Source organism: Neofelis nebulosa, chromosome 3 (genome assembly GCF_028018385.1).
Source record: "Neofelis nebulosa isolate mNeoNeb1 chromosome 3, mNeoNeb1.pri, whole genome shotgun sequence".
In the NCBI taxonomy this organism is placed as follows: Eukaryota; Metazoa; Chordata; class Mammalia; order Carnivora; family Felidae; genus Neofelis; species Neofelis nebulosa.
Genome location: NC_080784.1, coordinates 165,128,533 through 165,272,711, shown reverse-complemented (window position 1 = coordinate 165,272,711; position 144,179 = coordinate 165,128,533). Strand labels below are relative to the sequence as shown.

General features: G+C 44.7%; 1 protein-coding gene across 2 annotated transcripts; it reads right to left on the bottom strand.

Annotated features, from left to right (window-relative positions):
- Positions 1-78,712: 78,712 nt before the first annotated feature.
- USP46 (ubiquitin specific peptidase 46) lies at positions 78,713-140,312 on the bottom strand. 2 transcript variants are annotated; one of them, XM_058722606.1, is made up of 9 exons: positions 140,122-140,312; positions 115,288-115,368; positions 112,042-112,255; positions 110,373-110,602; positions 97,227-97,303; positions 89,007-89,090; positions 86,745-86,942; positions 83,520-83,598; positions 78,713-82,472 (listed from the first exon to the last, which is right to left on the bottom strand). In XM_058722606.1, the coding sequence occupies exons 1-9, from the start codon at positions 140,155-140,157 to the stop codon at positions 82,371-82,373; spliced, it is 1,101 nt and encodes a 366-aa protein (XP_058578589.1). In that variant the 5' UTR covers positions 140,158-140,312; the 3' UTR covers positions 78,713-82,370. The 2 variants fall into 2 exon arrangements, with proteins under 2 accessions (XP_058578589.1, XP_058578590.1); XM_058722607.1 differs by lacking the exon at positions 140,122-140,312 and adding an exon at positions 137,578-137,854.
- Between the last annotated feature and the right edge of the window lie 3,867 nt (positions 140,313-144,179).

Sequence of the window (144,179 nt, the reverse complement as noted above, 5' to 3'; positions counted from 1 at the left end):
AGAGCCAAAGCATAAGAGACTGTTAAAAACTGAGAACAATCTGAGGGTTGATGGGGGGTGGGAGGGAGGGCAGGGTGGGTGATGGGTATTGAGGAGGGCACCTTTTGGGATGAGCACTGGGTGTTGTATGGAAACCAATTTGACAGTAAATTTCATATATTAAAAAATAAATAAATAATAAAAAAAAAATTAAAAAAAAAAAAATTGGTTTCCATACAACACCCAGTGCTCATCCCAAAAGGTGCCCTCCTCAATACCCATCAGCCACCCTCCCCTCCCTCCCACCCCCCCATCAACCCTCAGTTTGTTCTCAGTTTTTAAGTCTCTTATGCTTTGGCTCTCGCCCACTCTAACCTCTTTTTTTTTTTTTCCCTTCCCCTCCCCCATGGGTTTCTGTTAAGTTTCTCAGGATCCACATAAGAGTGAAACCATATGGTATCTGTCTTTCTCTGTATGGCTTATTTCACTTAGCATCACACTTTCCAGTTCCATCCACGTTGCTACAAAGGGCCATATTTCGTTCTTTCTCATTGCCATGTAGTACTCCATTGTGTAAATACCCATAGTTTCTATGTCACTTATTCTCTTAAAAAAATGGTTTCCCCTAAGGCTAGTGGCGGGTTCAGCTTGCAACTCCACCATTTCACAAGGGCTCTTTTGGAGATGGCCATCTTCCTTTGGTAGACAGCAAAAGTGCTTCGTGCATACCTCTCATCCCATCACACCACATATTAAAATGTTCTTTTCCAAGGATTTGAGACTGAGTAGAGGAAGTTTTCACATCGAGAACATTCTTTTTTTTTTTTATTTTTTTAAATGTTCACTTATTTTTGAGAGAGAGAGACAGAGTGCGAGTAGGAGAGGGGCAGAGAGAGAGGGAGACACAGAATCTGAAGCAGGCTTCAGGCTCTGAGCCATCAGCACAGAGCCCCATGCAGGGCTCGAACTCGCGAACCGCAAGATCGTGACCTGGGCCAAAGTTGGACGCTTAACTGACTGAGCCACCCGGGTGCCCCCTCACATCAAGAACATTCTTAAGTGACACTGTCCTTCTATTTTGGTGAGGGCATGACAGGGAATTGGACGTTGAGTGCTCTGCTAATAGTTTGGTGCCACTGCTCTAATGTGTACTATGCCATTGCAGGTTTACTCCCCAGTGTTTCTGAACTTTCTGTCCAAATGTTAACACAGTGAAAAGGGGTCTCTGGGACCCCTATGGGAGCACAGACCACATTTTAAGAACTGCTTCCCTAGACTGAAATTACAATGCTTGTGCTTGACTCTCATCATCCTGCCTAGAAATCAGTGTGCCCTTAAAACCAGTCAAGCTTCCAGAGTCCTACTCGCTCATCTCGTACGTATTTACTGAGTGATTACTTTGGGCCAGCTCCAATTCTAGGTGCTGAGAAGAGCGTGAAGGAAACATAAGCTTTGCCCCCTTAGATCTTATATTCTGGGGGGGGGGGGGGGGGAGACAGACCAGAAACAAACAAAAAATAAATAATTAGGATGCCCGATGATGATAAGTGTCATGCAGAAAAACACAGTTGGGAGATGGAGATACGAGGAGGGAACCTCCATTAACAGAGCATCAGGAAAGCCCCCCTGGTAAGATGCTTGAGGTAAAGCTTAAAGAAAGTGAAAAGGCTGACTGGGCAATATCTGTGGGAGGAGCATTTCATCGGAGAGGAGCAAGTGCAAATGCACTAGATGCTTGGCTCATTGGAAGGACCTCAAGCAGGATGTGTGACTGGAGGATGGTAGGTGAGGAGAGGAAAATGTAGTATCAGAAGTGAGGAGGGAGCATACCATGTAGAGTTTTGTGGGCCAGTGGGTTTTAAGCTGCCTAGGATGGGAAGTCATCAAATGACTTTGACCCAGTGAATGAACAACATGATCCACTGAATGTTTTCTAAGGACCCTTCTAGTTGATGTTTTAAGAATGGACATTAGAAGGTACAGACAGAAGCATGGAACCCCAAGCACCAGGCCAGAGCAGGAGCTGCAGAAGAGGTGAGAAGCAGTCAGATTAGAGATATACTTTAAAGGAAGAGCTAGTCAGATAGTATAAGAGAAAGGGGTGGCATTTAACCCCAAGACTTGGGCCTGGATAGCTAGAAAAATGGGATAGCCATTTATGGAGATGGGGAAGCCTGCTGAAGGTCGGAATTTGGAGGCCAGAGGAGACAAAGAGCTCCATTTTGGACATCTTAAGCATGAGATACCTTCGGCCACCCAAGCTCCCTTACTCTTTCCTCCCTGTAGTCACCTTGCAACATAGAGTTGCTTTATGTCACATGACACCAGGGCCGGTTTTACAGGCACACAATCTGTGTAGTGGGACAGGACCCACCCTCAAAAAGATCCCATTCTTTTTTTTTTTTTTTTTTCAACGTTTTTTATTTATTTTTGGGACAGAGAGAGGCAGAGCATGAACGGGGGAGGGCCAGAGAGAGAGGGAGACACAGAATCGGAAACAGGCTCCAGGCTCCGAGCCGTCAGCCCAGAGCCCGACGCGGGGCTCGAACTCACGGACCGCGAGATCGTGACCTGGCTGAAGTCGGACGCTTAACCGACTGCGCCACCCAGGCGCCCCTCCCATTCTTAATTTAATGCTCTGTCGTCACTGCCTTGAGACTTCTAAGAATTTTATCCTTGAACTTGTGCTTTGTAGGTGAAGTCCGATGGGGAAATGGGGCGTGCCTGTGAGCAGCAGAGATGCACCAGACGGCCACACTCACTCCCAGGCACAGGGGGAAGCTGGGGTCTGAGCAATTGGCCTTGCAGCCTGGAGCACATGTGCGTACCTCAGGGAGGTGGGACCTGGCCACAGGTTGACTGCGGTAACTGAGGCAGCAGCAGCAACAGTGCATGTGGCCGAGGGAGGAAGAAGGGCAACAATGAGACCCTTAGGGGGAGGCCGGCTGGTCCATCCAACCTCCGGAGCCCACCCCTGCAACATCAGCACAGACAACTTCTGGACCTGAGCACCAGGACCGGAACTGCTAGCTCTTGGGCAGTGACCTCTGCCGATAACTTATTACAAAACAGAGACATACACGTGGATATTGCAATAAAGATAAGCAAGGAGTTATTCTAATTCTTGAAAGAAACTCCAGTTTTAAAACCCAATGCAACATCAGGGCGCCTGGGTGGCTCCGTCAGTGAAGCGTCCGACTTGCGCCCGGGTCATGATCTCACCCGTGAGTTGGAGCCCCACTCGGGCTCTGTGCTGACAGCTCGGAGCCGGGAGCCCGCTTCGGATTCTGTGTCTCCCTCTCTCTCTCTGCCCCTCCCCCACTCATGCTCTGTCTCTCTCTGTCTCTCAAAAATAAATAAATGTGAAAAAAAAAAAAACCTAATGCAACATCACAAAGCAAATACGCACAAGCCTAGAAATTAAGATGTAAAGATCATCACAGCTGATAGAAAAGAGAGAAATTTTCAGATAAAGTTTCAGAAGAACCAATCTTTGAGGAAGATGATTTTAGAATGAACTTTTGCTGCACTGAAGCAAAACAGGCTTTTGGAATGATGTCTGTATCACGACAACAGTTTCTGTTTCTTGCCCTGCCTCCACGTGCTACAGGAACCACCAGGAGAAAGACTAAAATGCTATTGTACAAATTAACAGTGAAAATTAAATCATTTCAGACTTACTCAACGCAGATTTGGATGAAGGGTCAAATCCCTTTAGAAAAATAGGTCAGCGAGAACCATCAGCTCTAGATGTGCTAAAAATTCTATTTTGAAAGAATTCTCAACACATAGGTCACATTGTTCAAACTATAAAGGAATCTTAGTAACTACGATCACGGTTGTCCGCAGAAAGAACCTTCTCAAAATGGAAAATGATAAAAAAAAAAAAAATGATTTACAATCTCGCATTGGTCGAAAGCAACTGAGGTCTTTCAATTATATCAATTGAAAATAAAGCTGCTAAAAGTATAAATTGTGATGAGCTAATACATTTACAGAAAACTGAGCCAGGAAAGAAAAATCTTATGATCAAGTTCTCACATTAATAAAGCGTTATTATGTAGAATATTGTACAAAAATATAACACTAAAAATATTCTTTGCAGCTTGCAAGCTTATGTTGTTACTCACTTATCACTCTTCCTCCTATTGTATTTTGTAAGTAATTAGTGGTTTTGATGGAAAAAGCTTTATATTTTAGTAAGTATAATAGCATTTTCCCCCTGTTCTTTTTACACAAAGGCCTCCTGTCTGACAAAGAAGTCTGACCAAGCTTTCAGTGGGTTTCAGTGCATTCCGACCAGACTCTCCACATTGGCCACAAACCAACAGGGCAGTGACTGGATGGAGCCCGTGTCTTCAGGTACCTGCCGAAATTAGCGTTGACTGAGTGATGCATGGATTCAAGGATATTCTGGCTTCCTTCACTGGCAATGCCAGGATACTTAGAAACTACTTTGTAAGGGGATTGTTTTGAGTATGGAAACGAAAAGACACAACAAATGATCACACATGGTTTATTTAACTATGACCACGTTCATCTCAGGTTCTGGATATCCTTTCTACGCAAAAGTAGTTTTACTCGAGACCAATATAAATGTCATTGGCTGAGGTCAAAGTGTCACGAAGAAGCTTATTCATAAGATCGTAGGTCCCAGATGGAGTCTAAATGACAGCCGGATATGTCTGGGCACATTTGGTAAAGTGGCCGTGTGGGTCTGCCAAATACTGACTGCCAGAAGAAGATAGCTGGATAAAACTAGCAGGGCTTAATAAACACACCTGTGAGTAGAGGGGAAGGAGGCTGTTTACGGCACGGTGGTTGTAACTTGGTTCCCTCTCTGATCCAAACCCATAGCTGGGTGCCAGGGTTATAGAGAGCAAAGTAAAAGCCATAATAGCTACTTGGCTGATGTGTAGTTGGACCCCAAGCAGCACTAGTATAGGGCACCTTTAACAGAGTGTAACATAGGGGTGCCTGGGTGGCTCAGTCCGTAAAGCGTCTGACTCTTGATTTCAGCTCAGGTCACGATCTCATGGTTCGTGGGTTCAAGCCCTGCGTCAGGTTCTTCACTGAGCGCACGGAGCCTGCTTAAGATCCTTTCATTCCCTCTCTCTCTGCCCCTCCCCTTCTTGTGCTCTCTTTCTCTCTCAAAATAAATGCACAACAAAAATTAAAAACAAAACAAAGAGTGTAGCACAATGCAAGTACAGACAACGACCCTGGGGGTGGGGGGGGGGGGGGGCGGTGACGGGGGTGGCAAGGAGCATGGACCTTCCCACACTTTCATCTACCTTCAGTCCCTATTCCAACCAACAGCCAGAGAAACCTCGAGAAAACAAACAAGTTTTGCCTAGAACCTTTCAGATTAATCTAAGGACATGGTTTTTCTAAGATAAGATCTTGGGATGAAGAGTCCAAGCTTAAGTCACAAACATGTCCACTAAACTGATATGCAGAAGACAATGAAGGAAATAATTCTTACTCCTAGAAAAGATGGAGAAACGGGTGTCCCATCCCAAATCATCAGTAGAGTGCCTAACACCCACAGATGTTTAGTGTGAGGGCACAACCAATGCAGCATTGGGGGCAGCTGGTATCCAGGATTCAGAGGAGGCCAGAAGAGCCAGAGTTCCCCTGATACTTGATGGAAATCCCTGGAAAACCGTTGGACTTGCACATAGCATGGGATGGTGGTGTTCAAATAAAGCTCATGTAGATCTCAAAGAATAATAGGGAGTTCCTGGTTGGCATCTGAGATAAGGTTGAATGAATGGAATGAATGAGGAAATGAAAGAATGAATGGAGTTAGAGGTGTCACTTTGAAGTGAGAATGGAGAATTTTAGCATTTTATATACTTCAGTAATCCCAGAGGAGTCTACGATGATGTCTGAGTATCAGACACTCCAAAGTCTATCCATTTGATTAGAATACCTCCGATAATACTTCTAGGCACTTTAGCACCAGATTTCAAGTTTTCATCAGTCTAAAACCTTGAGGTCAGTCTTGTATCCTCTTTTCCTCTCATACCCAACATCCCAGCTGTCAGTAAATCCCAGTGAGTCTACCTTCAAAACATATCCAGAATCCGGGGCCCCTGGGTGGCTCAGTTGGTTAAGCGTCCAACTTCGCTCAGGTCATGATCTCACAGTTCATGAGTTCGAGCCCCGCGTCGGGCTCTGTGCTGACAGCTTGGAGCCTGGAGCCTGCTTCAGATTCTGTGTCTCCCTCTCTCTCTGCCCCTCCCCCACTCACACTCTGTCTCTCTCTGTCTCTCAAACATAAAAAAAAATTATAAAAAAAAAAACGTATCCAGAATCCAACCACTTCTCCCCAGTCCACGGCTACCACCCCAGTCCCAGCCAACACCATCTGTTTCCTGGATACTTGCGGTAGCTTCTTTATTGATCTCCCTGCCTCCATGCTTTCCTCCCTTGGAATTATTCTCAACTGTTCTTAAAGTCTTCAGGTCATGCTACTCCTGCCCAAAACCTTCAGTTGTTTCCATATCTTGGCTACTTTGAATAATGCCGCTACAAACATGTGAGTACAGATGTCTCTTCCACATAATTATTTCATTTCCTTTGTATAAACATCCAGAAGTGGGATTGCTGGATCATATGGTAGTCCTATTTTTAATTCCTTGAGAAACCTCCATACCGTTTTCCATAGTGGCTGCACCAGTTGACCTTCATGGATGTGTTAACTCAAAGGGAGAACCCTTCCGCGATGTATACATGTATCAAACGTAGGGTATGCTTTAAATATCTCATAATTTTATTTGTCAATTACACCTCAATAAAGCTAAGGGGGAAAAGTCTTCAACAGCTTCCATTTCACTCAAAGGGAAAGTTATAGTCCTTACAATGGCCCACAAAGCTCTATGGGATTGGCCTGCCCTAGCCCCGCCTTACCGCCTCATCTCCTACTGTTGTCCTCCCCCCTTCTCTTCACTTAGCCACACTGGGTTCCTTACTTTTCCTGCATGTGTCTCATGTCATGGAGCTGGGCATCTCCTCTGCCTACTACATTCTTCCCCCAGATAGCTGTACAGCTTCCTTCCTTGATTTCATCAAGATTTTGCACAAATGTCACTTTCTCTGTGAAACCTTCTCTGGACACCCTTTACCACTGTGAAACTCTCAACCACCTGGGACCCTTCCCTTTTCCTGCTTCATTTTTCTCTAACCGTACATTATCATCTGACATAGGATATATTTCATTTAATGGTTTTATTTTGTTATCTGTTTCTTCCCAATAGAGTGAAAGCCCCACCAGAGCAGGGATTGTTATCTATTTTATCAGAAGCATATCTCTAGCTCCGCTAACAACACCTGACCCTACCAGATGCTCAATAAATAAACAAATAAATGCATTGGTCATTCTAACTCTTATTTGAGGCCATTTATCCTGCCAAACCTCAGTTTATTTACAACCCTCTTCACAGCGACCCTATCCTGGCAGCTGACAGTGGCATGTGAAGGAAATCGTGCTTGGAAAAACACAGTCCATCATCGGAACCCCTAGGGGCATTGCTAGGGCAACAGAGATTATGGTTCAGCTAGTTTGGATTCAACTGCTTCCTCTCATCATTCATAAATCTGGAGCTGAGATTGGCAGAGAACAAGTGGACTCTGGCTGCCCAGCAGTTAGAGGAGGGACCTTTGATAGGCCCCCCCTGAGAAGTCTAACAACCTCGTCCGAGAACCAGCTGGACTCTGGCAAAATCCTCAGAATTCTGGGAAGCTGTGTCTCAGCACAGGAAGTACTAATTCTCCCTTTCTTGGCCTGCTGACTGGTCATTCCCCACAGAAAAGTCCTTCTTCCTAAACAACAACTATTTCACTAAAATCAGACCAATACCCCTGCACTGCTTAGGATATGTATATTCTTCACCTACCCACTGGTTTTGAGATTAAAACCATGACATCTTATGTTGGCTGTGCATCTGTCCATGAAACGCAATAATTACAAGTTGACTTTTGATGATGCTTTCTGTAAGAACAGACTCTGGCGTGGGGTGGGGGCGGGGGGTGGACATTCTAGGACAGGTAAGGTAACCTTGCCTGCCTGGTGTGAGTGCTAACGTTGGGGGAGTCTACCAATCCCCAGAAATTCTTCCTTACTCTAACTCACCAAAACAATAGAAAGGTTAGTCAAGAAGGCTTGCTGCCTTGACAGGATAGATTTTACCACATTGTATGGGCTGGACTGTATCTTCCCAAAGTCATATGTTGGAAATCCCAAGCCTGGTACCTCAGAATATAACTGTATGTAGGGATAATGTCTTAAAGAGGTGATTAAGTTAAAATGAGGCCATTAGGTGAGGCCCTAATCCAGTATGACTGGTGACCATAAGAAAAGGACAGGGTGAGTGCACACGGGGGTGATCATGGGAGGATACAGTGAGAAGGTGGCCATCTCCAAACCAAGGAAAAGAGCCTCACAGGAAACTCACCCTTCTGGCACCTTGATCTTGGACTTCCAGCCTCCAGAACTGTGAGAAAGTAAATCTTTGGTGTTTAAGCCCGCCAGTCTGTGATATTTTATTATGGCAGGCCCTAGCAAACTAAGACATGACCTTATTTCTCATGCTCTATTTCTGTTCCTATCTGATCCATCAAAATCACAAAATGCTGAAAATTCTGAAGATATGAGGGCTTTCTGATGCAAATGCATTTCTTTTTTTTTTTCCTTAATGTTTATTTATTTATTTATTTATTTATTTATTTTTGAGAGAGAGAGAGCACAAGTGAGAGACAGAGAGTGAGAATCCCAAGCGGGCTCTACTCTGTCAGCCCAGAGCCTGATGTGGGGCTCGATCTCACGAACTGTGAGATCATGACCTGAGCCAAAATCGAAAGTTGGACACCTAACCCACTGAGCCACCTAGGCACCCCTGCAAAGGCATTTCTTACGTACCCACTGCAAAGTTCTTGTAAATGCCTTTAGAAATTATAGCCCACAAGAGGATTCCTATGGCCCTTAACTCTCATGGCGATATAGAGTAACTTAGGGACAACCACATAGGTGATTTGCAGGAAAAAGCTGACTGGAATCGTGCTCTTAATTTTGTTAGTGTACCAGAGTTGGGTGAGAACAAGAATGCTGACTTTTACCGCTGAAACTCACTGAAATATATGAACCAAACTACAGACGTATTACTTGACAGTGGGAGTTATCTCTCGCTAGTGGCTACAATACTGCTACTCCTATCTGAGGCATGGTGTTCCCACTCACAGAACATATTGGCGAGACATATTGGCAACTGGTGATCAGAAGTGAGCCATGTGTGTGGCATCAGATCAAAGGAAGGTAGTGGATAGTCACCCAGGTGTTTTTCCAGGTCATGGTCCCTGTGCCAGGAGACAGCCCTTCTCCAGGCACCAGAAAGCTGGTGCTGCCCCAGAGCATCTCCCTCATCCGGACAGTGCCAGGTACACACGGACAACTTTGCACCCTCCAAGCTGGTCCCGCCCTTTCCTGTTCACCTACCCTTTCTCCTCACAGGACACTATGTGATTGATTCGACTTCCTTTTTCTCATGACAAATCACATTGGAGTTGGAGTTTTAGCTGTTCCCAAATTCTCTGAGCCCTCACTTACAGTTTCTTGCTTTACCCTCAGAGACAACAGTCATGTTCATTGCACGTGGATTTTATTAGAGAAACACTGAGGGCAGCCATTTCTCCAGGTTTTAGGGAGCACGTTAGCACGACAATTTCATGAATGGGTAATAATACCTGGTTTTCAGTAGGAAAAAAAATATGTTCTGGGTGTTATTGTTTATTTTATTCCCCTTTTTCAATTCCTGGGGGGGTGGGGGGTGACAACGCAAACCGAAGCCTCCTTTCGCTGCTCTTCCCCTGCTTCCTGCCCTGTCATGTGTGTGTTTGGCTTCTCTGGCAAGTTCCACTTAAGGTGGCCAACATCCCTCTTGAGTACCTAGGACAATAGAAGTAACAAACACTTCAAGGGATCTAGCCAGAATTTGTTTGGTTGCAAGAAATACCCAAGCTAGTTTGAATAAAAATAAGACTTCCTAACAAAGATACACAACCTATGGGAAACTGAAGCTTTTAAGTCCAAACCTCACCCAGGCAAAGCACATCCAGTCTGACTCCAGTGCAGGGGTGGGAGGAAGGGAGAGCTGTAAGAGCAGGGTTTTCCCAGGCCTGCAGCGATGGATCCAAAATCCGTGAGATCTTGTGTAAAACACCCTTCAAAGTTACTTGGGGGGTCTAAGAAGAAAAGGAAATCATTAAAATATATCTGTACATGATTTTTGTTCAATTATAGAAAGCATTCTGCTGTGCCTCAGGATGAGAGGGTGTTTTGATGGCAAAGACCCCCTCTGTGCATCTTTCCTGTTCTTTCTCCAGGAACTGTTGGAAGATTGATTAAGAGGGTCTCTCACAGAGCTTTCAAGTAATCTTTCTCTGAATGTCGCCCTCTCGTCTGGTGTCTCCACCATTTCTCTTTGTACCTTGCTTCCCTTCTTTCTCTCACTCTCTCTCTCGCTCAGCTGGCTTTCTCATTGGGCCATTTCTGCACCTTCTCCCTTAACTGAAACTTGCCCTGTGGCCTTGGCATCTCTTCACTGGGCCACAAAACTTATTCTGTAGCACCTGTCAGTGCAAATTACTAGTCTCTGTTACTCCCAGGCCAAATTACCAAGAGGGAGAGAATCTGAAGGCCATCAGGTAGCTGGATAGGTCTGCATCAGGCGTCCCCCATGGTGTAATCAGCACTGACGAAGGTAGACGTGCTCACCTCTCACATAGGATGGGGCGCAAGAAGCCAAGAGGGAGGGTTGGGTGGCAGCAAATGGATCAATCTGTTCTCTACTTCCAAGTCCCCTGGCTCCCCCTGGAGACACCAGCCCTGGAGGCCGAGGTTCCTGGTGCCCATTCAGTGCTGCACCCACTACAACATATGCAGTGAATACACTAACAGTAGAATTCCTCCATCCAGAAATAGACCCACAGATACGCTGTCGCTTGCTTTCCGACACAAATGCCACCATACCGTGGTGAAATGGGATGGCCTTTGCATTAAGTAGTGCTGGAACAATTCGATATTCATACGGCAGGGAAGGAAAAGGAATAAACCCTGACCCCTACCTCAGGTCACACTCAAAAGTTAATTTGAGTTGTACTATGGATACAACTGGAACTCTTACGCACCGTTGATGGGATCTCAGCCATTTTAGAAAACCATTTGGCCATGAGCACTAAAGTTAAACAAGCATATACCCTCTGAGCCAGAAATTCCGCTCCCGGGTATGTACCAAAGAGAAATGAGTTCTTGTGCCAACTAAAAGACATATGCCAGTGTGTCCTTAGCAACCTTATTTATAATGACCCAAGATGGAAAACAACCCATATGTCCATCAACCGGAGAATGGTTGAATTCTGATATAGTCAGCTAATGAAATGCATTACGTAGTTTAAGAAAGAAAAATCTACTGATGCAAACACCAGCACGAATGAGCCTCACAGACATGTGGAGCGACAGATGCTAGACACAAAAGACACACCCTGTGTGTTCCCGTCGATATGAAGTCCACCAGAAGGCAAAACTAACGGACGGTGATAAAAATCAGGAGTAGTCACGTCTAGTAGGGGGCTGCACACGGGCAGGGGAGAGCATAAGGAACCGATCTGACGTGCTGCAGATTTTTCTATTTTGATCTGAGCGATAGCTACGTGAGTGCACACATATGTCAAAATGTATGGAGCTCCCTACTTACAATTGTACGTCTTGCTTTGTCTACTTCAGCAGGCGCTCATTTTTGTGCCACAATAGAAAAGTAAATGCAGCGATTCCAAGTAAAAGCCTAAGTGGTGGAAGCAATGGTTCTTCTCATTTTTTGTCTTTTCTAGACTAGGCTCACAGCCACCATGAAATAGGGGAGTGGAAATTTTTTTTTTAATTTTTTTTTTAACATTTATTTTATTTTTGAGACAGAGAGAGACAGAGCATGAATGGGGGAGGGTCAGAGAGAGGGAGACACAGAATCTGAAACAGGCTCCAGGCTCCGGGCTGTCAGCACAGAGCCCGACGCAGGGCTTGAACTCACGGACCTCGAGATCATGACCTGAGCAGAAGTCGGCCGCTTAACCGACTGAGCCACCCAGGCGCCCCTAGGGGAGTGGAAATTAATAGCACTGCCACAGTAATGAATCATGAATAGTCTTTAAAAGAATCATCACGTCACCATATTAGGGGTCTTAAAATCATTTGTCCAGAAATCTATATTTTCTCTCATATGGAAAAAAAAATACATTTTACAGGTTCCAGGCAGTCTTAACTTTTCTCATCAGCTACCCTTACACCACTCCGGAAATCTGGTGGGTTAGGAAAAATGAAGCAGGGAAAACAGTTTTTATCTTCTCCATCTGAAAAAAAAAACACAAAACCCTAAGGGGGTTTCTATAAAGAAAGAATAGAATGGGTTGTTCATGCTATTAACCATGTGTGCAACGGCCTCTCTGGCGGGCAATGCAATCACTGTACAAGTACTTCCCACACTCGGTCTCCTGTTTGTTAGGAAAATAAGAAACAAGATGTGAACACTGGGAAGATAAATCTTGAGCAGAACTCTGCTCCAAACAAAAGTAATAGAAGCAGCCGCCGGTTCAGGACTGAAGGGGCGAAGGGAGGGTGGTGTGCACACGGAGATAAAGTCTGGGAAGCAAGAGGCTTTATCTGGAAGCAGTGTGCAGAAAAGCGTCAATAAGCTTGAGCAGACAGAACACGTGGGTCTGAGTGACAGCTTACCTTCGTCCTTAGTGCGTCTGTGCTGACCTTCCAAACACTAGATTTGCACCTGACGGGAAAGTCTGCGTAAGTTTCCTTAGCCATTATCTATTTTATTTATTTTATTTTTATTTTTAATTATTTTTAATTTTTTTTAACGTTTATTTATTTTTGAGACAGAGAGAGATAGAGCATGAACGGGGGAGGGGCAGAGAGAGAGGGAGACACAGAACCGGAAGCAGGCTCCAGGCTCTGAGCCATCAGCCCAGAGCCCGACGCGGGGCTCGAACTCACGGACCACGAGATCGTGACCTGAGCTGAAGTCGGATGCTTAACCGACTGAGCCACCCAGGCACCCCCCATTATTTGTTTTTTAAAAATATTAGATAAGAGAGTAATAACACTTTAAAGGGGGAGGGAAGAGTGGACTTGTGGAACTGAAAGACTTTTCCAAGTTTTTCTCAAAGCCTGGTTCTACTGTGAATGGGTTATGTGGCCTGGTGTGAGTCCCCCAGCATTTCTGGGGGTTGAGCTCTGCACTTGCAAAACAGAGGGCCTGAGTTAGAGTCTGAGTTTCTATCAGCCCTCCCTGCCCTGACATTAAATTGTGCTCCATATTCCCCATTTAAAGCACTTTTGGAAAACATGTGATAAAGTTTCAGAAAGATGTTCATCAAATATGCTTCACAGTTTTATTTGTTTATTTTGAGGGAAAGAGAGAAAGAGAAAGAGCATGAGCAGGGGAGGGGCAGAGAGAGAGAGAGAGAGAGGATCTCAGGGCTTAGAGGATGTTGGTGCAGGGCTCGAACTCACAAACCGTTGAGATCATAACCTGAGCCAAAATCAAGAGTCGGACACTTAACCAGCTGAGCCATCCAGGCGCCCCTCAGACATGCTTTAAAAATGAAGGTTGGTGCTTGAAGGGCTAAGCTTCTGGTAATGTGACGTTTTGCTCCTTTGAACATCTTTTGTGAGCTGGTTTCATTTGGGTACTTTTCCTCTCTACATAGAGGCTCTTCCAAATGACAGCTTCTCGATTATCATCAGCCTCAACTCAGAACATCAACCACCCTTGTTTACCTCTTTTCCTGCACAATCTCGGGGGCCCCAAATAGGGGACCACTAGAAGAGCAATTTTCGTCTATTCACATGACTTTCATCTACCCTCATAGAGAGGAGAACATAATCATGGCCGCAGTTCCCTCCCTTTGAGACCCAGAACACGGAAACCTACCAGCCACAAGGGAAGTGGGCTGGACGCTCCACAGTCCTGCCAGGATTTCTCCACTGGGCCTCCAAGGCAGACCCTGGGAAATCTGAGAACAGATGAGTGTCATGCTACACACAAAAGACAAGGCGGATGTTTATTCTGCATTTACATCATGCTGGATCTCAAGTTTTTGCTGCCCTCAAGTTTAGACCAAACCTGCAAAACGTCTGTGACACAGAAACAATTCACAGCGCATGAATTCAATACAACAGGTGTTTAACTTTGGATCAGTCCGACAAGTTTCTGACTCAAGATTCTTTTTCAAATGAAATTGCCTTTTTTTCCAGGACTGCCTGGCTGAACATGGTATCTCTACCTGTACTTTATCATTCAAGTTAACCGGGAAGACATTTGACACAAGTCTGCTAGGCTGAGAGCGTGAAATAGCCTCTCTTCATCATAAAACGTTCTTTCTTTCAGTGGGGAACCAGCAGGAAGACAGAAGGCAACATGCTTTGACCACAGTTGATCTTGAAAATGGTGATTTGGTCTCAGCGGACACTGATCACAATCTTCAATAGAGCTCAGAGATCTGAAGGAAGTGGCGACATTTAACACCACCCTCTCTTCTTTTCTTAACTTTTCTGCATCAGATGCCACGCTCTCGTCTTTTTAACATTTTCTGCTTCTGAAATGTGTACTTAAAATCCCCCACCGCGGTCACAAAATAGCGTTTGTAAAGATATAATTCCCAAAACACGACCCACGAACAACCGTCATCCAAAATCCACTGGGGGTGGGGGCGTGGTCCTCGCAAAAACGCAGATTCCTGGGCCCAACGTCAGAGCTACCAAGTCAGAATCTGTGAGAACGGGACTTGGCCTTGTGGGCTTTTAGCGGGTGTCCTGAGTGATTCTAAAGCACAATGAATTTGAGAACCATTTGTCCGGCTTCCTTGGCCTACACAAAACTGAGGTCTGACCGTTCAATTTTAACAACAGCTTAAAGGAAGACAACAGAAAGAAGTCCTCAGATTTCTGATATATTTGAGGACAAGGCAGAGGAGCTTTTCTGGTTGACCAACGTGGGCTCTGAGGAGGAGGGGCGTGGCTTGTCTCCACGACTGCCACCACTCCAGTGGAGTCGCACTATGGAGATGGGAGGCCTCTGGGGGGATCGTCCTTGGGTGATGGCATGCAGTGTGGGCCACACGAAGTCTGAGGTGCACACTAGACATGTAAATGTCGGCATCAATTAGACAATTGAATAGGATTTTCCAGTTTGGGAGACTTTACTTGTCCACACCCACAGAATGTCCAACACCAAGAGTGAACCCTGATGTAGACTATGAACTGTGGGTTACGATGAGTCAATGTGGGCTCATCGGTTGTAGCAGAGGTACCATCTGATGGGAATCTTGCTAATAGGGGACTGTGCATGTGGGGGGGCAAGGAGCATATGTGAAATCTCTGCACCTTCTCCTCGATTTTGCTGTGAACCTAAAACTGCTCTGAAAAATAGTCTAAAACAAAACAAAACAACCACCACAAAAACAACCTACAACCTGGAATGCCACCCCCCTGATACTGGCCACCAAGCCAGTTATCTCTTCTTTAGAAGAGAAGTTTAAATGACCACAGATCGTCCTATGATATGGGGTATCAATGTGTGTGCGTGTGTGTATGTGTGTGTGCTTTTCATGCGTGCAAGGCTTACCTGGGGATGTTGTTAAAATCAGATTCTGGTTCAATGGGTCTAGGGTGGGTCGTGACCTTCTGTGGTTCCAACAAGCTCCTGGGTGATACTGGCTGCTGATGCGTGGTCCACACTTTGAGCAAGAAGGGCCTAGAGCTTTAGGTCCATTCTGGAGTTCTCTATGTGTCTCACAACTGAAGGACCTGGTCTCTGGCTTCTGTGAACCCATGTATCCTCTCACTGACATGCCTGCATCTGGAACATTATGGTAACTGATTTGGCCACAGCCCTTTCAGAAGCTAGCAGCATTCTGAAAATAGTGATGAGGGTTTCGAAGTTACAAGTTTGGCTTCATGTCCCATTTTCACTGCCTGTTTCCCGCGAACAACCTTGGGCAGGATACTTAAGAAGCTATGCCTCAGTTTCTTCGTCTATAATGTGGGTATACTAATGCCCAACCCTCCACGTTGTTGGCAGAATCAGGTGAGGAGATGGAAAGTAACAACAGCATCACTTCATGGGTGATTGAGGGCAGCATCACTTCATGGGTGATTGAGAAGGTGGGCTCCAAGGTTTGACAGAGTCATTGTTTTCCAGTTGTGGCACTTTAGATGAGTCCCATAATCTCTCCGGGCTTCAGTTTCCTTGTCTGTACAGTAGACCTGTCTCACGGAGTTAAGAAAATTAAATCAGATCATGTGCCATGCAAGGTCCATAATTGATATATTTCAAATGTTAGTAAAAACATTTTTTTTTAAAAAGGGGTCCCTGGGTGGCTCAGTGGGTTGGGCATCCGACTTCAGCTCAGGTCATGATCTCACAGTTCATGAGTCCGAGCCCTGCGTTGGGCTCTGTGCTGACAGCTCAGAGCCTGGAGCCTGCTTTGGATTCTATCTCCCTCTCTCTCTGCCCCTCCCCTGTTCATTCTCTCTCTCTCTCTCTCTCTCTCTCTCTCTCTTGCTCTCTCAAAAATAAATAAACATTAAAAAAATTTTTAATATTACGATTTTTTAAAGATATTTTTTATTTCACTATTATAAGCGTTTCAGTACATTCCAATTTTTTTAAAGAAAACATGTACTATATTCACAAATCAGATTAATAAGTCACAGTTCCTCATGTGACAACCTTTCCTGGGTTTATCTAATGTCTAAACCCAGTTAAACATGAATCTCCTGAAAAAGACCATTAGGAAGGATCAGTGGTAGGAATCTGGGCAGAATGGATGCTGTGGGATGAATTGTATACCCCCAAAATTCAAATGTTGAAGTCCCACAAGAATATAACAAGTACTTGAGAATATAACAAGTTTAGAAATAAGTTCTTTAAAGAAGGTGATGAAGGGGCACCTGGGTGGCTCAGTCGGTTAAGCGTCTCTTGATTGTGACTCAGGTCACGATCTCACGGTTGGTGAGATCGAGTCCCGCCTCGGGCTCTTTGCTGGCATCACAGAGCCTGCTTGGGATTCTCTTTCTCCCTCTCTGTCCCCCTCTGCCTGCTGCTTCCCCACTTGCTCTCTCTCTGTCTCAAAATAAATAAATAAACACTTAAAAAAATTTAAGACAGTGATAAAGTTAAAATGATGCCTTTGGGGTAGGACTCTAATGCGATATGACTGGTATCCTTATAAAAGGATGACTCCAGAGGCGTGTGGATAAGGGGGCGACCAGGTGAAAACACAAGGAGACGACAGCCCTCTGCAAACCAAAGAGAGACGTCTTAAGAGAAACCAACCCTGTTGACACGTTGATCTCAGACATCCAGCCTCCAGAAGTGTAGGAAAATAAATGGTGCCAAGCCCCCCCAATCTGTGGTATTTTGTTCTGGCAGCCTGGCACACTGCGGTAAAAGGAACTTGTGTCGTGAGCAAACCATACTCTACAAATACGCTGCTGTTTTCCAGGAGTGCCCCCCAGTTCCACCTCATTATTATTACATTCAATAAAACTATTCAATGCACAGCTGACATGTGTCATTCTCATACTTTCACATGCGGAAGTTCACATTTTTCATGTGACCCACTTTGTGAATCTATTTGTCATAGCGCCGTATGAATTTTGACTCATACTCCAGTCTCCCCTCTGGGAGCTAACAGGTGCGCCTGTACGTGAGGCTCACGCAAAGCCACCACACGTGGGGACCACTCTGTCATCTGGCATGCCTGGGGAACTGTGCAGCTTGAGGAGGAGCGTGCTGTGCAGAATAACAGCCCCTCAAAGAGGTCCACGCCTATGGGGCACCTGGGTGGTTAAGCGGCCAACTTCGGCTCAGGTCATGATCTCACGGTCCGTGAGTTCGAGCCCCGCGTCGGGCTCTGTGCTGACAGCTCAGAGCCTGGAGCCTGTTTCAGATTCTGTGTCTCCCTCTCTCTGACCCTCCCCTGTTCATGCTCTGTCTCTCCCTGTTTCACAAATAAATAAAACATTTTTAAAAAATTAAAAAAAAAAAAAAGATGTCCACGCCCTAATTCCCGGAACCTGTGAAAATGGTAAAAGGGACCTTGCAAGTGTGGTTAGGGTAAGCGTCTTGGGATAGAGGGTGATCCTGGATCATCCAGGTGGATCCAATGGATTGACAGGGGTCCTTATAAGAAGGAAGCAGGAGGGTCAGAGTGGGGAATAAGGGATGTAATGGTGGAAGCAAGAGGTCAACATGATGTGAAAAGGGAGCCATGAGCCAAGGAATGCAGAAAAGGGCAAGGCAACATTCTTTCCGGAAGCTTCCAGAGCACCATAGCTCTGCTGACACGTTGATTTTAGACTTTGACCTCCAGCACTGCGAGGGAAGAAATCTGTGTTATTCTCAACCTAAATCTGTGATAATTCATTGTGGGGAGCTCTGGTTTGCAGAGGTGACTGGTTCCCAAGGAGCAGGCTGTCTCCCCAGTGGGTGACAGTGTCGTCCAGGGCGTGCCAACTGCAGGAGTGTTTGTGGCCACCTCTGCTTGCTCCCAGCTGTCCACTGCAGGGCATTGCCAGCCCCCCGTCTCTGTCTGGGCACCTTACCAACCTGTAGCCAGTCTGACACCCCAGCCTTCCCTGCCCTACTTACGGGCAAATGAGCGGTCAGAACTGTCCGTGCCAGGACCTGGAGTGAGGTCTCAGAGGCCCAGACTGTATGGGTTCTACCCTTTTGGTTACTGGATCCTGGGAGTCCGGAGGCAGGGGCCTGGGCAGCTGAGGGCAGCAGGGAACAGTGGAAGGACACCAAGGGACCTGGGATAGTAGCTATGGAAATATTTCAGTATTTTAGCCTCTTTGGCAGCCTCACTTATCTGACCTGCTTGTGATCCAACCCCGCCACACTCCTTGTAGGGTTTTGTCCTTGATCTCTGCCAGAGATAGAGGCCCCACAGGTAGGTGACAGGGCCAAGATGGATTGGGTGTCCCACCCACGGATACTCAAACCGGCAGCACAGCCACGCCGGGCAGCAAATCACAGCCCAGCCACGGGGCCCGCGTCGGACTCCAGTCCGCAAGACAGGAGAAGATGGCAAGACACCAGTTATTGGAGCCAGAACTTGGATAGGGGAGCGAGAGAGGCCCCCGTTACGGAAGGAACTTCACTGTCACCAACCAGTTGGGAGCAGATCTGAAACACAGCTTTTCACGTGGCGGGATCCTGCTCTCCTGATCCTGCGTTGCTCTTTGAAACAACAGTGATGGAAAACACCAGCAGGAGAGCCAGGGTCCCTGGAACCCGGAGCAAGGAAGAAGGACCGACAGCATCTGCCCACACACACCGGCTGTTTGCAGCCGTCAGTCTGCAGCTGCACTTCCCACTAGAACCGAGATGACCTTCTGCCTTCAGATGCCGGAGGAACGTGCTGGAAAGCGGCCAGGGAAGGCAGTGGGAGCAGGAGTGCTTTTAGCTTATGCAGCACTTAGAAACCCAGATCTCCATCTGTGTTTCCCCCAAAGATGTTTTCGGTGTCTTTGAAAAGAACTCATTCATCTTATAAATGTCATTAGGGAAATTGCATGTAACAGGAGGTAAAAGCAGGACCAGAGCATCCAGAGGCTTTGAGGACTCCCTACCCCGCTCTCCCCATCGCTTTCTATTGTGCTCTGTGCTCTCTCTCTCTCTCTGTCTCTCACTGTTTGAATCATGCAAATCTAGAAAGCTCTACTATTTGTAAAAGATTCAAAACAATAATACTTTTCAATAGCAACAGACATTCAATATGTTCAGCATTCATTCACTTCTTCTTCCCTTCATGTACATTACACACACACACACACACACACACACATCAGCTTGATCCCAGTATGATCTACAGGACCACACTGCCAACTGTGACTTCGGGACTGGAGATCTTCAGCTGACTGCCAAATCAGGAAGGCAGCAGCCTGCCAGGATGTATCCCTTTCTGAAAGCTAGATGTACTGATAGCTGGGGAAGCCTTAATCCCCAGATCAGCTGCCTGTCCTTGGGCAACACTGTTTCATTCATACCATGAAATGAACTAACCAGATTCTTTGGGTATCTTTGATTATTTCCAGATGGCACTTGGGTCTTAGAACCTACCTGAACAGCTCAACTCTGGTCCTGCACACAAGGGAGTTTGCCCTGCATCTTAAACTTAAGAGGCTCCCCAAACATTTTGCATTGTCATAAGTAATGTGTATGGAGCATTCAGCATTGATGTCTTGGGAGTCTATAAATGATACCCTCTTTCTTCCCACTCCAGAGCTTGGAATCTGAGCAGTGAAACATGGAAGGACAGATGGAGACCAGAACACAGCCCTACTACTGATGAAGTGGCCACAGGACAAGGCTTTAGCTCATACACAAGTAAGCAAATGTATATATTTGATCCCTGAATTGGACTGGATCGCCAATTACAGACAACACTCCACAACCACAGACCCCTCCCCCTGAGGGCAGAGCTAGTCCCCCTTAACCTACCTCATGCGGAGACAGACCAGAACACATCCCTCTGTGGCCTGGCTTGTTTGAAATGACAGTGACTGAGCCATTAGGCTCATTTCTTCTCCCCGGCTCTGTATTGGAGAAGTCACTCTGCTGTCCTTCTGGATAGGGGTTGGGCGGTGGAGGGGGAGGGGAAGAAGTAGTGACTGAGGAAAGATTCCTGAAGTCCCTTCACCTGGTAATACAAAAAGTGACATTTCCCCAACATTTCTTGTCTTGGTGCACTGTGCTAATCGTCTCCTTAACAAGCATTAATTCACGTAATTCCCCGAATAACCTTGTGAATTAGGCTCTCTCATTTAACCAGATGGGCAAATCTGGAAACTGGCTCAGAGAGATGCCCAAGAACCTATGGCCAGTGAGTGGCGGCACCAGAATTTGAACCAAGCCAGTCTGATGCTAGAGCAGGCAAGCCTAAATCACTTCATTGTAACTGCCCCCATCCATCAGTGTTCCTAACATCCCCGTAGAAGAGAAATCACAAAGGTTACAGGCGGAAGGGCAGTTACATCCAGCCATTCCACCCCTAAAGAAACTCACGTACCTACGCACAGGAACTTTGTCCCAGAATGTAGAAAGTACCATTGTCAGTGAGGGCAAGACCCAGAAACAGCCCGTGATGGAAGAATGGATAAATAAATGATGGGGCCTTCCAACAGCCGTGCAGTGCAGGTCAGTGAAAGACAGTGAGTCACAGCACACGCAATGATGAAGAAATCTCGAGAACGTGATGGTGGGAGAGAAGCAAGAATGAGAGTATGGTTCCATTTAACCTAAGTTTACAACATTCAAAACTAAAATATACACTGTTTAGAGACAATCAGAGGTGGTAAGGCTATAAGGAAAAGCAAAGACTTAATCAACAGAGAATTCAGACAATGGTCACCTCCAGAGGAAGGGAGGGAAATTCAATCAGGGAAACTGCACAGGAAGCTTCTGGGCTTTAGAACATATAGTATTTCCTGGCCCAGGTAGGAGACGCTTTTATGTTGTGTTACTATTCTTCACATTGTAGAAGTATTTTGTTAAGTTTATTTATTTATTTTCAGAGAGAGAGAGAGAGAGCAAAAGCAGGGGAGAGGCACAGAGACAGGGAAAATCCCAAGCAAGCTCCCCACAGTCAGCGCAGGGCCCAACATGGGGCTCGACCTCACGAACCACAAGATCATGACCTGACTCGAAATCAAGAGTCAGATGCTTCACCGACTGAGCCACGCAGGCGCCCCTGTACAGGTATGTTTTATACACTCTTGTATGTAAGGTATGTTTTACAATAATGTTTTTAAAATAAAAACAGCAGGAACATTAAGACGCAAAGAAGTCTGCAAAGTGACCCAAGTACAACGTTCATGAAAGAGCTGAAAACAAAACTCAACTTTTTCTGATGCATGTAGATTACAACTGTTATGGCAAATTCTCCTCTACATACAGTGAATCAACATTAACTCATTCAGTGAGAAGCAAGAGAAGATTCCTTGGCTTTGCAAAACACCCAGCTGCCAGTCAGTATCCTTTGTCCTGGGGATGCAGGGGTGAAGAGGGCAGACCCCAGAGACTGACTTCGTTGGTAAAATGAGCCTAAAAGTCACGCTTATCTGTCAGGATTGATGTGTCTTAAAAATGATCGTGCACATAAAACCCTTTAATCAGTCCCTAGAAAAGACAAAGTAAAGACTCAATGACCATTAAGAGTTATTACTGGCCTAGAGATGAAGAATCATTTCAGCAAATTTAACTTTCAGGGCACTAACAGAATAGATGTTTCACACCTTTTAGTATTTTTGTGTTGAGGGTAGGATAGGGACCGTGGTTTTTCTGAATTAGGAAATCAATGAAAAGAGAAATCTGAATTGGTAGCCATGGGAAGAAAGACTTGGCTGCAATCGTGACATGTTTCAAGAGTGGAATCTGGAACTTGGTCAGAGGCTCTAGTTTCTTTCACCTACTGCCTGCCTCCAGCCTCTTTGGTGCCTGAATTTTCAAGGATCGAATTGCCCTCAAGTTCCTTTCCAAACTGAGGGTCTCATGGGATCTCATGACACCTTCACATTAGGGGTCTTTATTCTTTTACTCAACTATCCAAAGACAGGAGTCTGCATACTGTTGTTGATATTAGTCCGGACAAGACAGAATTGGACAAGCAAATATGTTCTCCCGCCAATGTCTCCAACACCCACCCCCCGTATTTCTTGAACTCCCTCCTTGCTCAATTTCCCAAATGCTAGCACTGCAAGCCATATGAGGTAAGAACCAAGACTCTGAAGTATAACAAATCTGGGTCCAAATCTTAGGTCTGCCACAGGCTAACGGTGTGACCTTTGGTGAGTTATTTACTCTCTCTAGACCTCGATCGCCTCATCTATAAAATGGGCATAATTCCAACTTTATAACCATTTTGTTGTTGTGAGAATCAAATCACATACCGCATGAAAAAGTATTTAGCATAGTGCCAAGCATATAGTAAGCACTCAAAACAATGGTAGCTATTCTTACACTCTCCCAGATGTTATCAGACTTGATAAGCACCCTGTTGGTTTCATTGCCTGGCTGGCCCTTTCTGCCTGCACCGTTGACATCGGGTTTCATTTATCCCCCTGTTTTGCATACTTACCCAGGGAACCTCACCCAGTCCCATGACTTTCACTGCCTACCACAGACAACGCACACACTGATGATGCCCAGAGCTCTCTGTCCGATCTTATTTCTAGATTTGCATCTCCACCTATCTGCCCCAGCCCCCTACTGCCTCTGCTTTGGTTCTGGTCCTCCTTACTTCAGGCTGCTTGAAGGAAATGGCCTCTATTTGTCGCCTCATGCCCCACACACTAACTCCCTCACATACCCAATTGTTCTCTAAATGCCATTCAATTTGTCTCCTTCAAAAACAAGCCATGGGCGGACCACATCAATACTCTCTGAATGCGGGAGAGAGGAAACATCTTAACAAATATTTAACAGTGAAATATTGGGGGCATACCCACTAAGATCAAGAAGCAAAAATGATGCCTAATAATGGTATTATCGAACATGGTCTGGTTTTTATCATTTACCCTGGGTATATCCTTCTCCCAGATGGAAGCAGTTGCTCTGCCTTCTAGCCCTCCACTACGCTTGCTTGGCACTTAACATGTATAGCAACTCATCGTTCCCTCCCTGCCTAGCCCACATCATTGTCCTCTTTATATTTCCAGAATCTGCTGTCATGCCTAACACATAGTCAGAACTTGTTAACAAACAGAAAACAATCTTATAGTTGACTTTTTGTGCTTCCCTTTAAAAGCAAAGACAATTGAAATTTTTCTTGAAGTCACAGAACGACAGTATCATTTTTTGTGGGATCTAAGTATTTTCCCTTCTTAATAATTCAGAAGGGGTTGCGTTTTTGTTTTGCTTTTTAATTCGTTGGCTAGGACCAAGGAGTGGGAAGGCAGCTTTGACCTATAACAAATGATTCATTTCTTAGCTTTGAGTTTCAATCTAGACTTTTATTAAGGAAGTAGGGAGAAAGTCTTGAAGGAACCAAAGCTTGGACAATGGAACAGACCAGAGAAGAGGTCCTTGAAGGAAGCTCTTGCCCCCTGGGAGGAGGAAGCCTTTCCACCGGCAGGAGACAGTCATTTTTCCCACTTTGCACATCCGGAAACTTAATGTTATCTGTGTATACAGGACAACTAAGTTTGGAAGGTCAAGCTTCACCCTAACTAAATTCATAAGAGATCAGTGCATAAAACACAATGGCAGGGGTTGGTTTGGTTTATAACTGATTCACCCATTTAACAAGGACATACAGCAAAAGATTAACACCAGTTCCCAAGTCAAACTATCCGGGCATGAGCCATTCACTAGCTGTGCGACTGGGGCCACAGACTCAGTCAGCCTGTTTATTTAGTCCTTTAGCACAAAGCGAAGATTGTGTTCCCCCTCCTGTAGAGTCTCAATCTTCTATTCTGTCTATGTTTGTAACATCCTTAGATTAGCATCTAGGAAGAAGTTTCCAAATATTAGCTATTGTTATCAGAACTAAAGCTGTGGATACCTGATCCCTGTCCTTATGGTGCTCTCTGAATGCCGGACTAGAGTTCTGGTGTTCTTCATCAATGCGTTCTTTCCCCACGGGAAATCTGTGGAAGCCAAATGATCAATGGCTATGTCCCTGGCAAACAGCAGCCAAAGCCAGGGATGTTAGTTGGTCCATTGGTTCTAGTTGTCACACTCTGAAGCATCTTTCCTTCTTTGAAATCACAGGTGCATGCTTCTTGAAAAAAAGGAACTCATTTATTGTAGCAGAAACTGCTGTGTTTGCATCAAAGACTCTTCTTACCAGGCACATACCTAACCTCCTGTCTCATCTCCCAGCTTTCCTTGCAGTTAGGGGAGGTCATGTGACTGGGCACTAGCCAATGCAATGTGAATGGAAGTCGTGTGTGCCCGTCCTGGCCTGGCACATAGAAACTCCCCCCAAGCAATCCTCCACACTCATTGAGACTTTGAAAGCCACATATTGAAAATGTCACAGCCACAAGAAGAAGAAATCCGGGTCCTCAAATTTCTACTTGAATGAGGCATCTACTCATCAGCAATGCCCACCGTGAACTTCATATGAGGAAGAAATGAACTTCCATCATATCTGAGCCATTACATACTCTTGAGTATATTTGGTATATTTGCTACACATTGAATAATTACATCAACAAATACATTTGTCTTTATCATCGTGAACTTACAGTTCCTACAGCAGTGCCGGGTACATAGTAGGAACTCATGCCCACAGAACCCCAGATTTCACTAGAAAACAGAGCCTGGTGTTTAAACAGCAGAGTAAGGGTCATCATTAACATGCAGGAGGGGCGCCTGGGTGGCTCAGTCGGTTAAGCGTCCGACTTCAACTCAGGTCACGATCTCGCGGTCCACGAGTTCGAGCCCCGCGTCAGGCTCTGGGCTGATGATGGCTCAGAGCCTGGAGCCTGCTTCCAATTCTGTGTCTCCCTCTCTCTCTGCCCCTCCCCCATTCATGCTCTGTCTCAAAAATAAATAAACGTTAAAAAAATTTAAAAAAAATAAAAATAAAAAAAACATGCAGGAGACAAACTCCGGAACTTTACAGACGAATGTAGTGATTGAAATTTCCAAAGCATAAGAATGCTACATCCAGGAAGAAAATATAAAGCATTTTTCTCCAATTTCAGTTCTCCTTAGATTTCACAAATCAGATCATCCAGATCCAGAATGACCGGAAGTGATTTCACTTAGAAACAGTAGAAACCAGGCCATGTACGTGTGAGGAGAGCAGCCACGCTCTGAGAAGATTCTTCTTTGCACAATCACTGACAGCTATTTAAAGAGATGGAAAATTGATATGGAATAGATGGGAGAAACTCTAGGTTTGCACTAAATAAAAAGACTGACTGAACCATGTGACCCCCAGACTGGCACTGTCCCGGGATACCAGCAGTGTCTGGATAGATGCCTGAGGGAAAAGAACAGTGTTTGGATAGACGCCTAAGGTTTCTTTTCAAATACCTCCCACCCCGCTCCACTTCTCCACATTCCCCAGAAAGTTCTTCCTCTGGGAAGAGTCCCAGCATACTGCATTTGCCACCGATGGTGCACAAGACGTGTGTGTTGTTTCACACCACCATGAAACACTTCCTTCTTCTCAAAGTTTTTTTTTTTTTTTTTTTATTTTATTAAAGAAGCAAAATCATACCAGCTCTCCACCACCCCATCTGTTACTCCCAGTTAAAGAGAAAAGTAACACTTGGGCTCTGTCCAAGTAATGCAGGTGGCAACCTATAAAATGTGATCTTGGGGGACACCTGCCTTGCTCAGTGGGTTGAGCATCCGACTTTTGGTTTCGGCTCAAGTCATGATCCCAGGGTTGTGGGATCGAGCCCCGTGTCGGACTCTACGCTTAGTGTGGAGCTTGGGATTCTCTCTTTTTCCCTCTGCCCCTCCCTCCCACTCACACTCTCTCTCCTTGTCTAAAATATAAAAATAAATAAATAATTTTTAAAAATTTGATCTTAGACCAAGAAGATGAGCATTAGACAGGAAAATGTCATTGTAGGTGGGAGTTAGAGGCAGTCTACGGGTGTATATGGGACAGGAGAAGTCTTGGAACGCACCACTCCCACTGACCCCTCATAAAGGGTTATACACAAGGTTCCTCACTTCACTGAGATGCTGGTCCGTAAGCATAAATGGCCATGTCTGTGCCCTGCCTCCAGACTCACAGCTTATCGAACCAGAAATGGACATCCAACCCAACGTAGTCAACTTAGGGTTGACCAGCAGTCTATGGGAAAGCCTGGTGAGAAATGGCTTCCCTCAGAGATGATGGTGATAAAGGCATCAAATTATCTTTCTCAGCAATATGAAATGAAGCCAAGAAGAGAGTCTGTCTTTGGTCGCAAGAGAGAAGGATAACAAACAACACAGGGAAAGGACAAACAGGATTGGAAACAAATATTAGAAGGTCAAGGGAAAGCAGAAATTGTGAAACTCGAGGAAGCAGAAGCTATGGGGACACAGAAGTCAAGATATATGCACGTAGAGAAGTAAGTAGCTATTCACAGTGGGTTGGAGATACAAACGGGAGGGGTGCCCCAGAATAGTTGACCACTTGAAGATCAACACATTCCAGCTTCTCAGAAGGAGAAGACAGGAGCTGAGGCTGGAAACAGGGTAACTGGTCTCAAGGACGATGTGAGTACTGAATGACCTTCCTGGTGCCATAATCCATTCTGGGCTCTGTGATGCTGTGCTTCCCGGTGGCTCTTACTCCTCTAGACAGGTTGCATGGCTTTACTTCGATTCCCAAATGGCCCGGCAACAAGCTTGAGATTCCGGTCTTTCTTATTCCCATGAAGACACGAGCAATACCCACCTTAACTTGAAGTGACACAGGTAAGTATATTCCTTTGTATTCCTTGCTATTGAAGAGTGGAGTGTGTGTGTGTGTGTGTGTGTGCGTGTGTGTGTGTGCGTGTGTGTGTACAATGTGCATCAGCATGCGGTGGGTTGGCAAGATGAGATGAGACGTAAAAGGATGTTGCGGGCAGCAGAGCAGTGATAAATTTGGGACAGCAGGGTTCTAGGGGAGGAGACCCTGGTAATGGGGGTAAAACAGAAATGGACAAACTCATTGGCGCCTTTTCACACTTTGGCACCAGTCTGGCTTCCTGTGTCCGTCAGATTCCCTTTCTCCTAAATATATTGCATGCAAAGAGAAAAGGGCCCATATCCCTTCCATTCACATCCTTTATCTATTATATTTACTCAGAAAGTCAGCTCATCTTCTTCTAAGGAAGCACTTCCTGCGCTGATTGCTCAGGACTCTCGGTGGAAAAGGGCAGGAGCTCAGTTCGGGCTAACCTCTGGGGCTGGTCTCCGATGGCTCGTCGGGTATCTTCTCACAGGCCTGCTGTCTGCCGGAGGCAGGAACCGTGAGGGGGTGGCTCCCGCCCTCACTCACATCCCTGCGGCTTCACCAGCCTGGACCCCAGACATCCCTAGAGCGAGCGATGGAACCAGAAGGGAGCCATCAGCTCCTATTTGCGTCAAATGTTAGACCCGTGGCAAGGTGTGGGGGGGCAGACTGGACAAGCTGCCGGGGGTTGTTGGGACCCCCCCCTACACACACTGTGTCTGTTGCGGGGCCTGGGGGTCTCACTCCGGGCTGTGACCAGCACAGCAGCAGCTGTGTGTGGATGCACACACACCTGCGGCTCCCCTCCAGCCCAGAAGGGGGCAGCATTGTCTCCCTCTGCCTGCTAGGCCCTGGCCTCCCCACTGGCTGGGATTCCAGGCTTCTGTCTCAGCAGGACTAGAAATGGAAAAAAGATTTTATTTTAGGAAAACCATCATGCCGCCAATGTCAAGACTCTCTGAGGTCAATCTAGATTTTCTTCCTCCTTTTAAGGTCTCACCTTTTAGGGGCACCTGGGTGGCTCAGTAGGTTAAGTGACTAACTCTTGACTCAGGACATGATCTCAGGTTCATGAGTTCGAGCCCCACATCAGGCTCTGCGCTGACAGCACTGAGCCTGCTTGGGATTCTCTGTCTTCCTCTCTCTCTCTCTCTCTGCCCCTCCCCTGCTCATGCTCTCTCTCTCTCTCTCAAAAATAAGTAAATAAACATTAAAAAAATAATAAGGCCTCACATTTTAAAACAGTCATAATACCCCAACGCCAGAAGGAGACTTTCGGATTATATCCTATCTAGCACTCCATTTTAAAAATGAATAAATAGGCCCTATAAAGGAAAACAGACTCAAATACATATTTCAACATTTGGTAGCAAATTGCCAAGTCACCTGAATCAAACTTAAAAAGCAACGAAGGAGAAATAAAATATCTGAATGAAATATTGAGTATCAGTTTCTAGAAGGCAGGACTGAACTTTCAACAGGAAGACAACTTGTCAAAAAAATACCCAAATAGCCTTTAAGAGGAAACATGTGCACAAACGTTTTGGACATGCACTGGGCAACAGAAATATGATGTAAGCCAGATGTTAAGTCATAGATGTAATTTTTTATAATTTTTTGATATGAAATTTATTGTCAAATTGGTGTCCAATTTTAAAGTGGTTGCTGGAAACTTTTTTAAAGGTAAAAATCAACAGGTGAAATTAATTTTAATGGTACTTTAATTTTTAACCCATATATCGGAAATATTATTTTGCCATGTAGTCAATAAAAAAATTATGAATGGTATCTTTCACGTGCTTTTTTCATACCAAGTCTTTGATCGCTGGTATGTATCTTATACTTAGAGCACATCTCAGTTCTGACTAGCCACATCTCAAGTGCTTGGTAGCCACACGCAGGGACGCAGGGAATGGCCACCGTATTGGACAGAACAGAACTGAACAACACATTCCTTCTAGACCTTGCAAAGACACTGCACAGACATTTACACTCACTCCAGAGCCCCCTGGAGAAATGTTTTATACAAATAGACTATAATGGACTGATAACTTTTGATCAGAAGGAGCTTCCTGTTTCAAAAGAACCTGCTTTTAACTTCCCCCCTCCTCCTCAGAGAAACCCCAGAAGGACGCATGATAATTGCAACATTATTATTCCTAAACAATGAACTGAAGTTGACATTGTCCGGTCAATGCCAATGGGAATTTGGTGGAAGAGGCCTTCTGTTTTACTCCCAGAGGGACCACCCACTCCATGAGCCAGAGGGTTTCATAAGATCTCATCAAGCCAGCTGAGAACAAATGAGATATTTTTTTTTCCCCAGTACTGCAAACACCAGCGACAATTTTTGTACAGCTGCCCTCCCTTTTTCATAGGAGGTGATGGGAGAGGCAGGCCGTAATCACAGTGTGTTATTTGAGGACAAATAGAGCACATCAGGCAGATTGCTCTTTCGAAAAAGCGAAACAGCTTTCAGGGTTTCAAGTCACTTTCAAGTGCTCAGGAAAGAATGGCAGTTTAAACTTGCCATCAAAATGGCGGACAAAGCCAACCGGGGCACAGCAAGGAGTGGATTCAGAATTCCCCAAGCCCCTCCTTCCCAGTAAAGATGGAGGTGCACGCCAGTGTCCCTTTTGGGGAGTGGATGTTTCACACTCTGTTCTCCTCAGCAGCAGCCTTTGAGATTTGTTCGTTATTGTTGTCTGGCATGGAGACAGGAACAACGTTTGTGCACACCTCCAACCACCTCTCCCTGGGGCTGCTGCTTCCCTGTCTTCCTCAAAGCCCTTGGCAGTGACCTCTGAGGTGAGGGTTTCTCACTCAACAGTGAGCCGCACTGCAGGCACACCTTGACCCAGCCACATCCTAACTGCATTGAAGTACAAGCATCCCCCCTAAAAGGAGGCAGTGTCATCCCTTTATTGATGGAGTCTTCCTTCCATGGAAGAATCTGTGATGAGGCTATTTGTCATTCCCAGCCTCTGAGTCTTCTGTTCTAACAATAATGATTGACCTTCCCTGACCACTTAACTACAGTCGCCTGGGGTTCGCGTAGTAACTCACTTAATGCCCTTTTTCTGTCCAAGTGCTTTACTTACTGTATCAGTTTTATGAGGCTAACAAAGGATCACAGACGGGGTGGCTTACACCACAGAGTTTTATGAAAGTCCAAGGTCAAGGTATTGGCAGGGTTGGTTTCTTCTAAATGTTTCCAGAGAGAATCAGCTCCTTGTGTCTCCCCTAGCTTCTGGTGGTTTGCTGGCAATCCTTGGTGTTCCCTAGCTTGTAGGTACATCAGCCCAATCTCTACTTTCATTTTCACATGCGTTCTCCCCGTGAATATCTATGTCCGCGCTTCCCCCCGTATCTATAAGGACACCCATCACACTGGATTAAGGCCCACCTTAATCACCTCATCTCAATTAATTGCATCTACAGTGACCCTATTTTCTAATAAGGTCACATTCTGAGATATTAGGGGTTAGGACTTCAACATCTCTTGTTTGGGGGACCAAATCCAACCCGTTTCATATACATTAACTCATTTCATCTTCGCCAAAGCCCTCTGAGATACGTTCTTAGAAGATTTATCCCCATTTGCATAAGACACCTGAGACACAGACAGAGGAAATGACTTGCCAAGGTCATATGGCTGGCCAGTAACAAAGCCACCCCAGACTGTCCAACTGCAGCATCCAAGAGGCAAGTGTGTGCTATGCAGCCCTGTGAGATAAGCATTGCTATTTCCACGTCGAACTTACCCCTGAGGAAACTAAAGCACACAGAAGTCATGAAACCCACCCAGGTCTACACAGGTAGTGATTGGCAGAATTGAAATTTGAACCCACTGCTATTTGGCTCCAGTGTCCTAGTTGTTAACTACTAAGCTATACAACGTCTTTAAATTAAAGCAAGTTCCCGGAATTCAGGAAAGGCCACACTTTCCAAGGCTGCACAATTTTTTGGTATTGTTGATTCTATGTCATATTAACCCTTGGAAGGGAGCGATACTGGTCATTTGTACCCAGTGGAACCAGGCTAATACCAGGAGTGGGGAAAAAGGACTTAGAAACTTTGCCAAGTGCTTGAGGCCGCTTCCCCAGCACCGCCCTGGACCACCTCAGGCTCTACCATGGCCACGGGAAGAGGGTGGACAGGTACGGAAGCCATTCTGGGCTGCTTTGGCTAAATGAAGAGGGGGTTGGGGGTGAAAGGGTTCAGGTCTTTAAAAGAAGAGTCTGACAGACCCCACCTGATCCATTCTTCATACCTAGAAGTAAGTGAGGCTCATCCCACTCTCTCAGGAGAAATGGGGGAGTCTAGCTCCTGAGCAAGCGGACCAGTCTTGCTCTGCGTCGCAGTGCAATGATTTTTCTCTCTGAAAAATTTAAATGAAGGGGCACAGAAACTGGGAGCTGAGACCTGAGTTTCACTAATGTCATCGCTGGTGAACCACACAGACCTCGGGATCGGCTGTTCAGCTTCTCCTTGAAATCTGAGAGAAATCCATTGCGTTCCCCTCTCCCAACCCTGCTACTTGCTGTCGGTTAAGAGAGCTTGAGCTGTCTTTTCGATACATTTAGTAAGAGTCCCATATAGTCAAAACAGTAGTGGCTCTAGCTTTCATTTCATCATTCCAAAAACCCTTCTTCCCTGGTTCACCCAACTGGAAGAAGGTTCCTTTACTTGGTTCTTACAAACTAGGTACCATACTTCAACTAGCTGCTTCTAAAATAAACCAATTCTGTTTACACTCCTAGGGTAAAAGTGCCCCGAGGATAGCAGTGTCGTCTGTTGTATTTACTTCTGCATCCTGAACACCTAGTGAAATGCCTATTACATGGTAGGATTCGGTAATATTAATGATGGATGTATAGCTATGCATAAATAGTTTCCCCCATTTTATGCATTTACTTTCAATATATGCCGTTCTGCATGTTGCTTTTTTTTTTTTTAAACTTATTCGTATGCATTGGAGACTGTCAACTGTTAGAGAGGCAGGAGGCGGGGGTGGGACTCTCCTTTCTGTAAAGCAGAAAATAGGGAAAAAAAGCAATTCTCCGACCCCTCATGCACTAATCCCAGGATACAGCCATCACCCAGCATGAATTAAACCTGCCGTGTAGGGCATGCCTTGTATGTGCCAGAGCCTTCTCTTTGTTGTTTTGAAGCAAGATGACCCACACGACAGCCACTAGTTCTTAGTGCCCAGCATTCAGGATCTGGCTACATTTTTTAATGTCTATTTTGCCTGTGGACTCCTGTTATCTTCCTATCAAGCTAAATATGAGTGACGTCCACATCACGGGTACTCAAACACACGTATGGGATGGATTAAAAGTTAAGGTGCACTACGACATAAGTTATATTAATTTTCCTAATTAGGGTCATTAAAATAACAATAAGATACCGGTACTGTGTCTGGCCAAAATCCAGAACATTAACAACACCAAATGTTGGAGAAGACAGAGAACCAGAACTCTCACCCGTTGCCGGTGGGAATGCAAAATAGTGCAGCCACTTTGGAAGACAATTTGGCCGTTTCTAACAAAGCCTACAAAGCTAAACCATACAACCCAGCAGTTGTGCTCCTTGCCATTTACCCAAAGGAATTGAAAACGTATGTCCATTTGTGAGGTGGATGGAGCTAGAAGGTATTATGCTAAGCGAAATGAGTCAGTCAGAGAAAGACACATACCGCATGATTTCATTCATATGGGGAATTTAAGAAACAAAACCGGTGAACATATGGGGGGGGAGTAAAAGAGAGAGAGAGAGGGAAACAAACCGTAAGAGACTTTTAAAGATAGAGAACAAACAGGGTTGACGGAGGGAGGGGGATGGGAGATGGGCTAGATGGGTGATGGGAATTAAGGAGGGCACTTGTGACGAGCCCTGGGTGTTGTCTGTAAGGGATGATCTGAATTCTACTCCTGCAACCAATATTGCACTGTATGTTAGCTAGCTAGAATTTAAATAAAAATTTGAAAAGAAAGAAAGAAAGAAAACGTATGTTCATTCAAAAACCTGCACACAGATGTCTGCAGCAGCTTTACTCATAGTTGCTGAAACTTGGAAGCAACCAAGATGTCCTTGAGTAGATGAATAAATGAATAAGCTGTGGTATGTCTAGGCAATAAATATTATCCAGGGCTGAAAAGAAGAGAGCTGTAAAGTCATGAAAAGGTAGGCAGAGGCCTTAAATGCAAATTACTAAGTGAAAGAAGCCAGTCTGAAAAGGCTGGATGTGGGATGATTTTAACCATATGACATTCTAGAAAAGGCAGCACTGTGGAGACAGTAAAAAGATGGGTGGTTGTCAGGGCTGGGGTGGGGGGGAGGGTAGGAGGATGATTTTTTAATGGTTTTCAATAAGGTAGCCTTTGGAATACCCTTGGGACTTAACACAACAGGCTACTTGTAAAGTCTTTTAAGTAGCTTGTCCCTGCTGCCTGCCCACCCATTGTCTTCATGTCCTAGAGCCAAATTCTTCTGTCTGCACTTGGGTGTGGACTGCTTCCATAAGAACCAGCTAATTCAAGAGTTCTATTCCCAGACAGAGTCAACTTTCTCATTTATGGCCAGGGACATCTTGGTTGCTTCCAGATTTTGGCAACTGGTGCACCATAGGATAAAAAGTGGGATGTGGGCAGATGTCTTGGAATCTAGAAGTTGCAACAGCGGGAGACAAAGGGGTCATCAGAGATCAAAGGGGACCATTTATCAGGGTTACTCTTGTCATAGACTGTTTCTTCAGGGCATTTACATCACCCCCTGAAGTCACTGTGACCAAGAGCTTCTTTTTGTCTCTGTCTGCTCCCGATGGGATGTACGCTTCATGAGATGGGAGCCTCTGCCTGTCTCGTTCACAGTTCTATCTCCAGTGCCTAAAATCACTCCTGGCATGTGTTTGGTGCTGAACAGTTATCTGTGGAACACATGATCAAAGCAAAGAGAAGGATGGGGATAGTTTTCGGCTTTGTACCAGTCCGGGTGCTTAGGAGTCCTTCATTTTGGGAACCCGTCTGGAAATTATCTAAGAAAGCTTTTCCCTGACAAACGAGAGGATCATTGAGAAAGGAGCAGCCATCTGGGGTTCGGTGGAATAAATGCTCCGAAAATGTAGTTACGGCCTGATGTCAGTGGAGCCTGACTTCAAGTGTCTCCGGTCATTCTTCAGGCTTTCGCTAACATTCCTCTCCACGTCATTCGGCCCACCACCCCACTCAAAAATCACACTCCTATTTTCAGGATTTTGTTATGACGTCATCCCTCTTCCAAGTACCGATGTCTACATTGGTTACCAATTGCTGAGTAAAAACATCACCTCAGAGTTTAGTGGCTTAAAACAATCATGGTATAATGGGAAATATGTATCTGGTCTTTGTCCCCAGTCCCTGACAGATAGCTCTTAAAACTCTTGGAATGGGGGCGCCTGGGTGGCGCAGTCGGTTAAGCGTCCGACTTCAGCCAGGTCACGATCTCGCGGTCCGTGAGTTCGAGCCCCGCGTCGGGCTCTGGGCTGATGGCTCAGAGCCCGGAGCCTGTTTCCGATTCTGTGTCTCCCTCTCTCTCTGCCCCTCCCCCGTTCATGCTCTGTCTCTCTCTGTCCCAAAAATAAATTAAAAAAATCGTTGAAAAAAAAATTTTTTAAACTCTTGGAATGTACTGAGTGATAAGGGTCTTTATATGCTAATGAGATAAGGGGTGGCCCGGGGAACCCCTAGATAGCTTCAGGATGGTGGCTGGCCCCAAAAACACCAAGGCATAATTAGCAAGTTGGCTCAGCCCCTCCTATACCCCAGTGCCAACCAGTGGGGGGGAGGAGGGGGAAGGGCTGAAGGTTGAGTTTAATCACCAATGGCCAATGATCTAATCAATCGTGTCTATATAACGAAACCTCCATAAAACCCCCTGAACAATGGGGTTCAGAGCTTCTAGGTTGTTACACACAACAAGGTTGCCGGGCGGGTGACGTCCCCAGGCAGAGGATGAAGGCTCTTCCTACCATCCCCTCCCCTATACATTGACCTGTGGATCTCTTCCACTTGGCTGTTCCTGAGTTGTATCCTTTATAATAAACCAAAAATAACAAGTAAAAGGTGTTCCTGAGTTCTGTGAGCAGTTCGAGCATGTTATGAAGCCTGAGGAGGGGGTTGTGGGAACCCCGATTTATAAGCTGATGGGTCAGAAGTACGAGAGGCCCAGACTTGGGGCTGGCGTCTGAAGTGCGAGCGGTCTTCTGGGACTGAGCTCTTACCCTGGGTGGGTCTGTGCTAACCCCGGGTAGTCAGTGTCAGAATTGAATCCAATCGTTCAACACCCGCCTGGTGTGCAGAGACCGGGAGAACCGGTGTTGGTATGGAAAACCCACACACATTTGGCCTCAGAAGTGTTGTGAGTGAAAACAAGTCAACAATCGACGTTTACTACCGCGTAGTTTCTGTGAGGAAGGACTTAGGGAGCCGCTTACCTGGATGGTTCTGGATGGGAGTCTTTCTGTGAGGTCACAGTCAAGACATCAGCCAGGCAGTGGCCACCAGAAGGCGTGACTGGGCCCGGAAGTCCACCTCCAAAGTTCCACTTCACCGTTGCCAAGTTGGTGCTGGTTGTTGGCAAGAGGCCTTTCTTCCTTGCCACTTGAACCTCTCCAGGGGGCTGCCTGGGACATGATGGCTCCCCTCCCAGCAAGTATCCCCGGAAAGCAAGATGAAAGCTATAATGTGTTTTGTGTCTGGGCCTCATAAGTCACACCGTGTCATTTCCACAATGTCCTGTGGGTTTCCCAGGTCCGCCCTGGTGTTTGTAGCTGGGAACTACACAGAACATGAATAGCAGGAGGCAAGAATCTTTGGCAGCCATCTCGGAGGCTCAAACACAGGGCTCAAATATACTTTTCAAATCAATGAATGAATTACTTAATCAACTCCGCGTTTCTCTAAACCCAGTCCATTTGGATCTGGTATTTAGCACAAGAGCTTAGTTAGGCTTCTGGCAACACAAAACTTTTTATGGGCTTTAGTGTTTTCACCCTGGAGAACCTCAGACAAATGATCTACTTTCATTGTGTCTCGAGTCTGAAAATGGGAGTTGTAAAATCACCATGAAATTAAATAACTTCAGAGCCATGAAGAATGTTCATTATTAAAACTCTCCCACAGGCCTGGCCCCAGGCAAAACTATGAAGCCAGGGAAGCTTGGCTTTTCTAACTTGACTCTGCAAATCTCCATGGCCCTCCCCCCACCACCGTCACCTCACTGTGCAGTATCCAGTTTAGTGGACACAGACGTGCATTTTGCAGGACTCGCTTTCACACACTTTGAGAAAGTTCCAGTTGGAGATGGTAATACTGTGTAAGTGCGTGGTTAAGTAAATTCAGCAAGGTCAGCTTTTTTCCTCTGGCTTTGAAACACATCACCAAATCTTGGGGTGCCTGGGTGGCTCAGTCAGTTGGGCATCCAACCTTTGCTCAGGTCATGATCTCACGGCTCATGAGTTCAAGCCCCCGCATCAGGCTCCGTGCTGACAGCTCAGAGCCTGGAGTCTGCCTCAGATTGTGTGTCTCCCTCTCTCTCCGCCCCTCCCCCACTCACCCTAGGTCTCTCTCTCTCTCCTTGAAAAATAAATAAGCATTAAAAAATTTTTTTTAAATAAAATTGCGATTTAAAGCACAGCCTCCCCACCTATCTTACTCTGCTGTAGGCTTTGTTTCCCAGCACTAGCAAGTATTGAAAGTATTGTAACAAATTATGTTAGTGTTACCCGCTAACATACTACAATGTACTTCCTTACTGTCTTTTATTTGTGTCTTTCTCCCACACCCGCATGCCGGGCCAGAATTTCAGCTCCACAAGGGCAGGAATCTTCATCTGTTTTTGTTTGTTTGTTTGTTTCACTGACGCAGTGCCTGGCCCGTAATCCATACTAAATATCTGGTGAATGAATGAATGAGTGCTGGGGTGCTGGGGTACAAGAGTGAATAGAACAAAGTTCTGTCTTCTGCGTGTTTATCTTTCTCTCTCCCTCTCTCCCCATCCAAGCATACCGTCGCCATTCTCTGGGTTCAGTCCAACAATGATGCAGGTATCCTGTCCTGATCTTCCAGTTTTTTCCTGCAGGGGCCTCCAGCAAGCTATGGCATCTCCTTTCCAGAGCAGCCAAAGTGCCTTTGCTGCAAAACCTAAATCCCCAGGTCACTCCAGATTCCAATTTCACACTTGTTCTTAGGAAAATAAAGTTTGCCTTCCAAATGTAAACATTCCAGAGCCCCAGTCATGCTTCCTAGACTCTCTTCGTGGCAGTACCTCTGGGCTTCGGGCAGAACACCTGCCTGTTTTCACTCTCAAAATGTTCAGAAATGGGTTATAAGGCTACACGCTTTTGTCAGTAAAGATTACCACCCACCCCCTTTCTTTACTATGAAAGAGACAATGCTGGCTACTCCCCAAAAGCCACATTAAGAGGAAGAACATTCCAGTAACAGTTTATTAAAAACACAGGACATGCCAAAGGGAAGCGCACAGAGAATGCCAACTGGAATCAGACAAGGTGGCTGGAGAAGCCAGATGACAGGAACACAATTAACAACAACCAATCGCGAACGTTTAAAGGGTTTCATTAAAGTGCAGGAATGCAGTAACCAGCTTATGTAACATCAACCACCTTTCTCCACAGATAATCACATTAGTGTATGTGCTACTGATGCAGATTAGACCCGAGGAAGTATTTTTCCAAGTACCAAAAAGAAAATGGGGACAAAAGGCATTGTATGTCATGACCAACTGGTTGAAAGACTGGAGAAATAGATATTTAAAAAAAAATAGTTATTCATTTTTGAGAGAGAGAGACAGACATACAGAATCTGAACAAAGCAGGCTCCAGGCTCCGAGCTGCCAGCGCAGAGCCCCACACGGGGCTCGAACCCACGAACTGCGAGATCATGACCTAAGGTCATGTCGGACGCTTAACCAACTGAATCACCCAGGCACCCCCAAAGGCTAAAGAAATAAAGACAGAATGTGAGTGGGGGAAAGTTGCTGAAACCAGCTACTAAGAGCTACCTTGGGGGTAGTGTTTTGGGGGCAAGGAGTGGGGAGAGACGGACTCACAAAAAGGCTTTGTGACTTTTGGCACTTTGCTGAAGAAAGAAAGGCCAGTGGTACCGGTCTGCAGTCAAGACCGAATGACCAAACCTGACCCTCTACAACTAAGCTGTCCCATAAGGCAGCCTCTAGCCACATGCGTTATCTAGAATTAGCTAAAATGAGTTGAAATTAAATAGACTTTAAAACTCAGTTCCTCAGTCACACTATACACACATCAAGGGCTCAATAGCCACATGTGACGTAGAGGCCTGTGCAGATATTTCGTGTTTCCATCATCCCAGAAAGCTCTGTAGGGCAGCACGGCTATAGAGCCTGACAGGTGGAAAAGCAAATACCCATCAATATCTACACCAGCTAGACCTGTTCTTCTCGTACGCTCCTAAAGAGAGGCACTCTCACAATGTCCTAGTTGGCAAAGACCTTGGCAAGCTACATCAACGTTCTTACTCTTCCTGATGCTTTTTTTAAAATCAGATGAGGCCAAGAGAGGTTAGCTTAAGCCATTCGTTGAACATGTATTTTAAAAGGTGCCACAGACATTAAAGTGAATGAAACGCAGTCAAAACCTCAAGGTGTTCACATTTTTTTAATTTAATTTATTTTTTTAATTCACATCCAAGTTAGTTAGCATATAGTGCAACAGTGATTTCAGGAGTAGATTCCTTAATGCCCCTTACCCATTTAGCCCATCTCCCCTCCCACAACCCCTCCAGTAACCCTCTGTTTGTTCTCCGCATTTAAGAGTCTCTTAAGTTTTGTCCCCCTCCCTGTTTTTATATTATTTTTGTTTCTTCAAGGTGTTCACATTTTAGTTAAAATGATAACATGAAAGAAACTAATTATATTAAAAGGTAAATTTTATAATAGAGGTATGCATAGGGCATGGTAGCAGATTGGATTTTCCAAAAATGGTCTGGCAATATTTTTAGTTCCACATGCTTTTCCAGAACCACCCAGGACCTTCCACTCTTCATCAATAGGGGACATCTAGTTCCTCTCTTCTTTAACTTAGATGGGCTCGTGACTGTTCTGACCAATATAATAAAGCAGAAGTGATGTTCAGGGACTTCTAAGACCAGATCATTTAAAGAATACAAGCTTTCTCAATTCCTCTCCTCTCTCTCTCTCTCTCTCTCTCTCTCTCAGTGTGCACCTTTGGAACCCTGAGTCACTTTGTAGAAAGTCCAGCTTCCTTAAAATTGCAATGCTGAATGTAGGGAAGCAACAGAGATATATAGAAAGAGCCTCGGGGCTCCTGCTGTTTTAGCGTTGAGGTGTTCAGCCCTTCCCCTGCAACAACTACCAGCCAAGTGAATAAACAAGTCCTCAGATGATCCCAGCCCAGTCTTCAAGTGTCCAGGTAAGGAGAGAGAAGCTGTTCCTGCTATGCTGTGTTCAAATTCCAGACCCATAGAATCCAGGAGCATAATAAATGGTTGTTCTCACCACTAGGTTTTAAGGTAGATTGTTAAAATTGGAATAGCCACTCTGGGATCATAGAGGGAATTCTCAGCCTTCCTAGGGGAGTCATATAAGATTGTGAAGAGCTGCTAATATTTGAACTCAATCCTGAAGGATGATACATAGGAACAAGGAGGAGATAGATAGTCTACCAGAAACAGAATAGAGTGTGGAAAATACCGAGGCCAGAGAGCAAGGGCTAATCTGGGAACTGTCAGCAGTCAGGTACAATTGGAGTGCAAGTGGGTATGGTAAAGGTAGGAGTTTCATTCATTGGTTTTTACTCATCCAGTCTTATCCTGCTCCGCCTGTGTATCAGTTAGAATTGCTTTTGGCTGCAAATCCCACCTCCAGAAAAATTCGGCTTAAACAATAGGGACTCGTTGTTTCCTTAGTGAGAAAATCAGAGGTGGGCAGTCTCAGAAATGGTTTGCCATCTCCAGCCAGTCTCTTGCCATCCTTCTAATACACTGACTCCAAATGTTGGTTTTTCATCTCGATGCCTCATGGTTGCAAAATGGCTGCAATGGCTCCAAGCATCACAAGCACCACATTCTCTCCTACCACACCCAAAGGCGGGAAGTTACCATAAGTGAGTCACATGGCCACCCCAGCTGGGATGGGAGCAGGAAAGGAGGATGCTGGGAAAGTGAGGATCTGAGACACAGGCAAGGGAAAGGGGGCTTGGGAAAAGTTGGGGGAAGACCACCAGCAGTGCCTACCACAGCTCGGCACAGCAGAGCACTTTAGACATCATGTCCTTTCAGGATGCCAGATGAGGTTGCCAATGGAGGCTGCACCAGGTTATGCAACTCGGAGCCGTAGAAAGTCGTGGAAACACTGCAGCTAACACACTGATTTGGTCAGTAACACGGAAAGCAAAGGACAGAGAAAGGAGGTGAATGAGAGCGTAGTAATTCCTATGCCACATCTTCACAACTGTCACTAATCACACGCACACACACGCATGCGCACACACACACACACATACACATACACATGCAGCCACCTAATTACTGTTTAATTCAATAAAAATACTAGGGCCTATTAGAAAACGCTGATGCTTGTGGGAAATGGGTTGGATAGGACTAGGTCAGAGGCAGGGAAACTAGACTTTCCCCCCAAATCCGCCTTGGTTTCAAAACAGAAATTGGAAGGTAAGTTTGAAAATCCTACTTGGTTACTGTATGATCTGCAGAAACATAAAGACTACCTTCTCCAGAACTCCCTTAAATTTCAGTGTTTTAAATATCCAGAGAAATAGGGTGAAGGGAGAGGGTGAAGGCAGAAGTAAATTTCTTCTGATTCAAAAAAGTTTCCAGTGCATTAAAATGGAACAAAGTAACCTTATAACACAAAGAAGTATCTGCGCCAGAGACAATGCCCAGCCCCTCCCTAGCACAGCGCTCCTCTCTCCCGGGCAGAAGGGGAAAATGCTACCAATTTTTCACTGAACTGTCAAACCCCATTTTCTCTTCTCCAATTCAGTCCTGGGCTTGATAGATAGAAAGTGTTCAAATAAGAAATGGCTCTAAGATATTCCAAAATAATAAAGCCGCATACACAATTGCTCTAAGCGGAAAGGGTCTCTAAGCATTTTTCAATGGATAAAAAATATACATGATTACCCAAAGGCTCTGGGTGTTAATATTCAAAAGGCATATGGAGAGCAAGACTGAACAGGAAGGATAAACTGAACATAAAGGTGAACTGGATTATTCTACCAGGAGAGGTTAACCTTTTTTGAGGAAAAGCGAATCCAACAATTAGGTGCTGCGTTTCTCCCAAATGAGTGTTCAGCCAGGAGATTTGAAGGATCTGTAGGAATGACAGAGGACAATAGGTAAGTGTATGTCTATGGATTTTGCGAGGGGATTGAATATAGCTCGTCGGTGGAGGGTGGAAAGGGGGGTGGAGGAGTCCATCTAAGACACTTAAGGCCCCCTTTGGAATTCTCTTCATCACCGAGTTGCCCCAGCCAGGTGTGACCTTAGATGAAATGAGAAAGCCCCCCGGGTGCAGTGAGGGGGAGGTCTGACACATTTCTCCGTTGCCCAAGTTTCTTGGCGGCTGCCGAAGCCTGATGGAGCCACACTTTGCACCTCCCCTCCCCCGCCACCGACTCTCCAGCCATTGCTTGGAGTCAGTCCATGCCCAGTTGTTGCCCAATCCCGGCAGGAGCATGGTACAGGTGAGACAGTGACGTGTATGGTTGGGAAATAAGAGAAAAGGGGAGAGAGGAGTTACAGAGAAACTATACCCCCTCTTGCTCTTCCACAGTTTGTCTCCCTCTGCCCCTCCCCCCACCACACACACACACACACACACACACACACACACACATTGTGATGACTAATTTTATGTGTCAACTTAGCTAGGCCACACTCTCCAGATGTCTGGCCAAACACTGTTCCAAATAGTTCTGTGAAGGCATTTTTTAGAAGAGATTAACATTTTATTTTATTTATTTATTTTTTTTAACATTTATTCATTTTTGAAAGGCAGAGAGAGACAGAGTGTGAATGGGGGAGGGGCAGAGAGAGAGGGAGACACAGAAACAGAAGCAGGCTCCAGGCTATCAGCACAGAGCCCGATGCAGGGCTCGAACTCACGGACCGTGAGATCATGACCTGAGCCGAAGGCAGCCGCCTAACCAACTGAGCCACCCAGGCACCCCGAGATTAACATTTTAAACCAGAGACTTTGAGTAAAGCAGATTGCCCTCCATAATGCGGGTGGGCCTCGTCCAATCAGTTGAAGGCCTTAATAGAACAAAGAAGAAGAGGGAATTCTGCCAGTAGCCCACCTTTGGACTCAAGCAGCAACCCTTTCCTGGGTCTCCAGCCACCATACAGATTTTGGACTTGCCAACCTCCACTATTGTGTGAATCCATTCCTTAAAAAGCCCTCACTCTGTTGCTGTCATCTGTCATGCTAGGGGAAGCAAGCAGCCATGTTGGAAGTAGCCCTATGGAGATACCCATCGGGGCAAGAAACTGAGACCTCTAGCCAGCCTCCAGAGAAGTTCTGAGACCTGACAATAGGCATGTGAGTTGGCTTAGAAATGGACATTCTGTAGCCTGCCAGCAATGACCCCAAGTGGGCTTAGAAGACCATCTTGCAGTCAGTGCTTCAACAGCCCAGGCCAACAGCTTGACTGCAATCGCATGAGAGATCCTGACCAAGAGGACCTCACATGAGTAACACCGTGACCTGCAGAAACTGTGAAATCATGGATATTTGTTGTGCTAAGCTGTTAATTTTGGAGTAATTTGTTACACAGCCATAGATGACTAATACATTTCTAATGGTAACACAACCACTTGGAAAGCAATTCAGCAATATCTACTAGGCAGAAGCTATGCCTGCCTTCGAACACAAAGTTCTAATTTAGGGTATCATAGTGAACAGTTATTATGCTTTTTAGCCACCAAACACTCTTTGAAAACTGTCCTCCACTGGAGGAATTTCTTACCCTTAGCTCCATGTCCCTTGGGCAAAAGCCTGCCTTCTCTTTCCCAGCCTCCCTTGCTGCTAAAGCTGAGGGATATGACCCAGTCTTCCCCATTCAGATGCACCCAGATGAACCTGTGATTGAGAAAAGAATAGGGTGACACTGATTCTGGCATGGGGGATGATGTGACATGGGCCCTTTGGAGGCAGTAGACGTAGAATTCCTAGTGATGACATCCCAGCCTGGCATCACGGGCAAACAACAGCACCCCTAAAGACAGTGGATATGTTTCCTCACTACAGGCTTCCAAATCTGCTGCTTTGCCCCATCTCAAGCTTCTGTTTGATTCAAAATCCTCTAATAGATCCCTTTTATGCATGCGGAAACCAGCTAGAGCGGAGTCTATATTTTTGCAACCAAGAACACCAAGAAAGTCCAAGGAAGTGTTGGGTTGACCGCCTCAGTTCTTCATTCTCTGATGATCAGAGGCTTCTCTGGTGTCTTGGTCCATCTGGGTTGCTATAACAAAGTGTCACAGACTGGAGGCTGAACTACAAACATTTATTCCTCACAATTCTGGAAGTTGGGAAGTCCAAGATCAAGGTGCCAACAGATTCAATGTCTGGTGAAAGCCCTCTTCCTTCATCAAAAGGCTGCCTTCTTGTTATGTTTTCACGAGAGACAGAGAGAGAGAGAGAGAGAAGGGTGGTCTCTTCCATGTCTTAGAAGGGCACTAATCCCATCATGGGGGCTCTACCCTCATAACCTCACCTCCAAAAGTTCCCACCTCCAAATAACATCACACTGGGGACTAGGGCTTCAACATATGAATTTTGGGGGGACACAAACATTTGGTTCACAACACTAAAGAGTTCTGCACTTTTGCAAACAAAAAGACATGCTAAAATGGTTGCTGCAACCAGAGAATGGAAAAATAAACTGTGGTGTATTTACAAAATGGAATTCTGTACATAGATTAAAATGAATGAAACATGTATGTGTCAACATAGATCTGAAACTGTAACAGTGAGTAAAAAAAAAATAGCAAGTCTCTTGTATCATTTTAAAAAAACACACAACGCAAAACTACTTTTGTTTATGGATACATACGTAACAACCCTAGTCTTAACATATACACATTAAAGATAAATACCAAGTCCAGGGAAATGGCTACTTCTGGGGTGGGGGGAGAGCAGGGGATTAGGAAAGTGTCTCGGGAACTTCAATCTGTTTTTTAGACAGACCTCGTGTTATGTTACTTCACTTTATTGGGCTTTGCAGATACTGTGTGTGCGTGTGTATGTGTGTGTGTGTGTGTGCGCGCGTGTGCGTGTGTGTGTGTGTGTTGTATAAATTGCAGGTTTGTGGCAGCCCTGTGTGGAGCCAGTCTATTGGCCCCATTTTCCCAAGCAGAATTTGCTCACTTAGCGTCACATTTTGACACTCACAATATTTCAAACTTTCTCATTATTATCATATTTGTTATGGTGATCCGTGGTCAGTGATCTCAACTTGCTGAAAGCCCAGGTGATGGTTAGCAGTTTTAGTATAAAAATAAAGGATTTTTTAACGACACAATGGACACAAAGGATTTTTTAGACACAGTGTTATTACACACGTAATAGACTGCAGCATAGCGTAAACGGAAGTTTTGTATGCGCCGGGAAACCCAAAAATTTATTTGACTCACTCATCTTCTTTATTGCGGTGGTGCTTTATTTCTTTTTTCCCCAAATTTATAGATATAGTTGAGATAACATTGTGTAAGGTAAGACGTACAACATGATGCTGATACACGTAGATTGCAAAATGATTGCTACAGTTGGTTGGCTAACACCTCCATCACCTCATGGAATTACCATTTCTGTAGTGAGAATATTTAAGATATACCTTCTTGGGGCACCTGAGTGGCTCGATCGGTTAAGCGGCCAACTCGACTCAGGTCATGATCTCGCAGTCCGTGGGTTCGAGCCCCGCGTCCGGCTCTGTGCTGACAGCCGAGAGCTGGAGCCTGCTTCGGGTTCTGTGTCTCCCTCTCTCTCTGCCCCTCCCCACTCACGCTCTGTCTCTCTCTGTGTCTCAAAAATGAATAAACATTAAAAAAATTTTTTTAAATAAGATATACCTCTTAGCAATTTTCAAGTATATAATACAGTATTGTTAGCTCTAGTCACCATGCTGCACATTAGATCCCCAGAGCTTATTCATCTCATAACTGGAAGTTTTTACCCTGTGACAACAGGTCTCCATTCACTCCACACTTCCCCGCCCCAGCAACCACTGTTCTACTCTTGTTTCTATGATTTTTAGATTTCTACGATTTTTTTAGATTTCATATATGAGGGATATCAGAAAGTATTTCTCTTTTTCTGTCTGACTTCATTCACTTGGCATAACGCCCTCAAGATCCATCCATACTGTTTCAAGCGACTGAATAATATTCATATATATGACATATGTAATATTTTATTACCTATATATATCACATCTTCTTTATCCAATCGTCCACAGACAGACACTTAGGTTGTTTCCATATCTTGGCTATTGTGAATAAGGCTGCAGTTAACACAGGAGTACAGATGTCTCAAGACCCTGATTTCATTTCCTTTGAATCTACACCCAGAAGTGGGATTGATGGATCATAAGTTAGTTCTAATTTTAATTTGGGGGGAACCTCCATACTGTTTTCCATGGTGGCTGTACCAGTTTGCATTCCCACCAACAGCCCACAGGGTTCCCTTTTCCCCACATTCTCACCAACACTTGTTATTTCCTTTGTCTTTTTTTTTTTCTGAGAGAGAGAGAGAGAGAGAGAGAGAGATAGCATGCCCTGGGGAGGGGGAGAGAGAGAGGGAGACACAGAATCTGAAGCAGGCTCCAGGCTCTGGGCTGTCCGCACAGAGCCCAACATGGAGCTTGAACTCATGACCTGTGTTATCATGACCTGAGGCAAAGTTGGACGCTTAACTGACTGAGCCACCCAGGTGCCCCTGTATTCCTTCCTTCCTTCCTTCCTTCCTTCCTTCCTTCCTTCCTTCTTTTCCTCCTTCCTTCCTTCCTTCCTTCCTTCCTTCCTTCCTTCCTTTCCTCCTTCCTTCCTTCCTTCCTTCTTTCTTTCCTTCCCTCCTTCCTTCCTTCCTTCCTTTCCTCCTTCCTTCCTTCCTTCCTTCCTTCTTTTCCTCCTTCCTTCCTTCCTTCCTTCCTTCCTTCCTTTCCTCCTTCCTTCCTTCCTTCCTTCCTTCTTTCTTTCCTTCCCTCCTTCCTTCCTTCCTTCCTTTCCTCCTTCCTTCCTTCCTTCCTTCCTTCCTTCCTTTCTTAATTAGAACCATTATAACAGGTGTGAGGTGGTGATATCTCATAGCTTTAATCTGCATTTCCCTGATGATAAGTGATGTTGAGCATCTATTCATGCACCAGGTGGCCTTGTATGTCTTCTTTGGGAAAATGTCTAGTCAATCCCTCTGCCTGTTTTTAAATTAGATTGTTCGGTCTTCCTGAAACTGAGTTGTAAGAGTTCCTTATACATTTTGCATATTAACCCCTTAGCAGATAGGTGGTTTGTAATCATTTTTTCCCATTTGGTAGGTTGCCTTTTCATTTTGTTGGTTCTTTTGCTGTGCAGAAACTGTCTAGTTTGATACAGTCACATTTCTTTATTTTTGTCTTTGGCTCTTGTGTTTTTGGTGTCATATGCAAAAAAGGGGGAAAAAAAGAAAAAGAAAAAGAAAATCATTGCCAAGACCAATGTCAGGGACCGTTCCCTCTAGGTTTTCTTCTGGGAATTTTACCATTTCAGATCTTGTCTTTAAGTCTGTAATCCATTTTGAGTTAATTTTTGTGAGTCGTATAAAATCAGGGTCCAATTTCATTCTTCTGCAAGTGAGTATCAGTTTTCCCAACACCATTTATTGAGCAACTACACTTTCCCCATTAAGCAGTCTTGGCTCCCTTGTCAAATATTAGCTCACATATATGCAGAGGTTTATTTCTAGAGTCTTGATTCTGTTCCACTGGTCTAGGTGTCCATTTTCATTCTAATACTATACTGTTTGGATTACGATGTGATACAGTTTGACATCAGAAGTGTGATGCCTCCAGCTTTCCATAATCCCCTCCAGTACGTTAAATGTACTGCTATGCACCATACTCTATGTACTGCCTGTATACCTGTCGGTTTCCTTGAGGGCAAGGTTTATGATTTACTCATTATTAAATGCCTAGATACCAGCAGCATGCTGTGCACATGGCAGATAATTGTTAAACAAATGAATTTGGCTCAATCTTTTTTTTTTAAGTTTATTTATTTATTTTGAGAGAGAGAGAGAGAGAGAGAGCATGAGTGGAGGTGGGGCAGAGAGAGAGGGAGAGAGAGAGTCCCAAGCAGGCTCTGCACTGCCAGTGTGGAGCCCGACACAGGGTTCAGTCTCATGAACCGCAAGATCATGACCTGAGCCAAAATCAAGAGTTGGACGCTTAACCGACTGAGCCACCCAGGCGCCCCTGGCTCAGTCTTTTATAGCACCTGAATATTATTTTATATTTGCTTTACAAGGCACTCACCACTCCACCAGACATCTTCTTCCAGATTTAGAGAGTCCTAAATGTCAGAAAAATAAATCTTTCTTAGAATGGACTCACAGCTGCCTTCAGGTAGTTTCCCCCAAGCTGCACTTAATAAGCCCAATGCCTGTTCCATCAATGACTCCTTGAGCATGAGGAGTCACACTCTCCCTTTCCAGACGGGGCCGATCATCTCCCCTTTAGTCTTTAGATAAAGCATCTGGATACTTTCAACACATGTGACGTACGTATTTTCCTAGTGAATGCTGTTTATAGGAAACCAAATAGATTTCAGACCCAAAAGAAGTAAGACATTTCTCAGGGCCAAAAACTCCATGTTATTTTGTCTATATCCACTTCCAGCACTCAATGGATGTTCAAATTAAACTCTTTTGGCTATTCTTTTCCCGTCCTTGTATAAAAATGAAAAGATAAGCATGAGGTTCACAACGTCTTCCCTAATATCACCCTTCCTCATTCTCACCCCCCATCCCTGTGGGAAAGAATTCACTGACCCTTCACGTACTTTCCACAGCACTTTGTACAAGCCTATCTCAAAGTACTGATCAAGATGTATATGATGGTGAAGTTTCTGTCTGTCTATTTCCCCAGGAGACCATGAACCCCTTGAGGAAAGTCTCATTTGTTATTGTATCCCAGCATCCCAGTATCCCCTCATTTGTATTGTATCCCACTGTGCCTGGCACATAGCGGATATTCAACATCTGTTGCGGGTAAGTGCAATAAAATATCTAAAATAAAACTACCTTATTTGAACACAGGATTCCTTTCCCATCTATTTTTAATAAAGGGATAAAGCTGTTTTCCTGGGTCGCGCTGGGGCAAGAAAAGATGACTGTACTTACACATTATACATATTTGGGGGATACTGGAAGGGAGTCCTTGCAGGCTTTTGAGAAAGAAGATACAGGTTTTAGGCTTCCATGTAAGAAATTTGCAGAGCACAGGGTATACCTTGAATTGAGTGTAATAGCATGATTGCTTCCATAAGGGCACTCTGAAGTTCCAAACCAAAGGCCCAGAGAATGCAAATAACCCATGCCCCTTTAGGACAATTTCCATGGAGAGGCAGGTATCTGAGCCAATACGCCTCCCCACCTCCTGCCCGTGGGGTACGAAAGCTTTAGAAGTCAACCCTTAAAATGAAATTTTCTTTCTTTTTTAAAAATTAATCCCCATCATCCCTTTAATCTTCTTTGGGGACCTACTGGATGGGTGGGTTAGAAGTCAATAGCCGTGACAGCATTTTCCCAGGAGGTACGTTCATCAGCTGTTATGAAATCGGAAGTGTGTGTGTTGGGCGTGGGAGTGACAGACACGGCCAGGGTGACTTCCGTTCAAACAGAACCCGAGCTACTGGCATTTTGTTGAGATACCCCCAAGGACAGCCACTCAATCTACAAAAGTGGAGTCCAGAAGAGAGTCCATGGCAACCATCCCTAGGAGATAGGGGGATAGTAAAAGAGAAGGGAGCTAGGAGCAACAGATTGGCTTTTAGCTTGTGGCTATTTCAGGGTTGGCTTTTGAGAGAGCCAAATTTGTGACCCACCCATGGCAAGGGTGCCTTTACGATTTGTGCACAGCCTCTTTGCTGACCCCTTTTACATCTCTACCTTATTCTTTTCAAGTCCTCAAAACTTCATTCGGGAACAAAGTGAGAAAAAAACGGAAACTCTGAACACAACGTTTGTTGACGGGTGGGCTTCTCTCGTAGGATATCAGGCTAGAGATCATCAATTCTTTTCTCTTGAGCTGCTTGGTTTTACCAGACAGGAATCCTCCAATTTTCTGCCGTAGGATAGAGAAGGGTACAAAGCCTCTTTCCCTGTCAGAACCCAGTGGGGAAAGGGAACTTGTTTGCGATTGAAGGTATTCACTGTTCACTTGGTGTCTTCCTGCAATTTCACCTTTCGTTGTCCCTTCACAAGATATTGGTGACAGGGTGGGGTGGTAGAATGAGGTAAGTGTATGTGTTCAACACTCTGTGACTAATGGCAAGTCTTTGCAGTGATGTCTGGGAGAAGTTAGCCTCCTGTAAGTGATTCTATGAGCAGGAATGTCAAATAGCCATATGACCTAGAGAATACACGATGAACTTTCTGTACTAGAACCAAAGCTATTATTCTTCAGCTTACCTGTAGTTCCTTGGACTGTATTAACCTAGTATTTTCCCAAGGGATTAAAAGGATCCATCATTGAGAGTTGCAGAAAAGGTCCATTTAGATTCTAAGCCACTCCCAATCACTAGAGACGTCACAGTCTTTGGAACCACTGTTGGGAGAGGTATGGGAGCATGCCAGGATGGTCTGGTCCCCCTCCTCAAAAGGGCTACTCCAGATTAGAGTAAAGGCTAGGGTCCTGCTAAGGGTGCCTCATGTCCTTCTCTGTGGTCATCATCTCTGGAAAGTCCCTCCAGTGTCCTCAGAGAGTGACAGCCTTCCAAGCTGACCCCTAAGCAGACTCAAACCCGGAAAGATTTTGTTAGCAGGTGGACTGGGGAGACCTCAGGCCCTGAGGCCTCGACCCAGCCTGTCCAGAAGATGTCCTCAAAGGCCTTTTTTGGTCACGAGAAAGAATTCAAGGACAGACCCAACACAGTGGATTAGCAGTACAAGCAGGAAAGTTTATTAAATCGAAAGTACACTCTGGAAATGTGAGAACGGGTGAGCTCAAAAGAGAGCTGAACCTGGGGTTTGGGTCTCTACCTTCTGATGAAAGTTGTTAACAAGGGGGAGGAATATTCATCACTTAAGGTGGGGATGAGCAGGGAGCAGGGTTTCCACATCTTACATTCTAGTGGGAATGACGCAGAGCTTATCTTGGAAGGCAGCAGGACCAATTTTAGGAAAGATCTACCCATGCATTCTAATTTGATAAGAAGAGATTCATTTGGGCTTGTAAGTCGTAAGAAACTCAAAAAGAGTAAAGGCAATGGCCCCGTGGAAGCAGAAGGCCAGGGGAGCGGCACAGCAAGATCCAGCAATGTTCCCTGACCCCCAGGGAGGTCTGGACTAGATGTCCCTCCCCATCCATTGCAGAGCTGGAGATCTAAGGTCCTAATTTCTAACGTCTGCATTTTCTCTGTTACAGAAACACGTATAAAGGGCTGAACACAGTGCTCAAAGTCTAAGGGCTGATATTACAGCGGTTGTAATTATCTGTCCTCTTTTCTGCCTTTCGTCGTTCGAGGCTGTCAGTCAGTACGCGTACACATTCCCAGAAACACCCTGCTTGTCCGGAACTTTATTCTCCCAAAGCACTCGGATTTTACACTCTAGATAAAACTTCTCAGACAACCCTGAGCCAAAAACATCGGGAAACTTGAAGTCTCCTTTTACCATTTGGGGAATTACAGACCTCTTTGGTGATCTTGATGTAGAGGACAGGTTTAGACAGGAACGGCAATAGGCATTTGCGGATCTGGGGTCATCTGGTGTCCGTTCAAGCTACTTCCATTAACAGGCTCTGTTCTCATTCTTACGCCCTGGGGCTCAGATGCACACCGCCTCTCATTTACACCTAACCCCATCACCCCCCAAAGCACCAATGATGAAACACATGACTTCACTGAAGGAGCTCATTCAGCTCCCCCCACCCGCTCCCCACAGTGACTGGTCTAAGGTATCAACAGGTGTTCTAATCAGTGCTGGGTGGGGGGGACACAAGGAGACCTTTTGCGGAAATGCTGCAAGGAAGCACGCGCTCTTTCCTCCTGAAGCTGAACTTCACATTGGAAGCTGGAGGGCCACAGCCATCTTTGAAACAGGTGGGCACTGAAAACAGAGCTAACTCCCAGAGAAAAAAGCTGGACGAGTAAGAGAGATGAAAGATATAAAAGGAAAGAGGGATCACCAGATGGGATCTTGGTGGTATTATTTTGAACCCTAGGCCAAACGTGCTAGAAGCCGAAGATAGAGCCCTGACGTTTCCATCATGTGAGGCAACGATCTCCCGTTTCTACTTGAGCCAGTTGGCACTGTATTTATGGTCACTTGCAAAGAAAGAAGCCTAGTTGTTGAGCTGAGTGGCAGCTACCTACCACACAGAGTAGGGGGAACGGATGCCTCGCTGATGTGACTTGAAGGAGAACAGGTCCAGGACAGCCGGGTGGGATGGGAGAGACGATGTGCAAGCGGCAGACTCCCCAGGTCGTGCTCCGCGAGTTGGGACTGAGAGCTTGGAAAGAAGATACCTCTGTGGGTGTCGTGCAACACCGCGCCTACTCGTTTGTAAGCGTGGGAGGACATGGGATTTGAGAAATTGCAATTAGAATAACAGTGGCACCTGGGTGGCTCCGTGGGTGAAGCGTCCGACTTCGGCTCAGGTCACAAATGGCGGCTCGTGAGTTCGAGCCCCGCGTCGGGCTCTGTGCTGACAGCTTGGAGCCTGGAGCCTGCTTTGGATTCTGTGCCTCCTTCTCTCTCTTTTCCTCCTGCTCGCACTCTGTCTCTCCGTCTCTCAAAAATAAATAAAGATTTAAAAAAAACGTTTAGAAGAATAACCACTGCCTAATAGGGTAGATTTCCTGGGTCTCTCAGATTCCAGAAAGGAAATGACTCTCGTAGGGTTCAATTCTATGGATTCATCAAAAGATCATTGAGTCAAGAGAAAGAACCCAGCTCCTGCACTGTAAATCCCAAACAACCCTCTTTTTAATTTTTTTAATGTTTATTTATTTTTGAGAGAGAAAAAGAGAGCACCCGAGCTGGGGAGCGGCAGAGGGAGAGCAGGACAGAGGATCCGAAGCAGGCTCTGCACGGACAGCCCAATGCGGGGCTCGAACTCATGAACCTTGAGGTCATGGACCTGAGTCACAGTCAGATGTTTAACCAACAGAGCCACCCAGGCACCCTCCAAACAACCCTCTTTTTAAACTAAGGTACAAAGTAAACCCCTGTCTTAACTCAGGCTGTTATATTAAAACACCACAGGCTGGGACTTAAACGGACATTTATTGCTCTACTTTCTGGAAGGTGAGAAGTCCCAGATCAGGAAGCCAGCATGGTCAGGGTCGGGGAGGGCCCTCTTCCTGGCTTGCAGATGGGGCCTTCTCACCGGGTCCCCACTCGATGGAGAAGGTGGAAGCTCTGGTGTCTCTCCCCGCTCCTTGTACTGCCCCCCCCACTCCCACCATGGGGGCATCACCTGCATGATCACATGTAAACCTAATTACCTCCCACAGGCCCCACCTCCTAACACCATCCCTTTGCGGTTTGGGGCTTCAATATACGGGGAGGGGGGCGGAGGGGGCAACATTCAGTCCCTAACAATCACCACCATGCTGCTGATATTCAGAGGGTTCCTGCCATGTTGTGGCTACTTAACTTTCATGCTATGACCAACCGTTTCTGGTTTTCCAGAGGCTGCTGTGGCGATTTTTATAGCTGAGATTCCAGAACCTCCGTTTTGGTCTAGCATCCAGAACCAACGTGCCCCAGTTCTGCTGGAGTGGTCAGGTTTCCTCTTGTGTTTTCCTGCGATTCCAGGTTTGGGCCCGGTTTCTAAAATGGGCATGATGCCCTTGGCCGCTGACCGTGGTGACCTTCCAAAGGAGCTTAGCCGACAGAGTAATCCTTGCTCATATGAGAGACCCCCGCCGCGAAAGCTTAACTTAAACCACATTCCACAAATCACAACCCCCCAGGAGAAGCCTCTGTTCTAAGGAGATGATTGCACTTTTGTCTTTTAAGTAGAGCTCAAGCTCCTGTAAATTTTGTCAGGGATTCTCCATGGATAACGAGATTTGGGAATAGGATTAATACCAGAATATGTGTTCCCCAAGTTTCTAAGAAGTACTATTATTTAAATCCCATTTTTCATTTCGTTAGAAAATGACGTTAAAGGGAGTGCAAATTACTTGTTGGCTTGTTTGTTAATTAGAACAATATGAAGTGAGAATTCCATCTTGGGTCAGTTTGAACAAAGCATTCTGTAGCCAACGGATGTACCCCTTGAGTTCCAGAGTGTGATTTCTACTGGTCTGAGCAAAAAGGTTAAAAAAAAAAAAAAGAATAAAAGAGAAGGAAACAAGGCAAATATTCTCATCCTCTCTGTTATGAAGGGCACACGCACAATTGCAGGAAATAACCCCCATCTTAGTGACTTAACTTGAGACCATTTTATTTCTTACTCATGCAAAGCTCAACTGACTATTGGGCAGGCAGTCTCGTGGGTGCCATGGTCTTCTGGCTGAGCCTTAGAGTTGTCACCAGACCCCTCTGGCCCTGGCCAGCAGACATGGAAGGCAGGAGACTAAGGACACATGTGCAGGACGATTTAGAGGCAGAAGTCTCTCTACCCACACATGAGACTGAGAAATGCACCCTGCTCTGTCCCCAGAAGAGGAGGTTTGGGTTTGGGGAGCTCTAGCTGATTCTGCTACCTCTGTTTTGCTCGGCACTCCATGTCAGTACAATGGCTTGCCTTCTCCCTCCGTCTTCCGCGTATTCCTCGTCAACATCACAGTATTTGCATAATACCCCGCACTGTATAAAGCCCTTGCCTGCGCATTCTTTCAGTTAATCCTCCCCAGCAGCCCAGGAGCACCAAACAGTAATCTCCACTGGGTGTCGAACCCAGGTCTTCTGGCTCCAACTGCACTGTCCCCCAGGGAGGTAGCGCGGTGACCAGGCTGAGGGACCTGGCTGTGGTGCCAGAGTGCCTGGCCGAAATGGGGGCCCCGGCGTTAGCTGACCAGCGATCGGGGCGTGCTGGGGACCTCTCTGGCACCAGCCTTGCAGCACAGGGCCATGGAGAAGTGCCTCCCTCATAGGGCTCTGGTGGGGGCACAGGTGGTGATGGCCACGGGCCCAGCAAAGCACCCGGCTTCTAAGAAACATCCACAGTGACTTGCTGACGGCCGCTGTGGGAAGGAGACTAAAAACATCCAGACTCTTGTAGGGTCCCTGCTTACACCTCCAGGGTTTCCTACTGCAGAACATTTTCTCAAATTTCATTTTAACATGGAGAGAAAGCATTTCTGGCTGCATTTTCATTTTCATGACCACAAAGGGGTGCCCTCTGTCACTTGGTGAGGGACCCAGGGGCTAGGGCCCTCTCCCCAAACCATCAGTCATGTCAGTCCTTCCGCAATGGTCACAATATGCTCTGCCCCCCACCGCCCCAGACAGGGAGGCTACAAAACTGGAAACTACTTCTGAGGGGCCATTGAACAAGGAACCCTTTCCGGGGACCCAAGGGGGCCTTTGAACTTCGGGCGTACAAACACTTCAACTGTTTCAACACCACAGGTAACTTTTAACTATACCAAGGCTACACCAAGTTTCTGTGAACTCTGTCACTTACAAAGGCATTTCTCATTTGACTGTCCCACAAGTCCCCCAAGAGGGAGACATGGAAGATGTTATTACTCCCCATTTCTAAGGCTAAGGAAACCGAACCTTGAAAAATATCACTTTTTCCAAAACTATACGGCTACTGAAGAGCCTGGTCAGTACTGGAATATGCCAGAATATGAAGTGTTACTGCCTTTCTCAGTATGGAATCCTCAGAAGCAGATTCTGAGACAAGGGTTTGAAAGCAAGTGGTTAGAGGTGATCCCAGGAAGTGGAGAAATGAGAGAGGAAAGGGAAGGAAGCCAGTAAAGTGTCCCCTGTGGGCAACTGAGGCTCATCCTGCTGGGAAGCTCTGGGAGACACTGAGGGATGTTTATCCTCTAACCTCTGTTATTGGCTGAGGGATCTTCCAAGGGCATGAGCTCCCTGGCCCGCTCAACCTACCTCATGCCCAGACTGAGAGCAGACCTTTGTGTGGAGAATCCCCGGGGCTGGCAGTAGGATGCTTCTGCCACAAGTCTGGATGGTGAGCGTGGAGGGGATTTGGGTGGGGTGCCAACAGCATCTGCCAGGCTCCCGTGTGGGACCAGAGGCTCCTGCAGGCGCCCCTCCCTCACCCCAATATCACCCCAACCTATTGTCACTGACTCCTCATGGTGCAGCCCTGGTGAGGACTATGACTTTCCCAAGGGCACCACATGTTGCCTGAGAGGGAAGGGGTTAGAAATAGCTTACGATAGGGATGTAGGTCCAAGACTGAATCCGGTTCTGCCATTTTCTAAGGTAAAGAGCCCTAACCTATTAGTGCCTATTTCCCCACCAGGAAAACAATATATATTGCAGTGGATGGTTGGGAGAATTAAATTTATAAAAGCTAAAGGGTAAGCCCAATGGCAGCAGGAACTGTGCATGTCTTAATCATCAGTGCATTCCCAGGACTTAACACAGTGCTGGGTAATGGGAGGGAGGAAGGAAGGAAGGAAGGAAGGAAGGAAGGAAGGAAGGAAGGAAGGGGAAGGGAGAAAGAAAGAAAGAAAGAAAGAAAGAAAGAAAGAAAGAAAGAAAAAGAAAGAAAGAAAGAAAGAGAAAGAAAGAAAGAAAGAAAGAAAGAAAGAAAGAGGAGGAAGAGAGGGAGAAAGAAAGAAAGAAAGGAAAGAAGGAAAGAAGAGGAAGGGAGAAAGAAAGAAAGAAAGAAAGAGAAAGAAAGAAAGAAAGAAAGAGGAGGAAGGGAGGGAGAAAGAAAGAAAGAAAGAGGAAGGAAGGAAAGAAGACGAAGGGAAGGAGGGAGGGAGGAAGGAAGAAAGAAAGAAAGGGAAGAAAGAAAGAAAGAAAAAGAAAGAGGAAGGAAGGAAAGAAGATGAAGGGAAGGAGGGAGGGAGGAAGAAAGAAAGGGAAGAAAGAAAGTTGAAAAGAAAAGAAAGAAAGAAAGAAAAAAGGAAGGAAAGAAGACGAAGGGAAGGAGGGAGGGAGGAAGGAAGAAAGAAAGAAAGAAAGGGAAGAAAGAAAGAAAGAAAGAAAGAAAGAAAGAGATGAAAAGAAAAGAAAAGAAAAGGAAAGAAAGAGGAAGGAAGGAAAGAAGATGAAGGGAAGGAAGGAGGGAGGAAGAAAGAAAGAAAGGAAAGAAAGAAAGGGAAGAAAGAAAGAAAGAAAGAAAGAAAGAGAAAGATGAAAAGAAAAGAAAAGAAAAGGAAAGAAAGAGGAAGGAAGGAAAGAAGACGAAGGGAAGGAAGGAGGGAGGAAGAAAGAAAGGAAAGAAAGAAAGAAAGAAAGAAAGAAAGAAAGAAAGAAAGAAAAAAGAAGGAAGGAAGGAAAGAAAGAAACAAAGAAAGAAAGAAAAAAGAAGGAAAGAAAGAAAGAGGAAGGAAGGAAGAGAAAGAAGCTGACAAATGTCAGTAGCGCAGAACCTGATCCTCTAAAGTTTCTCAAAAAGTGTTGTTTCCCAACCTGCCTTGCAGTTTCTTGGCCCGGTGATATACTACAACATCATAACAGCTGAATCACGGAGAAAATGAAAGTTTTAAGCACTATTAAACGTAGTTTCATTTTTCAGGGGAACCATGAAGTATCGACTTGGAAAAGTGTTTCCCAAGAGGCTCAATGTCTCTCTAGCTTGTCTCTCTGTGAAACATTGTATGGATTTGCCCTCTCTCCTCCCTCTGACCCTGTCCTGTTGTTCCTTCTACCGGGACCAGTAGTTTATCTGCCCAGGACTGCAGGTGCAAAAGGCAGGGGTTTGACAAAAGCCCTGATTTTCTTGCTGCTTTCTGTACCTTTCCTCTTCCATCCTGCTTGCTTGCCACACACCACCCCTGCCTCCCCGCCTCCCCCTCCACCACCGCTTGTCATACACCATCAGCGAGCCCACGGGGGACCTCATATCACATAGAATCTTCTACCCATGTTGGGTTCCAGTGAACATTACTGTGAATGCTCATGTATCATGAACCCCAAAGCCAGAAGCATGCTGTGCACATTGCAAGTCATCATGACAAGGCTGAGACACCACGAAGCAACCCGCTCATTCCACAAACCTTTATGGAGCAACTTTTATATGCCAGGCACCGTGCCTGCTTCTGGGGATACAGTGGTAAATTTGGTGGAGCCTATCTCTCCTCTTATGGAACTTGAAGCCTCGTGGGTAGGCAGAGAGCAAACAAGTAATCAGCAAATAAATATGTGTGGTTGACCTTTGAATAACGCGGGGGTCAGGGGTGCCAACCTACTGTGCAGTCAAAAACCCACACAGAACTCTTGACTTCCCCCCAAATGTAACTACTCATAGCCTACTGTCGACTGGAAGCCTTACCAATGACCTAAGTGGTCAATTAACACAGATTCTGTATGTCATATGCATTATAAACTGTATTCTTATAAGAAAGTAAGCTAGAGAAAAGAAAATGTTACTAGGAGCATCATAAGGGAGAGAAAATACATCTACAGCACCGTACTGTGTTTATGAGGAAAACGTCTGCATATTGGTGGACCCACACAGTTCAAAACCGCGCTGTTCAAGGGTTAGCCGTAAATACAGTCATACGCAAGGTGGAGGAAATGTATAAAGTCCTATGAGATTCTGTAATAAGGAGAGGTCACCTCATCTGGGAAGTGTCATTTGGTATGTAGATGCTAAGTAAGAGAGGAGGTATGAGAAAGAGGGGGGAACTGCCTGGTAAAAACTCTTTAGGACAGAAGAAAGCCAACATATGCAAAGACCCAAGAGGCTCAGTGTGGCTAAAGCATAGTGAGCCAGGCACAGCAGGGCCCTGGAGGGAGCCTGAGAATTTCTTCCTAAAGTGATTCTTCCCAAAGTCACGCAGCCAGCACATGTGGGGCCTGGCTAGATTCTGAGCTAGATTATGCAAAGCATCGTTTAAGTCATTCATTCCATGGACATTTATTGAGTACCTATTGTGGCCACGCACTGTTTTAGGCTTTGAAATAGAGAAGAAAAGGAAACAAAGTCTCGGGACGCCTGGATGGCTCAGTGGGTTAAGCGTCAGACTCTTGATTTCGGCTCAGGTCATGATCTCACGGTTTGTGAAATTGATTGAGCCCCCGCATCAGGCTCTCCCCTGACAGCTCAGAGCCCGTTTGGGATTCTCTCTCCCTCTCTCTCTGCTCATGTGTCCGCTCTAAATAAATAAATAAATACATAAATACATAAACTTTTTTAAAAAAATTAAAAAGGAAGAAAAGAAAACAAAGTCTCTTCTGTCAAGGAGTTTGATCTCTTGTCCAAAGAGCCCCAGATGCCTAGGGGGGACTTTCAGGCAGGAGATAGCGAGTGTGACAGAGGACTGGAAAGAAGTGGGTGCATTCGAGAGGTATTTTGAAGGTAACGTCCAAGGCCCGTGTGATTAACTGGACATCAGGGTGAATGTGATGGGGAGGCCACAGGTAACTTCTGGGTGAATGTGATGGGGACATCACAGGTAACTTCTGGGCCTCCAAAAATATGCAGTGCCTTCTGAATCATCCAAGAGCGAATCGTTTATGTGCAGCGTAGTTTAAATATTTGGATTCCTTAAATGTACAGATACTGGTATGGGACACCGTCTGAACCAGAACCTGCTCTTTTTCTAGCTATGTTTTATTTAGGATAAATAAAAGGTGAGTGTGTGAGGAAGGGGTGTCATTTGTCCTAGCAGAAGTAGAATATCTAGGTCTACACTGTAGTTTTCTTCAGTTTCTGATTTAAAAATTTCCAGAAGAGTGCTCACTTCGGCAGCACATACACTAAAATGAATTTTTTTCAGAATGCTTTTTATTATCATGAGGGTTAGTTTCCCAGTGCTGCCATAACAAATTACCACAAATGTGGCAGCTTGAAAGAAGAGACATTTATTCTCTCAGAGTTACAGAAGCCAGAAGTCGGAAATCAGAACGCTGGCAGAGTTGTTTCTTTCTGGAAGTTCTGAGAGAATCCACCCCCAGAGCCCCGCTGCTAGGTTCTGGAAATCCCTGATGTTCCCTAACTTGCTGACATGTCACTCCAAGCTTTACTTCAGTCTCCACTGTCTTTCCCCTTGTGTCTGTGTCTCTTTTTCTGTCCCTTATAAGGACCAGTCATTGGATTTAGAGCCCACCCTACATCCTGGATGATCTCACCTTTAGCTCCCTAGCTTAATTATATCTGCTGAGACCCTATTTCCAAATAAGTTCACATTCACAGGTACCAGAGCGTTAGGACTCAGACACATCTTTTGGGGAGATACATTCAATCCACTACAAGAGAATAGATACTCATATTAGAAAATGTGATTGCAGGGAAAGACTTTCTGGGTTTTAAGGATGTACACAGAAATGCATCAGTTTTCTCTTTGTTGCTAAACATTAATTATGATAGTCTTTTTCTCCTTCCCAAAATACCATAGAGAAGAGCAGAGATTTCAGTAAGTTACAACCCACAGTTTATGTATAAACAGAGGAAACAAAAGATTTATTTCATTGTGCATAGCCTTGGAGATATATACAAATTTTTTCAAGCTAGGACTAATTGTTTAGTTTAAAGGTTGATAATTTACTTGCCAAGGAGTCAGAAAATAACCAGAGATTAAAGAACAGCTGTGGATGAATTAATTTTATCCCCAGTCACATGAGCAAGATCTGGAAATGTACCAGGAGGAAAAGCAAATGAGTTGAAAATCCTGGCCATGTACATCATACTTAAGCTGATCATTTTCAATCTATTTCCCACTGCAAAGAATAATAAGAGCTCAAAGCATACCACAACCCTGACAGTTATCACCCCATATTGCAGAGGAGAATATTGAGGCCACAGGGAATTAAGTAACTTGCCCAAGGTCACAAAGCTGCCAGACAGTAGAGGCCGGGATTGGAACTCAAGCACATATCAGAGCACCTACTTTTAATCAGTATGCAACTTTTTTTTTAAACGGTGATTTTATTTTTATTTATTTGTTTATTTTAATGTTTTTACTTATTTTTGAGAGAGAGAGATAGAGTATGAGCTGAGGGAGGAGCAGAGAGAGAGGGAGACACAGAATCAGAAGCAGGCTGCAGGCTCTGAGCTGTCAGCACAGAGCCAGATGTGGGACCCGAACTCGTGAACTGCGAGATCATGACCTGGGCCGAAGTCGGATGCTCAACAGACTGAGCCACCCAGGCACCCGGTATGCCATTTTTAAGGTCTTCGTTATTTCAAAACTATACGTGTAATAGTGGTTATTTTTCTGCTAAAGGCAAAATGTTGGGTAAACCCCCGCTGGCCTCTACTGAGCACCCACACTTCTATTTCACCCTCATTTTCCTACCTTCCAAAATGATCACTGGACTATATTTTATGTCTTTCTCCAAAAAATGATAGGTGTAAAAATGTCTCTTAGGGCAGGTTGTCTCTATTTGCATAGCTAGCTGGTATACAAGGGAGTCCAGGCACTGGGGCAATGTCATGTCAAAGACACCCTCCAAGATTAAAACCAAGAAAATCCTGACTGTGGATTTTGGTGGGGAGGAAAAAAAGGATACGAAGAAACTTTAGATTAAAAGAAACTCAAAAGATGTAACGATTTTTTTAAATGATGAAAAATAAACGAACCATAGTGCCCAAGGATGCACACCAGGTGATGAAACTATTTTAAAAACACAAGAAAGTGATAGCAAGAGAAGTCAGCAGAGTGGTCACTTCTTGAAAAAGAGGGACAATGATAAGGCTGGGGCACAAGGAGGGATGTGTCTCAAAGTTCTGTTTCGTGTCTTAGTAGTTACAAGGTGTTTGGTTCACTATATCCCATTAAACCATTCATTGACTTTGTGTGGTGCTCTGTGTCTGTATTCTATTTTGCCTTAAATGCATCTTTTAAATTTTAATGATAATGCAAGCGTATTATTTACAAATCCAGAGGTAAACACCAAGAGAAATGGCTAGAACAGGTGAGTGTGGATTACTTCTGGGGGTTGCATGGCTTATGGGTGATGAATTCCTGAATTTCATCATAAATCTTTGATGCTGAGCTTTTCTGATTAAAAAAATAAATTAATTTTTAAAATAAAATCAACCAGGGATAGTGAAACCTTACTTTTGGCAGGACTGCGAAAAGATTTCATTAGGGATATAGGGCACCCAAACCCAATGTCTAGGTTGTCCCAGGCCCCCCATAAGTAGTTGTGATTCTATTTATTCCCCCATGCCAAATTGCAGGGTGAAGAAATGTGTCCATGACTCCCCAGCACCGCCTGGCACATAGGATGCACTCAATAAATATCTACTTATTAAATAAGTATGTGAATATAGAGGTATCTTTACAAAATTAAAACTGTTTCAATATAAACTTCCCGGCCAAACCTTGTTAGTTCTGGCTATGAACCAGCTTGGAAATGCCAAATCATATTAAAGCATTTGGAATTAGCATCAGGGAGGTATTGGAGCAGGGTCTGATCACAACACTTCAAAAGAATATAGCCCCTCTGACCCCAGAAGCAGTTGAAAAAAAAATTTAATTCTAAATGGCGAAACTAGCACGTACGCTCACAATTTTGAAGCTGCCTTTGTCCCCACCCCTACCCCCAAATGTGAGCTGGATTTGGTGACTTGTTTCCAAAGAATGGAGTGTGGAATGGGAAAAATAATGTTATAGTGGTGAAGGGTGCAGATAGGACCTTAGCCAAGGGACCGAGATTAATACGACAGTGGTTAAGTCCAGTTGGTAGGACACACCCATTGACTGGAGACAATAAGAAGACCCCTCACCTCTGAGGTTTTCTTTCCAAAAATTCATATCGTTGATCCCATGATGAGAAAAGCATCAGACAGGGGCACCTGTGTGGCTCAGTCGGTTAAGCAACTGACTTCGGCTCAGGTCACAATCTCACGGTTCCTGGGTTCGAGCCCCGCATCAGGCTCTGTCCTGACAGCTCAGAACCTGGAGCCTGCTTCCGATTCTGTGTCTCCCTCTCTCTCTGCCCCTCCCCTGCTCGTTTTCTGTCTCTCTCTGTCTCTCAAAAATAAATAAATGTTAAAAAAAATTTTTTTAATAAAAAGAAAAACATCAGAAAACTGAAATCGAAAGACATCGTATAAAATATCTGATCAGTACTCCTCAAAACTGTCGAGATCATGAAAAACATGGTAATTAACTTGACCGTGGTAATTATTTCACAATGCATACATATATTGAGTCCCCATGTTGTACTCTGTAAAAAGTATCAGTAAAAGTTTGTTGAATGATTTTTTTAAAAAAAAAATCATGAAAAACAAGGAATAAACGCAAAACTACTCCAGATCAGAGTACGCTGTGGAGACATGTCAACTGAATGTGTTGTCCTGTCCTAGATGAGATCCTAGGACAGGAAGAGAACATTTGTGGCACAAGTGGGGAAATCTGAATGAAGTCAGGAGGTTAGTTACTAATAATAGGCCAGGGGCGCCTGGGTGGCTCAGTCGGTTGAGTGTCAGACTGTTGCTCAGGTCGTGATCTCGAAGGTTGTAGATTCGAGCCCCGCATCAGGCTCTCTGCTGTCCTTGCAGAGCCCGCTTCAGATCCTCTGTCTCCCTCTCTCTCTCTCTCTCTCTGCCCCTCCCCCACTCACGTTCTCCCACTCTCTCAAGAATAAATGAACATTAAAAACACAAAAAATAACACGGCCATCTTGATTCCTTAGTTTTGACAAAGTACCAAGGGAAGGTGAGATGTTAACAGAGGGAAGGAGTGAGGGGATTTACAGGAACTCTCGATAATCTTTGCAACCTTGCTGTAAGTCCAACTAAAAGTTGATTTTTAAAATGCTGCCTTTTAGATTCTCTTGTTGTTAAAAAAAAAAAAAAAACACTCCACCAAAACCTAAGCCTGTCACACGGAGTTGGGGTTGTACATCAGCGTGTGCCAAGTCCCAGTTATAGCTCAGCCTGCCTTTTGGGCAATCTGGCATTAAAAACTGAAGCGAAGAGAACAAAAGACAAGTAGCCTTAGGGAGGTAAAATGTTTTTGACAAAAATCGTCTTGCTGTGACTTCCATTTCAAAATAATGGTGATTCCTTACTCTCTCTCTCTCTCTCTCTCTCTCTCTGCTATAGTTGAACTCCTGGAATGTACAGACTGACCAAATGCAAGTATAATGGGGTGGGAAGAGCTTCCCAGCGACAGGGGTGACCGGCTCAAGGAACTCGAAGAAGCCCAGTGCGGCGGGAGAGCAGGGAGAGGAAGGGAGTGGATGGGACGAGGGAAGGTAAAGAGAAGTGGCCATGAGGCCGTGCGGGGCTCTGTGGCCAGGGCGTGGAAAGGTTACCTGAGGGAGAGGCCACCGGAGGGTGACAAACCCACAGAAGCACCAGCTGTCCAACGGTCTGTTGGATCCCTGCTGTGATGCTCTGGGAAGGAGCCTACCCAAATGAATCACCTGCATTTACTCGTGAGGAAATCTCAGACAAATCCAAAGGGAGGGGTGCTCTATAAATGATTGGCCTGCACTCTTCAAAAATCCTAATTTATGAAAGACAAAGTCTGAGGTTAAGAAAGCCTAAAGACATGGCCACTAAATGTACGTTGGGGATTGGATCCTACAAGAAAAAAATTATAAAGGCTATTCTGGGGACAATCGGTGAAATTTAAATGTGGACCATTTATTAATAATGGTATTGAATCGATGTCAAATTTCCCGAATTTGATCATTGGGCTGTATGTAGTTGGTATGAAGAGGATGCCCTTGTCCTTGGAGGATACAGACTGAAATATTTAGAGGTGAAGGGCCATGATGTCTCCTGCATACTCAAAGTAGAGCAGCAAGAAATAAATAAATAGGGGCGCCTGGGTGGCGCAGTCGGTTGAGCGGCCGACTTCAGCCAGGTCACGATCTCGCGGTCCGTGAGTTCGAGCCCCGCGTCGGGCTCTGTGCTGACAGCTCGGAGCCTGGAGCCTGTTTCGGATTCTGTGTCTCCCTCTCTCTCTGCCCCTCCCCCGTTCATGCTTTGTCTCTCTCTGTCCCAAAAATAAATAAAAAAAATTAAAAAAAAAAAAAAAAAAAAAAAAAACGTTGAAAAAAAAAAAAGAAATAAATAAATAATAAATAAATAAATAAATAAATAAATAATTGTAATAGTGATAGCAATAAGATACACATATAAAGCGGCATCTGGGTGGCCCAGTTGGTTAAGCATCCGACTCTTAATTTCGGCTCGGGTCATGATCTCCCTGCTTGGTGAGTTCAGGCCCCACATCTGACTCTGTACTGATAACGCAGAGCCTGCTTGGGATTCTCTCTCTCTCTCCCCTGTTCTCTGCTCCTCCCCTGCTCATTCTCTCTCTGTCTCTTTCTCTCTCTCTCAAAATAAATAAATAAACTTAAAAAAAGATACACATATATAAAGAGATAAAGCAAATACGGTAAAGTATTACAATCAATAAATCTAGGTAAAGGTATATATGTGCTTATTATTCTATTCTTGCAAGTTTTCTGCAGGTTTGCCATTTTTCAAAGTAAAAAGGTAAAGGCAATCCCTCAGGCTGCTGTGCCATGAATAGACTGGAGGGAGCAATCCAGAAGGTTGGTCCAGGCAAACAGAAACGTGGCTTGGTCTAGGCATTTGACAATGGACGTGAAGGGACGCCCATGTGGTTGACATTTTTCTTGAAGGTGAAGGAATAGGCCTGCGGCATGAGGAGACAGAGGTATCAGATTTACACTTGTCATCGTCACACAAGTCTACATGTCAGTTTCTTTCGAGTTGACCCATCAGCATAATATTATCTTTCAATATATTATGATAATCCTTAAGGTCACCATAAACATAAATGTAGTGTTATCATTCATGTAATTATTGCAGACTACATACTCATAACTTGTTCCCACTGATGTAACACATGTTCATGGAGGAGGCCATAACGACTCCTGGAGTCTGTGATTAGTTAGACGTGGGGTACGGGAGGGTGAGACCCGGGACACGGTGCTGCTGAAAGCTTCCCACTGGCCCTGAGACGCAGTCCGTTGGAGAGCCACTGCTCCAGGCATAGTCTTGGCTTTGGACTTCAGTCTCTGACTCCTGTTGTATTCACCTCCCTCAGTGTTTGGGAGTAACCCTCCACCCGGGCTGGACGGGGTTTATTAATCGTTGTCCCAGTGATGGTCTGACAGACAAACAAGATTATTCAAGAGAGTCTGAAGTCAAAGCAACGTGTGATGGCATGACTTTCATGAAGACTTTGAAACCGTAGCTTCTGAAGTCCTACCTGCTCCTTTCCAAGGCCTACTCTTCAAATTTCAGATCCCCCACATTTTATCTCAAGAAATAGCAGGATGAGAATACACTCTGCGGCATTTGTAATTTAAATCGTGTGACTTTGGCAACTGTTAAAACCCACTCCCAAATCAAGGAAAAACATTTCAGCAAAAAGATAAGTCTCACAATTGAACCAGTTGGAAATTCTAGACCCTGGTGAAAGGGTAACAATGGAAAAACACACATAATCAACTTTCAAGCCTCTTTTGGCTCTAGGACACTTGAAAGAATCCAAAACACCAGATGAGAATAGACATCAAGCCCATTTTATACTGTGTTCCAGTAATCTTAAAATTATGTCTGCGGTTACTACCCTTAGATGATAGCTCCAGGGTCTGTGTATGTCAAACAAACATGAAACTAAAATATCTCTTTGGGCATTCGTAAGCCCAAATAGTTCTGAAGTTCAGTGTTAGCTCTTGTCCAAAAGGTTTCACAGGGGGCATCTGGCTGGCTCAGGCCGTAGACCATGCAACACTTGATCTCAGGGGTCATGAGTTCAAGTCCCATGTGGGGCAGAGATCTCTAAAAAAGAAAAAGTTTAATGAGTCCCTTGCAAAGATACTTACTACAAGGTTGCTTATAATAGCAAGTAAAGAACATAACTGTTCTTTAAATAAGTTATGATATATCCATGTTGTAGAATTATAGGAAATGACTTTTTAAAAAAAATTTTTAACATTTATTTATTATTGAGAGACAGAAAGAGACACAGCATGAGCATGGGAGGGGCAGAGAGAGGAGGAGACAGAATTTGAAGCAGGCTCCAGTCTCCGAGCTGTCAGCACAGAGCCCAATGAGGGCCTTGCACTCACGAACCACAAGATCATGACCTGAGACAAAGTTGGACACTGAACTGACTGAGCCACCCAGGTGCCCCAAGGTAAAGTATCTCTTTAAAAAAACAATAAACACATCTGACCGGAGCTAGGGAAAGCAAGGGTGTTTCTGAATTTAAAAAAAAAAAAAAAGCCCAGTAGGAGATCCCTAAATGGCTCAGAAAAGGGGCTGCAAAATTGCTATAGATTTGGAGCAGCTGGGCCAGTCTTCAGTGGATGGACAGGAAGTGAGAAGCCCTTCCACGTGGGCCCCCGTGACTGTCCCTTTAGGCCAGGGAGAGATCCCAGTATCTGTGAGTCAGGGCCTCTGCAAGCCCCGCTGAGGCTCAGCTGCATGCACAAGGGCAGCCAGCAACCGGCAGGCCCCTTGTCCTTTCCCAAGTGCAGAAACGGCACTTATGGAGAAAATGCTGACTTATTTAGACACCAGCAGCACGAACAGCTCTCAGGGGCGCAAAATTTGTCCCAAAGCTGCTCACGGGCCAAGTTCACTTCAAGTACAGGAATGATGAGTTGATGACCTCAGCTCCTTCTGCCCTTTCTTTCCACAGATTGGCCAGAGCAGCAAGCACCTATGCCCAGACCCTGATCTGCTGACTTTGTTGCCCTAAAGGAAAAGAAGACATAAAACACTAACCTTATGTTCTCTGACGTTAAGTCTCTGCTCTTTAGGCTTAAACTGCACCGGGTGGGGGGAAGGGGCATGCGTTCCTTCTAGTAATAGTAGCTTCACTGTTAACCTGTTTGGGCCCAGAAGTGTTCCTCATCTGTCAATGTGATTTAAAATCTGAGCTATGAGGGGCTCAGTCAGTTAAGTGTCCAACTTTGGCTCACGTCATGATCTCGTGGTTTGTGAGTTTGAGTTCCGCGTCGGGCTCTGTGTTGACAGCTCAGAACCTGGAGCCTGCTTCGGATTCTGTGTCTCCCTTGCTCTCTGCCCCTTCCCTGCTCATGCTCTGTCTCTCCCTCTCAAAAATAAATAAATGTTAAAAAAAAAAAAAAAAACTATAAGGACAAAAAGGAACTAGGCCACAGAAGACACCAAACATGAGCTAGCATCTCTCAGAGGCCATCATACCTTAAAAGAATAAAACCAGTCATCTAAATGGTATTAGCATAGTCTCACTTCTTCTCTGAAATTAATCCAGGCAACTTCGTTTGTTCCTATTTTAAATATGTGCATAAGTGGAAGATTTGACTGGTACCATCGTGTTCAGCCAGTCCAGACCTATTAATGAATTAATAATGACAAAATAATAACTAATACTTTCTGAACACTTATAGCATCGAATGTATTGAATGCACTGAACTCAGAGGCAAGAGTTGTGTTACCTGTCTGACATATTTCATCTCATTTAATCCGCATAATGTTTACACATAAGTACTATTATTATCCTCATCCCCATTTTACAGATAAGGAAACTGAGATTGACAAAGAACACACCGCAGGTAGGTGGCAGAGCCTATATTCAAATTCATGGTAATTTGATTTCAACGCCTGTGCTCTTAACTGCTCTGTTACTGAAAGAAAATCTGTTCTGCAGATGAACAAAAGCTTGGTTCTAAACCACCTCATTATTTGTACCTGGAATTCGAACCAGGTAGCTTTGGTGGCAGAACAGCAAGCTTCAGAAGTGCCAGCCTCAGTTTTCCCATCCCTAGATGGGAATAATACTAGACCCCATCTCACAGGGTTGTTGTGGGAACCCAAGGCGGTAACTCATGTAATGTGCTTGGCTTAGTATCTTGCACATAGCAGTTGCTCAATAAATATGTAATACAAATAACTAGTACTTACAAAAGGGTACAAAAGGGTAGACACAGCAGCCAAATGGATTTACCAGGATAGCCAACAAACTCCATGCAGAAATAGGGTCTGAGTCAGGGAATACTGAACAGAGAGAAGTCTTGATGGAAGGACTGAAGAAGCCATGGGAATCAAGTTCACCTACTTGATTTATTTGGCCCTGGAACCCACCCAGGCAGAACAAGCTGATTACTTTATCCTCCTTTCCATCCTCTGACCAACAGCGCTATCTTAGGGAAACAGTCAAAATGAGCTCAATCAACCTTATCTGAAAGTTGCTAAGAGAGTAGATCTTAAGTTCTCACAACAACAAACAAACACTAACTATTTGAGGTGATGGATGTTAACTAAGGTAACGGTGGTCATCATTTTGCCACATATATGTGTATTATATCATTACCTGGTACACTTTTTTCTTTAAATGTTTATTTTTAAGAGATAGACAAAGCGTAGGTGGGGGAGGGGCAGAGAGAGGGAGACAGAATCTGAGCTGTCAGCACTGAGTCTGATGTGGGACTCAAACTCACAGAGTGTGAGATCATGACCTGAGCCAAAGTCTGACAACCGACTGAGTCACCCGGGCGCCCCTTACCTGGTATACTTTAAATGCATACAGTGTTGTGCGTCATTTACATTTCAATAAAGCTTGGGGGAAAATCAACTCAATGTGTTCATCTTGGGGGGTGTGGGGGGGGGGGGTGCCAGCCATGAAAGGGCAGCATTAAAGGCTGAAAGACGTTTGGGTAAGGAAATAAAGGAAGCCTTACTTTTTGAAGACCAGATTGGTAGTTTTCAAACTGTGTTCCACACAACCCTGCTTTCAGGGGTTCCAGAAATGTTTTCATTAGGATTTTCCTTTTTTTTTTTTTTTTGAGAGACAGAGAGAAGGCACAAGTGAGCAAGGGGCAGAGAGAGGAAGAGAGAGAGAATCCCATGACTTGCAGAGAGAGAGGGAGAGGGAGAGAGAGAGTGTGTGAGACCAGATGGGGGCCTGAGCTCACCCCAAGATCATGACCTAAGCTGAAGTCAGATGCTTAACCCACTGAGCCACCCAGGCACCCCATTAGGATTTTACTTTTTAAATATAATGTGGTTTAATAATCAACAGACATACTCAAGTGTGTTATAAATCAAATTTAAATTCACTGGAGACTTCCAGCTGAAATAACTTCAGAGGTTAACTTATTTTTATGAAGATTTCAAAAATAAAATTCCCTCACTTTCTTTACTGAAAAGAATACTGGAATTTGCAAGACAGCTTTTTAAAAAACAACAGAAACAAAGAAACAAAAACAAAACCCAAAACATTATTTGTAATCATATATCTGTGTGAGCTTGGATTTTCTTAATCCTATGCAAGCAAAACAAAATTCATAAAGCTGGGTCCCGGGACCAATAAAACGCGGCCACTTTCGAAATCCCAGGTTCATCAAGTAGTCTCATTGTTCTCATTAGCTTTATAAAGCTAACTTATAAAAGGAATGTAGACTAATAAAATGTGATATAAACTACTATATACACCTACAGTGAGGTTCTACATAAGATTTTATTTTTCAGAAAAGATCGTGCTACTAAGTGAAAAGTTTGAAAACCTCAGCCCTAGCCCATTTGGACAACGGGGTGGGGAGGGAGAAGTCTCATGCACAAGACCCTCAGGTCTCTGCTCTACCCCGACTGCTAAGACCACCTGTTTCTCTTTCCCTGCTCAGACCCTGCAGCTCTGAGGTCCTGTCTGCGGCCAGCCCCTCCTGCCTGACGCTAGGCCACACCGGCTTGGAAAGCAAACCAAGCAAGTCTTGCTAAGAGCTCAGGGCTTCCGGTTCTTGTTAACCCGGAACTTCCTTTCCACGTTAGCGTTCATCCGTTTACTCCACTTATCGGCGAGATCTGTTCTTGAGCTTGTGGGAGGGAAAATACCAACAGGAAAGGATGGAGGCAAATAGAAATTTTGAGCTTGGCCCCATTTCTCTGGAAAATTCCAGACAGAGAAGGGGTAGATGGAAAAGTGAAGACCTAGAAGAGAAGGCGTATGAGAGAGATCGGAGCCATAAAACTTTTCACTTTTGCATAAACATACGGAGGACCGTCTTCTAAAATCTAGATTAGTTTATAACTAATAGAAGGACCATTATTTTCATCATTATTTTCCAAATAAATGTGGTCACCCTCAAACCCTGCAGCTTCAGCGTTATATTTCATATTATTTAGCCATTATACAAGTTAAGCCTACCTCCACCATAAATCTCTGTATTGCAAAAATGTCTCCATTTGTATGCAGAAACATTTCAGGTTCAAGGAATGACGTTAGAGGAATGACAAGATAGACAGGTAATCCCTTAGAGCAGGTTGTTAATCTGAACTGTACTAATGCCTCATATATTTATTAGATATCCAGAAGAGTTGGAGGCTTGTGAGTTTGGGTAACTTTCCAGTGCGATCTGAAAACTCTATCAGTCTAACACAAGACCAGCCATAACTAACTGCTGAAGACCGGTCGTGGGTTCATGGAGGTTCAGTATTCTATCCTACTTTTATACATCTTTAAGTTTTCTTATAATAAAGTTTAAATAAATGTATTTATTTGTACTGAAATAAGTCTGAAATCTATTTTAGAATAGATCCTCCCTGAAATCTCTTTTAGAATAGATCCTATCAGTCACCTTCATCTGAATCTCAGTGTGACAGCAGTCACACACTGACCAGCCATGCCTGAGAGGAATAACCGTTATCTCTCCCTGTTCCCTTTGGCCCCGCGATGCAATTTTTCTTCCTGGATGTTCTTCTCACACCTCATTCTCTTATTCACAGCTCCTGTCCCCAAATGTCACTATAGACGTTCTGTCCATATGTCACTCCCTCATTTGTCTAAATGCAGAAGAGAAAAACCCTGAGCCTAATTGTAATTAAAGTTCTGTTGTCTATACCCTATAGTTGAGGGTCAGCGGACATGATTACAAATACACACCTCCAGAAAAAATAATGTAAGGCTGCCCCCAAATGCAAAAGAGTTTTCCAGAAACTCTAAAACAATAAATGAATCCCTACCCCCATATCACCCTTGCAGAGGTCTTACAGTGTTTGTGCACAAAAATCAATAGCTTGCAAAGAACGTTCACCAAAATGTGAATAGCAGAAAAAAGAGAGAACAGTATCTTTTCCCTTGGGCAAAACTGTAAGGATTAAAATTACGCCTTGTCACCTTAGCTGGCTTGCTGTGGGGCACTCCGTCCTTTTACCTTCCAAACATGAAAGTAGCCGTCAGATGTTTCACTGAACTCTTTATATCAGTTCCTCAGTGATGCCATATTTTTTCCTTTCTTCTTTTTCTATTCTTCCCTTCCTGCTTAGTAACATTAACAAGCTACATAGGACCAGGAATCAACTGCCCTCTGCTCTCCTGTCTTAGGTTCCTCTCCTCTAGCTCCTGCCTGATATCAAGCGCTTGTTTTCACTCTACAGCCTTTTCCAGGCATGAAGCTTCGGATGTGAAAGCAACACTCCACTGTCTTCAAAGAGATCATTTTCTTCTCTCCTGTGACCCCGCCCATACCTTGCTCCACTGTGCCATCTTGCAGAAAAGTGAGGGCCTGTTTAACTAAAGCCTCGATGTGGATTCAACGTAACTGTTGTCAGGTTTAGGGTTTGTTTGTAATTAACAAAAACCCATGGACAAATAACGTATATAAAATAAAAGCAGACAAACAGTAATTCTTTTGAGAAAATTCAGGGGTATTTTTAGGTCATTCCCATTAGGGGGCACTGGACCCTGCACCAGGTTCTCAATCACCTCTAGGACCCTGGGCTTCCCCACCTCTCAGTGGCCCTCACCCCTCACTGCCTCTGTAATTCTAAAAAGCTATTCAGCATACATAACAAGGTACAGACAGAACTGAGACCTTCTTCGTTGGTGAGAATGGGAATTCCTCAAGTAGAGTTTGCAACCTCCCTGCAGATGGAACTCAGGCCCATCTCACGAGTTTTCAGACCCTGCCTCAAAATAGGGGTTCTGACACTTGGGTGAACTCAAGGGGGCTCTGGAGAGAGTCATACCTGAGTCTGAGAAATTCTAAGTGTGGGCAAATATGCAGGTACTAGGGATCCATGAACAATGAGCAATATATATCCTATCCTGCTCATAATCCCCACGTTGTATGCCTACCATACTCTCCAGTGGTTTTCTGCTCATCACAGTCCTGCTCTAACTTCATTTTACAGGTTAGGAAAAACTGAGGTCTAGATTTATCCGAAGTCACTTGTAAGAAGCCTCTACAGGAACTGTTAAGTTCCCGTAATGACAACCTTGAACGTGTGTGGCTCATTTTCGCCAGCCAGGAGGCTAGCCGATGCAGGCCAACCCCAGGAAGTGGCATATCTGTCAGTGTAGGACACTCCTGTGTGGATGCTCTCCAGCCGGACCACCAGGAACACGACTGAAGCTGAATGGATCGTGTTTAATGTTCACAGCAGCAAGACCACACATGGTGCGGAAGCGTGGGGCCCTCGGGAACAGCGTGTAGAAAGATCCAGTGGGATTGGGGCTTTGGTCTGGTAATTTGGGGGAAGGTCCAAGGAACAGGGGTTTGCTCTGGAACGAGTGCTGTCGGGAAGTGGGGATAATTCTTTGATGGCGTATCACAATAAATCTCACCTAGGACAGATGAGAGCAAAGCTAATGCTGTCACCAGTAGAGCAGTGGCAGTGACTCAGACTTCGGTGGAAGAAATGAATGTTTGGTAGTTTGTGGCTTGCAGTGACCTTGTTTTTGCCTGGGCTTAGATAAAATTATGACGTGGTCTTGTTCTTTGTGTCACTTCATCGTGGTCACGGCATAACCTTGTTTGAGGTTGGTGTTTTGTGACATTGGGTGCGTCCAACCAGAAAACACAGTGGCCCAGCCGGAGTGCCAGGTCAGCTCCTAACAACATCTAAAATGTTATCTGTCGCAAGCTAGCTCCTGCCTGTCCGGGCTGTTTTTCTTGTTCTCAGCTCTGTTTAGTCTTGTCTTTCACGTCTGGAAGATGTGGTTAGATAAAAAAAAAAAAAAAGTAGTACAGCATGGTATCCCAGAACTTAATTATTGAAGCTGGGTGGCTCAGTCGGTTACACATCTGCCTTCAGCTCAGGTCATGATCTCACAGTTCGTGGGTTCAAGCCCCGCGTTGGGCTCTGTGCTGACAGCTCAGAGACTGGAGCCTCTTTCGGATTCTGTTTCCCTCGGTCTCTGCTCCTCCCCCACTTGTGCTCTGTCTCTGTCTCTCTCAAAAATAAATAAACATTAAAAAAAAATTTTAAACTAGCAATTACATGCTTTCCATTGTTGTCAGCAGTTGTGTTTTTATCTGCCTTAGAGGCCTGTGGAGAAGGGCCCCTTTGCAAATACCATTCATTAGCACCCTAACCCCAACATTGTGTCCGACGTCTGACTTAGGCTACAGATCTCTAGCACCATCCAACTAGGATGGCAGTTAGGACTTGAACTCAGATTTTATGGCTTTTACTCTGGAAAACAGTGTGGAGGTTCCTCAACAAATTAAAAATACATCTACCCTATGACCCAGCAATAGCACTGCTAAGAATTTACCCAAGGGATACAGGAGGGCTGATGCATAGGGACACTTGTACCCCAATGTTTATAGCAGCACTCTCAACAATAGCCAAATTATGGAAAGAGCCTAAATGTCCATCAACTGATGAATGGATAAAGAAATTGTGGTTTATACACACAATGGAGTACTACGTGGCAATGAGAAGAATGAAATATGGCCCTTTGTAGCCACATGGATGGAACTGGAGAGTGTGATGCTAAGTGAAATAAGCCATACAGAGAAAGACAGATACCATATGGTTTCACTCTTATGTGGATCCTGAGAAACGTAACAGAAACCCATGGGGGAGGGGAAGGAAAAAAAAAAAAGAGGTTAGAGTGGGAGAGAGCCAAAGCATAAGAGACTCTTAAAAATTGAGAACAAACTGAGGGCTGGTGGAGGGTGGGAGGGAGGGGAGGGTGGATGAGGGGTATTGAGGAGGGCACCTTTTGGGATGAGCACTGGGTGTTGTATGGAAACCAATTTGACAATAAATTTCATATATTGAAAAAAAAGATCATATTTGTCAGAAAAAAAAACTGAAAACAAACTGAGGGTTGATGGGAGGTGGGAGGGAGGGGAGGGTAGGTGATGGGTATTGAAAAGGGCATCTTTTGGGATGAGCATTGGGTGTTGTATGGAAACCAATTTGACAATAAATTTCATATATTAAAAAAATAATAATAAAATTAAAAAAAAAAAAGATTTTATGGCTTTTGATCCCTTGCTCTCCCCACATGCTCTGCCGAGGGCACCAACTGGCGACCAACCCGCATGAGAACCCGGAGCGGATTCCGAGTCCGGGAGGACTTTCCACATTGCCACTGAATTGAGCCTAAAATTCTCTCGTCAGAGATCAGGACAGTAACGAAAATGGCGTAGCATCTGTAGGCTGTACATGGGCCAGAGGCACCTGTAGGGTTCCCTGGGGCTCATCTAATCCTGCAGGGCAAATGCAGATTGGGGCAGGTGCAGCAGTGAGACCCAGGCTAGAAGACTGGTAGATGGGTCTTATTCCCCTCCTGAGAGCCACACCCCCTTATTCTTCTGTACAGAATGTATTCTGTACAAATTCCCACTTGAAGACAGATTCTGAGGTAAGTTTCACAAACTTCCAGACTCCTCAGAGGACATAATTGAGGGACCAGCTCAATCAATGAACATCCAGGAAGAGGGATCGTCTCCACAGCCTTCACCCCTCCTTCTGTTCAAAGTCCAGATTGGCACAGAGGACCAATTTAGGTTGGCAGCTCATACTTATTTTCGTTCTCCGGGCTTTGGGGTTGCAGAGATGGAAAAATGAGCAGAAGCAACCTCTTTTCAGAGTTTTCCCAAACAATTTATTCTGGGGGTGGGGGTGAATGAGTCTTCCCACAGCTTTTATCACCCATTAAAAATATTTTCCGGTGTGCCTGGGTGGGTCAGTCTCGCGTCCGGCTCCACACTAACAGAGCGGAGCCAGCTTGGAATTCTCTCTCTCCAAATAAATAAATAAACTTAAAAAAAAAAAAAAAGATATTTTTCTACCCCTCAGCATGGGAAACAGGGAATTTTCACCTGGAAAAGACCTCCTTAGTGAAGAGACTCAGCTTGCTACAGGAAGGATGAAGGCTCACTCTTAAATTGTGTGTTTATTTTCAGTTATCCCAGTACAGAATGTTCTCTCAGGTAAGGTGGATTAAGAGCCTCTTGAATACAAATACAGTTGAGTTGGATCTCAGGAGGACTTGGTTAAATACACAGAAATGGTGGCTTCAACTATTAAATTACATTGCCTCTTGCCAAGTCAAATCTACATCTGTTTTCTTCTCCAAGCTCCCTCCTGTGAGAAGGAGGAGGTAAAAACAAAATAAGAACTCAACCCACAACACAAGCGCCCAACCTTCTCGGAGTTTCTGTGGAATCCCACACTGCCTTAGTAGAACCTGTGTGCTCGCTTGTGAAGATGCGTCCACGTTAACTTACGACGCGGATATGCGACGCCAGGGTCATCAATAAAAACTTTATCATGAATGATCATGTGGGAAATAAGCACAAAACTAGGAATCCTTTTTATAACATTTAATGTCGTTTCTGACTCTGGTGTCTCACAACCAAAATGGAGCTTTTCATTTGTTTGTAAGCTCCTACCTAATGTGCTTTGTTCAAAGCACTTGTAAAACAGAAGGGAACTTGGGACGCGTGGGTGGCTCAGTTGGTTTAGCGTCCAATTCTTGATGTCGGCTCATGTCATGATTTTGCAGTCATGGGATCGAGCCCCACGTTGGGCTCCACGCTGAACACGAAGCCCTGCTTGGAATTCTCTCTCCCTCGCTCTCTGTCCCTCCCCTGCTTGTGCTCCCTTGCTCTCAAATAAACATTAAAAAAATAATAAAACATAAAGGAACTCAAAAAAGGGAACACAGTTGATAAGTCAATAAAGTCATTAGTCGCATAGCTTAGAAACTCTCCTGCCCTGATCGGTCTTGCTAAGTTCAGACAGGCTCCAATTATTTGGTAATAATGTAAAGGGATTATTTATCTTATTCAAAAATCCTCTGTTAAGACTTTCAAAATTCTGGCTCTTTTGACATGAAATTAAGAGGCAAAACGCTCAAGTCCATTGCTACAACATAACAGATTTATACACTGTTTTTAAAGATGTGCTGGGACACCTGGGTGGCTCAGTTGGTTGAGTGTCCAACTTTGGCTCAGGTCATGATCTCACGGCTCTTGAGTTCGAGCCCCGCATCAGGCTCTGTGCTGACAGCTCGGAGCCTGGAGCCTCCTTCCGATTCTGTGTCTCCCTCTCTCTCTGCCCCTAGCCCACTCGCATTCTGTCTCTGTCTCTCCCAAAAATAAATAAACATTAAAAAAAAAAAATTAAAGATGTGCTGTCCCTCCCTCGAAGGAGCAGGCAGAGAGGAACATGGGACTCCGAGAATGGGACCCAGGGGAGAGAGGAACCCGCCTGCCTTATCTAACTGCCCCCCTGCTCCTGGAGACCCAGGCCAAAAGCCAAACTGTGCTCAGTTGTGAATTCCCTTCACACACAGTACTTCCACAATTTAAATCTCTTTTCCACAAATCTTTTCTTTCTGAGGTTAAGAAATGAGAAAGGAGATCCTCTGTTTCCTCCTTTTGTCCCCTAACTCCCAACACACCTGAGATGTAACAGGTGCTAAATGATGGCTTCATTAGAAATCTCTCCACTGGGGGCATCTCTAGGACAGGTCTAAGTGGTTTGTTTTTAGTACTACCCCCACAATCAAAACCCTCCCTACTTAGCAGATATTATCTCCATGTAAATAGAAGGCAAAGGGAGACTTCTTTCTCTGTTAAAGGTGTTTTAGGAATCAAGATACAGAAATGGAGGATAAATGGAGAACACTCCTTATTCCCCAGGAACTGGGTTCCTCAGGCGGTGACAGACCTATCCTACAGACCCCATTTAACAGTTGGCCAACACCAGGCCTAGAAAAGAAAAAGGCTTTCCCGAGGTCTTTCCTTCCTACAGCCTTCATGGAGGATACAGATGACTTTCCCACAAGCCTCTGTTGTTCCAGCTCGGTCACTCAGCTGACTTGGCCTGAGAGAAGAGGGACAGAAGCTGAGAGACTTAACGGCACACTGTCCCACTCTTGGCCTGTGGGTTTGCATTTCTCATAATTGGGCCCAGACAGATGCATTCAGATGACAAGTTCCTGCCCACACATGGCCCCTTGAAGTGACTGGCTGGGGGCGGGGGGCTGGGGTGCGGTGGGGAAGCCTTGAGCTTTTTAACAGCAACCTTGAGTCTGGGGCTGGAAGCCACATACTGCCCCTACTCTGGCAGGCCAGTGTAGGCAGTGGTGTGCACCTCGCTGGGGTCCCTCCCACCTCAGCTTGGAAACCACTTAGAGGTCCGGGGCTGGCTGTCAATACAACAGGGCCAGGGCCACACTGCCCGCTCTTGCCTAGAAGCCAGAAGCCGGAAGCTACTTTCTTAAGGAACGGACCTTTTATTTCCTAACTGGGAAAGGACGTGTTGATATGCAGAGTCCCAGCTAAGGAATTCACTGTGATGCCTAATATACTGCCCCCAATTCTCCCCACCCCCTACCCACTGATACCCTCAATTTGCTATTCCCCAAATAGTTTCTGGATTACTTCTGTTGATCTTTTTTTACTCGGCGCAAGGGATGAGTTACCTCCAGAACCTTGACAGTAGCATTGCCTTTATACGTTACAATGACCAGAATGTTCTATACATTTCCACCGCTTCAAAATTACATTTGGAATGATTAGCCAGACATGAGACTTGCCAATAACTCACATTTTATAAAAAGGATTTTAAGTCCATGTGTGTAACATTACCAAGATATAATTCTCTAGGAAGGGAATTCCTATTTTATTTATTTATTTTTTTTTTGCAAACAATTTTAGAGGCAGGGTGTTAAACTGATTGAAATTTCACAAGATTGACATTATTGCTTAAAGTGCTTGACTTGGTTACAAAAAAAAAAAAAAAGATTAAGGTACAGATCATTTTAAATAAAAACTAAACTTGTTTTCTTTAGCAACAAAATGAAATGAATGTCACACAAATACAGTAACTATTTTGGTTACAAAGAAATGGAAGCCAAAAATAAATTAATGTAATACTGGAAAACAGAAATTTAATTAGGCAGAAAAGTAGGAAATAATTTTCCCTGACCCATGCCATTTACATGAGTTAATCACAATAGTGCCGATAAATGCCTTGACCATATAATAGCAAATGAGGGCAAAACATTTAGTGCACAATATTTTAATACACGTAAATATACAAAGTTGATCAAAATGCAATGTTTAAAGATAAAATCCATCTGTAATAAAGCTACACTCCAATATCTAAAATAAGCCCTAAGCTCCAGTTAGAACATAGTTCATTGTTAGGCATGCCCATGAAATTAAGCATATCCATGAAAATAAATGCATAGGGACCACTCCTGTCATTTTTTTTTTTTTTCCCATTTCATCTGAAATCCAAAATATACCAGGCGGTAAAACCAAATATGACTGGCTTCCGAGTCAAACCAACACCCTCCTGCATTGTGTTCCTTGGCTCTCTGAGAACCAGTCCATTTGATGTTGCCTTGGAAGGAAAAATGCATCCACATAACAGGACTGGATGTCAGCTCATTTTGCCAAAAAGTGACTTTTAAACAAATGCCTTTTTAGCAAACTGTACCATAATCTAGATGCTCAGCCAGGAAGTCACCAATAGAGCAAATACTCTTCTCTTCTCTAGGTGTAAAACACTGTAACTTATTTTAAAACCCTGCAACAGTTAAAAGAAATACAGCAGGCCTACTCACTCCTGCCAGAAAAGGACCCACAAAAACCCTGCCATTTGAGGGAATATTGCTGAGCCTTTGTGCTATCATTGACCTCAGAATGGTCTCACCTACCTCACACCATTCCCTGCCCTGCACGATGAACAAGGGTGAAAGAGAAAGTGTTTGCATGCTACTGTCTTTACATAAAGTGAAATGATTCTGGGGAAACGTAGCTGCCTAGTGTTTGTTCCATTTACTGAAGAGGAAAGAAATTACCAGATAGCTCTAAGTTTAAAAGCTCTGATGGAGTGTTGGTGGATAAGTGTGTTTTGGTCTTTCTCCAAGCTTCTTCTCCTGCATCACAGAACCATTTTAATGCCTTCGCATTTTATCTTCCATACTTGTTTTTATTCCTAAACTCTATCCATGAATTCAGAATTTTAACTGACCCTTTCAATTACTTCTGTTAAGTCACTGGGAAAAACTCTTCACACATACAGACCAAAAACAAAACAAAACAAAACAAAACACCCAAAACCAAACCAAACAAAAAAATCCAAACAAACAAACAAACAAACAAACAAAAACAGTAGTGAATCTGTGACTTAGCATTTAGATGTTACCTCTGTAGGCTTCCAATTGAAACTTTCTTTCTCTAACAAATTAGCCTCAAGAGTCATTCCAAAGATAATTTTAATAGTTTTTCTTATGAACCAGCTCCAAATATATTAGATATGAACCATCATTTTTTAAAAAAAAACTTTGCAACCTACAGTCAAATATATGGGTTATATATAGTACAAACAGTTCCTCGGATCAGTTGCCTTTCAATTGCAAAGTGTCTCCTCTTAAAAACGGAATAAATACTCACCTTCCAGGTAAGTGATTACTGCATATGTTTCATGAGGAAAAAAAAAAAAAAAAAGACAAAATATTTATAAATATGAATTTGCCTCTAAATAAGGCAAGGTATATTTTCATCACTTGTATAAAATAACGTGAAGATCACCCTGTTTTTGTTTTCTCCAGTGAAAAGTAAAACATTTCACTTCAAGCATGAACAAATGAAGTGTTGGCATGCTTATTTAAGTTCTGAGCAATAAACAGTTCAAGATATCTTAAAGACAAGAAATCCAGTTTTCATCTAGATAAAGTGCTATGCTCTTAATTGTTACAAAATGGCTGCTAACATTTCCAATTTCAATTTTAGTTCACATTATGCCAGACATTTGCATGTTCATTCGCTGATTTATTAGGTAACAAAATAGTATGTTCACAGTATCTTAGAAGTGTATGGAAGTCAACTGACTTCCCAAAGGAAGCCAAGATCTATGCCTCATAGTATTTGTAAGAATCCAAAAACCAGCTCAACAGCAAAACGCCAAATTGACCCTTTTAATAAAAGGTACCAATACTCAAGTGATCTAATAAATACATACATAACAAAAGTGAAAAAAGTAAAAGTAACTACAGTGAGATGAGGTTCTTCCAAAAAACGGTCTTGTCAAGCGTTCTAGGAGTCTGAGCCAAAGAAAAGTTGCCATTTTGTTCATTCCTCCGCCCACCCGCTCCCACTTCCTTTGACCCACCTTCACCCCCAGCTGACTCCAGTGGTCCCTCTAGGGAAGGTTCCTTATTAGTCCTGGGACTCGCCAGCGCCTCAGTCAACAGACTGAAATGTTAAAAGGTGAACAGCTGTACCATGCGGCCAATGGTGGTGACACTGCAGTGTCTGGGTCCTTCCTGACCGAGAAGCTGGTGGGTACTGACTGGCTAAGGAGAGCTGTGCCGGAAGCAGTCACCACGGTAGCCCAGCCCTGCGGCCACAGCCTGCACAACACCAGCCGGCCCGGGCGGATGCCTTGGAAAGCTTAGCAGCGCCAGATAAAGGACAGATACAACTCACAGGACCTTACGGAAGTAGTAGAGCATCACTAAAAACAAATGGCGTAGGGGTATCTTCCTGAAACGTGGTTTTGGTAGAAAGGTAAGAAAAGTAAGTTTTCACTGTCCACAAAAGCGTCCTCCTCTGGGCTCTGCCTGCCCTGAGCTCCGTGCCTTCTTAGCCTCTGGGGTCCTAACGGCGGCGGGCGGCGAGGGGAGCACAGCCCCAGGCAGGCGCTAGCCACCGTGAACAGCTTCTCTCCACCCTGTTCCACCTGGAGGATGATTTTAGTATTGAGGTTACTCACTTTTAAACGTTTTCACTTGCACAAACTTAAAGCTATAGCTGCAGCCCTAACAGGTGAACTTCCACCCGATTCTGTCCTTGCGTCAGAAAAGAGGCAGAGAAGCTACAAATGGGTAGCAGTGCTTCCCGGGACAAGTTAAAGGAATGCATTGACATGAGATCCCGGAAGCCACTTGGGACGTTTAGCAGGGACCCAAAACAGACCGTAGACCTTCCCGTAGGAAATGTCACTCTAATTCAGCCAGACATGGCCGGTGGCGTAGCGTTTACCCAATCCTAAAATTAGCAACTGTTACTCATACAAATCTTACTACAATCTGATTGCAGTTAACTCTACCTCAGACTAAAATAAAACCACAAGTAGTGCTGCATGTAAAAAACCAAAGGGAGAGAAAGTCTAACCCAGCCAGACCATTACACTTGGCGTAGTACCACTGGCGGGGCCACTGGGGAGGAAAGTCTGCAGAGAAACCAGGGAATAGTGCTGTGAACAGTTCCCCCCATGTGAATTCGTCCCACAGTTCTTCAAGTTATTCTCTTGACTGATAGAATAAAATATATCCGGACTCTGAATTTTTTGATATATCTGACGTCAGGCCATAGAATTCTTCAATAGCTTGGGCATCTATTTTCTGCAATAAGAGAAAGAAAACAATACAACTGTTTAATGGGATGACTGAGAGAAGGGAAGAAAAACAAATGGAATGAACGAGAAGACTGAAGCAAACGCTGTTTGCTACAAAATCACAACTGGGAACTTTCAACAGCAAACAGCTAATTCCACAGACCTGGCAATGGGGCATGATTACATACATTGCAAATCCTGGAGGAGGGAGGCCAGCCTTCAAGCTATCGGCAAACATATGTGGGCACGCTTTGAAGCAGCCAGGACGCCCGTCTTTCAAATGGTAAACTGGGGGCTCTGGGGAATAACCTTAATTCTTGCAGGTCGTCAGACTTCATTCCCATTAGTGTCACCCTCTGAGCTAAAACGGACCTTGTCTGAGTGTGGAATTCTCTCCGGCTAGTATTCCTTTACAACAAAATCAATATATGGGAACACTTGAGTGTAATATAAAGATTTCCAGGTCCAACAGACTGAAAACATATTTTTAAATATCAATCCATACAAGAAGAATCTGGCATAATGAAAGAGTGCTTACAGAGCTTTTTATTAAGTTTATTATTGGGCTGTGTGCTGACAGCTCGGAGCCTGGAGCCTGGAGCCTGGAGCCGGATTCTGTGTCTCCCTCTCCCTCTGCCCCTCCCCTGCTCGCACCCCGTCTGCCTCTCTCTCCAAAATAAATACACATTAAAAAAAATTAAAAATTTAAAAAATGAAAATAAAGAGTTTATTATTTGGTCTGTAGTAGAGAGGGCTTTAGTCACAGTGGAAAATGAGACTTACATATGAATACGGTTTCAGGGGACAAAGAGATCCCACATCTATGGCTGATCAGTTAACAAGAACGCAGTTAACTCATTAGTCCCCAGTCACACCCCTTTCTCCCTTTCTATAGAGAGTAAAGAACAGCAGAATTTAGTCTTGAGAGAAATGTAAATGGTTTTTAAGCCAGGTTATGGGAAAACAGGCCTATTTTAGGAAATGTTCGCACATACACATTCCCCCAAATACAGTCTACGCTGCAGCCCCATTATAGAGTAATCTGCATACCAACCTCTACAATGTCATCATCAAACAAAAGCCAGAAGCCATGACTCTTCACAATAGTAATATAATGCCCACGATTAGGACCACTGGAAAAGAACAAACACAAGTTATCAAGTTAACATTAACTTCTTTCAAAAACTAGGTACTTCTTTTTAGGCAGTGATCTACCTGAACAACCTCTCTCAGCAGGAGAATGGGTATAGGTCACGTCTATATCCACATTTATTTGGCCACAATTTATGGAGGAAGACCCACGTGGTGGTGCTGTGGTGAGCATAAAGGAATCTTCTGCAAAGATGCAAAAAAGTCAGGCTTCTAAAGACCCACAGTCCAGTGGGGAAAGCAGATATTCAAATTCAACAGATATAAATGAATAATTACTGTACACCTACTATGTGCCAGACTCTCTTCTGGCCGTCAGACAAAAAAGCAGTGAAGAAAACAGTGTCCCCACTTTCTTGGGATGAGGGCTGGAGAGGCACTGAACAAACTAAAATAGATTTCAATGTATACTAAGTGTGATGAAGGGGCGCCTGGGTGCCTCAGTCAGTCTAGTGTCTGCCTCTTGATTTTGACTCAGGTCACCATCTCACAGTTCATGAGTTTGAGCCCCGCGTCGGGCTCTGCACGGACAGTCAACGCAGAGCCTGTCTGGGATTCTCTCCCTCCTTCTCTCTCTGCCCCTACCTCCTCCCTCTCGCTGGCTCTCTCTCAAAATAAATAAATAAACTCAAAAAAAAAAAAAAAGTGCCATGAAACATAAAGCAGAGTAAAGCATGGTGAGTGACAGAGGGAAGTACTATTTGATACACAATGGTGACAGTCCTCTGCTAACCCAAGATCTGAGCAGAAGGAACTTTCCCTGAGAGACAAGGTGATGGTGACGAGCCATGTGACCATGTGATGGAAGTTTACAGCAGGTGCAAAGGTACTGGGCATGGCACGGGTGGGGGGTGGGGGGGTTCCTGCAGGGTTCACTGAAGAGCAAGGAAGCCTGAGCCCAGTGAGCCAGGGGGAGGGGAGGAAGGAGGCCACAGAGGTGGGGCATGGGGTATCATGGTTCGGATTTTGGACTCTGCGGTGAGTCAGTCAGGAAGACACTGGGGAACTCTGAGGAGTGGCATCATCTAAGTTTTAGAAATATGTTAAACTATAATATAGAATAACACGTGCTCAAAGGAAAAGGTATGTATCACATAATATGGGAAAAAGTAGAACTACACAGCTGTTACTATTAGTTAGATCTGCACGACTGAGGGAATTTAACCCCAAATCTAGAGTTCCGTTTTGTTTTTTCAATGTACCACTAAAGTTCAAAAGCCAAATTTGCCTTTGTTTTCTTTTTTTTTTTTTTTAATTTTTTTTAAGTAACCTCTGTGCCCAATGTGGGGTTCGACTCACAACCCAAAGACCAAGAGTCACATGCTGTACTGACTGAACCAGCCAGGTGACCCTGTCCGCTTTCTTTAAATACAAGACGAGCCACGCGAACTGTTCCTGCCTTTCTCCGACGCCATCCAGCCACTGTCTCCGCTCCCTGGGCTCTGGACCCCTGGTTTCCCATTCTTCACATGGCAGGCCTTTGCCCTGGAGACACTCTGCCCGAAATGATCCTCTTCCGATGTGGGCCTTCCTGGCTCATTTTAGCCCTTAGGCCTCAGCCCCAATGTCACCTTGGTAGCTTCACTTCACCAGTCCCCATCCCTGAAGAGGAACCTTCAACTGCTCTCTCTCAGCGCCCTGTTCATTCCTCATAGCGTTCCTCAAACTCGAAGTCATCTCCCAGTGCTTTTGTTCTGGTGCTGACAGGCGGTGTGCTTACTTGCTAATTATCTATCTTTCTCGCCAGAGGCTCAGCTTCATGAGAACAGGGCCCGTGGATCTTCATCACTGCTGTACCTTCAGACTCTGCTACGAACCCAAGAAACAAGGGTTCAAAGAATAACTGCAGTCGAAATCAGAGAATGAGACCGCACCAGCTGCATCCATGGGCCAGGAGGTCCTGGCGTGGATGACGGAACGCTCAGCTCCCCAGCCTCGGAGATCCCCAGCGTCCACAGCCCAGAGCCACCTGATCCCCATGTGCAAGGCCAGCCCTGCTCTGTGTAGGAGGACAGTCCTGTCTCTAGTGGGGGAGAATTTAATGAATGCTAGTTAGTAGCACGTGTGACTCGGCACCAGTTGGCCCTCGCTGCCAGGGCTGCTCTGACCTTGAGCCCTCATTACAGAAAGTCACTATTCTGCAACCCAACCTCACTTGTCCTCCAGGTCCCCTATAGGGGTCGCTGCCTTATCCTCACCAATGCTCTAGGGATTAGTCATCACCCACAGAGATCCGTACTGAAAACGTGTATATACTTCTGAGCACCTTCTGTCTCCCCATCACCTGTCCACATCAGCCCACTGCCAGCCTCGGCCACAATGCCCTCTAGGTACCGGGCTCTGCCAGCCCTAAGACCTTCCAGTTCCTGCCACGAGGTCCCACCCAGCATTCACAGCTAGTTTCCAGATCACGGGCCTCATGTGTTCTTTAGAAAAATAACTGGTGGAATTCCTCTTCAGGAAAACCACAGAGCTGGCTTATAACCGACCAAAACACAGAACACTGGGAATGTAAAAAAGGATCCTGTGACTTCAAGTCCGCTCTGCATGGGACAAATAAGGTGCTTCAGAGGCGAAGCATCCGCCACCGTTCAGGGGGAAAAGGAAATCAGTCTACTCCTCTGCGTGGAACCACGCATCCTCTTGTTATAGTCTGTGCACGAAAATCCAATCCAGGCAGATGGAGAGGAAAATAATCCTGCTCAGTGACACACCCCTACCTAAAACCCAGAAGGGCAGGTGAACGACAGAACACAAATCTCTTCCAGCTGAGCAAAGGATAACAAACAGGTGTATTTTCAGTGGACTTTTCCATGCTTGTATCTATAGCTATGGAAGAAAAAAATATCTGCTCAAAGGACTTTCAGCAAAACACTTTTCTTCTCCGTATCTAGGAGCCTTCTCTCTTACTCTCTTTTTTCTGGTTGGGGAAGGGCTAAAAACTGCATGAAGAATATCTTGAAGAGTACATTTTGGATTTATTTTGAGATGATAGGTAAGAGCCTGGAAGACGTTCTCAGAAGTCCCATTACTACGGAGTCTCACAGCCCAGGAAAGGCATAGCTGCCTCTGTTTCGGCACCCTTCTCGCGTGCACCCCGCCGTGCGCCCACTTTTCCGCCTGCCCTCACCTGCCACAGTGAACCACCACAGCGACCAGGTCGTACATGCGGTCCAGGTTCACGGCGTCGCTGGAGGTGTTGAAGAGCCGGAGCTCCAGCGGGAAGACCACCCGGTAAGACAGCTTGGTGTACCTGTGCAGCTGTTCCATGTACTTGAACCGCTTTAGGTGCAGGGCCAAAATCATGGGCAGCTTTTTTACTCTCATCCTAAGAAACCATGAAATAGAAAAGAAGTTGTACCCCCTAAGAGCTGTTGGGGGGCAGAATACACTGCTGCCACACAAACGGAGAGCAGAAGGGGTCTAACAGACTTCAGGTCAGCAAGTAACCACACCGCCCGCAAGAATAAAAGGATGCTTGCACACATACAGCTGGTTAACCTGCTTGCTAGGCTAACCGGGCACAGCCAGCAGGAGAGGAGGACAACAGCAGCTCTGTTTCTCTCTGGCCAAAGGAGACAGTCCTGAAGTTTTTTACCAATGCAAATACGGTGTGTAACTGCTCTCCATTACTGCCCCCTTCCTTCCAGAAAGGAACAATATTTGGACAGCCACACACCCCCTCCACCCCACCTGGAGATAATGGAGAGGAGGGGTGACCACTTTTGGGAAGAGGACAAGCAGAAGGCTGCGGTATGGACTTCTGGGGTCTGAGGACCACGGGGGGCGCTTGGGGAAACCAAGCACGCTGGGCTCATGCTCACTCACTCTTGTGTCGGTCCTTCCCCTCGTCTAGCTCTTGGTTTCCCCACTCGTAAAATGTAGGGGTTGGCTTAAGGGCCACACTTCCCAAACTGGGCTTGTGGAGCACTGGAGACATCAGCAGAGGCGGGGTTCCTGGGGCCAAGTTTGGACAGCTACTTTCTATTTCAAAGTTCCTCCCTGTGCACTGGCAGAGAGGTTCTGAGAAATCCTACAGTAAAGGAACTGTTCTCTTTTGTCTGATGTAGCAGTTCCCAAACTTACATGAACACAGAAATCTTTTTTCACTAGGTGACCATTAATATTCCTTGGTAAAAAAAAAAAAAAATTCATAAAAACAATAGTTTATGGAGACAACTCTGCTGGAATAGAGACCTTTGGTCCCCTTCCGGGACCCCCATTCTAGGAATGCCCTGAGTCAGTGTCAATGCTGTTCAGCATGCACACATTTTCAATGCATATTATTTGAAAAGGACAAATTTTAAGAGACTGTTGTTCAGGAATCTATTGAGGTAAAACCCTGTTTGTAAAAATAAGCAAAATAACGTCTGCAGAAACAGAAGAATCATGGGAAGCCTGATGTTTTACAGGAACACACAGTATTTTAATGAATATGCCTTCATGCCATATAGGAAGGCCTGGGCTGGCCTTGGGTTGACTGAGATTGTAAGGACAGGGAGAAGTGAGCTCCCCTGATGACTCACAAAAGTTAACCAGCTATCACTGCACTCCCATCTGCCACAAGGAGTCACCTTTTGTAAGTTTTGATGCAGCAAGGAAAGATGTGCATGTGTGCATGTCTAGGGGGGAAGATCAGGGAAGGCTGAGCAGAGAAATGATTTCAACCTCAGCTCAAGACCCCTGAAGGTTTTAGATGATGGTAATGAGCTTCTGTGAACTATTCTGAATATTCCGCAACCATGGGCAGGGTAAATTCAATTCACAGTAAGGCTTCACACGATAATTAAAATGTCAAGTTTCTTGGCTTCCGGGGGCAGATAACAGAGAATCACTGATTCGCACACATTGTCCAGGGGCTCTAACTTGCCGGTGCTGGTAAAAAGGCAACCATGGATCCTGTATCAATTCAGAATGTGATGCTTCTTATCACCTATCCATGCAACTGATGTGTTATTGATTTCCTCGTGTTTCCACATTAAATCATTAACTTTTTAAACCTCTTGTGCCTCTAAATAAGAAGTTCCAATATGAAGTAACAATTCTACTAGATATCTACTATGTGTTATACTCTATGCTAAATCCTTTTTATAATCTGTCTTTAATCACAAGAAAATAGTAATTATATCTGACCACCACTCATTTACCCAGCATAGTATCTGATACACAGCACACAATAAATATTTGTTGAATGAATGAACAAATGATCAAACGATCAGACAAATGGACAACTTTCCAAGGCAGGCACTCTTATCCTAGTTTATCCAGGGAGGAAGGCAATTGACTTCTTCAAAGCTACTTGGCCACGAGCCCACAGAACTGGGATTCAAAATCAGGTATGGTTCCTTCCCTCAAAACCAAGCCACCCTCTGGGCTAAACGCTTTTACACACCTTTTCTGGGCCTCCTGTTTGCTGCAGCACGTTTCACAATAATATTTCTGTTCACTACACAGTGTTTCTGTGTTGCTGAAGTCTCTGCAGAGAAAAATATTTTCAACTCAAAAAACAGTCCAAAATGTACTTAGTATACACCATGTTTTAAACCCTTTATCACCTGCAGGGTAATTTTTAAGTGAATGCAGGGAAAGAAGTAATGAGAAAAGACTTTTCTTATGAGTAGGGGCTATGATTGCCATTACATACAGCATGTCTGCTGGACTGGGTTATGGTTTCACCTTTGGAGATTTCCAAGGATAGCTTTATTAAGTGGGACACAAATAGATATAAATTAGAGTTTCCAACTGATTAAAAAAAATATCAAGTTTTAACAAGACTACCTATAAATTGGAGATTAAAAATTATAACAGAAAATACTATTGTAAACGTCCATCATTACACTGTAAGTCAGGTCCAAAAACCTCAATCACATAAAATGCAAGGTGACATTATTGTGTAGTTAATGAAAAACAGGGTATCTCAGGAGTCTGTATTTTCTAAGATCACGAAAGTAAAGATAATGAAATTTAAATCACATACAACTGCCCTTATATTGAACTAAGAAAATCCCAAATTAGCAGGAGATGCCAGCTTTCTACAATCCCCAGCTCCCCGCCCCCACCCCCTCACCCGGCTCCCTTTGAGAACAAATGTCATTGTGATGTTATATCTGTATTCACCCCTATCATGAGACTTACTGCACTACTTATAAGTTTTCATTTTTTTAAATGTCATGGCTTTTCATTCTTTTCTGGTCATTGAGATTCTACTTAACATTCCTGTGGTACCGCTTCAAAGGCTGAGAAGAACATCCAGAATATAATAATACCCTAGAGTCTTGAGAAAGCCTGTGATGTTTCTTTACTCATAGGGAGTATCCTAGCACCAGAATGATCAGATTTTATTAAACAGAAAGTGTTATTTACATGGTGTTATGGACTCACACACATAAACAGAGCTTACCAAAAGAAAACATAGATTGCTCATTTATTCACTACTCAAATGTTTACTGACAGCACTCTGGGCTTGGTGCCAGGGGTTCACAGAGGCACCTGCCCTCACACTGCTCACAGTCTAACACGCACACATGCGAGCGAGCCGCTTAAGTGTTCAGTGCAGGTCAACAAGTCATTTCAGGGGCGCCTGGGTGGATCAGTCAGGTAAGTGTCCGACTTCAGCTCAGGTCATGATCCCAAGGTTTGCGAGTTCAAGCTCCGTGTCAGGCTCTCTGCAGTCATCAAAGAGTCTGCTTCAGATTTTCTCTCCCTCTCTCTCTGTCCCTCCCCCACTCATTTTCTCTCTCTCAAAAATGAGTAAACATTAAAAAAGAAAAATCATTTCAGTGGCACCTGGTTAAGTGTCAGACTCTTGATTTTGGCTCAGGTCATGATCTCACAGTTTGTGAGATCAAGCCCCAAGTCAGGCTCCACACTTGTGGTATCTCTCTCTCTCTCTCTCTGCCCCCCCCCCCCATCTCTCAAAAAAAAAAAAAAATAATAATAATTTCATACAATTCTCCTGCCTAAAATGCTTCAACAGTTCCTTAGTGCAATTCAGAATGAAACTCGAATTCTTTGCCATGGCCAGTAGGCCCTCAGTCCCCATACCCCTAGCTGTTCTGACCTCATCTCCTACCCTGCCTCACCTCCTTCACCTGGCTTAGGCCACACCAGCAGCTTTCTCCTGTCCCTCCAGAATGCCATACCCTTTCTGCTTCAGGGCTTCTGCAGGTGCTGCTTCCTCTGCACTAACAGCTCATTTCCAGATGCTTCCATGGCTGCCTCTGCCCATTGCTCAGAGCTCAGCACAAATGTCACCTCCTGGGAGACTTCTTTGTCCACCTTCTCCAAACCCACTCAGCCTCTATCTGGTTTGCAGTCTTGTTTTCTTCTGAGCACTTACCCTTATCTGAAACCATCCTCCTATTTGATTACATGCCTTCCCTCTATGTGGGCAATGACTCTGTCTCACTCACTGCCGCAGCCCCAGCACCATGAAGAGGCCCAATGCAGCACAGCATTCCATAATATTTGTTGGCTGAGTGAAGACAGAAGCACGTGTATAAAGTCCAGGGGAAAGCACAGAGGAGGGAGAAATGAACTTGGGGTAATGTGAGTTGTTTCCAAGCGGTGATGTGGAAGTCAGGCTCTCGAAGAAGGAAAGTGTGCAGGTGGGTAACAGGCAAGCATTCCAGACAGAGGGAACGCTCCAGCATAGGGAGACAGAAGCAAGGTGTGGGTGTGCCTTAGAAGCTGGTGTGGACCCTGTGACTCTGGAAATCCACTGATGGGACTCAGCAAGGAAAAGATGTAACCAGACAGTGCTTTCTAGAGTAACCATTTCTGGCAGCACTACAGAGGAAGGACAGGAGGTGTTGAGAGGCAAGAAAATGATTTAGAAGACAATTATACTCAAATCTCAGATCTCAGCTGTTTGGTGCGTAATACAAACTCACACTTAACTAAATGAACACAGGCTAACTCCTTTTTATTTTATTTTTTTTTAAGTTTATGTATTTATTTGGAGAGAGTGTGAGAGCGAGCATGAGGAGGGGAGGGGCAGAGAGAGGGAGAGAGAATCCCAAGCAGGCTCCACACTGTCAGCGCAGAGCCCGGCGTGGGGCTCAAACTCACGAACCGTGAGGTCATGACTTGAGCCGAGGTCAAGAGTCTGATGTTCAACCAAAGGAGCCACTCAGGCGCCCCCAGACTAACTCTTTAATGAAGTAACTGATGTGAAATCCTTTCTTGGCCTGCACAGGGTTGGGGTGGAATGGGGCCGGGGGAGACAAGGAAGGGGGGGAGGAGAGTATGGGTAGGTGATGGTGGAGGTTCATATCCATGGGATTTCTACCACAGATACAGCTCTTTATCCAGCTCAAGAGCCAGAATAACCAAGGCAAGCACAGCAGTGAATAAGGAATTAAATACTTTCTACTCTTACTTTTCAAAGAAAGTTTTCTGAAGTGATTGCAGACCCACACGAGTGGAAATATAGCAAAAGTTAGTACTTAATATAAAGACCTGATTTAAAATTCACCTCCATCCTGCCACACCCCGGCTGGCTGGGGGCTTACTGCCACGAGACACAGGGCAATGCTTCCGGGGCATCTGTGAGTTGAGAAGTGGAAAATGAGGCTACATCAGGGAAAAGGGCTGACCCCAGCAGGAGACTCAGAGGCAGAGCAGGTCTGTCAATAGAGGCTATACAGTTGTTGGAATCAAAGCAGGCAACAAGGGGTGAGGAAACCTTTCAAGGAGAAAGTCAAAGAGGAGGGAGAGAGTAGAGAGGCCTTTCTGATGCTCAGGATAAATGACCAAAGCACAGAGGTAAGGTTAGGGGAAAGCACAAAACTCTGTATTTCTTTACAAAGAGTTACAATAGCAATAAAACATCATTCAGAAATACACTTTGGAAATGAATCTAGTAAGAAATAGAAGTCTTTATAAAGAAAACTATGAAATTCTAGAAAAATGTATGAAAGAAAACTTGAAAACCTGAAGAAAGACTATGTTTCCGGGTGGAAAGACTGTTGTAAAGACAGCCGTTGTGTCCAAGGTTATGTCCATGTTTGACACATTTTTTAGTACAGTCTTAACTTTTCCACTCAATGCAATAGTTCAGAAATTGATTTTTTTTTTTTTAATTCTCAAACAACACTTCCCGATAAGTGTCCTGTCATGATCCCCACAGAAAAGGTTACCCTGTAGAAGAGTTAGCCCAGAGCAGCTCCAGGCTGTGCCTGACCTCCCAGGAGCCAAGGGGATCAATCCACACCTATAACCTATTTCCTGGTGCACACCAGCTGGGAAACTTTGTTCTGGGGTTGACATCGGCAACATCAGCGGGTCTCCGGGCTGCCCATTAGAGTTACCCGGGGAGCTTTCGAAACACACTCAATGCCTAATTCCTCCCCCTGGCCCCCAGTGGATTACACCAGAATCTCTCCAGGTAGAATCCAGGCATTATTGTTCTTAAAGTTTCCCTTTAAGAATATGCTTCGAAGTCTGAGAGCCACTGTGTCTGTGCTTTGTATACCTTAACATGCACTTGAATCACATGGAGATCCTGTTAAAATGAAGATTCTGGTTCATTCATTCATTCTTGGGGGAGACCTGAGATGCTGTTCTAATGAGATCCCAGGTGATGTCAATGGCGCTAGCCCACAGACCACTGTTTGAGTAGCAAAGATTTAGAGCAGCGGATCTCAAACTTTGGTGGTATTAGGATCACCAAGAAAATTAATTAAAAATAGTGGCCAAGGCTCACTGAAGGTGAATATGGCCAGGGCCAAATTATGGGAGCAGCCTAAGTGTCCAACGATTGATGAAGGATAAAGAAGATGTGGTGTGTGTGTGTGTGTGTGTGTGTGTGTGTGTATTTCTGCCATAAATAGTATTCAGCCATAAAAAAGAGTGAAATCTTGCCATTTGCAACAACATGGATGGAGCTAGAGTGTATTATGCTAAGCGAAATAAGTCAAAAAAGACAAATACCATATGATTTCACTCAAACAAAACAAAGGAAGGAAAAAAAGACACAACTACAGAGAACAAACTGATGGTTACTAAGGGAGGTTGGTGGGGGGCTGGGTGAAATAGGTGATGGGGATTAAGGAGTGCAAGTGTTGTGATGAGCACTGGGTGTTGTGTAATTGCTTAGTCACTATATTGTACACCCGAAACTAATATAATACTAGATGTGAACTATACTGGAATTAAAATTAAAAACTTAAAAAAAAAAAAAAAAAAAAAAGGATATGATGCCCAAAACAAATAAATCATTGTTGGGCCCTGGCTCTGAAAAGGAAAAAAAAAAAAAAAAAAAAAAAAAAAAAAAGAGGGAGAGAGAGGCCTGGGTTCACTGAAGTTGAATACTGGCTAGGCCCCCATTTTTATAAACTTCCTCAAGGTGATTTTCATACACACCAAAGTTTGAGAACCAATGAGCAGAGTATTAAAGAAGACTGAAAAAAGAAATCCACAAGAAACACTTAGATGTCAACTATTAGAAAATACTTTATATCAGTAATAACCCAACACAGGTCAGAGAAACAAAACAGAGAAACCAATAAACAAGCATGCAGCAATGGATGTGTGGTGGGGACAGGAGATATATGAACTTAGTACTTAAAAGAAATTTTCCAAAAGAAGTAGAAAAATAATTCGTTTTAGAGAGGAGACATTTTTAAAACAGCTACGGGAGAATGAAAAGCTACTTTCCTCCCAGCTGACCTCGGCAGCGCTGGAAGAACGGACATTTAATATGAGAGGAGGACAGGGGAAGGGAAAAAAGGTGCTTCAGAGAGTGGACCGCTTCAAGAGAAGGTTTCCGTAAAGGAGCCACAGGGGAGACTAAGGCACTGAAGTGAAAGACAAAAACTACCCAAAAGGCCATAGAAGGGTAATTAAGATAAACTTCACGTATTTGAAGTTTTTGCCTGAGGCCATCCCTGAACTTTTCAAAAGAAGAAAAAACTATCTTGGTATTCACTTCTGATACCGATGGCTCCCCCCGGCCTAAGACAAGGCACTGACATATGAAATATTTGGAATATAGGTCAGTTACAGTATGGATTTAATGGCTTCTGTAGGCCTGTACCCTGAATAGAACTTCTATTTCATCATTTCTCTGCAACAAAAGCAGTGAAAACATACCGTAATCGGTCATCTAAAGTCCCTTGAAAGGAGGTGGCAAAGGCCCTGCATTCAAAACCTACAATTTTAGGGGTCTTACTTCGGATCAGGTCATGATCTCACAGCTTCTGGGTTCAAGCCCCCCCTCCCCCAAGTGGAGCTCCTAGCTGTCAGCACAGAGCCCACTTCAGATCCTCAGTCCCCTTTGCTCTCTGCCCCTCCCCCACTCACGCTCTTTCTCTCTCAAAAATAAACAAACATTAAAAAAAAGTCCTACAAGTTTAGCTTGATTTTTAACTTTTTTTTGGCCATCAAAATGAAGGAAAGATAAAATATCAGAAGAGGTACAAACATAAAAAGAAAATTCATAGTTCTAATTTTAAAAACAAACCTTTAAGAATGCAAACGAAATTAAACCATGAATGAGGCCCAAAAGATCAAGATCTGTAATCATTCCTTCTCCCTTGTCTCAGACAGAAAATGCTAACAATCAGCTGATGTCATTTATTCCCCTGGGGCCTTGGCTCCCCCCTTCACTCATATACATTTCTCGAAATAATAATGATAATAATAGAAACGTAAATCTGGGTTACATTTCTTTATAACAAGGTTCCCCAAAGATTAAAATTGTAACTAACAAGTTAGCCCTCCTCTAGCTGGTTGACTGAGATCTCAAAGCTACAGCCACTGCCATCTGCCCTTTTGAGCAGCCCAGGAATTTCTAAGAAGGAAGGGGAAGCAGTCAATCTAACTCCAAATGCTCCCCTAATGCCCACTTGTTTAAAAAAAAAAAAAAAGAAAAAGAAAAAGAGGCGGGGAATGAGGGTCACCTGGGTGGCTCAGGTGGTTAAGCGTCTGACTTGGGCTCAAGTCATGATCTCAGGGTTTGTAGGTTTGACAGCCCTGGTTCTGTGGTGACAGGCCAGAGGCTGGAACCTGCTTCGGTTTCTGTGTTTCCCTCTCTCTCTGCACCTTCCCTGCTTGTGCTCTCTCTCCCTCTCAAAATTAAGTAAACGTAAAAAAATAAAATAAAAAGGGGCGGGATGGGCAAGTGATACGTTTCCTCCCAGTCCTTCGTCTGCAACTGACGTTGGCAAAATCATAACTTTCCCCACTCCCTGTGATCATAAGACCTTGGGGAAATAAAAAATGGCTCCTTGTCACAGGAATATTAGGAACCCATGCTATAAACAGAACCATTCAGAAGAAAGAGGCCACCCTGGCCTACAAAACACTTTGCAAATAAAGAGTTAACACACTTGTCCAAGACATCTGGGCCTGAGGCACTTGGAACAAGGGCCGGTGGGCCACACCAACAGGAAGGGCTGGGTAACTGGTCACTCATGCGGGAGCGGAGGGGAACCTGGGGCCCTGGGAAATCAGAAAGCAATCAGCTCCCCACCCGCTCACACAAAACATGAAACCCAGATGAAGCAAGAAACTCTCCCATGTTGACGTTGGTGCCTTTGCCCTGCAAGATGACTTTCTAACAGCCAACCACCACAGCGAGTCCCCTTAACCTATCCTTCTAAAAGGTCCCAAGTAACCTGGACTAACACCTCTGTCACCCAATCACCATTGGTAAAAATCAACAGTGCCTTGTTAGACACTATAAAATGTCTCAGAGCTCTGGGCTCCTAAGCAACGGGGAAGCCTGCCCTGACCACGAGGTCTATCTACACTGGCACCCCCATGACCACGCACTCTGTGGACCTGTTAAATTTCTTCGAGGCACCAATCGTTGCCTGTGGATCCCCCCCAGGATATAAGTGCTGTGAGGGCCCGGAATGTGTCTGCCACTCACTCACTCACTCCTCCATGCCTAGTGGCTATAGCAGGGCTGGACTGCTGCTAAGCCCTCCCGACCTACTGAAAACAGGACAGGAAAGAAGGGATGGAGTAGGGAAAAGGGAATCGTGTCTCCGTGTCAACTCTGGGCACATCTCCAATGTTCAAGTCAATACACGACACGCATGGAACCCTGGACATGAGCTGTTCCTGCATACCAGGCTCGTACCTTCTCTCAACCCTAACAAGGAAGAATTCCTTCTATTAAAGATCTCCACAGAATGCTGAAAGGTGGAGGAGAGGCAGTTCCCCTCACCGGGTCTCCGCTCAAAAGTACATAATTTTTAATATTAGCTTACAAAAACAAAAACAAAAAAAGGGTAACGGTAGGTATGTGCAGCATTTATTAATTGTGTGATTGTGTCAAGGAGACAAAGAGGAGAGAGAGAGAAACTGATGAAAGCCGAAAGCCCACATCTGTGTTAAAGACTAAAACTTATTTTTAAACTTAATGACTAATGACTTCCACTTGATCCTCTTTCTTCTCAGCAGGATCCTTCTCTAGACCACATATATTTATTTTTAATCTCTCTTGGGAAAGAAGAAACAGAAAATAATAGGATTATATGGGTTTAACAGAAAGGAAGATTACCTCCTGAGGAAATACAGGATTCCCTGCTCCTCCCCTCCCCCCCACTTATTTACCGGTCTGATCCAAATCTCAGATCACAGTCAGAATTCATGAGGTTACCTCAGACAGTGGGTAATAGATGTATTCTGCTCCACATCGACAGAGAGGTCAAGAAAATCTTCATCTTTGCTACTAACCTGAAGCAAAATAAGAAAAAAAAAAGTATTAGGTACAAAATACATAATAGACATAGATAAAATTTTGAATGCTCCTAGGCAACCAAACCCCACGACTGCAGAAACAGCCACGTACGGTTTTGTACAGTCGCTGGCAACCAGCTACGCTGAAGACGACCTAGAGAAAATCGCAAATTCTCAATTTACCCACGGTCCCATTCCAGCTTTGATCTAGAACTTTTAGCAGGGAACACTCAACCAGATGTCTCTTCCTCTCTATTCATTTTCCCCATCATTTCAAAGTAGGAAGTTATCAAATAAACACCCGCATGGCCAAGACTGGCACAATGATAAAAACGGAAATGGAGAAAGGACAAGAGACTTTGAAAACCCCCGGCTCAGAGGGTCACCTCTTTGTGATGCTGTCTGCGCTTAACTGCCAATCCCTTGAAATCACTCGCTCCTGTGCCTTGTCATCCAAACTGTGTCTGGGGCCAGGGAGCCTAGTGTGAGCCGGGCTGGACAGTCACACTAACAGCACGTGCACCTGTCTCTCAGCTTGGGAAGTGGCCATCATTTGCAGAGCCCTGTGCTGTCTGTGGTAACAGCTGGGCCTGGAGCTGGCCGGGGGCCCTGGCTCACACGGGCCCCGTGCTGCGGCCTGCTCTCGGGGGCTGGCTCCCTTGCCCAGCTGTTTGTCAGCCCCTACGGTTCACACCACACCGATCTTGGCTCTTGTACCTATCCAAGCTCACCGAGTAAGTGCTTGCACTTGCCAGAAGTTCACTGGCAGCCTGGCGTTTTACTCTCTGGCAGTGGGAGGAGCAAACTAGCTCAGCAACAACCTTGAAGTGTTCCGCCAATTGGCAACCAAATGAGAAAACACTCCTTTAAGTGTGGCATTTACCCTATGACCCAACACTCTACCGCTAGGCCATTCTCTACAGAAATATTCAGAGTGTGGGCACACTCTTTTATATTTCCATTAGTATACACAAGGAAGGGTATTGAGGCAGGATATGAACTTTCCAGTTCCATATCCTGTCTCTGCCACCATGCAGTGGATGACTTAAGGCCACTTAGCCTCGGTGTAGCTCAGTTTCCTCATCTGTAAAGTGGGGACAGTAAGAATATCAATTTCATAGGGCTGTCGAAAGGATAAAACAACACACATAAAGTGCTTTCAAAAGTAAAAGTCGGGGCAACTGAGTGGCTTAGTTGGTTAAGTGTCCAACTCTTGATTTCGGCTCAGGTCATGATCTCACGGTTCAGGAGTTCAAGCCCCACGTCAGGCTCTACGCTGACAGCACGGAACCTGTTTGGGAGTCTGTCGCCCTCTCTAACTCTGCCCCTCCCGTGCTTGTGCTCCTTCTCTCTCAAAATAAATAAATAAACTTACAAAAAAAAAAAAAAAGGAAACAGTCACTAAGTCGGAGAGGGGTATAAAAACTATAAATGGCCTAACATGGTCTAAGAGCTGGGAAAGGTTTACTGCATGGTGCGTACCACATTAAATGAATAAGTAGGCTATACTACCATCTATAGGCTAATTCCAATTTTGTATAAAAAAGGCACATATACATCTACACACATATACATGCCCTTCTACATATACACACACTACGTCATTCTGCACCCCCCCCCTTTTTTTTTTAATGGCACTTGTTACTGCTATGGTAGGATGCATAAAAAGCCCCAGATCTTCACCACTGCCTATACTGGCTTCTTCGCCATATGACTTTACAGATCCTCCCATCAAGAGACAAGCTTCCCTATCCTTGATTCTGAGTTCAGCCATCTGAATGCTTTGGCCAGTGGGATATTAGAGGACACGTTATGAGCAGAAGCTTGAACAAGGACTTAGGAAATCGCTCACTTCATTTCTGTCAGCGCCATAAGAAAGATAAGCCCAGGGTAGCCCACCATCCCCAGGAAGAAGATGAGAGACTGACCCATGGAAGAGAGCCGTTCTCGCTAAGGTGCCCCAGACAAGACCAGGCTAGAACAAAACGTGTAGCTAGCCTGTAGACATACAAGTGAGTCAGCTGAAACAGAAACACCCGGGTTCAGCCAGGTCCAGCCTAGATCAGGTGACCCTCAGCCAACCCACAGTTGAATGAATTACAATGAATAAGAGTTGATTCAAGTCTCAGTTTTGGGGTGGTTTGTAACAAAGCAATAGATAACTGATACAACTGCTTCACATTATAAATGTTTTATTTGTATTTTTTTTTATTGTCTGACTCTCCCTCACTAAAATGAAAGTTCAAGACTGGCTCTAGTAATGACTAAAATCTTATGATTTCAACACTCCTCCAGAAAACTATATAAAGCTCAGAGAACTATAAATAAAAGAAGCTACCTGAAAGTGTTAAGAGAGTAAACACAGGGAAGTCCGTACCTGAAGGAAGACAGTTGTATACAATAACCTTATGGTTTCACAGCTTTATCTGGGAAACAAATGCAGTCTGTTTGGTTTTGGAACCAGAAAACTGAATCTGGGAAGCCATGTCTACTGGCAAGAAGGGAATGAGTCTGGGAAGGTATCCCCGACTCTGACTGTCCTCATCTCTGCCTGACTCCTGAGCACATTGTGCACAGGATACATTCTCAGCAACTCGGCTACAGACAAAAAGGCTGACCCAAGATTCAAGTGGCTGTAAGAAACAGATCGGTAGTTGGAGTCCAACCAAGAAAAACTGCCTGCTGAAGTTCAAGAAACACGATAATCACTGAAGAAAAAATAATAGAACCCAAGGACTCTCAAATTTTACATCCTTAGTGTCCTAGATATCACTCAAACTTACAATGTGTGTGAAGAACCAGGAAAATGGGAGACATTCTTAAGACAACTAACACCGATCCTTAGATGACGCAGATGTTAAAATTAGCAGACAAGAATTTTTTTTTAGCAGATAAGAATTTTTAAGAAGCTCTTCTAACTATCCTCAGTAAAGTAAAATATACTCACAATGAACGAAAAAAACCAAGACATCTCAGCAGAGAAATAAGAAAAAAAAAGGAATCAAATGGAAGTTCCAGAACTGAAAAATTAATATGTGAGATGGACCTAACAACGAACCGGCGATGACAGAAGAAAGAAAAAGTGGATTTGAAGACAAATCAATGAAAATTACCCAATGAGAAGAATAAAGAAAAAGAAGATTGGAATAAAAAATTAACAGATACTCAGAGAACTGTTAGAAAATATCATACATATAACTGGAGTCCCAGAAAGAAGGAGAGAGAATAGGGCAGAAAAGCTATTTAAAAAATAATGGCTAAATATTTCCTGATTGGGTAAAAGATATACATTTATAGATTCAAAATGCTCACCAAAGACCACGTAGGATAAATACAGAGAAGGCCAGCCAAGGCACATCACAGTCAAACCATTACAAGCCAAAGGTAAAAAGCAAATCTTAAAAACATCTAGAGAAAGATGACACATTACAAAATAATGATTCAATTGGAAGCTGCTCTCTCATCAGATATTACGGAGGCCAGAGACAGTGGAACAACATCTTTAACGTGCTAAAAGAAAAAACTGTCAACGCAGAACTCTTAAGAGTCCAAAAACAGATCCTTCAAGAATGAAGGTAAAACAAAGAGAATTCATTATTTACAGACCTGCACTGCAACAAAGGCTAAAGGAAGTTCTTCAGGCCGAAGGGAGATGATACCAGATGGAAATCCAGAGCCTCAAGACAGAGTGAAGAGCATCAATAATTTTGGGGGCGCCTGGGGGGCTCATTCAGTTAAGCGTCTGACCTCAGCTCAGGTCGTGACCTCGCAGTTCATGAGTTCAAGCCCCACGTCGGGCTCTCTGCTCTCAGCGCAGAGCCCGCTTCAGATTTTCTGTCTCCCTCTCTCTGTCCCTCGTCCGCTCCCTCTCTCTCTCAAAAATAAACATTTAAAAAAAATATTGTAATTTTGACATTGCCCTGTGGGGTTTATAATGTGCATAAATGTAAAACATATAACAACTACAGCATAAGGACAAGGTATGGTGGGGGTAGGCGGAAGGCATATGCCTGTACAGTAACAAGCTATGTTTTATGTGCACAGTGACATTATTAGTCGTAAGTGGACTGTGAAAAGTAAAGATTATATATTGTAATCTCTAGAGAAACAACCAAACCACAATACACATACAAGTGCACACTAAGAGGAAGATTAAAATGGAATTGTTCATATAAGCATATATGAACATATGAGTATATGTACATATACTCAACATATACATGTATTAAAATACTTTTTTTTTAAAAGCAGAGGAGGGGGGCGCCTGGGTGGCTCAGTGGTTAAGCGTCCGACTTCAGCTCAGGTCATGATCTCGCGGTCCGTGAGTTCGAGCCCCGCGTCGGGCTCTGGGCTGATGATTCAGAGCCTGGAGCCTGCTTCCGATTCTGTGTCTCCCTCTCTCTCTGCCCCTCCCCCGTTCATGCTGTGTCTCTCTCTGTCTCAAAAATAAGTAAATGTTAAAAAAAAAAAAAAAAAAAAAAAAAAAAAGCAGAGGAGGAACAGAAGAATAAAAAACTGAGGGGACATAAATGGAAAACAAATAATAAAATGGGAGCCCCAAACCCAACCACACCAATAATTACATTAAACATTAGTGGTGGCCTGGGGCTTGCAACAGAGATTAACTGCTGGGTACACAAGGGATCTTACTAGTGTGACAGAAATGCTTTAAAACCAGATTATGATGATAGCTGCATAACTCACCAAATTACTTTAAAAAAAAATTTTTTTAATGTTTATATATTTTTGACAGAGACAGAGCATGAGTGGGGGAGGGGCAGAGAGAGAGGGAGACACAGAATCTGAAACAGGCTCCAGGCTCCGAGCTGTCAGCACAGAGCCTGACAAGGCTCTTGAACTCACGGACCGCGAGATCATGACCTGAGCCAAAGTCGGATGCTCAACCGAATGAGCCACCCAGGTACCCCTTTTCACCAAATTACTTTAAAAATTACTGAATGGATGAACTTTATGGCACATGTTATACCTCAATAAAGTTTTTTAAAAAGTAAAAGACTTATGAAGCAAAAGCTGACAGAATTAGAGGAAGAAATAAAATAACCCCATAATCATAGATATTTTAAACCCCTTTTCTCAGCAGCTGATAGAAAGGTTAGGCGGGAAAATCAAGAAAATCATAGAAAATGTGAAGAACTCTGTTATGTGAATAATGTATCCAATAACTGCAATATCTATATTCTGTTCAACCCAGTAGTTCTCAACAAGGGAAACTTTTCCTTCCCGGGAACACCTGGCAACATCTGGATACATTTCCGTTGTCACATCTTGGGGAATGCTACTGGCACCTGGCAGGTAGAAGCCAGGGATGCTGTTAAACATCCCATGATACACAGGGTAGCACCCAAAGAGTTATCTGACTTTAAATAGTAATAGTTCCAAGGTTGAGAGACTCGTTTTCAGGTACATTTACCAGGATGGACCATGTGTTAGGATACAAAACATGTCACATTAATTTTAAAAGACTGAAATGACACAGGCTATCTTCCCGTTAACCACAGAGAATTGAATTTTGAATCAATAAAATGAAGGTGTCCAGGAAAATCCCAAATAATTGCAAGTTAAACAGCACATTTCTAAGTAATATATGGATCAAAGGGAAAAAGGCACAAGAGAAATTAGAAAATATTCTCAACTAATGACAAAGAAAAATCAGAATTTGTGGGATCTAGCTAAAGCAGTAAAGGGAAATGTATAGGTTTAAATGTGCATCTTAGTAAACAAAAGAGCAGGGACTATCTTTTCAGCTTGTTTTAAATGCTATATCCCTAGTACTTAAAATAATTTCCAGCATTTAGTAGGTACCCAATAAATATTCACTAAATGAATGAATAGATAACTGAACAAGTGGAAAGATATCTAAATGCCAATAGTGGCATCTGGAAAACAGAATTATAAATGATTTTCATTTTAAACATGCCTGTGTATGATTTGCAAAAAATAAATAAATAAATAAATAAATAATAATAATCCATAGGTATTGCATTTTTTTTTTTTTAATTAGTAAAACTTTTTAAACCTAAATGGTCCTTGTCTGGGAGAAAATAAACGGATTTGCGGCTAACTGAAATCATACATCATTTAGAGAGGGAGGATCAGGTTCTAAGAAAGCTTTTATTTGAAGGGGGCAAAAACAAAGAAACATGGTTTCCTGCTGGATGCCAATCTTTTCTCTACTTAATTATTTTAGGGAGGGGAGAAAGGTACAAGCCTGATTAACGAAATTAAGAAGCTTACTGTAACTTTCCCAATTCCCAGTGTAACCTGCTTCCAGAATTTACAGTGTCAGAAAGCACTGCTCAGGTAGATCATCCCCGTGGGGGATATGAAAAAACCACTTCCATCAGGATTCTTCTTCCCTCTGACTCAGACTGACATACTCAAAAGCAATGGGTGATCAAGCATTTTTTTTTTTTTTTTCCCTTTCTATCTTCCCAGAAAGCTGCCAGATAATGAAACCATTTTCTTCCCACACACAAGGATCTCATTGTGGTCTAAGTGAAAATACAGCTTGTCTCCAAGGAAACATATATGTCACTAAGGCTCCAATACTCTCAGCAAGCACAGGCTACATCTTCTTCTCCTTTCTTCTCCCCTAGTTCTGGGCATGGAGTTCCCCCAAAAACTAGTTGAAAAGGTATCTAGGAAAATTAAGTGACCCTACCTGCTCTTCGTTTTAACAAATCACAAATCAATTCATAAAACAAATTAATATATAAGGTATACATATAAATTAGGAGCTTTCCAAGGGCTCTAAGTAATTAACATCATATTCAAATGTGCTTCGAGTCCCCAGATGCCTCTCCTTGGCCTGGTGGAAAAGGCCAGGGGGCTATTCGACGCCCATCAGCCAGGAACTGACGATGTGCTACCTTAGGGCAGTGCCAAAGCAGTGGGCTTAGGAAAAGTGGTAACAAAAGCCCACCTGAGGGACTCAGAAGCACCAGTGAGTGATGTCACCTGGCCGCACCACCCACCCCAACTCCTCCTCTTACAGAGGAGCTCAGAAGCTCTACTGAATCAGTGTTAACCTGTGCAAATAAGCAAGAAGGAGCCGTACAATTGGTACTTAATAAAGCAGTTCTTTAGACACCCTTTTGGCTCCAGAGACAGATATAAATGTGCCTTAAAGCCCCCGAGAAGCACTAAAAACCACCAGTTTGCAAAGCAAAACCCCAGCTTAAATGGAAAGGGGGGAAAATAACACCAACAAAATTAAGCTCCAAATGGCCCAGCAAATCTTATAAACCAAGCAAAGGACAACCAAAGGAGCACTGAGACTAGGCTGGAAAATCCCCATGCTGCAATTCTGAAGTGCCTAGATAAAGGTTATCTGGGAAAGTCTGCACTGAATTACCCCCCTTAAAACAGTTTCTCCAAGTCTATTGAAGAGGGAAACTATTTGTCTCCATAAATCTCGCAGTTGACATTTTGCACTGCAATCACAAGCAACATTCACAAAGGGTAAGACCAAGAAAAAAAACAATCACTGTTTTCTAAAAGCATGAAAGCCCGCACAAAGAGTTTTTTGCACAATTGGCTGAGGTGGCTACAATGGCAAGGCTCCCTCCCTGCTCCCCCAGGGGCTCATTTGCCGCTTATGATCTAGTGCAGTTGAATCCCACTGTGAGATTTCACAAATGTGACTCAAGCACCATCTAAAGGCTGCTTGCCTTGGGCAGAGACCTGACTCAAAGGCTGCCCCCTATTTCTCAGCCAGTGAAGGAAAACTTAAATGTTAGGTCTTCTTTTACACTAAGTCCTCGACATTTTACAACGACGACAACTACGACACGATGACCATGACACAAAAAAAAAAAAAAAAAAAAAAAAGCCTGCAGGCTTTGTATTTTCTTAGAAAGTAGAGGGCTTTTCTAACAATTAAAGCTTTCTAAAAATGGAATGCACTGCTAGGAAGATTGAGTTCCCCATCTCTGGACAGAGTCCAAGCAGATGCTGGTGACCAACTGGCTAGGATGTCACAGAAGGGACTCGGGCACTGGTAGGGAAGGATTAGATGACTCCTAGGATCCCATCCAGTTAAAGGATCTATGAAATGAAGGTGACCACCTAAGGAACTCCGCAGAAAACTCCTCCCACAAATCGAATCCCTTTTTAAAAAACACAGGTTTTTCAGAGTGTGCCATCCTCCATAAAGATACACTCACACAAAAACAAAACAAAACAAAACAAAACGATACACTCACACATTCACATTCACTTCCACCAAGTATAATGGTTGTATAATTAGAATCCCATTATCCCAAACAAATTTGGTCTCACCCCAATTTTTTTTTAATTTGTTTTTTAATCTTTATTTACCTTTGAGAGAGAGAGACACACAGTGCGAGCAGGGGAGGAACAGTGGGAGAGAGGGAGGCACAGAATCCAAAGCAGGCTCCAGGCTCTGAGCTGTCATCACAGAGCCCGTCAAAGGGCTTGAAGCCACAAACCGTGAGATCATGACCTGAGCCAAAGTCAGACGCCCAACCGACTGAGCCACCCAGGCACCCATCACCCAAAAGTTCTGAAGGGTATCTTTGGGCATAGGCATCACATCTATGGTAACCCTTTAGGAAATAACAGGCTAAGTGATAGTTACTGCCATACAAATGTCTGAGAGTGCGGTATTTGCATTTGGTGGGCTCAAATAACTGTTCACAGACAAAAAGAAAAAAAAGAAACTACAAATGTGACTAAGCCTATTATCTGAGCCTTCCTGAAAACTCTCACTTAGTTTTCCACAAGATAGATTTAGTAACCGTGTTAATTTCAAAGATAACCAAAAGGACCAGACCAGCCACACTGTCTGCTGCAGGCTTCTTGGCTAAATGAAGACATGCGATGCCCCACTGTTCTGGTTCATGTAGCATAAGTTCGCAGAGTATCTGGTACTTCTCCTTCACAGCATTTTATAATCTTAATTGCAAAACTAATTATTTATTTTGTTATTAATGCCTGTCTTCCATGTTGAAAGTTCCAGAAAGGTAAGGCTCTCATTATATCCTCAGTATCTGTGACTTTACATAGCAGATGTGAGGTGGGTTGGGGGGGGGTGGTGGGGTGGGGAGGGTAATAAAAGAGTATTCAGCTACAAAGTCACTGTATTATCCAAAGTGAAGCCATCTAAGGAAGGCTCTCTCAAAGGATAGTAGATATAGACAAGAATGTGGAGAAAGGAGAATGGTCATATACTGGATGTGTAAAATGGTACAACCATTTTGGGGATTTAACATTTTCTGATTAGCATACCGTATGATTAATACATAGATATATACATACATATACGTACGTGTGTGTGTGTGTGTGTGTGTGTGTGTGTGTGTGTGTGTGTGGAGGGAGAGAGGGGGAGGGGGGGAGGGAGAGAGAGAGAGGGGGAGAGAGGGGGGTGGAGAGAGAGAGAGAGAGAGAGAGAGAGAGAGAGAGATTTACGTCCACTAGATTATATGTACTGTAAGGTTCACAGCAGCATTGCTCAGAGTTGCCCCAAATTGGAAACAACCAAATATCCACCAAGAGTGAAATGAATTAGTAAAGTGTGTGGTGTGCGGTATATTCATACAATGGAATGAATACTATATGGTGATGAAAATGAATGAACTAAAGAATCCTGCAACAACACAAAAGAATCTTACCAGGGATACAACAATGCAAAACCAAAAAACAGTACACAAAAGAATACATATTGTATGATTTCATTCATATCAAGATAAAAAAAAAAAAAAAAAGCCAAATGGAATGATACATTTTAGGGATGCAAAAGTAAGTTGCAAGTTCTACCAAACACTCAAAGCACCGATAGACTGCTATAGGTTAGTAGGACAGTAACATGCAGGAGGCAAGAGAAAAGGCAGAAAATCCCAATAGGAAGTTACTGCAATTTAACTGAGACCGCCTGCCAAGAGCTGAGGGGGCCTGAGCCAGGGTGTGATAGTGGGGGCTGAGAGAAGTAGAGGATTAAAAAGAGCAGTGCCTGGGTGGCTCAGCTGGTTGTATGTCTGACTTTGGCTCAGGTCATGATCTCACAGTTCGTGGGTTTGAGCCCTGAGTCGGGATCTGTGCTGACAGCTCAGAGCCTGGAGCCTGCTTCAGATTCTGTGTCTCCCTCTCTCTCTACCCATCACCTGCTCATGCTCTGTCTTTCTCTCTCTCTCTCAAAAATAAATAAACATTTTGGGGCTCCTGGCTGGTCAGTCAAATGAGCATCTGATTTCGACTCAGGTCATGATCTCATGGTTCGTGAGTTCGAGCACCGCACTGGGCTCTCCGCTGTCAGCACAGAGCCCTGCTTCAGGTCCTCTGTCCCCCTGCCTCTCTGCACCCCGCCCCCCGATGTCTCTCAAAAATAAACGTTAAAAAAAAAAATAATAAATAAATAAATACATTTACTTACATAAATAAGATAAAATCAAAATTAAATAATAATAATACAATGCTCTGTGCTGACAGTACGGAGCATGCTTGGGATTCTCTCTCTCCCCCTCTCTCTGCCCCTCCCCTGCTCACCCACTCTCTCTCTCTCTCTCAGAACAAACTTTAAAAAAAAAAGAAAGAAAAAAGAGATACAACAGACAGAACCTGATGACAGAACAGATACGAGAGGTAAGGTGACGATGGTACCAAGGAATCCTCCCTTATTAAAAAGAGGGAAGAAGGAAAGAAACAGACTATACATCTGCAGATTATAATATTTACAATATAGCTCTAATTTTGATGTTTAAAAGACATGAAGGTATTCTAAAAATACATTACCAAGAAGAATAAAAAACCGCAATGGATTAAAACACGTAAAATGCTAAAATTCATGAGTTCATCAGAAAACAGTAACACAAAAGAAGGAAAAGGGAATGAAGTATGCCACAGGTTCTAGCCATGTTGGGAAAGTGGTAAAAAATTAAGGCAAAGATGTATATCATGGAGTCCAGAGTAACCTCTAAGAGAAGTTAAAACTAACAATACAAAAGATGCAGAAGGGGGGTGGGGTGGGGGAGAAGAATTCATTGATATAAAAGAACAGAAGGAAGAAAAAGGAATATAAAATAGGAGGGTTAAATAAGAACAAAGAATAGGACGGTAGAAACCTACTGCCATTTTCCCGTACCTGTTAACACCCCAGGATGCTTCCAGAATGTGGGAAATTCTACAAGACAAACCTGATTTCTTCAACAACTAAATTGCAAGGAAAGAAGGAAGGAAGGGGAACAGTGGGTGGTAATTTATAGATTGAGACACATACTGGCTAAATGCAGTGTGTGGACATTTGGATCCTGATGTGAATTAACCAACTGCTTTAAAAAAAAAAAAAAAAGGAGAGACATAAACTGAGAAACTTAAACACTAAGTTAATAATGATTTAAAGGAATTCTTTTTAGGTGTGATAACGGTATTGTACTTTTGTTTAAAATGTTTTTTCTTACCTTCTAGAGATCTGTAACAAAGTAGTAAAGGAACTACAACGGAAGTGATATGTTATCTGAGATTTGCTTTAAAATGACCAGTTTGGCAAGGGTCGGGGGGGAGTAGGGGAGGCATGAAACAAGAAATGATCCAGACAGGCCAACGTGTTAACAATCATAGTAATACTCATATGGGATTTACTCTACTATTCTACTTCCGTATTCATTTGGATTGTACTGGAATATAAAATATAAAGGGACAGAAGGAGAAAGGGAGGGAGGAAAGATCTCTAGATAGAAAAGTATGTGCAGAAAATGTTTTGGCAGGATGTATCTCAAAATGTTCAAGTGGTTCTCTCTGGGCAAATGTGATCACAATTTTTAGAAAATGTTACAAATTTATCATCTCTGGGTAGGGAGATCACTGGTAACTTTTAGTCTCTTTTCTCTTTTTGCTTAGCTATGCTTTCTAGTTGTTTCTACAATGAACAGATCAGAATGTTGATTCAAAAATTATTTAAAAGGACAGAAGAAAGACTGCCAAAAAAAACCCAAAGAACCTCCCACTTAAATCCACATTTTTTAACCATTTCTGGGTCCTAGCCCCTTAGCAAAAACGAATGAGAGCGACTCTCTCTCTCCCCCCAGAAAAATGCACAATCCTACAGAATTTTTCATATGATGTGAAGAAACTCTGAGATTCCTAACGAACTCGGAGGCTTTCTACATTGTTAGCAGTTATAGTAAATAATAACAGCAGACATTTATGGCATATTTGCTACATGCCAAGCATGGCCCTATGTGCTTTCCAACTGTTAACTCATTTCACCCTCCCACGCAACCCTATGACATAGGTGCTCTCATCGTCCCCAATTTACAGATGAGGAGAGTGAAGATAGAGAGGCTGAATAATACGCCCAGGGTCCCATAACTAAGGAATGGCAGAACCAGCATACAAACTCAGCAGCCCGGCTCTAGAGCTGGGCTTTTCACTTCCCAATTATGAGACCATTCATAGAGTTAAGTCAAATATACCAAGCAAATGTGACATCCTGAGTCGCACTCCGGAGACCATGACTTCAAATTCAACTAACAGTAAGTGCCCACCATGTGCCAGACTCCTCCAGACAGATGAACCCACCCATCCCTTGCAACAGTGCTGTGAGGGACCCACCCCAAAGACACCCAGCTAGCTGCAGCAGGATCAGAAGCCGAGTCCGACTTCCAACTTCAAGTTCACCATCCCATAGCTGATTCCTTTCAAGTTGGAGGGATGGTCTGTTCTAAGCCTCACATGACCTCTGCACGAGCAAAATCTTTTCAAGGTAACTGGTGGAGGTCTAGTTTAACCCTTAATTTGCACCCTTAATTTGTGCACCCTTAGTTTGTTCAATATGTGCACCCTTAATCTGCCCATGATCCAAAGACATCCAAGTTTTGAGATTTTCCCTCATCAGTCTACTTTAGCCACAGCTGAGACATCTTGGATGGAGACACACTTCCACAAGTTTGCTCATATACATAAATAGAACTGTCTGCATATCCTGAAGACAAGTGCCAGGTGCTTACACTCACAGACAATGCACTCACACACACCACGGCCTGTACAAATACGCACAAGCGAATTACATGAAAGCCCTCATAATGCTCACAGTTTCACAGTTTAAGCATCGAGTTTCATTGGTGAGCGTTCCCTGAAAAATCTCATGGACCCAGGTGAGTTCTGGTTTATTATTCTCTGCAGGTTCATTCATGTTGCCATTTTTTAATTTTCCATTTTGTTTTTCCTGTTTCTTCTCTTCCTGCAGGATGTCCGCGATAGTGTTTAGCAAATAATTTAGAAACTCGTGAGCATCCTGCTGCATGTAGTTATCAAAGAGATCTGGAAAAGAGAAGGTCATCGTTTCAGTCTCTGGTTCTTGAAAAGCAAACACGATGCTCCATTTTACACACCACGCTTCAGTTCTATATTGAAATGTCCAGTGGACAGGTATCACATATATTCATCTCTATTTTCCAACTTTAATGGGTACATTTTAAAAGAATCTTGTTCATTTTTCTCACCACCCACCAAGAACTAAATTTCCCATGTCTCCTAAAAGTCATCATGTATATAAAAAGCTACCAAAATTTTTATTTGTTCTACAAAAAAAAAAAAAACCCAAGAAATTATTTGATAAGCTCCCTGATAAAATATCAATATTTAATATGATGTGACCACCAATGATCAATTATTCATTTTGTTTTTTATCTAGAGCGAAAGGGGTCTCTTCCCAAAGATCATATTAAGCCCTGGACCAGACTGGAAGCAGCTTAAACGAAACACATATGGGAGATGAGGGATATATGTGTCTATCTGATAGTGTTCTGAAACCAAATACGAGTGATTCCAGAAGCCTACTGCTGTTCCCTGCCGTAGGGACAATCAAGAGACGAATGCAGCTGTGAAACTTCGTTATTAATCACGTTCGCGACAAGACTCGGGGGCGCTCTGCCTCCTGCTCACATTATTTTTATTCTGGCACGTATAAACTACAACAACGTTAAGAGACAGCAATCAAATTAAATGAGACTTTATAAAACAAACATCTGATTAACTGTGCAAGTCTGTTGGAGTAAGGCTGAAATCTAGGATAAACACAAGTTGCCATACCAACTATTTCTAGTCATAGAAATTACCAATGCAAATCTTCTGGAATAACCTAGTCCCCACCACCACTCCCCACCCCCCCCAAAAAAAGCCAAAAAAACCACAAAAAACAAACCCAAAAAACAAAACAAAACAAAAAAAATCAGAAGACAAAAAAAATCAGGTGACAGCCGGGCATTTTTATAGTATACAGATATCAACTTAATATCCTTCAATTGTCTCAGGCACAAAAATCAGAGGTATTATTTTTAAAAGAGCAGAGTCTCCAATTAGAGAATATACATTTATTTTAATCACTTACGACAACTTTATAAGAGTACCATTTTATTCAATTACTGCATCAACTTATTTATTCCAATCAGTGTGCCGGCCTAGAAGGCTGCCTTGGGCAAGTTTTCTCTTACATGGGTCCTATCCAGAAAAAAGCCCCTCCCGATGCACGGCAAATAAAAAGACCATTCCAAAACGAAATGATAAATCCGAATTTGTAAGCATATTTTTTATCCAGTCTTATTTTACGTATACGTGGTGGAAAAGGAGAATTATATCTGCCTTTATGAGTAGTCGGCCAGACCATTTTCCCATGAAAAAAAGCAAGAGGGGAGGTACATTTTGAGGATACACAGAACTATGAATACTCCTTTTTTCGGACCTTCAAACACATTACTCACCATTCTCTTTTCTCAGCCTCGAAATGAACTTCTTTGGTGGGATCACGCCAACCTTCTTCTTCTGCGTGGCAATGCTGTGGAAAAGGTCTGCCAGGCACGTCAGTAAGTTTTCCTTCTTTTTTTGCTGGGCCTTGTATGCCAACACATTCTCCCGGAACGGCCGACAGAAGTATAATGCCTGAAGCACGGAGTTACAGTAGCACGTGTTTCCGAACTGACAAAGGACAACAGGGATGGTTCAAGTTCATGGTCTGGAGACGCGCCACCTCCGGTGGGAAGAGGGAGAAGCCCACCCTCCAGGAGCCAGCCCAGATTTCCCAGTATCGGAGGCCTGCTCGCCATGTTAGAAAACCAGCAAACCACTCTAAACACACACCAGTGACTATCTGAGCAACAGGGAAACGAATACAGGTTTATATCAGCCTGGTGCCTCTCTAGCCCATGAAAGTCCCCAAAATAGATAAGAAGCTCTCAGCCTTAATTAAAAAAAAAAAAAAAAAAAAAAAAATCTAAGGAGAGCTTCTGGTGCTTAAAAAGAAAAGAAGAAAACTTGACATAATATGGTGACGAAGGAAAGTAGCTGGCTAAATAAGAGAGGCCATGTTGTAGGGGGTGCCTGGGTGGCTCAGTCAGTAAGTAGAGCGACCAGCCTCGGCTCAGGTCATAATCTCATGGTTCGTAGGTTCGAGCCTTGCATCAGGCGCTGGGCTAACAGCTCAGATCCTGGAGCCTGCTCGGGATTCTGTGTCTCCCTCTCTTGCTACCCGTACCCCACTCACACTTGTATGTCTCTCTCTCTCTCTCTCCAAATAAATAAACATTGAAAAGTAACCATAATTAAATAAATAAGAGAGGCCACATTACGACATATCTAAACTCCTATGGTGGAAAATAAAAATCCAAATCAGAAAGAATCCAAGAAAAAGAACCAGTTGGTCAGCTGAAGCAGCCTCATCTACATGGGGACTTGTTTTAGTCTTACTCTTCCAAGATTCTGGCGCCCCTGCGCATTGCTTCAGACCCCATGTCCTCACTTACTCCAGAGCAATGGGGCAAAGAGGTGCCTCCCTAGGTCATCCCACCAGCTTCTTCCCCTCCAACTCCTGAGTCACCCTCAGTCTTTTTTCTGCCATGATGGTAAGTGTCCCAACACAACGGCACTCAGTTCCTGGTCTCCTACAATCACATTAGGACTCACACCCTAATATTCTGTTCCTCTCAAAAACCACGGATACTCAGATTATGATTAAAGAAGGGAAAAGTCATCATCTCAGTGGTTTTCAACAGACTGTGACACCAACTCTGTGGAAGAACACAGCCCAGACTATCACTTTAGGAATCTTCACACAGAGGAAAATAAAAAGGGAAAAATCTAAAGAAACCACAAGATTAATAACATAGATCTCAAAATCCTTTGTAAGATTAAAATAGAACATGAACATCTTCTCAAGATTGGTTGTTGGCTTGTGTGTCATTTTCCCAAGGGTGAGACAGATGCTCCGCCATACTTAATGTGACATTTCTACGTATGCTAAGAGAGAACATTTCCTATTTTTACATATTTTAATCTACTTTGACATAATTATGTAATAGGAGACAAACCTCTTTTTAAAGAGAAGCTGGAACTTTCATGAATTACCATTTGAAGTGAACATAAACGAAGCTATTAATAAATGTAATCTCACAATGCTTCCACAAACTAGGAAATGGACTTAATTCTTTTTTTCCTCGTTTGTATTTTCCCTAGCCAGGGCAGAATTTTCCACAACTTGAACAACTATCTTCATAGAGCTCAGCAGAGGCCTGTGCATAATGGCTAAAAAAACTGTATTAAAATTAGAAGTCCAGGGGCGCCTGGGTGGCTCAGTCGGTTGAGTGTCCAACTTCGGCTCAGGTCATGATCTCACGGCTCTTGGGTTTGGGCCCCGCGTCGGGCTCTGTGCTGCCAACTTAGTGTCTGGAGCCTACTTCAGATTCTGTGTCTCCCTCTCTCTCTGCCCCTCCCCTGCTCACGCCCTGTCTCTCTCTGTCTCTCAAAAATAAATAAATGTTAAAAAAAAAAACATTTTAAATTGGAAGTCCGCATTTCGCCAACAGAATGCCCTATATTCTAGTACTTTAGCCTTCCTTCTTCCATCCTTTTCTCTTTGACTCAGTGTATCCGCCTTTGCCTAGACACCCTTTAGTAATACTTGGCCCCGATCCAGTGGATGACTCTGGGAAGGAAAAGGAATTAACGTTTACGGAGTGTCCACAATGTGCCTCAGCCTTGTGTCAGGGTCTTCAGTAGGAGCTTGCTCACTGATCCTTCATTATAACCCAAGAGAAAGATATCATTATGGTGTCCAATTTACAGATGGAGAAATGGAGGCTCAAAGAGGCCCAGTGACTTGCTCTAGATCACACAGCTAGTGAGCAGCACAGGCAGAATTCAGGGCTATATTACTTCAAAGCCAATGTTCTTTCCATTATGCCACAAGGGGCATTTGTTCACTGAGAATACTTCTGGCTTCCCCAGTGGAAATTACTAGCTGTTACACCTGGGTACTGACAGATTCTGCTCAGAGCGGTTGTACCAGAAAACCAGGTGCTTATGAGGTGGAAAACCTTTACCCCAGAGGGGACGGATCAGGTGAGGAAGAAAGCTCACAAGGGTATTGGGTAACATCGCCTAACGACTTAGTCATAACCAACTCATCAAGGAAGCAGAGCCTAAGTGTGGTCACATGCAAGGCAGCATTGCTGAGCACAGATAAGACAAGGCCCAGGAATTGGGAGATAAATTGGTCCCAGTCTTCCCCCCCCCCACAATCCACCCCTGCTTTCAGTACCAGCATCAAGTTTGATTGTTAAACAGTTCCTGGTGATGAGCTGGTAACACTTTTAAAACTCTGTACTCATGCATACTGAAACAGAGACTGGCCAAAGACCAGCTCACCCACATGATACAAGCAGATTTGGCCATAAAGGCTAATAAAATTATTCCAAAAGTTACAAAGGAAATCTCATGAGCACCGGGGAAAAAAGTAAGAATGTGACCCAACAATGCAGTAATTAAACCCTTTTTTCTGGGACAACTGACACTTTGAAAAACTGAACTAAATTTCTCCTCCCCAACACCTGCCATTTCTAGGAACTAAGGCGCATGAACAATTATTTAAAAATTGGTAATAAGAGAAACTGCCATGGAGTTGCTTCAAGTACTCTAAAACATTTGATAAAAATAAGACATCTTTATATACTTACATTGACCAATCCAAAATAGTGTTCATTGATTGGAAACTGCTCTGGACCAATGTCTTTTTCCAGAGCAGAGGCATTGGTGCCCTGAAAGAGAAAAATAACAAAGTTTCTATTGTACATAAAATGGACAATAGACTCTTAAGAGAGTCCACTATTGAGATCAGCATCTCTCTCGCCCTCGTGGTGGTTAGTGCTGTTTGTGCTGGGAAAAAAAAGTGTCAGAAGTAAGTCGGTAAAGGAATTAATAATGTCAGCCTTATTCTTCTCTTCATCCAATGTAATCATCCCTTCAAACCCATTCTATCTGACTTCGATGATCTTCTATTAGTAAAGTTGGTTTGAGATAGGCAAATAAGCAAATTATCATTAAGAGCTTGTGAATAAAACATTGTAAGCCCAGCAGCTTTTATAATACTTGGTGGTGTAGAGAATCATATCACCACTCTCAAAGTCAACGTCTTCATTCTGATAACGATTTACTGCACGCCCACTATGTGCCAGGTACTATTCCAGGCAGTGACAATGTAACAGTGAACAAAACAGACAAGGAAGCCCACACTCACAGAGCTCACATTTTAGTGAAGACAGCCAGAAAGAAAAAGCAAATACAATGGACAGTATACAGGAAGGCAGTAAGCGCAGTGATGAACAACAAATCAGGAAATGAGGGTGTGGACCTCAGGGAGGAGAGAAATGAAGGTGGGGGGCGGGGGGGGGGGGAGTGTACATAGTTGAAGCTTTAAATGTGGCGCTCAGAGAAATGCCTTAACTGGGAAAGTGAAACGTCCAAGGAATACTGTGAATAATGGAACGATACACTTTAAAACCCTTCCCAAATGCATCAGATTGGTAAGCCTTGTGAACCCAAGTTGAAAGCTCCAACGTGATGATGAGAAGTTACTGGGTACTCCTATTAAGTGCCAGGGACCGCACTATTCATTCTCACAACAATCCTAGAGGTAAGTACTGTTACAACGCTTACTTAACGGACAGGAGCATGAAGTTTACAATGATTAAAAATCTGCCCAAGAACCACAGGCAGTAAGCAGCAGAGCTAGGACTTGAACCCAGGAGTCAGGCTTGGGAGCCCCTGAGCTTAACCAAATGCTATGCAGGGCAATCGAACACACCGCTAAGGGCAAAGTGGCCACTAGCGACACGACACCCATTTCTCCCGGAAGGCCCAGACGGGCCCGCTGCAATTAGGAAAAGTGACGGAAGTCCAGTCCGACAAGGTAAGCTGTTTGGGGGGCGAGGATCAGGCTCCACATATACCTGTGGCTCTGTCATCATTCTATAGCCTTCTCTCGTTCTCAGGCTATCAGAGAATCTCAAAGATCTGGGAGACAGGAAGAGACACCGTTGTGCTTTCTAAAAAAAAAATGAATCTGCTGCTAATATCTATTCTTGATCCATATAACTGGCATCTCCTGTCATGGGAAGAAATGGCCAAAAGGTGGACTGAGAACCAGACAAAATGGTCACTTGTCAGCAAGAAAATGGTAAATGTAAAATAACCCAATTTTGAGCAAACGGGACTGCAGCAGAAATGGCCAATTCTATTCCCTTATCATAACATCCTGTTTTCATGTGTTTTCTAGGTCCATTATACAGCCCACCAATCTAAATTCCCTTTCCTGTCTGCTGAGACTTTGAGCTCAGTGGTCATTTGTGCATATTTGATAGTTTCACTGTCTTCTCGTGCGCGTGCGCGGTTTTCATCACCTTTCACAATAAGCGACGCCATATACAAGGCTGAGTCTTTTATTTTTTATTATTTTTTTTTTTTTTAATTTTATTTTTGGGACAGAGAGAGAGAGACAGAGCATGAACGGGGGAGGGGCAGAGAGAGAGGGAGACACAGAACCGGAAACAGGCTCCAGGCTCCGAGCCATCAGCCCAGAGCCTGACGCGGGGCTCGAACTCACGGACCGCGAGATCGTGACCTGGCTGAAGTCGGCCGCTTAACCGACTGCGCCACCCAGGCGCCCCAAGGCTGAGTCTTTTAAACAGCAGTTATAATATTACGGCAGGATTTTATGGTATAGACAAAAACCACTAAAATTTTTCAAAAAAGCCACATCCCAATCATAAATCAATATAAATAATGCATATTAAATACACCCACGGCCATATCTGAAGCAACATTAGAATATATGGCTTAGAGCCCGGGAGGAATTTCAGATATAAAAGTATAGCACATGGAGACAGAGCTCATTAAATCTCTCTTTATGAGGTAGCCATATATTCAAGTTAATCCATGATTTTCGCTATTTAGGAATTCTTGGATCGAGTCTGCTTTTTTTCTACCTAACTTAATATTTTCCCACTGGAGGGAGAGAGTTGGGGAGGTGATTACCCAAACGGAGGGCAAAGTTTAAGAGGAATAACCTGTGCTAAACACCTGCCCTCCTGAGGTCCACACCTCCCAGGTCTGTGCAAGGCCCTTCCCATCTCCTTTTCTTGGCTGACCTCCATTCACAGCCGATCTCACCCTCCCCTCGGCCTCCTGCTGTCATCCGGGGTCATCTCAATACCCCCCGTGGAGGAGCATTCCCACAGCCTGCTCTCTCGGTAACTGGATGTCCTCTTTACCAGCTGGCTTTTTATTCCACTCCACTCCAGCTCCTCTGGACCTGGTCACCACCCTACAATCAATCCAGGCTCCGCTCTGCCTGCCAGCTTCCTCAAGCATCCCAGCACCATGGCTACATTCACCCCACCTGATCCTGTCACGCCTCTTCTTTCTTATTCAGCATAGGGCCCAGGGAGCATGACTTCAATTGCTCTTAAAAACCCTGTCCTCTGGTCACACCACCTGGCAAAAAACTAAGCCAGTAGGAGCCAAATGGTCCGCCATCTCTGAACATACACCCATAGAGACGTGCAATGCTAATGGAAGAAGTCCCACAACGATGCCGGCTGGACTCACTTGAATTCACCAAGCAGGCCCCGAACATGTCCCGCCTCCAATAATGTCTCTTCAGTGCACTCATTCTCTCCACAGTGACTGTTTCCAACTTTCCTGGAGCTCCTCAAATCTTTAATATCCCCTAGTTCCCCTCTGCCCCACTCACTGGCTTCCTACTCAATAGGGGAACATTTTTTTTAATTGGATTAAATTAAACCAGCAGAGAGGAACTCTCATTCCCAAACTTTCAAACCTACATGCCTCCCTCTGTTAATGACGGACACGTCTCTTGTCCAAGCCCGTCTCTCCTCCACTGTTAGGTCCTTCCCGTCAGAATTTAACATGCCTACTACAGGGCCCTGTAGAGGGTGTTAACATGATGTGATTTCTGCCCAGTGCTGCAAATGTCAAAGTGAAGAATTTAGCATGCCTAACTGCCTCCCCCACTAAAAACGCACACGTGCACACTCTCCCACACATCTCCCCAGTGACCTCCCCCTCATCACTGTCCCATGAAAGCTCAACTTCTTTAAAGAACTCTATTCTGAAACATCTACAGATGAGTCAGATAACTTCTAAGATTTATTTTAAATAACCAGTGGTGAGGTGGGGAGAAGTGAGGACACGCTGTGTTGTTGAAGCTGAGTGCTGGGTACGTGGGGCTCGTTATACTATTCTGTTTATACGTTAACATATATGTGTACTGGCATTGTAATGATCCCCCAAAGATATCTATGTCCTAATCCCCAGAACTTGTGAATACATTACCTTACGTGGCTAAGGAAAATTCAGCTCGTAGATGGGATTAATTTGCTTATGAGTTGACCTTAAAATAGGAGGACTGTCCCAGATTATCTTGGCGGGCCCAATGTTATCACAAGCATCCTTAAAAGTGGGAAACACGCAGACCGACAGATCAGAGTGATGCCATGTGTGAAAGACTCAACTGGCCCTTGCTAGTTCTGAAGATGAAGGAAGGGGACTAGGAGCCAAGGAGCACACGCAACCTCCAGAAGCTGGAAAAGGCAAGAAACAGTCTCTGCTGGAGCCTCCAGGAAGAACTCAAACTTATACATCCTATATGTTAGCTCCGGGAGGCCAATTTCAGGTCTTTGACCTCCGGAACTATAAGACAATAAATTTGTGTTGTTTAAGGCACTAAGTCAATCCTAATTTCTTATAGCAGCAATAGGAAGCTAATACAATTTTTGGAAGTTTTCCATAATACTCTTTAAGATTCTTCTGTTTCTTCACCTCCACATTTCTTCATCTGGATTCTATCGCCACTTCACCCCTGATGAGCTCGAAACATTGCCAACTACAGAGGGCGCTTTTAGCTACCCTGGGCTTTCTACAAGCACTGAGGCCCTCTCCCCTCTTCTCCATGCCTCTCTGTAGGGTCCAGGCAATAACCACTCATGTGGCATCAATCAGCAGCTACCATTTCCAATTTCATCTTCATTCCAGAAAACTTCTGAGCTCATTCAGACTGGATGAATATTGACATTTGCACTGGTTTGTCTCATAGGCCCTCAAAATCAATCTACTCCAAATTAGAGCACTCCCTTCTCCTTCCCCCCAATTCTAACCCTTTCCTGGTGTTTCCCCACAAATGACAATGCTGCCACCTTCTTGGCCGACGCTTGGTCTAGCCTGGGGGTCTTGCCCGACCCACCCACTACTATGTCTGTGGTTTCAATCTCTCAGAGCCATCCGCTTCTCTTTCAGCTTCTGCCACGAGCAAGGCAAGGCCCCCAGCATCTCTCACCTGAATTCGGACAGCCTCCTATGTGGCCTCCAACACCCTCCATACCCACCGCTAACCCCACCGTCATCATGGCAGCACAAGTGTTCTTTGTAAATACAAAGCTACTCTAAAACCCTCCAGTGACTTCCCCTGCTGTCTCCAGCGTCACCTCTCACCACCCACTCCCTTGTACACTTGGCTGTCACAACAGCCTTTCGTTCCATTCCTCGTGCAGATCAGGACACCTCAAATTCCATCCCACTCACCACCTGAAGGTTCTTCCTCAGCTTCTTCACCTGGCTGTACCCCATCATCCTTCTCAGGGCATTCTTCACTGACTACCCCCAGGCTCTGGTAGTCCCTGTGACAGAAAGAATAATGGCCCCTCCACACCCTGATCCCTGGAATCTGTGAATCTGTTACCTTACACGGCAAAAGGGACTGTGCAGGTACAGTTAATTTAAGGATCTTGAGATGGGGACATCACACCGGATTATCTGGGTGGGCCCAGTGTAACCACAAGGGAGGGTCCTCAGGAGAGGGAGGTGAGAGGCAAGAGTCAGTGAGAAGACATGACAACAGAAGCAGAGTTCCGAGAGTTCCTGGGCGACGGAATGTAGGCAGCCTCTAGAAACTGGAAAAGGCAAGGAAACGCATTCTCTCCTAGAGCCTCTAGAAGGTGTGCTGCTAGCCCGAACCTTGACTTTAGGATTTTTGACTTCTGGAGCTTCAAATGAAGCTCTGAAGTCTGTGGTAATTTTTTACAGCAGCAATAGGAAACTTCGCCCACACAACCTCCACCCCCCACCCGGGGACCCTGTATGGTATCCGTACCTACTGCAAGGGGACTTGGCAGGTGTGAGTGGCCATGACCAGCTAACATCAGAAATGGAAAATGGGTGCCTGGGTGGCTCAGTCGTTTGAGCGTCTGACTTCGGCTCAGGCCATGATCTCACGGCTTGTGAGTTCAAGCCCTGCATCGGGCTGTCTGCTGTCAGTGCAGAGGCTACTTTGGACCCTCTGTCCCCTTCTCTCTCTCTGTCCCTCCTCTGCTCAGTCTCTCTCTCTCTCTCTCTCTCTCTCTTCCTCTCTCTCAAAAATAAACATTAAAAAACAAAAAACAAAACAAGAACTGGAAAATGGATATCAGGGGGAACAACCAATGTTGTACCCAGAGGGCCCTCAGTCAATGTCTCAGAGGGCTCTCAGAGCAAGGTTTGTGACAGAAAAAGTTAGAAACAGCTTGAACTGGTTAAAAAGTTATAGTAATCCATACAATGGAATACCATGCAGCTATTTAAAGAAGTAAAGTTGCCATACAAGTCCCGCTATGAAAATCTGTAGAAACGTGCTGGCGAGTGACAATGTGCAGGATGATGCTGGAGATGCCACTCATTTAATCAACGGACACCGAGCCCTGCTTTGTGCCCAGCACTTATATCTGAGGCACACAGCACACGCAGACCAGGCCTGTGTTTAATGCCTACATTTTTTCTTTTTTGTTAACGAGAGAGAGAGGCAGAGAACACATGTGCATGCCTGAGCGAGGGAGGCACAGAGAGGATCCGAAGCAGGCTCCCACTGTCAGTGCAGAGCCCGACGTGAAGCTCAAACCCACAAACTGAGAGATCATGTCCCGATTTGACCTGATTTGATTTCACGATCATGAAATCAAAAGTCAGATGCTCAACCGAGCCACCCAGGCGCGCCTCCGTGCCTACATTCTAATGGAAACCCCTTCAAGAATACTTGGGAAATTATGAACACTAGTCACCAGGGTCTAGGAGCAGGGCTGGGAACTGAGTAGGCCACCAAGGGGCTTTTCGTGTTCTCTTCCCAACTATTCACCCTTTTTACAATGGGCATTGTTATTTTTGTCATTAAAGAAAGTTAACGGGGGCGCCTGGGTGGCTCAGTCGGTTAGTGTCTGACTTAGGCTCAGGTCATGATCTCATGGTTTGTGAGTTCAAGCCCCACATCAGGCTCTGTGCTGACAAGTCAGAACCTGGATCCTGCTTCAGATTCTATGTCTCCTTCTCTCTCTGACCCTCCCCCACTCACACTCTGTCTCTTTCTCTCAAAAATAAACATTGAAAAAAAATTTTTAAAGAAAAAAAAGAAAGTTAGTGAAAATTAGCAAACTAATATCCTGCAGACCAGTTATCTCGAGCCCACAGCACACAATTCAGACTGTATTTGGCCATTTTTTCCTCCCAGTGTGAATTTGCCTTTGGTTTTGGTCACTCTTGTCTCTTGGCCTTGGTTTCCTGGCTGGGGAGGGTGTGGGTAGGGGAGGAGCTGGAATCGGGCCAACCCACTACTCAGGGTAACAGGGAGAATCAAGCAAAACTGGGAATGTCATCAGCACCATGCAAATTGCAAGGTACACTACAAATCCCAACGCCTACACTCCCACTGCTAGCACCCAGCCCACAGGCACAAAAGGCAAGTGGGAGGCACTGAGAATAATTACTCCATGACCAGATGCTGAACAAAAGAACTTATCAATGGTGGTAAATCACAGGGTCTGGAGGTATAGAAACATAAAGATCTTATTTCCATCAGTAAAAAATTTGGTAACCTTTGAAAAACAATGCACCACACTTTATTAAAAATAGAATCTGAACTGGGACAAGTTCCAACAAGAAGACTGTAATGTTAGCTCTTCAGAGCACTTCTGAGAGCAATCCTGTGCCTGCCGGGGGGGGGGGGGGGGGGGCTACAGAACCACCAAATAAACAACCACCGCCACCGGGAAGGATGAATCGTAAATGCATAGATGGATATAGAAAGGCATTTCTTTTTAAAGTGATTTTAAAGGCAGTTTATAAGGAAAGCATATTAGGACTTCTTCCAGTGGGGGACAAAAAGGAGATAGAATCTTGCTCAGGAGGATGATATACTCAGAACAGCAGCACTGCAAGGTCTATAAAAGCGCCTATGGGAGCACCTGAACAAAAGCCACAGAGACCAGGAAGAGCCCTTGGAGATCATCTAGACCCATTTCACAGATGAAAAAACTCAAGGCCCAGAGAAGTAAGCCTACTTGGCCAAGATAACCCCAGGACAGCCCATTTGTCGGCATCCTAGGTTAGGCAACCTCTCTTTCAAGTTTTTACAAAGTAAAGAAGGGCCACACACAAAAAAGGCCAAAGAGAACATGTAAAAATCTCCAAGTATACACAGAATAAGTCATCAGTTATAAAGCCGGAATTAAAGTATGTGACAGGAGGGGCTCCTGGGTGGCTCAGTCGGTTAAGCACCCGACTTGGCTCAGGTCGTGATCTCCCAGTTTGTGAGTTCGGCCCCCGCGTCGGGCTCTGTGCTGACAGCTCAGAGCCTGGAGCCTGCTTCGGATTCTGTCTCCCTCTCTCTGTCCCTCCCCCAGCTGTGCTCTGTCTCTCTCTGTCTCTCAATAAGTAAACATTAAAAATTTTTTTAAAATAAAATAAAATACGTGACAGAAGAAGATAATGTTGTTGCCAAAGACATACTTTTAGGTCTATGTTCAAAAGGCTATTCTACTTATCAAATAAGTTTTCCAAGTACAAAAGTACATAAAGAACTAGATTTCAAAAAAACTAGGTTTCCCTGACTTCTGTTGATTAAAGTCACTCCTACAGCCTTACACAGAGGGTGAGACAAAAATGAAGTGATACAGCCCAAGATCTCAGGATGAGTCAGGAGCCACTTGCCAGAATTCAAGGATGGTTAAGGAGGAATAGGGCCACTGGTTCCCCAGCTGTAACTAGTAATAATAACAACAGATAACACAAATCATCCTCCCTACTGCAGTCACTGTTCCAAGGACCTGATGTGTATTTTACTCATTTTACTCCTCTAATCCTCCAAATTTAACTCCATGAGGTTAATGCCACGATTGTTCCCATTTTAAAGAGAAGAAAACTGGGACCCAGAGAAGGTAAGTAACTTGATCCAAGTTCACACAGTCAAGGAACAGAACTGGGTTTAACTCACACCAGTATGCTCCTAAACACTGCACCGCAATGACTCTCATGCAGGCAGAGTCCCCTCGGAATCCCAGAATGGCAGAAAGAGAAAACTTGACGGGGTCACAAAGTTGTACAGACAAACCCCTAACTCTGAGGCACCCCTTCAAATAGTCCACAGTGAGCAACATACGTGCCCTTTTCCGTAAAATCTTTATGTAATACTGTAAGATGCTACAACCCGTCTAAAGGAAATGTACAGGGGCGCCTGGGTGGCTCAGTCAGTTAAGCGTCCGACTTCGGCTCAGGTCATGATCTCCCACTCTGTGAGTTCCAGCCCCGTGTCTGTGCTGACAGCTCAGAGCCTGGAGCCTGCTTCAGATTCTGCATCTCTCTCTCTCTCTGGCCCTCCCCCGTTCATGCTCTGTCTCTCTCTGTCTCAAAAATAAATAAACGTTAAAAAAAAAAAATTAAAGGAAATGTACAATTGAGGTTGGAAATCGGGAAAAACTCAGGATGTAGTCAATAAGAAAACATATTTTTTTTCCCCAAAATGGTTTTAAGGTCTGTGAATCTTTAGCCAAATAGGAAAAGAAAAGAATCTTAAGTTTAACCAGGCAAAAAGAGAAAAACAACATCAAAAAGTAAAAATGAGTTCTAAGGGGTAAAATGTTTTATACCTAATAATGAAATAATGTGCAATCTTACTACTCTAACTTCTGAATTTTTAGATACTGACAATATAATGAAAACACCTGCATAGAGAAAATAACCTACCAGAAGAATGCATAACAAAATGTGTTTGTTTATATATACACATATATCTTTTATATGTGTATATATACCATATATATATATATATATATACCTTGTATATATACCTTATATATATATCCCTTATATATGTGTATACACACACACACACACACACACACACACACACCTTTTTTTTTTTTTTTTTTTTAGAGGTTTTTAAAGTAATCTCTACACCCAATGTAGGGCTCAAACTCACAAGCCTGAGATCAAGAGTCACATGCTCCAGGTGCCCCAAAATGTGTTAATATATTAATACAGCTCATCTCTCAGTGTTAAGATTATAACAGGAGTTAGGGAGGTGGGAAGGGGAAGACAAGTGGCATGAATTATATTTCAGGGGAAATTTCCCATTTCTGTTTAAATTTTTTTTTAATGTTTACCTGTTTTTGAGAAAGAGACAGAGCATGTGTGGGGGAGGGGCAGACAGAGAGGGAGACACAGAATCCAAAGCAGGCTCCAGGCTCTGAGCTGTCAGCACAGAGACTGATGCAGGGCTCAAACCCACAAGCCATGAGATCATGACCTGAGCCGAAGTCAGACACCCATTTCTGTTTTAATTCAAAGAAAACTTCAAAATATCCAATGTGCTCCAAAAGACAGAAATGCAGGTTGTAATTCTGAGCCTCTTAGCTAACAACTGGTGTGGCAAGTTTAAAACTGGCTACTAGAGCTATGCCTGCTGCAGCTGCCCTTTCTTCCTTTGGCTATCTTCCTACCATTTTGCTTCAATGTCACTTCTTCAAAGCTACCTTTCTTGACCTTTTTCTTATGTAATCCTGTGAGATTTCCGTTTCATAAAACCTATCAAGACTTCTGATAACATATTTGTGCTTACTTAACATGTTTTCCCACTGAACCACAGGTTGACAAGTGATGATCTATGGACCAAATCTGGCACAACTGCTTTTGTAAATAAAGTTTTATTGGAACACAGACACAGTCATCCATTTACTTACTGTAGCTACTTTCACAATATGATAGTAGAGTAGTTGTGACAAAGACATTATGGCCCAGAAAGCCCAAGATATTTACCATGGAGCCTTTTACCGAAAAGCTTGCTAATCTCTACACTAGACCATAAACTCAACAAGAACAGACTCTTATTACATCTGATTCATTTGCCAGCACCTAGCAGAGCACCTGGCATATAAAAGGCACTTAAATAAATTTGCTAATTGAATAAATTTGGCAAATGGGGAAGAGTAAGTGGTAGGTGCCACTCATTCAGAAACTTCATGTCTATATATTCACTTAATTTTGTCCACTAGCCCAAGCCAGATTATGTTTATTACCTCTGTTCTACTTATGAAGAAATGGAGGGAACTTGCCCACCTTCACTCAGTCTGTAAAGGAGACAGAACTTGAACATAGGCCGTTCGGATTCAGAGCCCAAACTCCTGACCCCCAGGCAAGGGAGATGATCTTTTCATTTGTATTTTTCATAATTCCATAGCTGCAGATTATAGGGACTAGGCAGGGAGCCAGAGCTGTTCCTGAGCACGTGTTCTCTGGCCCTTGGTCACACATCACCTCATCACCTAACCATCGAACGCTAACCACCGACTACGCAACACCTCTCTGCTTAGAGAGCAGACAGGTCACCCAGGCCCAGTGAGCAACACTGAACCAAACTCTCCTTCCAGGTAAACCACTCCCGGGGACCACATTTCATAGGTGAGGGAAATGTGGTTAGTGAGGGGTTAAGGAACTCGCCAAGGTCAGGTGTTAGTATGAAGCAGAGGTCTGCTGTGAACCCACGACCTAAATCCTGACACGCTGCAGCCCCAACTCCTGGCACGAGCACTCACCCGCCTCCCGGACCTCTGCCGGCTTTCCCCGGGAGCCATCATCCACGGAAGGCAGTGAGAACACATCTTCATTCTGCACCACGATAGCATGACATTTCCATGCCCTCTATGATATTGGGTAGGGGGAAACACGCAGAAAAACATCTCAACAGGATTTAATTTAATGATCATGACACAACAAAACAAAAACGTCTGCTACTGAAGAAAGATGACCCTGGGATACATAATGATCCCAAGTCATCACAGGAAAGGACATTAAAGAGCAGCTAGAGACTCTGGTTTGTAAAACAGCTCTCTGCATGCCTAGAGACAGAGCGTAACAAAGTCCTCATGCAAAGATAAAATTTCAACTCAAAAGCAGAACAAAAGATACTGGTCTGTGTCTATATTCTGGCTGAAGGGGGAGAAAAAGGAAATTTCACCCACAGTCACTGAACTCAGTGTGCTAGAAGAGAAACTCATCCCCAATCCAACGTTCTGCAAAGCCACCAACGTGCCACCTTGATTATGAGGTCTCTTAAGCTCTTACTTCACCCAGGAACCCCTCCCATCACTTCCTAGAAAAGCAGCATGAATGGCATGGGATACTGGCAAAATCCCAGGTCATAGAGGTCAACTCTGCAAATTGGACTAATCGGGTGATTTTGAGCTCCACCCAACCCTGTCTAGTAGTTCAAGTTCAAGGTCTTCATCCAGTGAAAAACCAGGACACCAGTATTCCATGTTAACAGCCTGGGAGAACCGAAGGGGTTAAGGTACCCGATGGGCTTGCATGGCACCCTGCCCTTCTGGATCAGTACTGCACCACCAGAGATATTCTACTCTAATGGAGCGAAAACATCTAGTACTGATTGTGAAACATAAAATATAGAATTCTGTGCTCTCTTCTCTCATCCCCAAACAGGGCTGCAATGGAAAAAAAGAAACGACAGGAGTTCTTTACAGCAATATTACCCAAAGTGTTGATAGTGCCATGAGCTAAGTTCAGAAAGTAAAAACAGATATAATGAATGGATAGAGTAATTCTGTATCTGTCAAGTTAATCATAAAAAATAGGGGTTTTGAGGGCACCTGGGTGGCTCAGTCAGTTAAGTGTCCGACTTCGGCTCAGGTCATGATCTCACGGTTCGTGAATTCGAGCCCTGCATTGGGCTCTGGGCTGACAGCTCAGAGCCTGAAGCCTGCTTCAGATTCTGTATCTCCCTCTCTCTCTGCTCCTCCCCTACTCGTGCTCTGTCTCTCAAAAATAAATAAACATTAAAAAAAATAGGGGTTTGTGTGCTTATGTATCTTTGAAATTTTTAACTCTGTTTTGCTAATAATTCTTTTTTATTGTATTTTATAAAAATATCAGTCTGCCACAGACTGAAAATAAAAATAAAACTGGTCCTTCTCTACAGACTTCGAAAGTAATTGCCAACAACAAAACAGTTAAATGAAACTGAGCTGGTTTTCTTGAACGTGTGAATAGCTGCTCAAGCTCACTTCTAACAAGAGAGACGCAAACTAAAAATATACTAAGACTCCATTTTTCCCCTGACTGGCAAGGATCAAAAGGTTTCTGGATAGCACACTGCTTTGGCAAGGCTGTGGGTAACGAGAGTCGCACATATTGCTGGTGGAGGGCAATTTGGCAGAATCCGTCAAAGTTACAAATGCAAATCCATTTCTGAGAAGTAAGCCGACAGCTATAGTCCCACACATGTAAAATGATTTATGGACATAAGGATATACGTTCCCTATAGCCTTGTTTGTAAAAACCAAAGGGTGGAAAACTGCCTTTATGCCCATTAGTGCTTAAGTGAATCCAATACATTCAAGCAACTGAATACTCTGTAGCCATTAAAAAAGAATGAGGATGCTCTTCACTTACTACTAGCACAGACCCACCTTCAAGGCATAAAAGCAAGGGGTAGATCAGGATAGATCAGTATATGCCGGAGGCACTACCTGTGTTTTTAAAAACTATGAGAGAAATATAGAGGCGCCTGGGTGGCTCAGTCGGTTGGCTGACCGCCCGACTCTTGATTTCGGCTCAGGTCATGAACTCCAGGTCGTGGGGCTGAGCCCCGCATCAGCTCCGCGCTCAGCACAGTCAGTCCCCTTGGGATTCTCTCTCTTCCTCTCTGTCCCTCCCCTGCCCCTTCTCTCTCTCTCTTCTCTAAATAAATAAACATTTTTTAAAAAACAAAAATACTCTCTCTCTCTGACCCTCCCCCGTTCATGCTCTGTCTCAAAAATAAATAAAAGTTAAAAAAAAATTAAAAACAAAAAGGGGGGGGGGCCTGGGTCACTCATGCGGTTAAGCGTCCGACTTCAGCTCGGGTCATGATCTCACGGTCCAAGAGTTCGAGCCCCATGTCGGGCTCTGTTCTGACAGCTCAGAGCCTGGAGCCTGCTTCAGATTCTGTGTCTCCCTCTCTCTCTGACCCTCCCCCATTCATGCTCTCGCTCGGTCTCAAAAATAAATAAACACTGAAAAAAATTTTTTAAATAAAAATAAAAACTATGAGAGAAATATAAACATATTCGTTTGTATATGCATAGGATACGTCTGAATGGAAGCAGAAGAAACTGCAAATATTAATCAGGCCAGTTATATCAACTGGGTGCTGGCTATATTTTCAAGATATATCCTTTTGTACAATTTGAAATTTCTACCATAGGAACTCATATTACCTTTTTAAAAACTTAAAAAAAATTTTTTTTTAAAAAAGAAACTGAGCTCAGTTACTTATGTATTTCTCAGGTAGGAACACCTAACTGCAGATGCCAGGTAGTACAAGAGGGTATGTTAGACACTTATTAGGTGATGAAAAGTCTTTGACTAGATGACGCGCTCTCATTATCAGGAAAGGGAAAAACATTGTATCCTGACCGATGATTACAAAAGTTTTGCCTGCACTGTGCCTCCCCAGGACCTTTCAGTGGGAAATCACAGCTTCTTCCTCCTTTTGTCCCCTCCCGGCTTTCCCCACAAGTCCAGTCTCTGACTGGAAGCCGTGCTAGATTGCAGTGTGCAAACCCAAAGAGGTCTAAGTCACCTGCCCATGTTAGGAAAGCTACAAAGTGGCAGGATCAAGACTGGAAACTGAGACCTCAGATCCCAAGGCAATCTCCACTCCATCCTTTGGACTGCAGTGCTAGTGGGAAAAACAGGGGCACTAGAAGGCAAGAGTAGTAAAATGGTCAGGCTCTGGGCTAAGCACCAGACATTAATGAGTCCATTTCAGCCCCACAATACCACAGGGAGGGAAGTTCTCTTGCCAACATTATGGGTGACAAGCAGAGTCTCTGAAAGGGGAGCATTGGCAACTCTCACACTCAACTACCAACAGTGTGGAAACCCCAACCAGATCTACTCCACTTGTTAACCTGCCCCCCAAGGAAGCTCGCCAACCTGTAACCTACAAACCACTGTAACAGTATTCCTCCAGAGGCGCCTGGCTGGCTCAGTCGGTAGGGCATGGGACTCTTGATCTTGGGGTCATAAGTTGGAGACCCACATTGGGCATGGCGATTACTTAAAAAACAAACAAACAAACAACAACAACAAAACCACAAGTGTTCCTCCAATAGTCGGTTATTTGAACCACCATAAAGAACCTCTTATCTGAGCCAATGCCTCCCAAACTAGGAACCATGAATCCCAGTGGGAGGTTAGATAATCTTAGGTGGCACAACTATGAACACTTTTAACTCTAGCAATTATGCATTTTTTATTGAGGTATAATCGACATACAGCATTAAATTAGTTTCAGGTGTACAACATAATGATCTGATATTTGTATCTATAGCGATTATGTTTCTGATATGCATTACAAAAGCATATAACTAGCTCACCAAACCCATTACTTCACAGATGTCTTAGCACAGAATGAGACCAAATTAAAAGAAGTTGGACAGATTCAAGGAAAACTACTACTAAATTCAAGTGGTTCAAAGATACAGTGAAGGGGTGCCCAGGTGGCTCAATTGGTAAGCGTCTGTCTTCAGCTCTGGTCATGATCTCGCAGTTCGTGAGTTCAAGCCCCGCGTCAGGCTCTGTGCTGACAGCTCAGAACCTGGAGCCTGCTTTGGATTCTGTGTCTCCCTCTCTCTCTGCCCCTCCCCACCACCTCTCTCGCTCTCTCTTTCTCTCTCAAAAATAAATAAACATAGGGGCGCCTGGGTGGCGCAGTCGGTTAAGCGTCCGACTTCAGCCAGGTCACGATCTCGCGGTCTGTGAGTTCGAGCCCCGCGTCAGGCTCTGGGCTGATGGCTCGGAGCCTGGAGCCTGTTTCCGATTCTGTGTCTCCTTCTCTCTCTGCCCCTCCCCCGTTCATGCTCTGTCTCTCTCTGTCCCAAAAATAAATAAAAAACGTTGAAAAAAAATTTTAAATAAATAAATAAATAAATAAATAAACATAAAAAAAAAAGATACAGTGAAGACTGGGAATAAAAACAAAAAAAACTGCAGCATACAATACACATTAGCTCTGAATGTCCCTTTTATTTTATTTGTATTTGCCCTCCTCTCTCTACACCACACTGCCTCTTCTCAGGTGGATGAGGCAGTATATCCAATAAATAAAGCACCCTGAAATGCTGCACTTAAATGACAGTGTCCTTCGGTGGCTTAACCTTGGGTTGACCACAAGGCCTGGTTTGCCCTGAATAGCTTTGATTACACCTACAGTAAATCAATTAATACCTAATAGCTATTTAGAGCATCCCCCTCTCACTGTAAGAAGTGTCTGACTTGGGGAAATAAACTAGAGAGCCTCCCTACTGTCCTATCACCTGCTACAGTGCAGAGCTGAGTGGGAGAGAGTTCTGGGCCTCTCTCTAGTCCCGTTCCTCTCCTTACCACAAACCAGTGAAGAGGGAACCCCACATCCCAGCACCGCAGTCAGAACCACACAAGGTGAATTTTGCCTCTGCTCTTTGCCTGACCTCCTTCCCCCAACTCCACTCCTCCCAAAATGCCCACTAAACGTAGACAGCAGGTCAAATGAGAGCAGAATTCCATCAAACCAGTGATTCTCAGACGTCAGTGTGTTATCCTTTGTGGTTTTCAGTGTATCTATAAACTACCTGAACTTATCAGCTGCTTTCCCTAAAGCCGTTCAACTTCTTTTAACAACAGCTTTGTGCTTTGGGTAACCTGAGGGAAAAACATTAATTCCCTAAAAGAACAAGAATAATTATGAAAAGTAGAATGTGTGAGGGCATCGCAGTTCACAAAATGCTTCCACAGGCAGCAAGATCTTCTATGATTCTTCCCCAGAATGCTGTGAGAAAGGTACTTTATCACCTGCCTTTTTGTGTTATCAAGAGATGAGGAAACAGGCTTTGAAATTTACCAAGCAGGATTCCGAATCCCAAACTCCTCACTTTAGAAAAAAAAAAAAAAATTTTTTTTTTTTTTCTTTTTTTCCCTGGGGACTTGCTGTTCTATGTGTGCTTCCCAAACCAGGACAATCTGGCCACACTAGAAATGCAAAATCTAGGCCCCACTAGAGGCCTCCTGAATCAGAATCTGCATTTTAACAAGCTCACCAGCGAATTCCGGTGGAGGACGGAATCCGAAATCCGAGGAGCACTACCTCCCTCCAAGGCAATTCTCCCATTCTCCCAGGCTCCAGCTCTTCATTCGATCAGCCAGGAATCATTGGTTGAGCCTCTGGCACGTATGTGCCAGGCACTGCGCTGAATGCCCGTGAAGAAGATAACCTTGAGGAGCCGCCAATCTAACACCCTGGTGTCTAAGCTTGGGATGTTCCTCAGAATCAGCGGTGGCACTTAAAAAACTCGCGGGTGATTAAAACCCACCGCGGACCTACCTACACCTCTGTACAGACACAAACTCTGAGACTAGGGCCCCAGAAGCTACACATCCAAAAAGCTCCATTTCATGCAACCACCTTGGGGAGCAATCTGGCGACACCTAGTAAAGCCCCGGATGGGCACACTCCGAGAGCAGCACTTTCCTTTCGAGGCCTACATCCTGGAGAAATGAAGGCACGTGTGCAAAGAAGACAGGCGTGAGCACGTTCACGGCAGCACTGTTTCCAGAGAAATACACCGCCTTTCTAAAAGAACTTCCAAAAGCAACTGGGTAAACAGGAAAACTCTGTAAGTCCAGCCTCGCTGTCATTCTCACCGGAAGAGTACCCAGACGCCAAAGCCAATTTCAATGAAACGAAGCATGAACCACATAACTTGAACTGGGAGGCCTGGCCCGCCCGACGACGTATCACGAATTTACTCTCAACACTCAACGTATCTTCTCCCTTCTAGTCTGTAGTCTCGTCGCTGCAAGTCTTCAGCCCCTTTCTATCACTCCGTCAACCTGTATCTTCCACTCCACCCGTACCGTTCTCAACTTGTTCTCTGGTCTCCCCACTTTCCCCCTGCATCCTCCCTTTCCCTATTTTCAGACAAAACCAATGCAATCCTGACTTTCAAGCCCTGGAAAACTGCCCCGGAGTCGCTGGATGAAAAACAACCCAGCACAATAAACACACGAAAAGATGTCCAGCCTCATTAGTAAACAGGAAAGTGCACATTTTAAACCACAAAGATCCCACTTCAGACTGGCAAAACATCAAGTCTGACAATGTCGGGTGTTTGAAAGCACGTGCAGCCGCTGGCGCTCCCCAGCGCTGCTGGTTGGAATGCAAATCGGCACGACTGCTTTGGAGAGCAACCAGGCAATATATTAAGAGTTGAAGATGCCCATTTCCTTTGACCCAGCAATCTCTCTTCTACGTATATGCCACAGAGAAAGTTCAAACATATGCACGGGAGACAAGTTCAAAATGTCACGACAAACACAGAAAAGTGTAAAGCCAAGTGCTTATCAACAATAAAGTGAGTATATTGTAGCATACGCATGGAGAGCAGTTAATAACCTAGAATCACGTAGACTTTGATGGATGAATCTCGAAATCAGAGTTTATTTTTTTTTTGTTGTTTTGTTTTTAATGTTTATTTATTTTTGAGAGAAAGAGCACGAGTTAGGGAAGGGCAGAGAGAGAGGGAGACACAGAATCTGAAGCAGGCTCCAGGCTCTGCTCTGTCAGCACGGAGCCCGACACGGGGCTTGAACTCACAAACCGCGAGATCACGACCTGAGCAGAACTCGGACGCTTAACTGACTGAGCCACCCAGGCGCCCCTCGAAATCAGAGTTTAAAACAAAAGCAATCTCACTATCAGGGAGCATGTTTAAAACATGAGGAAGTGACACTACATGTGGTTGATGAACATACACGTATCTAGTAAAAGTATACAAACGGGGGATAAACACCAAATGCAGAATAGCGGTCACCATCTGGAGCAGGGGGGAGTGAAATGAGGAAGGGTTCGCCTGTATTTATATTTTATTTCTTCACTGGGTGCTGGATGGAAACACACGGGCATTCACTCTAGTATTCTCCGTATTTTTCTGTGTGCCTGAAATTTACCACCCAGGTAAGCACCCAGAAAAAGAGTCCCAAGTCTGAACAACTTTAAAGCATTTTCAGGCTCTGCAAGTGGCATGAAAACTGGACGGGCGGGAGAAGAATGGACCGACAGGTGAAACGTGAAGCTTTGGGAACCAACAAGGTTTCCATCCACACGCTCTTAAAAATATCCAGCACAAATAACCATTCTTAAAACTGTAGTAACTAACATCTCATGTAGAGGACTTATGACATACCCAAAATTCTTGGCAACAATTTCCGAACACAAACATTCCAAAAAGCCTTTAATGCCAGGTTTGATTGTTGATACAGAATTTATTTGTCTCAAAAAAGTATCTGCTTGTTCATGTTGGAGTGGCTTTTTCTCTTAAAAGATCAGCAAGGGGGCGCCTGGGTGGCGCAGTCGGTTAAGCGTCCGACTTCAGCCAGGTCACGATCTCGCGGTCCGTGAGTTCGAGCCCCGCGTCAGGCTCTGGGCTAATGGCTCGGAGCCTGGAGCCTGTTTCCGATTCTGTGTCTCCCTCTCTCTCTGCCCCTCCCCCGTTCATGCTCTGTCTCTCTCTGTCCCAAAAATAAAAATAAAAAAACGTTGAAAAAAAAAAAATTTAAAAAAAAAAGATCAGCAAGGCCTTTCAAACCCTTAGATTAGCATTGGTTTCACCACAATTGCAATTTAATTTGCATTAAAATATTTGGTCCAGAGCACTAACTAGACTAAAATACACCAAACTCTTCCAGTCTGTTTGCTTTGGGCTAGCTCCATGAGAAGGCTAGAGATAAAACCACCCAGAGACACCTTTTGATGATACCACAGAATTGAACACGATTATAAAGCCTGAAGTCATTCAAACAAGCTGGGGAAAAAAGGAAACATGTGACTATAGATTTCTCTTAATTGCTAAGAGAATCAAAATTGAAAAATATTTTCAATTACAACCCCAAATACCCAAATTCCACATTAGTTAAAAAATAAATAGGTTTGGAGGCGGCTGGGTGGCTTAGTCAGTTATGCGACCGACTCTTGATTTCGGCTCAGGTTATGATCTCGAGTTTGCGGGTTCAGGCCCCACGTTGGGCTCTGTGCTGATAGCACAGAGCCTGCTTGAGATTCTCTCTCTCTCCCCCACCCCCTTCCTGCCCCTCTCCCACTCATGTTCTCTCTTTCAAAATAAACATTAAAAGAAAAAACAGGTTTTATTCTGTGGGTGAACTGGAACACAAAGTTGATATTTAGAAAATAATATTATAATCTATAACGCTAACTAAATATTGGCATTCAAGTTTGTTTTCATATAGGAATCCAAGAAAAAACAGAGAAAAATCTATAGGCCTAATTGTCAGGTACTGATCCAACACAAACATCTACATACTAGACCAAGAGGCCAGAAGATGAGAATTTTTTTTAAACCTCAGCCCACCCCACCCCACCCCACCCCAGGCTGCAATTTCTTTTTTTTAATTTTTTTTTTTTTTTAATATTTTTTATTTATTTTTGGGACAGAGAGAGACAGAGCATGAACGGGGGAGGGGCAGAGAGAGAGGGAGACACAGAATCGGAAACAGGCTCCAGGCTCCGAGCCATCGGCCCAGAGCCTGACGCGGGGCTCGAACTCACGGACCGCGAGATCGTGACCTGGCTGAAGTCGGACGCTTAACCGACTGCGCCACCCAGGCGCCCCCAGGCTGCAATTTCTAAACTCTGACCACTATCGGAGTAGACCTTCACACATGACTTTAAAGACCCCTAGCTGATACATTAAACTGAGTCTCCAATTCTCTTTGGGAAGGGGAAACGACAGTAACAGTACTAGAGGAAGAGATAAGTTATGTCTTCTCCCATATTATAAGATGTACATACTTTTTGAATAGTTTAAAAAATTTTTTCCAACTAGTCTCAAAATACTGCCTCAGGCAATTGACTTAGCAAGATAAAATGATCTTTATAAAATTCTCTAGCTTTGTTCCAAATTGCTACTCAATTTACTTTCCCTTCATAACAAGGTGACTTCATTTATTTAAAACAATTCAAATATGGCACTCACTATGGTGTCCAATAATATCCTGGGACTGTTCAATGAATACAAAAATGCTAATATGTGGTAAATTCCACACAGTTTTAAATAAGCTGGTTCGGTCCTCAAATGGTTGCTAACCAATTAGGAGATGGAGATTTTTTATAAAGACTCTAAGAAATACCGTTCACTGAGAAGCTTTGGACAACCCCAAAAAGTGTATGAGTTTTACAAGGTGAGAAAGACTAAGGTCCCAAGAAATACAACTTGTCCAAAGGCACCCTTAGACTCATGCCTAAAAAAAAAGAGACAGCCATGGAACAGATGCCAGGTCTAAGCTACGCTACTATAAAATAAAAAATAACCCAACTTTGGTCAAATGCAAATTACGTTAAAGAAACATCCTGCTGTGTTCATCAGCCTTTTCTTTGTATTGCTTCTGAGATTCTGTTCAACGTTCATCTGTGCAGATACCACACCGTATGCAAATTGTTTCATCTTTACCAATGTTATGCCCACAAAATACGAAATTGCTGAGCTCTGTGGGGATAGGGACTCCCCTCATTCATGAAGCACCAACACATAGCTTATGCCAACCCAAACATAGCAGGTCCTCAACAAATGGCTGCTTATGTGAACGAAACTGTAGTCTATTTGACACACAGCATTTTCTCTATGGTACATCTTAGAGCGCTCCCAACAAATGAAGATTCAATGATTCAGACCAATTTGCATCGGTACAAGTCCTATTTCTAGAGGGCACATTTGGTTTCTCCTAACAAATGCTTCCTCTTTAGAAAAATTTCTCAAGCTCTTCAAACTGAAAACAGGAAAAAAACAAAAAAAAAACAAACCCACACCAAACCTTTCCATTCGTAGAGCCATAAAAATACACAGGAAGTTAAATCCATTGATCTGGATAAAAATCAGAGGATTATCAACGAGGGACATTTCCTCATGCTTGGCAGCAGCTAGTACATTTTCAAAATTACAACACACCAGCCAAACAAGCTTTACGCTCTCTGAACCAGATGCGCGGTGTGGCGAAGCTGACACAATCAAGCTGATCAAGAATCACTACGGCAGGAGTTCACATGGAAGTAAAAGGAAAACAAATAGGAACTAGCATGAAACTTGCAAGAGACAATAAAATTTCAGCAGGCAAGGAGACAGGCAGAGGGGTGCGGATATTCTCCAGAACGCCTGTATCTAAAACCGGCATGAGAAGTGCGGGGGGAAAGAGAAGGTGATCATTTCTCAATCACATAAAGGATTTGCTCCAAGTTTAGTTTCTGCTCTGTTGGGTCCTTTCTTGTCTGGTAGAGGAAACAAATCTACTTTTCAGTGCTAGGTTTTGGCTTGTTCAAGTCTTACCTGGATGGATGGTATCTTTCTAGATACCATCAACACCCTTTCTAGACACATCAGCCTGTTTAAAATATGCCAAACGACCTGCTTAAAAAAAAAAAATGAAGCTGCCACTTGCTCTTACTACAACTACTCAAACCAGTGAGGACCTAGCCACGTTCGGAGTGGAAAAGACCAGTCAGAGCCCCAGAGAGAAGCTAAATAGTGAAGAGAGATTCAGACAACACCTACCTGGAAACAATTCATAATCGTGAAGAATTTAAAGGGGGATCCGGTGCAAAGGTACGTGCGGCCAGGTGAAAAGACAGCAGCCGCCTCATCAGCAAGCCTTTTCGCGTGGGAAGGAAGACTGGGAGGGACAGGGGTGATCTGAGCAGCCTTTTACAAGGGGCGGGGTAAAGGACTCCCATCCCAACCTTCCCATACAGTCTCTCGGCTTGGTTTGCATAAATGATCCTGGGGCTCGTTTACAGTAGTGGCTGCTTCCACCAGGTCCAAGAACGCATCATCTTCATTGGTCTTTTAAACCATTGGAAGGTGCCATAATAGCGACAAAGAGCTTAATAATAGCAGCTGCCCCTCACTGAGGACTTGCCAGGTACCAGGCCGTGTAGTGCAGGAGCTCATTTAACACAACGCCTGATGAGGTAGGAGCCACTGTCATCCCCTTTTGCTAGATAAGGAAGACAGCAACTCATTCAAGGACAAAAAACGGGTACATGTTAGAGCCAGGACTTGCACTCGCTCAAGACAGTGTCTAAACAGGAGCGGAAAAATCCTTTTTTTAGGAATTACCGGATCCTCATTTCACCCGGGTGATGATGCTAACCCTGATGCCTTTGCACTTATGGTGTCGACTCTCCAGACACAGTACTGGCCTGCACCTCTCACGTCCTCCCTGCAGTCCGCCTCCCTGAGTTTTACTGGAAACTGGTTGTGACATTCCACCCAGGTGTGCCAAGAAGCCCCAGCAGCACGGAGGGGCGGGGGGAGGGAGGAAAGCTGGAGGCTGGCTTCCTCTTGGGACATGTAAGCTCTCAAGTTCCCAGCCTACTTCAATACAGAGAGGTGTCACCACATCCAAGCAGGAGAGGAACGCCACCAAGGGCTGGGACCATGCCTCACTGCCCTGTAAGCCCGAGGCCACATAGCAAGCACGAGAGAGTATTAGAGCTGCTCTGGTTTCACAGTTCCCCTCAGGAGCTGGTCTTCGCAGAGAGAGAAACTGAGAAGAAAGGCATCACCTTTCCACTGCACCAAGCAACGTTAATGCCACTAGACAGGAAGGAGCAGGAGACCCATCTCTGCGTGGAGAAGGAAGGAAAAGGGAGGAAATGGAACGGCTTCAGGGGCCACCCACCACATCTAACTGGTCCTGCGCCAATACCTTTGCAGCTATCACTCTGGGAAGCCCCAGCCTTTGCTCTGCTGGCCAAGGCAGCAGCGACGTCCAACGGTGCTGAAAACCGAAGCCAGGGCCAGTGGGTCCTGAGCTAACAACCCAGGGCTCCATAATGCTCCTTGACCATGTGTTAATCTTGTAGGAGAATGTGGGACAGAAGATTTAAAAAGCTGTGTGACGGGGGCAGGGTAGCCAGATCACCTTACCCCAAGGCTTCTCAATCAAGCCTTCTCAGATTCCCTTTAGGGGCCTGTATTATTAGCTCCAAGGGAGGTTCTCCCCCAACTGGCATTAAAAGAACACATGTTCCAGCTTGGGGGGGGGGGGGGGGGCGGTGAGACGCTTTGATGGAAGGGAAGGGGACCCTGGAGAATGGAAGCAAAGCACAGTCTCTCACCCTGCACAGGAGGGCAATGCTTTATGCCAGGGGTCAAGCTGAGGCTTCGCAAAGCTCTGACAAGTGGGGGGTGCCAGCAGGACGCACCCTGGGCACCCAAAGGGCTGGAGGCTGTTCCCACAGAAACTGAAAAGGTAGGGAGAGCCAAGGGAGAAACCCAAGTTAAAGTGAGCACCACATCATGGACCCAGCCCCACCAGAGCCCAATGGCGTCCCCTTGCTGCCCTGCGCCCCTGCTCACCAGCCTCTACTGGGTCTGGCAGTGCATCTGGCAGGATAACCCTGGAGACCTCCTCCAGGCCCAAAGACCGCCCCACCCTCTGGGCCTCCACGCGTTACCGCCAATAACCTTGACCCTCCTTCACAGGTGGGGAAATTGAGGCATCCACCACAAATTACCGTGCTTTCCCAACCAGGTAGAAGTTCACTTCTGTACCTACAATTCTGCACTTCTTTACAGCTTTATTGCATTTCAAATTTCTCCAGATACAACCGGCTGCCTTTGCAAAGTGAATTTTAAATACAGTTGAAGGAGTGAACTCAAAATGAGATGAGGGCGGTCAGGGAGACCGGCAGGGCTTTATCTACCACAAGGGCAGGATGGGTGCCTGCGATCCGCCCGGCATATCCCCCCAACCCCCAACCCCCCCCCCCCCCCCAGACGCCTCCACCGCAGCCCGAGGGCGGAGGCACGGCGGCGCGGCCGGGCACCCGCGGGCGAGCTCCCGGGTCCCCGGGCTGGGAGGGGGGCGGGGGATCGGGCCCCTCCCCCGCGGCCGCCCCGGGGGCTGCGGCCCGCCCGCCGAGAGCAGGGGCCGGGAACTTCTGGCCGCGCCGCACGGACCCCGGCGCGCCCCCCCCCGCCCCCGCCCCCGCCCCCACCCCCGCGCCCCGCGGGTGTGTGGCTCGGGCTTCCCTTTCTTCGCCTCGTCGCGCCTCGGGCGCGACCCCCGAGGCGGCGGTGGCCGCCACTCACCATATTACAGATGGAGGCGATGTTTCGGACAGTCATTAGTCTAAAGGTTGCAGCGATCCCGCACCGCCATCTTTATAAGGTGAAAACAGGACTGTCCATGGTGGAGCGCTCGCGGGGAGGCCGGGCGGCGGGGCGGCGGCGGCTGCAGGGAGGCGGCCTGGGGTCCGGCTAGCAGTTTGGCTGGGAGAGGGAGGCCGGGAGGGAGGAGGAGGAGGAGGAGGAGGGGGAGGAGGAGGAGGAGGCGGGGAGGGCGGGGAAGGCGGGGAGGCGGGAGGGAGAGCGGAGGGGCGGGGAGTGGCGGAGCGAGGGAGCCTGGGCCGCGGCCGGCGGCGCGGGGAGGAGGGGCGGCCCGAGCGCGCCGCGTGCAGCCCGCGCTCCGAGCGCTCCCGCCGCGCGCCCGGCCCCGGCCCCCGCCGCGCCCGCGCCGCTCCCCCGCCCGCCCGCGCCCCCGGCCACCCGGCCCGGCCTTTCTCGTGGCCTCTTTATTTCCTGCTTCCCCCTCTCTGGGCTGGAGCGCACGGCCAGGCCCTGGCTCGCGTGGCTGCAGCAACCACACCGCGCGGGTCCGCCGGGCTGACTCCGGAGCGGGGGCGGCCGTCCGGGGCCCGCGGGGAACCGGGGACCGCCTTGGGCGCTGGGCGCCTGGAGGGGCCGTACCTCCCGCGGTCCGAGGGCCGGGGAGGCGGGGGCTGCCTAGAGGGCCGGCGGGGACCCGGGGCCGTCTCCCGTCTTCGCTTTTTCCTTCCTGCCGCTCGTCCCCCCCGCCCCCCAACAGCCCCGGGTTTTTCATTTGGGGCGAGTGGAGAAAGCCAGGGGCAGGGATGACCACGTCCAACTGTTGGTTTCTCCCCATGGTTCCAGCCAGATGGCACCGGCGGGGACCCAAGAAGTAAATGGGGTCAGGTCATGGGGTTGTTGGAAAGCCCTGGCCGGCAGCGGGCCGGCCGCCTGGTAAAAGGCGCCGGGAGGGGACAAGAATCTGGGGCTGGGCGGAGGCCAGCCACGGCGCGCTCGGGCAATTTGTGACATTAGCAGGTACAAAAGAGAAGTCTGGGTTCTGGCCGAGGACTAGAGACTGCCCAAGGAGCGATTTGAATACGGATAGAATGGGAACCAAACTTTTATGCATCTTCAGGAAACACAGACCTCTCGGGCACGCAGCCTCTTTAGGCTTTGGTGAGGGTGCTGCCTCCTTTCAGGCATAAAAGGTCGTGGCTTGTGGCTCAAAATGCGGATCTACACCGCTTAGCCGGTTTGTTCGCCTATAGTGGGGGAGCCGCTTTCCGAATGAGTGAAACAATTCTACAAAGTTGCAGTTCAGTGCTTTCAACAGAGAAGTTACAGAGGTGGAACCCGTGATAATTCTGAAACCGATGTATTTTAATGACAGATCGAATTAGAAGAGAAACGAATACAATTGAAGGTAGCTTTTTACTAACTAAGGCTGACATACTGGCAAAATACCATGCCTACAAACCTCCATTATTTCCGTAGTGTTTCGCTGCCAGGGATGAGAGCATTGAGGGCTGGGATCTCGAGGACCTGAGGTGGAAATAGAACACGGACAACTGCTGCCTGAAGTTCTGTGGGATCCTGTTGGCTCTGTTTAGTTCTCTCTCTTTTTTTTTTTCTTTTAAGTTTATTTATTTATTTATTTATTTTGAGAGAAAAAGAGGGAGAGACAGAATCCCAAGCAGGTTCCAGGCTGTCAGGGCAGAGCCGGACATTGGGGTTGGACTCACAAGTGGTGACATCATGACCTGAGCTGAGATGAAGTCAGATGCTTAACCAGCTGAGCCACCCAGGCACCCCCCCTCCCCCCGCTCTGTATATTTCAGTGGATTTAAGGAATAATATTCCTGCTTATGTTAAGTCATCCTGGCAGCATCTTGTTTCCAAACGGATCCTGATGATGGCAATAGCCGACCATGACGTGGTACATAAGTCAGCCATGATCTTCCATGCAGTCATGGCCGTCAGTCACCACCATAGCTATCAGATGATTATTATTGCCTCTTGCAGGTGGGTAAAATAAGACTCAGAGGGTCAAGTATCCTACCGCCATGGTGTCACCCACGTGTTACAAATGAAGCAGGTCTGAAAAGCTGGCAGAGCACCATGGGAGAGAAGAGGACCACAAGACACCCAATATGGCCAGTTGGGTAAAAGGCCTAAAGAGGTTTGAGGGCTTGGAGGAAGTCACAAAATAAGTGCACGAAGCACACTTGAGGCTAAAACTCAGGCCTCAGGACTCAACTTCACAGACATTCCATTCTAAAGGCATTAGTCCAAAGCCTTAAATGATATGGAAATTTTATACCATACTAGAGGCATTATTTCTGCCAACATCGGCACAGTGGATTGCAAAGGCCAGAGGATTGAAAACACCAATGACATAATGAGCATTGAACATCATCCGGTTACTGAGTGCTATATCAGCAAGTTCCAAGGATCTTTTGCATGCCTTTTAACAGCCTATAGCCTAAAACCGAAGTGTTCAATATAGACAAACACCCAGATTGAAACTCAGGCAGTGAATTACATACACAACAGATCAATGAACACCGCAGATCTTGTCAGACTCATGAATAATTAAATGTATTTTTATACTGCCACAAGGTTAGTGTTCACAGGTCTAAATTGGAAAAGGCATCAGTTGAAGAAGAATCCTAACCTCAGCGTCACTCATCGAGGAGACATTTGGAGGTGATAGAGGTAAAGTCATAAAAATGTTGACAAATTAATGAGAGAAATTTGAGGAAAAGCATTTCACATATAGGCCAGCCAATATGAAGGTATGGAGTTAAAACAGGAGAGTGGGCAAATGGAAGGATGGGATACAGGCTAGTCCTAAACAGTCTAAGTAAATTTGAGGGAGGCAGTCACTCCAGATTGTATGGCCCTGCTCCACAAAGTGTGGTCCATAAACCAATAGCACTAGTCTCACCTGGGAGGCTGTTAGAAAGAAGTGTAGACTCTAGGTTCCCATCCCAGACCTACTAAATGAGACTCTTCATATAAAGTGCAAGGAGATGGGGCGCCTGGGTGACTCAGTCGGTTAAGTGTCCAACTTCTGCTCAAGTCATGATCTCCCGGTTGGTGAGTTCAAGCCCCGCGACAGGCTCTGTGCTGACAGCTCGGAGCATGCAACCTGTTTCAGATTCTGTGTCTCCCTCTCTCTCAAAAATAAATAAACATTAAAAAAAAATTTTTTTTTAAATAAATGAAGTGTGAGGAGCACTGCTCCAGCCAATCACTTGTGGTGCCATTCCCAGTGTTTACCTGTCCAGCTTCTAGATTCTACTTCGGGAAACTTTCTCATTTTCAGAACCTAAGGTTCAAGTGTGGCTGCCCCTGCCCCCTGGCTCCAGAGGAAAGCACATGATCCAGGGCTGGCCAATGACAGCACCTCATGGCCCAGCCACAGTGATTGGTTCAACAAGGAGGATGTAATATATGCGGAGCCAATGAGAGTCTACCCCGGGCGGGCCTTTGGAAAAATAAGGGCTCCCCTTCCTGAGTTTGCTGAACTGATAGGATAAAGTCTAGAGCTTCCATATTTCCATGCCTGAGACTGAAGCCAACGTAGAAAAATGGAACTGAGGAATGTAAGAGAGATCCTAACAACATCTTTATCTACTTGCTGCTAGATCTATAATCTGGACTATTCAGCAACTTAGGCTAGTAAAGCCATTGCTTTCTTTGGCCAGTATAAATTGAGTGTCTGCTGTTCGCAACTGAAAGAATCCTAAAAACCAGTGTCTTCCTGTCCCCCAAATTAATTAGGTTCAATCTGAATTCATGTTTCCTTTTCTTCCCTGCCCTACAAACTAAACCAATATTTCAAGGTCTTCCTTCAGATCTGCCTCCTCCATGAGGCCTTCCAGATCCCTTCCTCCCACCCACTACCGCTACCAATGAACCACACTTATATCCAGGTGGTTCCATAGTCTCCCCTCCGTTGTGACCAGTTTCATGTCTTTCCCTCTCCCCCTTCCCCTTTTTGCTTGGTTAACACTACCGAGCCCTCAGGGGTGCCTGGGCCACTCACTCGGTTG

Excerpts from the sequence above, each read along its gene's own strand:
- USP46 (XM_058722606.1), bottom strand. The coding sequence starts at position 140,157 with ATGACTGTCCGAAACATCGCCTCCATCTGTAATATG. Across the intron at positions 97,304-110,372 it reads GATGCTTAAACTGTGAAACT|GTTAGTAGCAAAGATGAAGA; the intron begins GTGAGCATTATG and ends ATTTTGCTTCAG. Across the intron at positions 83,599-86,744 it reads GTGGTGGTTCACTGTGGCAG|TGGTCCTAATCGTGGGCATT; the intron begins GTGAGGGCAGGC and ends GTTCTTTTCCAG.